Source organism: Phaseolus vulgaris, chromosome 10 (genome assembly GCF_000499845.2).
Source record: "Phaseolus vulgaris cultivar G19833 chromosome 10, P. vulgaris v2.0, whole genome shotgun sequence".
Taxonomy (NCBI): domain Eukaryota; kingdom Viridiplantae; phylum Streptophyta; class Magnoliopsida; order Fabales; family Fabaceae; genus Phaseolus; species Phaseolus vulgaris.
In genome coordinates, this window is record NC_023750.2 from 37128234 (window position 1) to 37272412 (window position 144179).

Sequence of the window (144179 nt, forward strand, 5' to 3'; positions counted from 1 at the left end):
AAAATTCTAACTTTTTATTTATGTTTAATTCAGGATCAAATTTTTAATTGAATCACCTTTTAAATTGAGTAAAACACCACACTTCAATCATATCAACCTTTTTTCTTCCTAAAAAATATTATTCCTATGATTTCTATGCATCTCACTTGTAATCTTAAGTGCATTTTTATTCTATACTTATTATCAAATCATTATATATCAATGGGTATAATATATATTACCTTTGTACAATATATAACCAATTTTTTTCTTTTTTTTGCATGATTATTCCTTTCAAAATTTCAATCTTTGGTTTTTCTTTAGCAGAAACAACAACAATAAGACGTAGAATTTTTTAAAGTTGAAACTATTCGAACCAAAATAATGAGGAGACAATAACAGAGTTGGCTGCTGTTACTACCCTGCACTAAGCATTAACCAGTCACTCAATTTCAATCTTACCCTTCCAATTTCAATTTATAGATATCATTATTCTTTTGAGAATGATAATTTACTCTGATATAATCTATTTTAATTTCTTTAAGCTCACCATTCTGAAAAGAATCTGAATGTTTGTAAAATTAAATTGAAAGAGTAAAATTGATAATAAGTGACAGTTTAATGCTTATTGCAGGAAGAAACAGCTCCCAACTCTGTTACTGGCTCCTCACTATTTGGGTTCGAAGAGTTTCAAAATCAAAAGATTTCAGGTCTTGTTGAGATGTGTTACTGCTAAAACAAACCTGAAGCTGCAATTTTGAAAGAATGGTAATGCCAAAACACAATTTGGTTACATATTGCATAAGAAATAAAGACCATGTAATAATTTGCAACTACTTTGAAAGAGTTTTGCTAAAGAAATAAATTACACAAGCACAAAAAAAATAAATCGAGTTTTACAAAAATCACACACACATTTACACTAGAATTTAAAGATGAAGTTAGTAGTAAAAAAAATTAATTACAAAAACAAAAAATACCCACAACATATACTCATACATTAATTAGCCTTTTACGTGAAAACATTTGAATTGTATAAATAACCTCAAATTGAGATAAATAATAATAATAATAATAATAATAATAATAATAATAATAATAATAATAATAATAATAATAATAATAACAGTTCTGAGATAAATAATAATAATAATAATAATTGTTCTGAGATAAATAATAATAAAATAATAATAAGTGTTCTTACCATTTATTTGAGACCAAATATTCTCTATCAAGTGTCTTCCGTCTTCTCTCTCTTCAATTCTTCCATTGTTCTTTTGAGTATGTCTGTGAGATTGGAGTACCTGCAAAGATACTCTGACGCTCAAGTCAGTTGAATTGTATATCTGATTATCTAGTTCAAAATTGAAACAGTCATTACTTTTTACCATAAGGTCTCCTCTTATTTATGCTTTTCTATCGAGCTTTGTGTTGTGTAAAGATTAGACCTAATAATCCCTTAATAATGTTTTATCTCTTTTAATCAATGTTAATCTATTTAATTTACGGATTAACGTGATACTAGTTTTAGCCAAAAGGTCGTGCTACTCTATAAGGTGATCTAATTTTTTGCTTCTTGATTCTTGATATAATAATAATAATAATAATAATAATAATAAAATGATACAAGAGACCATAGAAAAATCAATATATATATATATATATATATATAATGAAAAACTAGTAGTGAGTAAATATGAAAAATCAAAAACCTATAAAAATTCGCTTGAGGGATGAAAAGGAATATAATAGCACAATTCAGTGCATTCCTAATTTGTTCATGAAATCACCCACTCAATGCATATTTTCTATCAAAGTTGAGAAATTTATGTGAATTCTAAGAATTGGAGAATAAAATAAATGTATTTTTTAAAGCTATGAACTTCTTTAAGATGACCATGAAAGGGAGGGGAACTCTCTTGCGAGAATAATCCTTATTTGGAGAATAAAAGGAAATATAAACCTTATTTTGAGAAAGGCTTAAAAATCTTGGAAAAAAAAGGAACACAATAATAAAACAAAAAGTTGTCTTCTACAATATCTAAAATAAGAAAAATGGAAGACTTTAATTTGCAACAAGTTTTCTTCAAAATATTGAGAGAAATTGCGGAGCGAGGTTGAGAGAAGTTGTTCTAATGGAGGATGAGAGTTAGTAGAAGGAGAGGAAGGTATTTATACTAAATTGAATGTGATAGGGACAAAAAAAATAGTTAAAACATTTAATTTAGAGAAATAAATTTATTAAATGAAGGATTGAAATAATTTATTTTTTAGAGAGAAATTTATTAAACCGACAATGAAATATTTTATTATAGTGAGAGAATGAGATATTTCTGTATAAAATCATTATTGTAGAAAGAGAAATTCATAAATAATGTGATAAGATAAGCGTTATTTACGTTATGTCCTACCTACTACGGTATAATACAGTACATTAAGAATTAAGGTGAGTTCAAACATTCAATATCTTGTGACTAGAAGCGTGTATGAATTCCCTTACCAACTTCTCACCATATACGTTACTTAGTGAAGTTATATGATCTCTCTTAAACATAGGTTTTTCATACTTAATGTACTATTAAGCAACAACTCATACTTATCATAAGTGTATGACCTCAATTTCATATAATTTTCATTATTCATATAGAATTCATACCATCCAATCACATAATATTCAAGAACCTTTCTAACATAAAAAAAAAACATCCAAACATAACAGTTGAGATAATCACTTCTATCAATTGACTCTTTTAAGATTGATGACAAAATCCTAAGTAAAAACAAAGAATAAGGGATATTTAGAGTAAATAGAAACAAACTGAAATAAGAGAGTCAAAAAGTTGAGAGAGAGAAAATATAGAGAATTGTGTTTTGTGTTAATTTTTAGGTATAATTACCTTTTTATATCTACATTTATGGTCAATATTCAATTTAATACCATAATTATTAAAAAACTCAATTTGGTGTACACGTAGACCTCCTCCTACTACTTTGCCCCTATACCCCACAGCCTCCCCCACATCAAAATAAATTATCAAACAGATGATTTATTTATTTGATGTTAGTTCCATCTCTTGGTTATTTTAGTCTTTAATTAATTAAAATACGTTATATTACTACAAGAAAATCATGAAATAAAAACCAATTTTAGATACAAAAAATTATTAGTTGTTATAATGACTAAATTAGAGACCATTTTAGAGACTAAATAATTTTTAAATTGGTATCTAATTAGCTACCTAAGTTTTAACTACCAATTATTTAGATTCTAAATTTGTTAGCAAAAACCTTGGTAGCTAATTAAATACCAAATTATGTCACATAGTTCTTCCACATTTTTATTTCTAACATCAATTTTTTTATTTTTTTTATATTTTTCTCTTTTAAAAGTGTTTACGTATAAGTTTGTTCAAATGTGAAAATGGACATTGTACCTAACTCCATGTGGAAAATAATAAAATTTCCATTACAATTAACATTTTTAGTTTTTATACCAACAATTCTAACAACAATGTGCTACTATGTGTAAATAAACATCACCAAAGTCTTATTATCATGAAAATAATATATTTAATTGTTTTTTACTGTTTTTTATAACTCCACCTATTCTCATTACAATTAAGTGGACTCCACCAATATTCAGTAACATAAATATTAATAGTAGACTACCTTTGTTTATATATTTTTATAATAACATTTTCTAAATAATATAATAAAAAATATGTTATTTATCTTTTTATTGTTAAAAGAATTATCATATCTTTAACAATTCATTCTTGGAGTATATTTAGTAAACTAATAAATCAATTACTAGTTTATTTGACAAACTTATGAGTTAGTTTGACCAAAGTTTTTACTAATAATATCATAATAGCTTATTTTATGAGCTTGTAACTCATAAACTATAAAATAAATTCAATTAACTTGTAGTTTATTTAATATTTTCTTCTATTACTGTCTCTTATATTTTAATATTTTTTTTAATTTTGTTTTACTAATTATTATTACACATTTCAATCTTATAAACAAAAATTAACTATTACATATATTTTAATATTATTTTTCTTATCTTTAAAAAAAAGTCTTATTATTACACATTTCAATCGTATAGACATAAATTAATTATTACATTATTTTTAATATTTGTTAGGTTATTTTAAATTTTTTATGCATTTTAAATTAAAAAATATTTTATATTACAAACTGAACTAACAAAAGATGATATTTAAAATAAAAGTTAGGTTTAATTATCTGTTGGTCCGGACCAATATTCAATTTACTGTCCTGATTATTAAAAAAATTAATTTTATCTAATGTTTTTTAAAATACATTTAAGTTGATTTTTTTTTATAATTTTCTAACAACGTTAAGTTGGCAAGACAATCTAATGATTATCTGATTTGGTAAGCTCACAGAAAAAAGAGTATGGAGAAATCCTTAATCGTATATCAAATCTACACTTAAAAAAAATAATTAAATTAAAAAAATTGATAATTAAATTATATATTGTTTTAAAAACTAAAAAATTATTAATATTTAAATTAGTTTCTATTATTAAAAAAATATATAAAATAATTTTTAAATTAACTACCTAAATTTTTTGTTACTAATATTTTAAGTTTTAAATTAATTTTAAAGATTAAATTAGTCTATTTAATTATTTTGTCACGTAATGTTTGAAGTCCAACTTAGACACCTTTTAGTAATATATCATTCATCTCCTTTCAATTTCATAATGAACAAAATCAATATTCAAGAAAAAAAACTTAAGAGAGTGGATTACACTCAATGAGAGTGTGTCAAGGTTTTTTCTTGAAATTTGGAAAAAGTTGTTGTTAGTAAAATTATATTTTTATTTATTTAGTTATTTATTTATTTAGGCAATGAGTTAATGTGAATTAATATTTTCCCTGTATGGTAACTAATAATGAATATATATGATATTGTCGTTGAAATGTTTGATTTCTGTAATTAATGTACATGCACTATCTCATCTTTAAATTTACAGATGGGTGAACATTTTACTCATTTCGCATTCTTAATTCAACATCTATTATTATTATAAATTGATATTTGACCTATGAACACGAATCTCACTTATAAGGTATTAACCCATAACCCCAATATGTAGAAGAGAAGTAACCCCTGTAAACAGCTCCCCCATACTCATCTTTTTCCTTTTTTATTTTCATTCCTTCTCTCTCAACTTCTCTTTTCTCCCTTCTTTCTTAATTTTTATCTATTTTAGAATTTGATCGTGTAATTGAAGAATTAAAAAACATTTATACTCAATCAAATTTTCAAATATAATAAATTCATTTCTACTCTAAAGATTCTTTATTCTTTGTTTTTTTCTATGATTTAGTCATCAATGTTAATAAAGTCAGCTGAGAAAAATAATTCTCTCAACTTAATTAAACCATACTAAAATTTGGTAATATTTTGATAATTTGTTCTAGGTTCCTAAATTTTGAAGTGGTTCCCGGTTTGATGTAAAATTTCCATCAGAATAAATAATTTCAGATAAGGAAAACTAACTTTAATTTTTTAATAGCACCCTAGGCTAAAAGATCTAGGTGTGGAGGAAAAGTGGTCTTAATATTCAATTTGTCTTGCATGAATGTTGTTTGTTTATATTTTATTTAAACTTGTAGAAATATTAGATTTTGATAGTTTAGTATTTAAGTGTTGTTTATTTTTATGTTAAATAGGACTTTTAAGGTTGTTGATTGCATTTTGAGTGATATTGTAGGTTTGAGATTGTATGAAATTGAAGTCATACATTTTGGATAATGTATGTACTAATGTTTGTTTATGTATTAAGTATTGATGTTTATGATGTAATAGAGATCTCTGAACTTCACCTGATGATCTAAGTCACATATACTAAGATATCAGGTGATGAGAAACTGATGAGATGCACGACTTGGGTTGTATTGAACTTACCTTGATCATTTCTCTTAGATTCGTTGATAATCTAATTCTTGAGTATTGGATCAGGTGTTAGTCTCTGGTAGGAGTTACTTAATACGAGTCCATTGTTATTTTGTTTATTGAATATCCTAGATGTGTATATTCATGTGGAATCTATATGATTGTTTTATGTTGGGATTTGAATAGGATTGAATAATTGAGAAATTGATTAATGTAATTTGGTTTGCTCTTTTGATTGAATTGTGTATATTACAAAATTTTTCTTTCACTAGTTTACCCTTGCTTTTCTTGTTGTATTGGGAACTGCGATAATTGTATTATGTACATGAGCAGATGATCATACAGGTGATGGAGGTTCTGGAGAACTTTATGATGTTGCTTTGAACCTTATATTGTAAATATTTGTATTTGTATTTGTATAAGTCTTAGTCATGCATTATTGTATTAGGAATGTTTTGAAAAACTCTAAGCTTGTATATTAACATGTAAGATTTGTATTATAATAGTTAGATATATTTTTGGTATGTTAGAAGAGAACCTCAAAAGAGTCTTACAACAACACCCATAACCATGACCTACAACAAGATTTATGGTACACCCTCCCCAACAGATACCAAAAAGCATAACATTAAGTAGTGAGCAACAAAGAAGATGCATTGGACCATCCCAAATGCACTGCCTGAGTTTTGGGGTAGCCCAAAGTAACCTCCGACAACACCCAACAAAATTGAATATGAAGTCAACTCTCATTTGATAAAATGCTTCCCATCACAGAGATAATCCCAGAACTATTGATAAAACCTTCCTTTGTAAAGACACTCCATTCAACAAAAGAGAGACACACCTAAGACTTGAGATACGAGGTCAATGCTCTTTATAGTGAAAGCCTCCCATGACAGAGATATTCCCAGAATAGCACCAAGGACACAAAGATGAGCTCCCTTGCTCCATAGAAGCACCGGTAAATCTGAATAGAAATACCTCAAATGCAAGCATAACCTTTAGAGAGAAAGCCTGCAACATAAAATACCACATACCTTTGTGCAACGTATGTTCAGACCATATTAACAAAAACACATCTTCAACCTAACTAAGAGAATCAACAAATATATCAATTAAGCATAACGTATGTTACATAGATTTAATTGAGTCAGACACCACACTTCACTTCAATCATATCAATCTTTCCCTACTTAAAAATAATATTATTCTTGTGATTCATATGCATATCATTTATAATCTTACATGCATTTTTATTCTATACTTATTATCAACTCATTATATCTTAATCGCTATAATATATATGACATTTGTACAGTATGTAACCAATTTTATTTAGTTTTTGCATGATTATTCCTTTCAAAAATTCAATCTTTGGTTTTTCTTTAGCAGAAACAACAGCAATGAGACGTAGAATTTTTTAAAGTTGAAACTGTTCGAACCAAAATATTGAAGAGACAATAACAGAGTTGGCTGCTGTTACTACCCTGCAATGAGCATTAACCAGTCACTCAATTTCAATCTTACCCTTCCAATTTCAAAGATATCATTATTCTTTTGAGAATGGTAATTTACTCTAATATAATCTGCATGTTTGCAAAGTTAAATTGGAAGAGTAAAATTGATAATAAGTGACAGTTTAATGTTTATTGCAGGAAGAAACAGCTCCCAACTCTGTTACTGGCTCCTCACTATTTGGGTTCGAAGAATTTCAAAATCAAAAGATTTCAGGTCTTGTTGCAATGTATTACTGCTAAAACAAACCTCAAACTGCAGTTTTGAAAGAATGGTAATGCCAAAAAATAATTTGGTTACATACTGCATAAGAAATAAAGGCCATGTAATAATATGCAAGTACCTTGGAAATAATTTTGCTAAAGAAATAAATTGCACAAACATAACAAAAATAGACAGTTTTATAAAAATATCACACACACATTTACACTAGAATTTAAAGATGAAGTTATTACAATAAAATTAATTAGAGAAACAAAAAATACCAACAATATATACTTATACATTAACTAGCCTTTTACATGAAAGCATTTGAATTGTATAAATAACCTCAAAATAATAATAATAATAACGGTTCTGATATAAATAATAATAATAATAATAATAATTGTTCTAAGATAAATAATAATGATAATAATTGTTCTAAGATAAATAATAATAATAATAATTTTTCTAAGATAAATAATAATAATAATAATAATAATTGTTCTGAGAAAAATAATAATACTACTAATAATAATAATAATTGTTCTTACAGTTTATTTGAGATCAAATATTTTCTATCAAGTCTCTTCTGTCTTCTCTCTCTTCAGTTTTTCGTTGTTCTATTGAGTATGTCCGTGAGGGTAAGGTACCTGCAAAGACATTCCGACGCTCAAATCAGTTGAAGTGTATATCTGAAAATTTAGTTCAAAATTGAAATAATCATTACCTTTTTTTACCATGGGATCCCCTCTTATTTATACTTTTCTATTGAGTTTTGTGTTGTGTAAAGATTAGCGTAGACCCAATAATCCATTAATCATGTTTTATCTTTTCTAATCAAACTTAATCCATTTAATTTGCAGGGTAACATGATACTAGTTTTAGCCAAAAGGTCGTGATACTGTATAAGGTGATCAATTTTTCGACTTATTGATTCTTGATATAATAATAATAAAATGATGCAAGAGACCATAACAGAAACCAAAACACATATATACAAATTAAAAACTAGTACTGAGTAAATATGAAAAATAAAAAACCTGTAAAAATTTGCTTTGAGGGATGAAAAGGAATATAATAGCACAATTCAGCGCATTCCTAATTTGTTCATGAAATCACTCACTCAATGCACATTTTCTATCAAAGTTGATAAATTTATGTGAAGTCTAAAATTGGAGAATAAAAAATGTAGTTTTTAAAGCTATCAACTTCTTCAAGAAGACCATGAAAGGGAGGGGAAGACTCTTGCAAGAAGAATACTTATTTGGAGAATAAAATGAAACATAAACCTTATCTTATCAAGAGAAAGGCTAAAAATCTTGGAAAGAAAAAGGAACATGGTAATAAACCAAAAAAAATTGTCTTTTACAATATGTAAAAAGAAAAATGGAAGACTTTAATTTGCAACAAGTTTTGTTCTAAACATTGAGAGAAATTGTAAAGAGAGAGGTTGAGAGAGGTTGTAGTTGGAGGTTAGGAGAAAGAGGAATGTGTTACATAGGTTGGAGAAAATTTGGGATGAGTGAAAGTTATTCTAATGGAGCATGAGAGGTAGTAGAAGGGGAGGAATGTATTTATATACTAAATTGAATGTGATAGTGAGAAAAATAAGACTTAAAACATTTAATTTAGAGAAAAAAATTATTAAATGAAGGATTGAAATAATTTATTTTTGAGAGAGAAATTTATTAAATCGACAATGAAACGTTTTATTATAGTGAGAGAATGAGAGATTTATTGTATAAAATCATTATTGTAGAAAGAGAAACTCATAAATAATGTGATAAGATAAGCGTTATTTACCTACTACACTCCAATACAATACATTAAGAATAAGGTGAGTTCAAACATTCAATATCTTGTGACTACAAAGACAACAAACGTGTATGAATTTCCTCAGCAACTTCTCACCATATACGTTACTTAGTGAAGTGAAGTTATATGATCTCAGTTAAACATAAGTTTTTCATACTTAATGTATCATCAAGCAACAACTCATATTACCATAAGTGTATGACAACAATTTCATATAATTTTCATTATTCATATACAATTCATACCATCCAATCACATAATATTCAAGAACCTTTTCAACATAAAAAAAAAAACAACACTTAACTACCAAATTATCAAAATCTAATAAGATATAGTCAAACTATTTCATCAAATAACATTCTGCAAGAAATTTTTTAACTTGGAATCACATCGTCTTCACATACAGATCTTCTAGTCTAGGATACTATTGAAAGTTAAAGTTAACTTTCCTTACCTTAAATTATTGATTCCAATGGAAATTCTAGCTCAAGCAGAAAAACCACCCCAAAATCTGATGACCTAAAGTAAGTTGTCCAAACATTGCAGTTGAGAGAATCACTTTTATCAACGAGCCCTTTTAAGATTGATGACCAAATCCTAAGTAAAAACAAAGAATAAGAGATATTTAGAGTAAATAGAAACGAACTAAAATAAAAGAGTAAAAAAGTTGAGAGAGAGAAAAAAAATACAAGGAGTTGTGTTTTGTGTTAATTTTTAAGTATAACTACTTTTTTGGTCCCTACATTTAGGTCAATATTCAATTTACTACCATGGTTATTAAAAAAAATTAATTTGGTCCTAACGTCTTTTTAAAATACATTTAAGTTGGTCATTTCTATTAACTTTGGACTAACAACGTTCGTTAAATGTGCTTATGATGTGACATAGATAAATGTAAACATGGATTGTGATTAGTTGTACACGTAAACTTCATCCTCTTCAACTGCCCTACACCCCACCGCCTCTCCACATCAAAATAAATTATTAAACGGATGATTTATTTATTTAATGATAGGTTCATCTATTTCATATCTTAAATTGCTTATTTTAGTCTTTAATTTACTTAAAATGCGATATATTAGTATTTTGTTCTAAACATAAATAACTTTCTACGGTTAACTTCTCTATAAATTAAAATTAGTTTATGGAAAGCTAGTTTTTTTATTGTTAAAAGAATTATCATATCTTCATCAATTCATTCCTCATACTATAAGTAAACTAATAAATCAATTACTAGTTTATTTGAGAAACTTATAAGTTAGTTTGACCAACACAATTTTTTTTTTATAATAATATCATAATAGCTTATTGTATGAGCTTGTAACTCATAAACTATAAAATTAATTCAATTAAGTTGTAGTTTATTCACTAGTGCCGAAATGTAAAACAAATGCGGCTATTTTAAATTTACAAATGCGGTCATAAAACCGCATTTAATCAGCACGCATTCGTAAATTGGGCATATACAAATGCGGTCATAGAACCGCATTTATAAATTAGATTTACAAATGCGATTACTTAAAACAACCGCATTTGTATATTATTTTGAATGAGGGATGGGGGTTAGGGGGTTTAGGATTTACGAATGCGGTCTTGGTAAAAACCGCATTCATAAATCACATTTACAAATGCGGTCTTGGTAAATGACCGCATTTGTAAATAGTGTTTTTTTTTAAAGTGCAGTTTGTATTGTGCATAAACCATATAATTTAATAACCTGCATAAGATCAAACCCAACCAGACAAATACAGAAATATAGTAATCAATTGAAATCATCAAAATGTACATTTATAAGTAATCAAATTACATATAATAAAACCACTATTGTTTACCTATGCTAGAGTTATAAAAATTTATGAAATATGTGGACCAAGAATCTCTAACATATGAAATGCCTTCCTCATTCATTGGTGTTTCTTCTGTGAATAACTGCATTGCAAAGTTGACATAAATTAGTGTTTAGATATATATATATATATATATGTATGTATGTTCAAGAATTATAAAAATGATTTAACATATATAGTACCTCTTTCCAACCAGTTTTAACACCTAGTCTTATAATGGTAATCATCCATTGCATAATGTAATAGCCACACTCATAGCTTCCTGGTTGTTTATTACACTATAATTCAATAAAAAGTAATATGTTAGTATATTGATAAACAATGATAATAGAGAAAGAAAAAAATTACAAACCTTTATTCTTATCCAGTTCAAATTATTTGAAATTGATCGACCTTTTAGGATGTTATATCCACGCCATGAACTGGTTAATACAAAAAACCTCGTAAGTAGATGGTTAATTAGTAACATATACAAAGTTCAGTTTATAAGGTACTTACGTATCAATGATATCCTTAAAGTTTGTGGGAATCTTCTTGTGTAGGGAACAGAACCACACAACAGTCTTATCAACCATTGATAAGACAAGTAACTGCCAATGATGCCTATATCATCAATGAAAAGAGTTAGTAAATATTTAAAACATTAAATAATAATAATTGATGACATATAATTAAACTTACTCATTAATATAAGGGCATAAATAAATTTGTTTTCCCTCTTTTTCCAGGGTGTTAGTGATGTATGCTTGAGTCTCAGTTGAGTTTGGTCCAACGGGATTAGTATATGCAGGATCTAAGAATCCATACATATTTTCTTTCCCCTCAGTGATACAGACTCTATGCAAAAAACCTACAAGTTTTTAGTTAAAGCATAATCAAAAATAATTTAACATAAAGTAAATTGAATAATAGGTAAAGATACTTACATCATAAAAAATTGAATTATACTTATATTGAGTTCATGTTTCCCAGATATAAATTCTGATAAATCTGTGTTGTAAATCATCAGTGGCAGTTCAGTGTTTATTTGAAAAAATGTATTATCCCACGGAACTGGAAAAGGTTCATTGCCAATCTGACTAGCAATGAGACGTAGGGAAGCTATAGGATCGTCAATTGGAACCTCACGCTTCTTTTCCGGACTTGGTGGCTGAAAAGGTTTCTACAAGATAAACAACATTTGTATTAAATTATATGTAATATATAAATATAAATAAAAAATAATATAATGAAATGAAATTATTACATGAGGTTCGGGCATAGATCGAATGAGCTATCTGGGCCAGGCAACGAATGTCTGAAATGCATCGGCCACAGTGGTTACCTCATCTGAAGGTAGTGGAACACGAGCATCAGGAAATCGTAATTTTTCAACTGTTACCTTCGCCACATCAGGGGAGAGAGGAACGTTATGTAAGGTGGTGGCGTTTTTATAGACTTTTCCAAGTGCCACCACCCGAGGAAGTTTGCCGCCCACTACCAGTAGCTCACAATCCTCCGTCTGCCCATTGATATCATCCCCTGTTGGAGGAGCCGCACAACTCCCCTTTGTGCTCTTGGGAGTGGGACTAACAAGGGGTTCGATCGGCTCAGCACAAACTTGTTGCGATAGAAACTCTTGTCGCATTCGATCATTCTCCTTTCTCATCTCTAGCCGCATCAAATCAGTCTCCTTTCTCATCTCCTCCATTAATTCTTCACGTATCTTAGTCTTCATTTGAGTTTCGTTCTCTTTGGAGGAGGAGGATGACTGTCGTTCTGAAACTCCAAAATATAGTTTAATTCCGACCCCTTGTCCCGCTACACGAACACGACCAGAGTGCTCAGGTCGTCCAATTGCTTCCCAGGATATCGTGACGACCTTCAGCAACAAATTTACCGTCGGATTCCAAGGAATCCTGCAAGAGTACACAAAAATCATATTTTCAATCATTAATATAATTAATTCTTTAAAATAAATGAAAATAACAAAAATAACTTACAATTTTTTCGATGATAACCCCGGATTGGTCAGAACTTGGTGCACCCGACTTTTTAATTCGGGCCCTCTTCCATTTTACATGGCGAAAAGGTGGTGATGGAGGAGAAGTGACCCCTGTTTCCACATTCTCAGACAACGTCCCCTGTTGAGATTTCTCCTTTTCCACCATCAGTGTTTGCTCAAGTTTTCGATACCCCGAACGAGACATAACGTGCGGGGTAAGATTCTTCAAAGCTATCTCTTGAGCTTTCTTCCAACGATCCTGTCATAATTGAAATAAACAAATTGAAGTAAATAAGATAAACTTATTAATGTTATATAAACAAAAAAGTTACTTCACTTACCATCCAAGCCTCATTTTCACGGCTTTCTCTAAAAAGACGCCATGTCTCTTCATCAATATGTTTGTACATTAAACATGGATTTTCGTCTTTAAGGTCGCCAAAAATGTATCTGGAAGTCAGTCTTGACTTAAAGGTACGAAATTTGAGTCCGATATTGGATATAATCTTTGATCGAAGCGGTTCCACATCAGGAATTTCAAAGTTTGCCTGCAAAATAACATCAGCAAATTAAAATTAATCAATGAATATTAAAAAGCATTATATCAAAATGTAAAGCTTACCAGAACATCCTCCCAGATCATGTTACGGTCGACCTTTGACACCTCATCCCATGAATTAATCAGAATGGAGAGCCTCTCACCAGAAACAACTCCAAGATAGCTCATAAATCATCTGCCTTAGGACCAAAAGCCACTCCAGTGTTGACGTCAATGTCAACACGTGTCTTCTCACCAGCAGCACGTCTCAATGCGAGACGCTTCAATCTAGTAGGTCCTCTGCTGCCTCTTCCGGATCGAGGTTTGAGTGGGGTTTGATCTTCATCCATGTCTCTGTTAAAAAAATTATGTAACAATTACATTAGTTAATCTGCATCGAATTAAAATCTTATCAAAATAATACATATAAATGTAAATAAAAAATGCTTATTTACAGGTTGCATGGGGGTTGAAAGTTCATATGTAAATTCCTTCACTGTGGTCTTTACGGGTTGCATGTACATCATCAACTACATCGTCATCTTTATTAATTATCTTTGGTGTGAATGAACAGGGGTCACCATTTTCAATATCATCTATGGTCTCCCCTTGTTTTTTGCCGTGTAAAACGACATACCAATGTTTTGACGTAGGATCTTTCACGTAGAAAACTTGAGATGCTTGTTGAACCATTATAAATGGCTTATCTCGATACCCTATCTTTCGAAAGTCCACTAGTGTGAATCCTGAATCATCAATTTTAACCTCACTTTTATTGTCAACCCATTTACACTTGAAAACTGGAACGAAAAACTTAGTGTAGTCAATCTCCCATATCTCTTCTATAAACCCATAGTATGCCATTGATCCAAGTACTGGATTTGTATCTTTCGAAGTCGAAAACTGCATTGACTCGGCTTCAAGAGTAACACCAGAATTTTGAACTGTACTCTTTTCATCCATGGACTTCGTGTAAAATATACAATTATTCACTTCGTACGCTGTACATGAGATGACATCAAACTTCAATCCAACAGCCAACCAGGTCAAGGTCTCTGATGCCGTTGAATCCTTGAACACTTCGTCTTTAAACCAAGGCATGAAAGTTCTATTATGTTCCATCAAGACCCATTTCTCTGCTTGTCTTGGGTTATTTGCCTTCACAATGGCTTTATGAGCTTCTATGTAAGGTACAACTTCATCTGTGTTATTCAATATGTACAAATGTGCTTGCAAGACTTCTGATCGAGATTTGCTTACAATATTCACTCCACGTAAACATTTACTTGTAGAATGCCTGTGGTGCCATGAATTAGCTGGAACACCTATTGGATTTGCTTTTGTCATGTACTCTAAACAAAATTCAATACTTTCTTCATCTATGTACCTTTCAATCATTGAAGCCTCTGGACGATAATGATTTTTCACATAACCTTTCAAAATTTTCATATACCGCTCAACAGGATACATCCATCTTAAGTACATTGGTCCACACAATCTAACTCTCTTACCAGATGCACAACTAGATGAACCATGATGTCAAAAAAAGACGGAGGAAAAAACATCTCCAATTCACACAAGATAACAACAATTTCATTTTGAAGTTCATCTAGCTTTGAGGGATCAATGACTTTACAACAGATGGAAGAGAAGATTGAGCACAAACGGGTTATGGTATGTCTAACATTTTTTGGTAAGATCCCACGGATAGCTACCGGCAACAACTGTTGCATCAAGATGTGACAATCATGAGACTTCAACCCAATTAACTTCAAATCTTGCATTGACACTAGGCTCTTCACATTTGAGGAATGTCCTTGTGGCACTTTCACACCTTTTAGACATTGACAAAAACTAATTTTTTCATCTTTTGACATTGTGTAACAGGATGGGGGCAAATATGTACGCTTACCCATTTCTATGGGTGCCAACTCGTCGCGTATGTTCATCTCAATCAAATCTAAACGAGCATTTAGACCATCCTTCGTCTTCCCGTTAATGTTAAGAAGTGTACCAATTAAACTATCACACACATTCTTCTCAACATGCATTACATCTATACAATGTCTGACTTCTAACCTCGACCAGTACGGAAGATCAAAGAAGATTGATTTCTTCTTTCAAATATTTGTCACAGATGACTTTTTTTTTTACTTACCGAAGGTGTGGTCTATGTTATTTACCTTTTCGTAAACCTCAACACCGGTTAATGGAGTTGGTGGACCACTACCCTCTTGGTGTCCATTAAAGGCTTTTTTCAACCTCCGGTAAGGATGATGACTTCTAAGAAACCTCTGATGCCGAAGATATACTGTTTTCCTTCCATGTTTCAATTGTTGAGAAGCAGTGTCTTCTTCGCATATTGGACACGCTTTGTGACCCTTAACACTATAACCTGATAAGTTACCATATGCCGGAAAGTCATTGATGGTGCAAAATAACATGGCATGAAGCTTGAAAGTTTCATTAGCAAATCCGTCAAATACTTCAACACCCTGGTCCCACATTAACTTCAAATCTTCAATTAGGGGACTTAGATAAACATCAATATCATTCCCTGGTTGTTTCGGACCGGATATCATCATAGACAACATCATGTATTTTCGCTTCATGCACAATCCAGGAGGTAAGTTGTAAATAACTAGTAATACAGGCCATGAGTTGTGATTTGTACTCATATTACCAAACGGATTCATTCCGTTTGTAACTAAACCAAGTCGGATATTTCTTGATTCTTTACCAAACTCTGGAAAGTCATCATCAAATTTCTTCCATTGAATAGAATCAGCTGGATGTCGATACATGCCATCGCATTTCCTCTCATCTGCATGCCATCTAAGATTCTTAGCATCGTCTGGGTTTGCAAACAAACGCTTCATCCTTGGAATGATGGGAAGATACCACATAACCTTCATTGGGGGTCCATGCTTTTCCATTTCATCAATAGAATCATCATCTTTTTGTTTCAACTTATAACGTGATAACCCACACCTCGGACAACTTTTCAACAATTCAAAATCTTTCCGATATAATATACAATCATTAGGACATGCATGTATCTTTTTGTACTCCATACCCATTGGACAAAGAATCTTTTTGGCCTCGTAATTACGATTAGGTAGACTATTTCCCTCTGGAAGCATATCCTTCAACAACTGGAGCAATCCCGTGAAGCTTTTATCAGTCCATCCGTTTATTGCCTTCAAATTCATCAATCTTAACACCGCCGACAACCGTGTGAAGTTAGTTGATCCAGGATACAAAGGAGTCTCTGCATCTTTTGACATACTTCCATATCCATGCGCTTTTGCAAAACACTCAGCTCCCACATCACGAATCATGTCCTTCAATCGATCATCATCTCCATCATCGTGTACTTCTTCATCCATGGTAGAACCCACATATTCTTCAGTTACGGAAACACGTGGTAAATTTAATAATTCACCATGCCATGTCCAACTTGTATAAGATCGAAGAAACCCATCTCATAGCAGGTGTTCCCTCATGATATTCACATCCAGTATCCTTCCATTCAAACAGTTAACGCACGGACACCTGATCTTTGCTCCATCATGACCACTAATAATCGCGTTACGCTGCGCAAATTATATAAATTCCTTTACTCCCCTTTCGTACTCATCACTTATACAAACAACATTAATCCAACCTCGATCCATTATATATTCTGGAATAGTATTAGGATTTTCTAATAATTAGTATTCTATCTCACACATTTGCCAAGGGTCGAACACCCCCGGACTCAATCCAAACACGATAATTCTATTCTAAAAGTAACAATAACTAACATAACATAAAACTTTTATTAAAATGTAATTAACAACTAACTAAATATATAATATAAATTTAAGAAAATACAAATTATATAATACAAATTTATATATAATAATATATAAATTAGTTGTTTCCGTAACTAATTTATTAAATTATATATAAATTATAATAAACAAAAATTCAAAATACATATAAATATATTAATTATTAGTTATTAATTATAAATTCCAAGTTGTATTAGTTATTAATTAAATATATATTATAATACAGAAAAATATAAATTCAAAATATTAAATATAAATTCAAAATATTAAATGAATATTAAATACAAAACCAACCTTTCCGTCGTGAACAAGCTTGATGGTGATCGGAGTGGCAGAGGCACAAGACAAAGGCGAAGACGGCGGCGGAAGCTGTGGCGGTGGCGGAGCAGGAGAAAACCAGCGAACACCAATGGAACAATAACCTAAATGCCACAAACGAAGTTAGGAAACGAAAATGCCAATGCCAACGAAGTGAATAGTGAATGATGCGAAAACGAAAACGAATGAATGAAACTGAAACTTACAAAATGCAGAGAGAAGAAACTGAAACTGAGCGCAAGAACGTTGAAACGAAGAGCGGAGAAGAGGAAAGTGAAAGTCTGAAACTAGTGGCGCGCTTCAAATTTTTAGGGTAAAATTGATTTACAAATGCGGTTGTAGAGTAAAACCGCATTTGTAAATCAATGTGCAATGATTTACAAATGCGGTCTTTAATATGACCGCATTTGTAAATCATTGGCATTGATTTACAAATGCGGTCTTACTCTATGACCGCATTTGTAAATCAATTTAATTTTAAAAATGCCACCGCGTTTTTTACAAATGCGTTTAAGCGCAAAACCGCACTAAATAAAGGGTCGTTGTTTTTATATTTTGTACTAGTGATTTAATATTTTTTCTATTAATGTCTCTTATATTTTAATATATTTTTATCTTTAATTTTGTTTTACTAATTATTACACATTTTAATCTCATAGACACAAATTAACTATTACATATATTTTAATATATTTTTTATTATCTTTAATTTATTTTTACTTATTATTATTACACATTTCAATCTTATAGATATAAATTAATTATTACATTATTTTTAATATTTATTAGGTTATTTTTTATTTTTTATGCATTTTAAATTAAAAAATATATATGAACTAACAAAAGATGATATTTAAAAATTATACATAATAAAAATTATAAAAAAAAAATATCATTATAATAAAAAACTAAATTAAAAAAAAAATATTTTTTTTTTGTTAATACTCATTGGATCAAATCATATTAAAAAGTTATATATTGAAATAAAAAAAGCATACAAGACTGTAAAAAAATATAAATTTATTAAAAGGAGTAATAAAAATTTTATTGTTTTATATAAACTTAAAATTAAAACTATATAATAATATACTTTTGTTTAGAGATACAAAATATCCTTTATATAATAAAAATTAGGTATAATTATCTTTTTGGTTTCTATATTTAATGTAAATATTCAAATTTATTAATGTGGTTATTAAAAATTTGAATTTGGTAATTTCTGTTAACTTTGAATTAATAATGTTAAATGCTTTTGATGGGCTTCAATTACCCCTTCACCCCACCACCTCCCTCATGTGCTTCTCCTCTCTCATATCTCCAACCTCCAAACTCTCACCATTTCCCACGTCAACCTCGTTGACTCTCTCCCTAAACACATCGAGTCTTCCTGAACCCTTTCGGTGAAAACCCTAAATTTCATAGGATAGTTTTACTAATTGTTATATGTCGAAGGAGGAAACTCCTGGTTGAAGGAAAACCATTTGTTGTCTCTCTTGCACTACAAAAAAACTTGTATAATGCGGCGGTTTTAATATGGCGGTTATTAATAACCGCCACAATCTGCCGTATAATACGACATTTTAGTAACTGCCACAATGATCCTTTAGAATATGGCATTTTTAACCGCCATAATTATCCTCCAAAATAAAATTCCCGCTTTTGCTTTCCCTCCTATACCATTCCTCTTTATTTTCATTTTAAAAAAAAATTAAAAATTTGTTAAAAATTAATTTTGTTTTTGACCAGCCTTTGACCAGCCTTGTCTCCCACTCTTTGGACCAACCTTGTCTCCCACTTTGGAAACCAACTTCTTCTCCCTCGTGTCTTCAAGAAACCAGCAGCATTTTGTCTTCCTCTTCTTTGGAAACCAACATTGTCTCCCACTTTGGAAACCGTCTTGTAGTGTCTTCATGAAACCTTCACCTTCTGTTCTCCTTCTCCGCTAACGCAACCTTCACGACCCACGAAACCCTCAGGCGAGCTTCACGAAACCCTCTGTCCGCCATTGCCGCTCCGCTCAAGGTTGTTCCTCTGACCTTCAAGAAACCCTGAGTCCGCCATTGTCACCTTCGCGCCAGGTTTTTCAGGTCTGTGCTCACGAAACCCTAAACCTCTATCTTGGGAGTGTATTTTTTGAAATTGTTATAGGTTAAAATCGTTAGCAGATTTGGGATTCGTTGGTGGAAGGAATGCTCATTATCTCTCAATGAGATCTTTTTCTTCTTTAGAAACCAATAACTTCGTTGGTTTGGATTTTGTGGTTCTGTTCAGCACAAGGATCTCTTAATTCACTTTGAGAGTTTCCATATCACTCATTTGAGAGTTAAACAGAGCAGGTGCTGGCTGAAGGTGCTGCTCCAAGGGTGATCGGGTTTGCTAGGTGGCTTCCAGGTAACTCTGATGCCAGACTTGGAGGTAGAAGCCGATTGGAGGTGTAAAAGGGAGGTTTGAAGTTGGTTGATGTTAGACAAAGAATGCTGGTGAGGTTTGTGCAGGTCAAGGTAGAGTGGCGGTAGCAGCATTTGGTTGATGTTAGACAAAGAATGCTGGTGTGGTTTGTGCAGGTCAAGGTAGAGTGGCGGTAGCAGCATTTGCAAGAAGCTTTAATTATGAGGTTTTGTGTGTGGAGCAGAGCAAGTGGTATGCACGATCACCTTGGGAGCTACAAGGAGAAAGGATCTTGAATTTGGTTGCAGAAATTCTGTTTTAATCATTCAATTTGTTGGTGTGTATACGTTGGAATGTAGAAGTACACAAATCAAATTGTGGTCTGCTGCTGGAATGTAGAATATAGAAGAATGGAAACAGAATGAAAGTATGGTTGAAAGAATGGTAGCAAGGGTGTAGAGCGTTTGTGTTGGGTATGCAGATGAAATAAGGAATGGAACATTGTTAATGAACCCTGCAGGTGGCCATGTAAGGTATATTGGATGTCAACAACCGTTGCTGGTTCATGCAGGATCATGGAAGATGAAGAATGTGAAGTCACTACATATCAGTAAACTAGAGTGTGGAAGGGAGGTTCAGCTTTGGATTCAAATTCTTAGACGTTGCCACCATCATTTTTATTATACTTGGTTTTACTGCACAAGTAACATAATGAGTGCTGAATTGTGGTATTGAGGGGACCTTAAACAATAGTTTCTTTAGACCATATGTGTAGGTTATTGGGTTGGTAATGATCGGGGTAAAAGGAAGAGGCCCGTAATATTCCTGTGGAAGAATCAATCAGTTTTATGCTTTGATAAAAGTATATGCTCATCAAATGCTCCATCAAATAAAATTATGAATAAACTAGATGTAAACAACTTGGAAACAATGACTTTTTTTCTGTGCATGTGATAAGTTGCTTCACGAGAATTTGCTTAAACAGTGACAGTGATCCATTGGTTTTTTTGTGTTGGGTTTGGTCCCAAAGCAGTATAGGAACATGAAGGGAACATGAATGTGAGTTATGGATTATTGATTGGATCCTTTAAGATAGAATTTGGGTGAAGAAAAGCTAAGAAAGTGGGAAAATACCAAGGTTGCTGCTAAAATTATGCAGAAAAAACCTGCACACAACGTTTTTGACAGCAGGCACAGGGTGATTGTGTGCTAGCACTTTTATTTCCCTGATCAAGGCTTTTCCTGTAAAAACCAGCATGCTCAAAAGATTATGACCACAAAAAAGAGAATAAACTTCCCATAAGTGTAGCTAGATATAACCACTAGTGATACTACTCCTGCCACCAACCCTTACCAAACTTACTCAACATTTCCACATAAGGATTAATCATCCACCAAGGGGAGAAATCTGCCAACAGAGAAGTCCAATGCTTAAAAAAGCAGCTGAAAACAAAAAACCACCCCATTAAGTACTAGTTATTACACTTGCTTCCTATTGTTTGAGCCTGAGCCGTAAGACAACACCTCCCATTTATCCAATGCCCCTCATAACCATCTGCACACCTCCAGGCCCTCCCACAACAGAAACCATTATAGCATTTGCTGTCTGCCATGCATAAGACCGGAAAAAAACTTACCAGGGCCCAGAGAAAAAACCCCTACCTGCAGATCCTCTTTGCCATTCACTACTTAAAAACCACACCCTTTGCTGCCTGTTGTAGCTTTAAGGAAGCAAAGAAACATCATCAAAAAAACTACTACCGTACCACCAAGAAAGCGAAACTTCAACCCCAGCTGTTTCAAATTATTCATAGCAGAAATTGTAGAGGCAGAATAGAAATTATTCATAGTATTTTATTTGGATCAATTGACACCATTGAACTCTATAAAATGAATTATCTCAACTTGTTCTTGTATGTCTGCATTGTTTAAAAATTATATCTTAAAGGTTATTTTTATGTATTTTCCAATGTGTAACGTGTTATTTTTTTTTGTTTTCTTGCAGGTCTATTTTATTTCTTACACCATACTGTTCCCGGATAATATTGCAAATTCAGGTTCAACCCCAGGAATTTATTACAGGTTTAGCCATTTATTTTTATTCTACTTAAGCATGAGTCGGTTTTTATATGAATGGTTAACTACAAAAAGCAAGGGTTCATGTCTTACTTCAACTTTTATTATATATTAGCCTTTACAGACTTAGTTTCAATAATTTGAAGATGACCTACACGTACTTAAATTTTGATTGCATTGTGTTAGCTTATAGAATGATAATGGTTATTTATAATGGTTATTTGATAATGATTATTTATAGAATGATTAAGAAATTCATAGAGACAACAATTGATCCAAACCAACTTGCAAATTGGTTTGGATCTAACTTTATATTCAACCATCCAGATCTGTTTTGAAGTGTATAGATTGGTTGTATAATTAAAATTTTGTTTGTGTGACCCATAAAATTTACCAAAAGCTAGTTTGGTAAATGTAGGTTCTGATTAACTATTTTATGTAGTTAACACATTTATGTAAGTAATTTTTTGTTATGGTGTTTTGTTTTGTAGTCATGCCAATTGATAAAAGTTGGATTTCTAAACCACGAAACACCATTGAATATGCAAATGGTTTGAATGAATTTTTGGAATTTGCATTTGGACATGCTAATGGTCTTGTCATAAAGTGTCCGTGTTCAAAGTGTGGTTTCAATAAGTGGCAAACAAGGGATGTAGTTCAAGAACACTTAACATGTAGCACTTTTCCTCAAAACTACCAAACTTGGTATATGCACGGTGAAGGACTAAGTGGAAATGAGTCTGTGGTTGTTCCAAGTGCGCATGTCATTGAAGATGTCATAGAATCTCATAATCCAATGGAAGACATGTTGAACGATGCATTTGGGTTTGTGGGGCACCACGATGATCACATTGATGAGGGTACTCAAGATGATGGTGTACAAGATGATATGTTGCATGGTGAAGGAAATACAAACTTTGATGCGTTGTTGAAGGACAATAATGAACCACTATATGAAGGTTGTACCAAGTATTCAAAGTTATCATTCATGTTGAAGTTGTATCATATAAAATGCATGTGTAGAATGAGTGATAAAGCAATGACCATGATTCTAAACTTGCTAAAGGACGCATTTGAACATGCTAAGTTTCCTAACTCATTTTATGAGGCCAAGAATGTGATTAACAAACTTGGTCTTAATTATGTCAAAATACCAGCTTGTCCAAAAGATTGCATGCTATATTGGGGTGAAGAGAATGAAAGCTTAGAAGAATGTAAACGGTGCAAAATGTCTAAGTGGAAAGATAAAGATAAGAAACAATATGCAAAGATCTTGCGTTACTTTCCATTGAAGTCAAGATTGCAACGATTGTTTATGAGTTCTAAGACAACTGAATCTATGACATGGCATGCATCAGAGGATAACCAGGATGGGTTGATGAGGCATCCTAGAGATTCCGAGGCTTGGAAAGCATTTGATGTATTACATCCAGAATTTGCAAATGATCCTCGAAATGTACGACTGGGCTTAGCTAGTGATGGCTTCAACCCTTTCGGAACCATGAGTACAAGCTATAGTATATGGCCAGTAGTCCTCATCCCATACAATCGTCCTCCTTGGGAGTGTATGAAGCAAACCTCTTTTATCCTATCCATGATAATTCCTGGAAAACAAATGACAGGAAACGACATTGATGTATACTTGCAACCACTCATAAAAGAATTAAAGGAGCTCTGGTTCGATGGAGTGCAAACTTTTGATTATTCGAAAAAAGAAATGTTTACATTGCGAGCGGCTTTGTTGTGGACAATTAGTGACTTCCCTGGCCTAGGCAATTTATCTGGATGGAACACGCACACTGGTCTTGCTTGCCCAACTTGTAACTTTGACACCGAGTCTTCTTTGTTGTATAGGGGCAAATACAGCTTTATGGGACACCGTCGATTTTTACATAAAGAACATAGATTCAGATTGAGTCGTTCTCTTTTTGACGGAAGAACTGAACTAAGGGAAGCACCAGAACATTTGTCAGGGTCAGACATATTTAAACAAGTTGAGGGTATCAATGTTACATTTGGAAAACCATTAGAACCTACGGATACAAGTAAAAGGGGTCGGGGAAAGAATGTTCTTGAAGTTGTTGGAGCAGAACAATGGAAAAAGAGAAGTATATTTTTTGATCTTCCTTATTGGGAGACGAACTTGTTACACCATTGTCTAGATGTCATGCATATTGAAAAAAATGTTTGTGACAATGTTTTGTATACATTACTCAATGACCCTAAGAAATCAAAAGATAATTTAAAAGCCCGAAAGGTACTTAAAGAAATGGGTATAAGGAATGAACTTTGGCCAGATGAAAGAGGAAGATTTCGGCCAAGTGTGTTTTCATTGTCAAAACCAAAGAAAAAAACGTTTTTACAAACACTGAAAGATGTGAAAATGCCAGATGGATACTCGAGTAATATTTCAAGGTGTATTGATTTGAAAGCTGGAAAGATTTTTGGCCTTAAGAGTCATGATTGTCATATTCTTATGGAACATTTACTACCCATTGCCATACGTAATGTTTTACCAAACAATGTGACTGCAGTGATAGTAGAACTATGTTCATTTTTTCGACAATTATGTGGCAAAAGTTTAAGCCAAATCGAACTTGATAAACTTCAGTCCCGCATCATTGAAACTCTTTGCCACATGGAAATGTTGTTCCCTCCTACCTTTTTTACAGTTATGGTGCACTTAACTTGTCACTTAGTTGGTGAGGCCAAACTTGGAGGCCCGGTTCATTATCGTTGGATGTATCCCATAGAAAGGTAAATGTTTTTGGCACACATAGATTTTGAAGTTTTTTTAAGCTTCATATTTGATTATCCTAATTGAAAAATTATTTTATAGGTATTTGGGACATTTAAAATCATATGTTTGAAACAAGGCACAACCTGAAGGTTCCATTGCCGAAGGATACCTAGCTGAAGAGGTTCTGACCTTTACCTCTGAATATATGGAAGGGGTTGAGACAAGAAGTAACAGGCCTTCACGTGTGGATGATTCTTGTAATACAAATATGCCACAATTGAGTACCATTTTCCCACCAATTGGTAGAGTAGTAAGTGCCTCTTCAACTTTTGAGTTGTCAACCATGCAAAGAACTCAAGCACATCGATATGTGTTATTTAATTGCCCTGAAGTTACCCCTTTCATTCAGTGAGTGTTAACACAACTATAAATTTAATTATATTCAAAATGTGTTCTTAATGGAATCATTAGTAACACATTGGTTATGATTATTTTCTTAGGGAATTTAAAAGTCATTTGCGAAGGAGGTTTAGAGGGAGAAGAATTTCAAATATAGAGATAGAAAGGATTGTTAATAAGGATTTCATGAATTGGTTTCCTCAAAGGGTACGTAGAAACTGTTTTTATAATTGTTTTATTAAAGTTTGTAACATATGTTCACACATTCAATCCTTATTTTTGTAGATTAATAACCCAGACATTTCAAGTACAGTGTCAAATGATCTTAAGTATCTATCTCAAGGTCCGACTCCACATGCTAGAAGATTTTCTGCCTTCAATGTAAATGGATTCAAGTTTAGGACCGAAAGTCGAGAACATGGGTTAAAAACCCAAAACAGTGGAGTTTACTTAACTTCATCAACATCGTGTGTTGCAAGTATGGCTGATCAAAACATTAGGGAAGCGGATTTGGCATACTATGGAAAATTAGAAGATATAATTGAGCTTAATTACTATGGTCGTTTTAAAGTGACATTGTTCAAATGTAAATGGGCTGACACCACAAGAGATAGGGGGCTTAGAAAGGATCCGTGGGGTTTTACTTCTATTAATTTTTCAAGATTAATTCACATGGGAGATCGTGAGGAGCATGATCCATATATTGAAGCTTCACAAGCTGAAATGGTATATTATGTTAATGATGAAGTTAACAAGGATTGGAAAATTGTCGTCCACTTGAAACCACGAGACTTGTATGATATGGGAGAAGGAGATAATGAAGTTTGTGAACTGGAACCATGTCCACAACAAGATTTAAACCATTTTTTCAGCGAGTCTGAACATTTGCCATTGTTTAGGGATGATGAAGATGATGAATTATTAAACGAGGACAACAATGATCACGAACTTCATGAAAATGACTCAATGTCAGAGTAATAATAAGCTTGGTCTGTTAATAAAACTGCACATGTATGGTTATTGTTAGTTGCACATCTATTTGATTATGTACTTTGATATGCATTGTTATATCTTGTTTTTGTATTTTATTCTTTCCTTTTTATGTGCAAATATGCCTAAGCCTAAGAGGATTAAGAACTTGCTTAAGGCAATTGGTGGACATAGTTCAGACACATCTGTGAGGAACTATGTTCAACTTAATGACACGCCTCAAACTACACGTCAACAAATAACTAAATCTGGTCAACCACATATTGGATCTCCATTACCACAAGCATCTGGACATACACCACCACAAATCTCAAAATCTGCACAACCACGAGATTTACAACCTACTTTTGAATCAGCAGCGCTACCACAAACTGAGTCTACTCAACCACCAATCTCACAATCTGCACAACCTGAAGGCACATCTGAGTATGCACAACCACACACATCTGACTCTGCACTACCACATACATCTGAGTCTACACTGCCACATACATCCGAGTCTACACAACCACATACCCCTCAATCTGCACAACCGCATACATTAGAATCTGAAGCAGAAAGGGTGGCACCAAAAAAAGGCAGACATTCAAACCACTATTGGTTTGTTGATACTATAGGTAAACATATGTTAATTTTGTTGTTGTGTTTTTCTTTTTCATTTAATTACTTTCATTGCAGATACCTTAATGTATTATACTTTATAGATGAGCATGGAGTTACTCAGAAAACGAAGCTCAAGGTTAGGGATGCTCATAATTTGCCCATTGGAACACGTGTGGTTGTCAACTATGATGATAACTTTCAACCCATTGGAGAAGCATGTGGTTTGCTTGCTGGAGTTTGTGGACAGCTAGCAGCAAATCATATATTGTTGCCTATAAGTTTTGAAAGTTGGTCATCTGTGCCTGATACTTACAAGGATACTATATGGGAGAGTGCACTGAAGGTAATTGACCCTACATTCAATAAAACATTAAATATGTACATTCTTATTTCAGTTTTTGAATATATATGTGGACTAACAATTGTATTATTTGAAGAGTCGTTTTTGCTTCATGGTAAATGAAGATCTCGCTAAGAGAGATGTTATGTTCAAAATTGGCAAATTGTGGAGGGAGTATAGATGCAAGCTCTGGAATGAATTCTATGACCCAGTGTTAAGCAGAAATGACTTAATAAAGAATGTTCCAGATGGTCTTAACATGGAGCAGTGGGCTATATTTGTGGATTATCGTCTCAAGCCTTCCACAGTGGTATATACTTTTTATTTCATATATTTCTCACTCAACTTGATTTTAAATTTGCAAAAACTGATTTCATTTTATTGTGTAGAAACTGTGTAACAGGAATAGAGAGATAAGAAAGAAACAAACTATTCCTCACACTGGTGGAGCTATGGCATTGTCAAGAAGGAGGGATAATCTGGTATATTTACATATATGTAGCTTTGTGAATTTGGCATATATTTTGATTTATAATATATTATGTATTTTTGTAATTATATTATCCTTTTTGGAATGTATAGAAAATTGAGACTGGTAGGAACATTGGCCGAGCTGAGATGTGGAAGATCACACACAAGAGGAAGAATGGCACGTATGTTAATGATGAAGCTATGGAGATTGGGGTAACTTCTAATTATATCAGTTTTGAACCTCTCATTTTCTTCTTTATGTTGAACAGAGTAATTGTTTTCTGTATATACTATTTTTGAGACATACTATTTTGGATTTGGATACTGATTTGGATATTGTTTTAGACTATTTTGGACTATTTTAGATACTGTCTTAGACTGTTTTGGGTTATTTTGGACACTGTCTTGGACTGTTTTAGGAACATATTGTCTCTACCATGGGTATATATTGTTTTGGACTGTTTTGGATTGTTTTGGGCTATTTTGGATACTGTCTTGGACTGTTTTGGGAACATATTGTGTCTGCCATGAGTATATACTATTTTGGACTGTTTTGAGCTATTTTGGATACTGTCTTGAATTGTTTTCGATTGTTTTGGGAACACTTTGTCTCTACCATGAGTATATATTGTTTTGGACTGTTTTGAATTGTTTTAGGCCATTTTGGATACTGTCTTGAACTATTTTGGATTGTTTTGGGAACATATTGTCTCTATTATGGCTATATATTGTTTTGGACTATTTTGGACTGTTTTGAGCTATTTTGGATACTGTCTTGAATTGTTTTCGATTGTTTTGGGAACACTTTGTCTCTACCATGAGTATATATTGTCTTGAACTGTTTTGGATTGTTTTGGGAACATATTGTCTCTATCATGGATATATATTGTTTTGGACTATTTTGGATTGTTTTGGCCTATTTTGGATACTTCCTTGGACTGTTTTGGGAACATATTGTCTCTACCATGGGTATATATTGTTTTGGACTGTTTTGGATTGTTTTGGGCTATTTTGGATATTGTCTTGGACTGTTTTAGACTGTTTTGGGAACATATTGTCTCTACCATGGGTATATATTGTTTTGGACTGTTTTGGATTGTTTTGGGCTATTTTGGATACTGTCTTGGACTGTTTTGGGAAGACGAACATTAAAGTTGGTTGCTTCCATTTTTATGTAGGATAAAATTGATGAGTTAATGCTGGAAAATCCAGAAACTGCATCACATATATCTCCAAATGATCCTGTTGGTGTCATTTTTGGAAAGGAGCATCCAGGGAGGGTCAGAGGACTTTCATATGGAGCTTGTCCTACCCTTGCTTTCAAGAAATCCACAACAAGGGTAAGCAATATGAATAATGGTTCCTCTAGTGGTGGGTCTTCAACAAATGTTGAAGAAAAGGTAGAAAAGATGGCAACAGAACTTGCAGTTGTAAGGAGCCAAATGCATACTATGCTAGCCTACATTGCTTCTAGACCAGACGTGCCGGAACATTTTGCTGCAATGGCAGCAAATTTGGTACAAGCATCTATTAATGAGGTATAAATTACTATACTTAAAATTTTATTATAATATTGTTTTCATTTATTTTTTAAAAATTGTCAATTAATTTTAAACATATTTTAACTTATTCCAGGCACCGGATGTTGCTAGTGGTGCTCCATCACCAAACCAGAATATAAGATCAAGTGGAGGGAGTAAGACAAACTAGGATTGAGAATTTACTTCTAATATGTTTAGAAAATGAAGCAATTTACATTTTGACAATTTAATTTACTTGTTGTTTGGATTAGTTTGACATTATCAACTTTGTTATTTCAATGAATGAATGAACTCATCTTTTGATTATTATATTTCTCAATTTTAAATATATTATGAAATTAGTTTATGTTATAACTTAATTATATATATTATGAAACATAATATCAAATTAATTAATATTATAAAATCAAATTATAAAATAGAATTAAATAAATTATTATAAATATTAAAAATAAAATTAAAGTTTAATTATAATATCAAATTAAATAATATTATGAAATCAAATTATAAAATAGAATTAAATAAATTATTATAAATATTAAAAATAAAATTAAATATTTAATATTCGAATTATTACAGTTATAAAGTGGCAGTTAAAACTGCCACTATTACGTTAGAATTGGTGTACCCAGTTTTAAAATTACGACATTTATAACTGACGTCAATTACACGCTTAAAACCGCCACTTTATACAATGCATAATATGGCGTCTGCTACAACGGTTCTTAATTGACCGCCACATTAAACTTTGTGGCGGCAAGAATTCTGGCGGTATGCGGTACCGCCACAGACGTATAATGCGGCGGTTAAAAACGCCAGTTTTTACGAAAATAACCGCCGCATTATACACGTTTTTTTGTAGTGTTGTACGGTGATGCTGGCCTAAAACTTGAAAGTTTCCAGTAAAAAATACATAATTCAGTATGCTTATTTCTGAGTTTAACTGTCTCACGCAAAATCAATAGCTTCACTGTTTCATTACTTTCATTTAACTGTAAGCCATTTATAATGCTACAAGTTATCCAAAGATATTACTTGGAACCCTGTTTTGAAGGACGAGTTTGAATCTTCTCCCGTTTTGAGGAAAACAATAATATATTGATATGGTCCATTTCGATGTTGGATGTTTGTAGCCCACTAGTATAAGCTTATAATAAAATCATTTATCATTTATTCTCTTAGGTCAACTATGGCTTGAAATATCTTTGTGCAGAACTTCTTCATTTGCTAAAAGTGCCTTGATTTCATATCGAAATTGTAGTAAATATAGCTTTAAAACACGAATTATGTTGATTTTCTGAGGCGGGGTGATAATTGTCCGTAAGGACTTATTCAGGGTGTATTGCACAAAACCCCAGGATACAATAGGAACTTCTCAAAAAATTTTAAGGATCAGAACTAACAAGTAAACTCCTCTTAAAGTAAGAATCCAAAAAACTCAGAAAAATTATAAAGTAAAAGAAAAGAATAAAGGAGTGAAGAGGAAGAGAGGAATTCTGGAAACTGTGAGTGTGTTGATTTTCAGAGCAAAGGGATGCAACATTTATAGATGGTGAAAACCAAAATTGTCACACCTTCAAACCCTACTTTATTGGCACCTCTCCATGGCCTGGTTGCCGGAATTGGAGCGATCGTCGGATAAGGAGGAAGACTTGCGAAGATCGCGGAGGAGCAAGTCTTTAGGAGAAGATCCAAAGAGAAACCCATCCCACAACAGTGAAGACTCCACAAGATTTTCACAATGTTGCGGGATTTTCGCAACCTCTTCCACAACCTCCAAGAATCTCTACAACGTCCTTTGAGAATCTTTGCAACGCGATGATCTGGCAACATCTTCATCTTTTGCAATATCTCTATTCATGTTCGATTTACAACAATCCCTTACATATTGCAAAAGATAAAACATAAAGAAAAAGAAAGAAAGAAAGAAGAAAATCCTGGATTCATATAAGATGTAATGCATTAGATCTGGTATAGCAAGCTATATGAACCTGTCTTAGATTGATGAACTTAACACACAGTGTAGTTGGTATAATAAGCTATATGAACCAAGACACTTAATATGTGTTAGCGGTTTATAAATCACAATACATCCCCACAATACTTGTTGTTATCGTTGTGTTGCGCTTATTAGGTCATGCATGTGTCTGATATTCATGAGTGCTATAGAGATCTTGCCAGTGGTACCCCGATTATGGAATTGGTAAATGGATGCCGACGAACCGAATCAAGAGTTTCGGTCATTGGGGCCGACTTGTTTGGGCAGGACTCACCATCTACCTCTTGAATGTGGACCTTGTCCTTCGGCTCCTCAACAGTCCTGGGTAGGTGGGGTGGTGAAGGACCTGCCGACAGGGTCGGTCGGTCCAGCAGACGGTCCCCCTTCCCGGAGCTTCTTCTTCATCTCTTCATTCTCCTTTCAGAGAGCTAGGATCTCATCCTGATTCTTTCGTGTGATCTCTTCATTCCTCCTTTTCATCTCAATCATCTCCCTCTGTAGCGAAATTAGTAATGGCATCTACTCAACTTCGGTTATTCTCTCATTTGCCATGCTTCGTGTTGATACCATCTACTTTCTTCTAAACACAAATTCCCTCAACCCCACTGTGGGTGCCAATTGTTCTCGAAAGAAGGTTGGGGCCCAGAGAACTATTGAAATTGCTCATCTCTTTCCTTGATCGGTCGGTCGGATGACACTGTAGCTCCTCTCCAAGTAAGATTTTTCCTTCCCTATACTCGTTCCACCTCTCGGTCTTCTTGTAGCCCATACTCAGATGGTACCTACAGAAGGCACTTCAATGCTCAAGTCAGTTTTAGTATTCAACACTCATTAGTCAAAGCACTGTATCATGACGTACTTGGTTCTTGGAATATGTGCTATTTATATTATTTTAGTGGTTCTTATTGGGCTAGATTAAAGGGCTTGGATCATGTTTAGGAATACATTACCTAGCTCTTAACCATTGATTAGCTTGATTAATTTTGCTTGAACGTAATTGAATTCAAGGTGTCGATCGGTCCATTGATGGGAAGCGAGACATAGGGCCAGTTGTCTAGTAAATTGGTTGATGCCATGGTTCGACTATCACTTTTGGGTAATTTAAATTATATATTCATACCATCCATGTCTGGGTCATTTCCATACCCATTAACTCATCCTCACAGGAAATCTTCAAAAGATTCAATTTTTTCAACTCCCAAAAGAGAGGCCCCATGGTGGCACTAACCCACCCTACAATAACCAAATTCTGAATCACGTGCGCCGCCAACAACTACGCTCTACCTCCTATAAACAATTTGTGTGTGGCCTTAACAAAGGTGAGGAAGTAAAAGGTTAAGCGAGTTTGGGAGGGAAACATGGGGGAGGCGGTGGGGTGATATTGAGGAGGAGGTCTACGTGTAGAACAAATCACAATTCATGTTTACACTTATCTATATCACATCAAAAACACTTAAAATTGTTAGTCCAAAATTAACAGAAATGACCAACTTAAATATATTTAAAAAAATATTAAGATTAAATTAAATTTTTTAATAACCAGATAGTAAATTGGATATTGATCTTAAAGGTAAGAAAAAAAGTAATTATACTTTTTATTTAAATAATAGAATTTGTATTTATTTAGGATTTTGAATATTTTAAGAATTTTATATATTTTAAATTTGTATTTAAATAGGATATTATCTAATTTTGGATAGGTATGTATTTAGAATTTTTGAATATTTTATAAATTTTATATTTTTATTTAATAAAAAATTAAATAATTTAGAATTTATATTTATTTAAATTTTTTAATATTTTAGAAATTTTGTATATTTTAATTTTTTATTTAAGCAAGACATTAATATATTCAAATTATATTTATTTAGAATTTTGAATATTTTAAGAATTATATATATTTCTATTTAAATATTAAATAATTAGGATTTGTATTTATTTAAATTTTGAATATTTTAACAATTTTATATACTTTTAATTTTTAATTAAATAATACATTAAATAATTTAAAATTTATATTTATTTAATATTTTTAATATTTTAAAGTTTTTATATATTTCATTTTTTATTTGAATAAGACCTTAAATATTTAAAATTTTAATAATTTAGAATTTTGAATATTTTAAGGATTTTATATATTTTAAATTTGTATATAAATATAACATTAAATATTCAGAACTTATATTTATTTAAGATTTTAGTTTTTTTATAATTTTTATTTAAATAAGATATTAAATAATTTAAGAGTTTTGTTTATTTATTTATTATTTTAAATATATTAAAAAAATTATTTTATATTTTATTTAAATCAAAACATTAATATTTAGAATTTGTATTTATTTAAATAATTAATAATTAATTTAATTTAATCATGATTGAATTGAATGAATATTAGAATTAATATACATATAGAAATTATTTTCAGTCAAATTAATTTAAATATATTTATAATTCATCCAGTTAATATATATTATTAAATAATATATTTTTATGATTGTTTATTTCTTTATTTTTATTAAAACAATTTTTTTTATCTAATTAAGCAGTAGATTATTTTTATTTGTAAAAAATATCGATACATATTATTATTTTCTGTGAAAGTTATGAGCACAAGTAATCTCTTCTACACTGACCAACATAACAAATAGAATGTTATTATAAACTTTACAGTGAAATAAATAAATAAATAATGAAAAATAAAAATGAAGTAAAAGAGTAGAACGTTTTAATTTCATTATTATTGATACAACATTACAGTAAAACGCTGTCTATCACCTAATCTTCCCAGCAACATCAATTCGCCTTTGTTTTCTTCCGTCACTGCTGCAACCCTTAAACCCCTCTTTCCTTTCTTCTTTCTCCGCCGCCGGAAAAACCCGAAGTACCGTCAAGTCTCAACCTTCGAATGCTCTCTGCAAGATTGGCATCCTAACTAGTCGGTGTTCAAGTTCCTCTTTTTCGTTCTAGGTCTTAGGGCTTTTTATTCTGTATTGTAAGGTAACTCTTATGCCGCTAACGAAGTTTTATTTTTCCTTTAAATTTAAGCGCTTTTTGGTATTTGGGTTATTGACTATTGGCATCATTTTGTTTTTTGTTTTTTTGCTTCGAACTGGCTTTTGGGGTGGTTTGTTATAAGTATTGTTGCTTTGGGAGTTTGGCATACTCCTTTTGTTGAGTGTTTGGGGTTTCTTCCATGATTATTTATATGCAATGGTGGTTATTTGAATGTTAACATTTGATGAAATATTATTTTGGTATTATGTATTGGTGAAACTTTTCTAGCCATGATCTGGTTTTTAGGTTTCTTTTTGGTTATTGTGAATGCCTGGATTGAGTACCTTCTAGGTTGTAAGTTACTTGGTGGGTGCTTGAACTTGAAACAGTAGCAGTATGCTTCAAGTTTTAATTCCTGTTTATGAAGATGATACTTCGAATGATTAATTTCTCTTTTACTTTACCCGTCGTAGTTTTAAACTATCAAACTTTTCAGGATTCGTGTTTTGTATGTATTTTTTCTTGGTAAACAATCCTAGTTGATGACCAGAATGTCTGAAAATGTGATGCAGAGTTGGGTGTTAGGGAGGAATCCATGGAAACACAATCAGACGGTAATGAGGACACCATAGCTGCCATTAAAGATATGAGGCAACAGCTTGAAGCTCGCATAGAGTGCCAGCACAAGGCTCACATGGAGATGCTTGCTTCTATACAAGCCGTAATACCTAATCTTGTTTCATCCCTTGACCTTTCCTTAAGGGTTGTGTCTTCTTTCAACCAGCGTCCTTTTGCTCCTACGCCTGCTTTGCCTCTGCCTGATCCTAAATTGAACCCCAAAAAACCTATTGAACTAACTCACCGCTCCAATTCTGAATCCTACGCTGATGGCTCTACTGAAGTTGACTTGACAAATCCCAGGAATCAAAAACTCAAAACATCTATCGATTCAAACCCAGCATCTCAAGTAGATTCGGAGAAGGTTAGTCCGTTAGCAGTGGTTCGGTCACTGGTCGCTGTCTGTCTATTAGGGCGAGTACCCTTCTCACCAATTGATTCTTCCACTGTGTCAAGGAAATTGGAAAATGACCAGGCAGTGACACCAGCAGAAAAGTCAGCTCTTCAGGAGCTTGGGGGGGATTCAGGGGCAATACTTGCAGTGGAGATAGCTTTAAGGTCAATGGCAGATGATAATGGTGGTGTTGAAGTGGAGGAATTTGTGGTCAGTGGCAAGGCAAGAATTATGGTTTTGAATATAGACCGTACCCGACTTTTAAGAGAATTGCCAGAAAGTGCACAGTATCAACAGCTTGAATCAAGTTCTGGAGATGGGAATGTAAATCAAAATCAAGTTCAACAAATCACTAACAATGGTACTAATGTGAATGGTGGTTTGCTTGGGATGGGAAGGCCAGTTCTGAGGCCAATGTCTGAAATGTGGATACCCCATGGGGACCCTCATATGTCAGGGTTGCAGCCAATGTTTTCAGGTGGACCAAGGGGAGCACCCAGAGTAATGGGCATGATGGGGACACATAGAGGTATGAGTATTCCTTCAATGCACAGACTCCCATTGGGGCCAAATGCACAAGGGAGTAGTCCTAATGCAATGTCACAAAAACCAAGAACTTTAGAGGATGATATGAAAGATCTTGAGGCTTTGTTGAATAAGAAGTCGTTCAGGGAGCTGCAAAAGTCTAAAACTGGTGAGGAGCTTTTGGACCTAATTCACCGACCAACTGCAAGGGAAACTGCTGTAGCCGCCAAGGTTTAAAGTCACTGCCTACTTTTATAGGCTCTATGCTAAATTTTCCCTTATGCTTATTGTCTGCTTTGATGCAATTTTCTACAGTTTAATCTAATTGGGCTCTTTTGCAATGGGTTGTTTTAGTTCAAAACAAAAGGTGGTTCCCAGGTCAGGCAATACTGTGACTTACTGACTAAAGAGGACTGCCGACGTCAAACTGGTTCCTTTATAGCATGTGATAAGGTTAGTGATAAGGACATTATTTTACTGTTTTTTCATCTTTTAATTTTTATTTCAAACTTTTTGTATCTGTGTTGGTTTAAACTAATATGCTGATTATTTGGTTTTAAATGGAATCTAACCTTGAAGATTGGTGTTTACCTTTTCTGTTAGCCTTTCTTGACATGCATTAATGATCCTTCTACCGCCAGGTTCATTTTAGACGGATTATTGCTCCACATACTGACATCAATTTAGGGGACTGTTCTTTTCTTGATACTTGCAGACACATGAAGGCATGATTTTTTCCCGACTTTATTTTATTTTGAAATTATTTTCATTTTGGTAATCCTTATTCTTAGTTTGAGTTGTGTATTGTTCTTTTTTTTGTTCTTTGACAGACATGCAAGTATGTTCACTACGAGTATGATCCAACACCTGATGTGTCTCCAACAATGATGGGTGCCCCTCCTCCTCCCAAACCGCTAAAGCCTCAGCGTGCTGAATATTGTTCTGAAGTGGAACTTGGTGAACCACAGTGGATCAACTGTGATATACGTAACTTTAGAATGGACATTTTAGGTCAATTTGGAGTAATAATGGCAGATCCGCCATGGGACATTCACATGGAACTGCCTTATGGAACAATGGCTGATGATGAAATGCGCAGTCTTAATGTTCCCGCTTTGCAAACTGATGGACTTATTTTTCTATGGGTCACTGGACGTGCAATGGAACTTGGACGGGAATGGTATTGTTTTTGTGTTTGGTTATACGCTAATTGTTATTTTTCTATGGGTCACTTGGACGTGCTATGGCTTATTTTTCTGTATTCCATATGCTTCTTCCAGCTTGGAACTTTGGGGATATAAACGTGTTGAGGAGATTATTTGGGTGAAAACAAATCAACTTCAGCGAATAATCAGAACTGGGCGCACGGGCCACTGGCTCAATCACAGTAAGGAACATTGTCTTGTTGGAATAAAGGGTAATCCTGAAGTGAACAGGAACATTGACACAGATGTTATTGTTGCTGAGGTCAGGGAAACAAGTCGTAAACCGGATGAGGTTTGTATAATATTCACCTAATAACAATGTCATTCTACTTTTCCTTTTGTTAAAATTAAATAATTCACATTCTTAGCATTTTAACAGTTGTCAATGTATTCTTGTAGATGTATCCTATGCTGGAGAGGATAAGTCCAAGAACCAGAAAGCTAGAACTATTTGCTCGCATGCACAACACTCATGCAGGGTTGGTTTTCTTGACTGGTGTATTTTCCTTGGAGTTTTTCTTTCATGTTATTCATGAAATAGTTTGATTGAGGTTGAGGATAGTCTAATTATGAAATGGTTTTTGATGCTTTGTAAGCGGAGTTTACATGATAATGTATGAAGAACCTAAACTGGTAGAAACGTAGAAGTAGACTAGTTGTCGGTTTAGGGCCTAAAATTCATGTTGATAGAAATTATAGACTGTTGGTGTTCTTTATTGTTGATTATGTTCTTCCTTGTTCTCCATCAGATGGATGTCTCTTGGTAATCAATTGAGTGGTGTAAGGTTGGTTGACGAGGGGCTGCGAGCAAGGTTTAAGGCTGCTTATCCAGATGTGGAGGTGCAGCCACCATCACCTCCCAGACCTTCTGCTATGGAAGTAGACACTGGTGTTGCTGCTCACACGAGGAGTCCATTTGCAGCCGCAGAATCAAAGTCCAATTCAACTCAGTTTGCGGAGACTGCAGCAGCTCCAGAAACTTCCTTTGCTTCAGAGGATAAGTCAATGGCCATTGATGTTGACATTGGTTAAGTTTCCACTTCTGCTCATGCTTAGTTAGAGCAATTCCTTGACAAAGCAGAAGAGCATTTTGACTTTTTCACCATCTTTAATTTGTACTCTTTCACACTTCTTTTTAGAAAAATCATTAGAGTAACAAAGGTATCTGGGAAAGAAATATTTCATTTAGGCGAAGATGCTTTTGTAAATGAAATAATTGTGTTATAGCATTAATGATGAGGAGTGTTGTAAAAGTGTAATTCCAGCTGTACCTAACTACAGTTTTCTTTGATGTTCAAACATCAATTTTGTTAATTTGTTATGTTATTGCAGTCTACTGATTTTGCAATCACAGGAAAACTAAACTACATAGATTCGTAAAAATTGAAAGCATGATGTTGAGTTGAAAATTGAAGGAAACATATGCTGCACAGATAATTGAATAGGTCCTTGTTCAGGTATTAATGGCTAGGCATAACTTTGAACATCATGGAGAAACAAGACAACTTTCATTTTTAGTTTAACTAATGTCTCTATTTTGTACATGCTTTTATTTTTATTGAGGTTTTGTATTTTTTTTGAAAGACTTGGATACTTTTTTAAACACATATCAATGAAGTATTTGATAATATCAGTAGCAAATTAGGTGAAGCAAATGCATATTACTACTGCTTAATGCTGAAATGAGACAATTTATTTTCACCCTTTAAACCTTTTTATTGAAAGAAAATAAAAGGTGGATTCAACTTGGTATGTTCAGTTAAATGCAATTCTTTTTAATAGTTTATTACACATTCCATGTATAAGTCATACATTCATTAAATTAATTAAGTAGATAATCCAGTGTGCCTCGGATGTGCCTGAAAATTATTTAGATGTCAGCTTTGTGCATATTCAATTGTCATACAATAGAAGAAAGATTATCCATACGTTTTGAATTTTATGGAAATGTAAATGAAAATTATAGAGGTGAAAAAAGGAACATCCAACAAGTTTTAGGTAGGCCTTTAATTTTGTAATTTTGATTTGACTTAATTCTACAATTTTAATACTATTATTTTTAAACTAAATATTTTTTTTTTCATTCGTTAAAGATTCATCAAATGTTTAATGTAATATAAGTAGAAATTAAATTAAAATCGACGTTGAAATTAGAAAAAAAATGTATTACATATTTAATAAATTATTCACGTATAATAGTCAAGTGGATTAGAAAGTCTAACATGCAAAATAATCAATTAAGTCAAACACAAACAATTACACAATTAATCATTTAATAGAGAAAACAGAAAAACACACTATTGTTTTAGTGAGGAAATTTTATTAAATGAAGATTTGGGTAATTTACTTTAAAGACAATTATATATATAAATTTTAGGGACTATAAATATATAAAATACAAAAATTGTGAAAATTAGTCACGATTATAGTTTCGTAATTTATTTTCTTTTTTTTATTCATGTACTCATTACAATTTGATAATTAAATTAACTGGAAATTTTAATCCTAATCAGATTAATTTAAATGAATATTAAAACTAAAAACATACTAACACAGTCAATTTATTATTCGTTCAGGTAATATATTATCAAAATATATTCTCACGAATTTTTTATTTTATTTATTATTATTGATTTCATTTTTCTATTAAAACCAACTTTGCTTAGTCTGTTTAATTACTAGAATATTTTGTTATGTAATTAATAAGTAGAATATTATTATAAACTCTACAATGAAAAATAATTATAAAATTATAATATGTTAACTTTTTTTTTATTATTGTTGTTGTTGATATAATATTATAGTAAAACGTTATCTACCACCTAAAAGTTCCCGGCAAAATCAGCGTTTGTTTTGTTTTCTAACTACTGCAACCCTTAAACCCCTAATTCCACTGTTTTTTCTCCGCCACCGAAAATCCACAAGTTCCGGCGATTTTTCACCTTCGAGCGCTCTCCACAAGATTCAGCATCCCAACTCGTCGGCGTTCACGTTCCCCCTATTCATGCTAGATCTTTAGTAATCAGAGCTTTTATTCTGTATTGAAAGGTAACTCTTATGCCGCCAACAAAGTCTTTTTTTTTTGCTATAGATTTAAGCATTGTATTTGGGTTGTTAACTGGTGGTATCATTTTGGGTTCTTTTGCTTCGAACTTGTTTTTTTTTTTGGATGGCTCGGCTTATTTATTGATGCTTAGGGAATTTGGCATGCTCCTATGTGTTGCTTGTTTGGAGTTTCTTCCATGTTTATTTTATATACAGTGGGTTTTATTTGAATGTTTACATTTGATGTAGCATTATTTGATATCATGTATTGGTGAAATTTTTGCTAGCCATGATCTGGTTTTGAGGTTTTCTTTTTGCTTATTGTGATTGCAATGGTTGAGTACCCTCTAGGTTGTTAGTTGCTTGGTATCTGGTTGAACTTGAAACAGTAGCAATATGTTTCAAATTTTAGTTCCTTTATGGTTAATTTTGTGAAGATGATACTTTGATTAATTGATTTTTCTTTTACTTTACCCGTCCTAGTTTTAACTATCAAACGTTTTCAAGGATCTTGTTTTGTATGTATGTTTTGCCTGGTGAACAATCCTTTGATAACCGGAATGTCTGAAAATGTGATTCAGATTTGTTACCGAAGACGTGTTCCATTCCTAGAAAACAATGTAACATGGTAGCCTTACTTTTGCTAGATTTCCATTTAAAATATTTCGAACAGAGATTTTCTATTTGGCCTAAATTTTTATTTTTGACTCGTCTTATTTCAATTCAGTCTTAGTTAGCAGCTTTCGGATGGTTGATACTTCAAGGTTCACTCACATTATATAGCAGGGGATCTATTCGACCAAATGCATAAGAGTAAAACGAACTTGAATATTGGAGCAAGTGTCCAAAACATATACCATTTTTAAGTATTGTAATGTAAATTGAAGTTATTATGGGTAGTAAAACTCTGTTCAAGTGGCCAAAGCAAATCACAAATTCTCTAGTTGTGCAGTTAATTAAAGCAGAAAAGGACGTGCAAAAAGCTGTTACTATATTCGATACTGCAACTGCTGAATATAGTAATGGGTTTCGTCATGATCATGAAACTTTTGGTCTCATGATCGCTAGGTTAGTCGCAGTGAATCAGTTTAGAACAGCAGAAGGGATGCTTGAGAGAATGAAGCAAGAAGACTGTAAGGTTACAGAGGACATACTTTTAACTATATCCAGGGGTTATGGACGCGTGCATAGGCCACTTGATGCCATCAGAGTTTTCCACACAATGGAAGGTTTTCAGCTTAGGCCCACTCAAAAGGCTTACCTTACAATACTAGATATTCTTGTGGAGGAAAACCATGTAAAGAGGGCTATTGGTTATTACAGGGAGATGAGAGAAATGGGATTTCCACCTAGTGTTGTTTCCCTCAATATTTTGATCAAGGCCCTCTTGAAAAACAAGGAGACTGTTGATTCTGCCTTACAGATATTTCGGGAGATGCCCAACCGCGGGTGCCAGCCTGATTCATATACATATGGTACATTGATTAATGGGCTGTGTAGACTTGGAAATATCATTGAGGCAAAGGAAATATTCAAAGAGATGGAGCAGAAAGGTTTTTCAGCTTCTGTTGTTACCTATACTAGTTTGATACATGGCTTGTGTCAGTCTAATAATTTAGATGAAGCTATTGAATTGCTTGAAGAAATGAAAAGAAATGACATTGAACCAAATGTTTTTACGTATAGTTCTCTTATGGATGGTTTATGCAAAGGAGGTCATTCGTCACAAGCAATGGAGTTCTTGGAAGTGATGGTCAGGAAGAACCATTTACCCAACATGGTTACTTATAGTTCTTTAATCAGTGGACTGTGTAAAGAAGGAAAGCTTTGTGAAGCTGTGGAGATTCTTGACAGGATGAGGATTCAAGGCTTGAAACCAAGTGCAGGGTTGTATGGAAAAATCATAAGTGGCTTCTGCGCTGCTGGCAGCTTTCAAGAAGCTGCAAACTTCATTGATGAGATGGTGCTAGGTGGTATCTCACCAAATCGAGCAAGTTGGAGCCTTCATGTTAGGATGCATAACATGGTAGTCCAGGGTCTTTGTAATAATGTTGATCCAACTCGTGCATTTCAGTTGTATCTGAGCATGCGTACTAGAGGCATCTCTGTTGAAGTTGGCACTTTTGATTGTCTTGTCAAATGTTTTTGTAAGAGAGGAGACCTGCACAAAGCTGCTCGGATTCTTGATGAGATGGTGTTAGATGGATGCATTCCAGATGAACAAATATGGAATGTTGTAATTGGTGGACTTTGGGACCGAAAAAAAGTGAGAGAAGCCACTGAGCTGTTGCTGGTTGAGCTGAGACAGAAGTTTGTTGAAGCTAAAAGTTGAAGTCTGTGTTTCTACACATTATCCATATGCATTGCATTCTTACTGAAAACCTTTGGTATCACATGACCTTTTTCTATTCTAAAAGGTTGTTATTTTGTTGCTAATTGAATGTGTTAGGCGCATAAATCTTGCTTATTGTTTATTATTGCATTTAGTCTCGATAAATTTTGTGCTGAGCCCTTTAATGGCTTGTTTGTTATTTGTGCTAACTGCTAAATGAATCTTTAACTGTTTCTAGTATAGTTTAGCTGTCTTTTAAATGCAATGATTTGATCATCATGTGACTCCACCATCAAAAAATAGAAAAAGAAGATTTCTTGGATATTGTTGAAGAAAAAAGATTTCTTGCAATCGCTGTATCTTTTGAACTCTTAAGTTATACGAATGAATTTCAGTGAATTCTAGGTTTCTAAATTACCCATTTCTTTTGATCCGCATCATAGAACTTCAACATTTATCAGTGGAAGCAACATTTAGTTGCTTTTGTGTAAATTTTGACGTCACTATTATCTGAACATGGATCTTACATGGACAACTAAATATGCTCTAATAAGTGTATACAATAACAGACAGGAATTCAATTCTACTAATCTTTTATATTTTTGGAGCTTCATAATATTACTAGTTCATGCCTAAATTGTTGCATCATGAAATTTGGAGATTTTTTTTTTTTTCATGGAAAAATAGTTTTATCTTTAGCTTTTACAATTTTGACATTGCAGATCCAAACTAACATTTTTCTATTTTTTTTGTGACTGAAGATGTGCTGTCTTTGCAATTAATTATCTCACCTCATCTCAAATGGTTGACATTTTCTGATGATCAGTGTCTCTGTGATCCTGATAGTTTGAGCACTAAATTGAGAAAGTAAATATGCTGTGTAAGATTTACAACTAAGCTTTCCTTGGGGGCCGACTTAATATTTCACACAACCCTTTTCTCTCTTCTTTGGGAACATTGCCTTGGCTCTTTCACAGCATTTATTTTAATGCGGAACATGCTTTTTGGAAAAGATTTTCAAGAATCCTGACCGTCTGGGCAAGGTAAACTCAGGTAATTGCAAAATCATTTTGTTTTGGTCAAACCCATTACTCGTGGTTGAAGTTTTCAGTTCCTAGAAAACTTGTTGCTCAGTCAGTTGAAGTAATTTGTTCGAATTTCGTTTAATGTTGGATTCACATACACACATATGTTAAATAAAGGGGGGAATATTCACTACTAGATAGCCACTTAACGAGGATGAGTTATCATTATCACTGACTTGTTGAATATTGACTGTTGAATACTATCAAGTTTTTCTTGTTGTATACATCTAGTTGTATATCTTATGAGAAATAAGATTCAATTAGTTGAAAAGTTGCTTAAGTAATCGATCCCCCGTTGAAAAGAAAACCGATTTGGTGTATAAACTATTGCTTACCCGATCAAGGCAGTGCTTATAAGGTTTAACAAATGGATTAATCAAGAACTTCTAGTGCTTGGTTTAGTCAGCTTTAAATATATTAAACAAAAGTATTGCTTTTTTTAATAATATATGATTTAATTAAGGAATTTCGATAGAATATATATATATGTGTGTGTATATAATTTGTTCCAGACACAAGACATAATTAATCCAATTAACTTACTGAAATAGGTAAAAAAATTGTCTCTGTAGGAAGTGCAGCAAAGAACATGCTGCCCAAAACTTCAATTCCCTTATGGCAATGCTGTGAGGATTTACTGCATCTCAGCTGAGGATGCTGGAAAGAGGCAATTCACCACATTCTCATCAAACAACACAATTGCTGAAAATACCAACACTGCCGTCACTGCACTGCATGCATGAAATGTATGAACTTTAGGTGATATTGTATTGCAAGTTGGGCTGGAAGGGTGGTTGATCCATCAATTACCTACAAGCCCTTGAGGATAGCAACCCATAACAGATGTTCCCCTTGTTGTCTTTAAAGTCATCGGTTAACCATAACAGGAAGCAGGAGGCACCGCATTGATATACAAGTGCAGCAGTCATGGCCTTGCTGATACAGTCACAGTTGCCTTGCCACTATTTCTGAAGATTGGAGTGAAGTTGGAAAGCAAGGACTGCGCCAGTTGGTAAAAGGTAGGCCAAATGGGCAGTGCTCTGAAATAATTAGCTAATGACTTTCTTATTTTTATGGATGGTCACTTACAAATACAAGCGCAGCAGTCATGACCTTGCTGACAGAGTCACAGTCACCAATATTTGTGAAAAGTGGAGAGATAAGTTGGAAATCTAGGACTGCGCCAGTATGTAAAAGGTTGGCCAAATGGGCAGTGCTCTGAGATGTCTGATCAATGGCTTTCTAATTTTATGGATGCTCACTTTTTGCAGGCAGCTATAATTTTTTGTGTGGTGTTGCTGATGTTCCCTTCAAGTTTCTCGGATTGCCAATAGGTGTCAACCCTAGGGGATGTAAGACATGGCAGCCAGTTGTAGACTCTTTTAAGAAGATACTAGCTTCTTGGAAAGGAAAAGGATTCTTTCAGAGGAAGAATTACTCTCCTATACTCTGTACTTTCAAATTTGCCTCTATATTTCTTATCCTTCTACAAGATGCCAAAGTGCATTGCTAAAACGCTAAAGAGTGGGGAGGTTTGGGGTTACAACCATAGAGTTGTTTAATATTAGCTTGCTTGGTAAGTGGGTATGACTTTGTCTAAAAGATAACAAAGCACTTTGGTGGGTGGGTACGAAGGGAAGGAGGATTGATAATCTTGATTTTGTTTGGTGGCAAGACTTGTGTAAAATGGTGCGTGAGGTAAGTTCAGTTCAGTTTGTGGTTTTCAAAAAATGCATCAAGGGAAGTTAGAAATGGGAAATCTACTAAATTTTGGGAAGACATGGATAGGTTCATGAAACTGGAATTGACTGCTTTTGCGCAGTTTTATTTCTTTTAATAAACTTCTTTTTGCTTAGTTTTTGGTAATATTATTATGTATTGAATGTTAAATGCAAGAAATGAGCAACTTCACAATTTTTGGCTATGTTGAATTTCTTTAGGCCTTCTAAAAAGACTAAATCATAATAATAAAAATGATGTTTTGACAATATTTTATACATAATTAATTATAATAACTAATTGTATCAGTGATTGATTGTGAATATATCCGTATTTATTGTAAAGAGTGATATTTTAACAAATTTTATATTATGAAACTATTTATATTATTATTTTATTCTAAAATTTCATTTATATTCATTATTATCATTTGAATATATTATTAAAGAACTGTGAAGTGGTTGTTTGGAAAAAAATGGTTAATTAAGAGGTATTTTTTTCTTGAAAAATGATCTTTAGACAACTCGTTTCTTCATTGCGCCAGAATACAACCTTGACGTGGCTGAGATTGATGACATGTCAAGGGTATTTTTGTCATTGTAGGAAAATAATTAAAATTTGAAAGATTGGAAACCGTGAAGGGTGTTTTTTGTCATTACAGGGAGATAGTGAAAATGTGGAAGCAGAAATATTTAGGTTTACAACGTCACCAAGCACTCTCTTGGTTCTGCTATGCGAAGAGAAGAAAAGGTGAAGGCGAAAATGCGAATGGAACTACGAAGTCTAAACGAAACTACGAACAAGTTTATAATTTTTGCGAAGAGGAAAGTGAAGCTCAACAACGAAGGGGGAGACAAAGGCATTTGGAAAACAACGAGGGAGAGACAAAGACATTTGGAAAGGACGAAGGTGGTAATAGAGAGCGTGTAGTTGTGAATATTGGTAAGATTTATTAGTGTTTTTTTTTTTTTTTGGATTTTTAGGGTTGTTATTTTGTTTTGGGATTTAGTGATAATTTTTGTTGGTGATCCTGGTGGTATGGCTCTAAATATTATATTGGTACTTATCTATTGAGAAACTTATGAAGTTTGTGGGTATTGTAGAGTTAAGTTATCTAACATACTTTTGTGCCATATAGTTAAGGTCCTGATATAAATGTATAATTTTGTACTTCTTCTTTACATGCCTACTGAAGTATTAAAAGTACGTTTGTGTTAATTCGCATGATGTAAACTTTTAGGAGTAGTTAATTTCCATTATGTGATTCATTCTTATGCTGATGTGTTTTCAGGGTCTTCAAGAAGAGTTGATGATGAGGAAGAGCTTAAGTGGGCTGCTATTGAGAAACTCCCCACGTATCTACGCATGACTCGGGGAATTCTCATCGCGGCTGAAGGCCAACCTCCTACAGAGATTCGTATAACTTGGTGGAGAGGCTCATCAAGATTGCATAACAAGATAATGAGATGTTTTTGTTCAAGTTAAGAGACCGCATTGATCGGTAAGCTACTAACATGTGGTGTGTATGTTTTAGTTTTGATCTCTTAAAACTAAGGTACGGAAAATTTACAATGAGTGTTGAAAGTGCAGTGTTGGACTTGAAATTCCCACTATTGAAGTCTGTTTTGAGCACTTGAATGTTGAGGCAGAAGCTCATGTGGGAAGCAGAGCACTACCCACAATCTTTAACTTCTGCATTAATTTGTTGGAGGTAATTGTAAATGGACAATAGATTTGGATGCTGTCACGAGAGTTGTTTGTGAAGCAGAGAACACTGACAAGTTCAAATACGTGTGTGTGCATTTTCTCTTTCTTTCTGAAGGGGTTCCTCAGTTCTCTTCACCTTATTTCCAGTCGAAAGAAGCCAATCACAGTTCTTGATGGTGTCAGTGGAATCATCAAGCCTAGAAGGTAAGAGGGGGGAGTTGACCTTTGTGGAATTGGTATGTAGGATTGTTGAGGAACTGAACTGAACTATTTTTTCTCAACATAATTTTGTTTTGGCTCATGGCAGAATGTTAGAAATGTACGTGGCTAATCCAAAAGTTCTAAATTTACAGGCAGCAGCACTAGAAGGCCAAGAAACCAATGTGGTTACAGATTATATAATGAAGGCATGACATTAAATTCAGCAAATTGTAGATGATTTTAATTTTGAAGAAAACAGAAGGTAGAAACTTAGTTGTTCCTGTTTCTAACATTTAGCAGATTTTGGGACTAAAAGTTTGTGCGGATATCATGGTTGGGGATAACATGATTCGGGGTATTTCTAGCGGACAGAAGAAGAGAGTCACAACTGGTAAACAAAAAATCTTGTTTTCTGTTTAATGTGAATTATTTTAATATTTTGTGAAACTTATATGTGACTACCAATTACAAAGTCCATATTATTTGTGTTTATGAATTATAGGTGAGATGCTAGTTGGACCGACAAGAGCACTTTTCATAGATGAAATTTCAACTGGTTTAGACAGTTCTACCACATTTCAAATGGTTAATTCTCTAAGACAATTTATCCACATTCTGAATGGAACAGCTGTGATCTCTCTTTTCCAGCCAACACCAGAAACTTACGAGTTATTTGATGATATTATTCTCCTCTCAGATGGGCACATTGTGTATCAGGCTCCAAGGGAAAATGTGCTTGAGTTCTTTGAATACATGGGTTTCAAATGTCAAAAGAGGAAAGTAGTTGCAGAATTTTTACAAGAAGTAACTCTAAGCTTCCGTATACTTGTTTTCCTCTTTTCATCTTTAAAAGAAACACCACTCAGTTCTTCATGCTTATATGTATGACAGGTAACATCAAGAAAAGACCAAGAACAATATTGGGCAAATAAAGATGAGCCATACATCTTCATCACTGTTAGAGAGTTAGCTACGACATTTCAGTCATTTCACATTGGACGAAAACTTGGTGATGAACTTGCTACCCCATTTGACATGTCAAAAGGCCACACTATTGTGTTAACAAAGAACAAGTACGGTGTTAGCAAGAAAGAGCTATTGAAAGCTGTCGAGAGAATTCTTACTTATGAAAAGGAATTCGTTTGTCTATATTTTCAAGATGTGGCAAGTAAGCACTGTTCTAGCTTCAATATTTTGTTTTCCTTTGTTAATCAACTACATCGACTTTGGTTGCGGTGTAATATAGTTTTCGTATGATAAATTCTATTGTAGTTATTTTCACATTATCAACAAGTATATCTTGATGTTTCATCTTATATATATCTTTTATCAAAAAATTTAATAATATTTACAAAATTTAATACTATATTTTATATTTTTTGCAGCTTGCGGACAATGATGAAGACAAGAATGATAATATTGGAGAAGAATCAAGTTATATATTATATGTACAAAAGAAAAAAATTTAGACATGAAATGATGACTTGTACTTTTAAATGAAAACAATGTTTTTTATGCAAATAATTTCTTGGATGATTATTGAACTATGCATAAAGTTCTAAAGATATTACCACATAAAACGGTAGGGATCACCCTTTACCTTCACACATTACATTTTAATCTCCTCTTAACAAATTTAATTACCTAATCTTCAATGATCTCATTTTACTCCCATCTCAACCCTCATAACACAAAAAATGAACATACAAATAATTTTTTCATAGGTCACCACTTAAAGGGTTACCACTTATCTCTACTCACCACATTTCAAGCTACCATTACAATATTCAATTGCCTAATCGCTAATCACCTCTTTGGACTTCCATCTAAACCCTTACAACACCTAAAAATAACATGCAAACATTCACTTGGATGGTTACAGGACAATGCATAAAGTTCTTTATAGGTCACCACTTAAAAACAAAGGAGTCACCATGTACCTCTACTCACCACATTTGAAGCTATCCTAAGAATATTCATTTCTCAAACCTTCAATGAGGTAACTGGACTCCCATCTTAATCCTCACAGGATCAAAAAACGACATGCAAACATTCACTTTGAGGGTTACATGACAGTGCATAAAGTTCTTCATAGGTCACCACTTATCCTCACAACACCAAAAAACCACATCCAAACATTCACTTGGATGGTTACATGACAGTACATAATGTTCTTCATAGGTCACCACATAAAAAGGAAGGGATCACCAGTAATATTCAAATCTCAATGTAGATGAGGTGTTTGTAAAGTACCCTTAGTGGACAACACTAAAAAAGATATCTAATCTCAGTGGTAATGTAGTTAGTCACAGTAAGTGGTGATCTATGTACGAATACGTGGTGACCTGCTACAAACTTTTTGCACAATCAAGTAATTTTAAAAATTTGGAGTTGTGTTGCTATTGTGTTGGGGTGATGAATAAGTTGTGTAAAGTGACCTCAGTGGAGGATAACAAAGTACAATTATCTAATCTCAGTTTCAATGTAGTTAGTCAGACTAAGTGGTTATTTTGATGTGAGAAATATAGACAATATTGGTTGTGCATTATTGGAGTAATCGAAATATTTTATTTGTCGTAAATGTTTTAAATACTTCGGAACATTAGGAAAAAAAATTAAATACTGACAATATATGACAAGCTTGTTATATATTTCCACAAATAAAAAATAATGGTCTTCATGAATATTGTTTTAATGTTTAGTTTTTTTTCAATTTTTCTATTCAATTCCATGTCACGGGTTGGAAAATAATAATAAAAGATCTTGTACCTTCATTGAAATTGCATAAACCAATTAAATTGCATAAACCAATTGCAAAGTTGGAGCTTTGCATTGACCAAAACAAAGAAAATGTTGGAGCTTTGCTAGCTTTTATTTCCTTTTTAAAATTAATAATACTTTACTTGAGGCAAGTAAAGTAGCATATTGATGTTTATTCATTAAGAAACAATTTATTTTAATTTTTATATGTACACCTTTTTATTTTAATTTGTAAAATTTTGTAGCATATAAATTGGAATAATTTAAAAAATATAGAAATTAGAGTAAATCAGTTGTATGTGAATTAAAAGAATAATTTTTAGATGCAATGAATAGATTTAGAATAAAATATGTAACTAAACCTATAAGAGGTAATGAAGATAGAATTATGATTTTCGAGGAAGGAAGATGAAGTTGAAGAAAAAGGGTAATGAAAATAATAATAAAATGGGGAAGAAAGGATTGGAAGTGGAAAATCACAGACAGCACACCAACGTTGATGAAAAAAAGTGAAAAGAAAAGTCAATAAGATCACGGGTTCACACATGCGTGTCCGCTAGAAAAGCCTCAGACTCATACCTCTCTTTCTCTTTCTATGTCTTGAAACCGAAGTGCCTCAAAGTTAGCTCCTTTTCCACTCTGAATCACTCTATTTATATTGGGTCTTTCCTCCAGCTCCTTCTTAATTTTTGGTATTGAATTGAGTTGAGAAGAGGTCATAGAAACAAGACATGTCTACTGTTGAGTCAGGTGACCACAACAACATCAAAGGGGTACCAACTCATGGTGGACGCTACATTCAGTACAATATCTATGGGAACCTCTTCGAAGTTTCCAGAAAGTATGTCCCTCCTATTCGGCCTGTGGGTAGAGGTGCTTATGGTATTGTTTGGTAAGTCAAAAACTCCTTTTTTTTTTTCTGGGAGGTATTTGACGTGGCTGAGATTGATGACATGTCAAGGGTCTTCAAAATATCTTTCACTCTTCAAAATATCTTTCACTCAACCTTCCTTTTCCGTCACAACTCTGTTCCTCATTCGGTCCTCAGACCCTCACCACATTCGGTTTCCTTCACAGCCCATTTCGTAAACCCTCGCTCTCACTCTCACCGCAATCATTCCCTTCGTAAACCCTCACTCACCATCTCTTTTCTTTCTCTCACCGAAATCTTCCTCCTCACTCTCGATTTAGGCATTCGTTCTTCTTCCCGCATTCGTTCTCCCTGCAGTCGTTCTCGTTCCCAGCTTGTTGCGAGGTATGTTTTCTGATTTTGTGGTTTAGGGTTTATGATTAGCTGTAGTCAGATATGGTAAACACATCTTATTTGAAGCATTGTATATACCTTGTAAGTGTGTCTGCTTGTATGCAATGCTGCATAATTGTATCTGCTGAAACCACATAGCAAAATCTGAAACCATATAGGCATATGCTAATGCTCTGAAACAGAGAATGGAGAAGATTAAGTGAAAGGAAAGGTCCTTGGTGTGGAACAGGGAAGTTAGCTCACTTGTTTGTGTCTGAAAGTCAGTTGCTTAAAGAGATATGGAATGAAAGGTACATAGGGATGGGAGAGAGAGAGAGAGAGAAAGAAGTGGATGGTTGAGTTTTAAATAAGAGATGATTAATCACCATGTATGTCCCTCATTTTCAAACACTTTATTAATATCCATTACTTCACCCTTTTCTTGGCTTACATAACCATGATAGTGAGCTTATATGACTCCCTTAGAGGTTGCCAATAGCTGCACCGAACCTGCATACTTCCTTTTGAACCTGATTTGAGCAAAAACAAAGCTTGAGGCATCTAAGGTCGTGATAGTTGTACACTTTATGACCTTCATAAAGTTGCTATAGGTGCATAGTTAAATCACCACAGCAGCATGATACCACCCTTGGCTTTGATCCAAGCCTAAAGAGACCAGCACCAGGCCAGCACTTACAGAGAGCTAAAGCTACCTGCAAAAAAACAAAACCCAGCTGCCAATGATTGCATAATTCTGGGTCCTCAGTCCACGCGGCAGCTGTTTTTGAAACAGCTATAAAGCTTACTAAAACCAGCAGCAGCTATTACAAAGCCACCTATATTGCTTAAACAGATACTAACCACCTCCAGAATCACCATTCCATACCCACCCTCCTAGCTTCCATAACCCTCCAGAATCACCATTCCATACCCACCCTAGCTTCCATAACCATCCATCACAGGGAAATCAGTTTAGATTTTCAGTGGACCAAATCTATTTGAACCAAGGGCCCCTACTTGTAATAGTGTTTATTTCACTAATATGATAATAGTAGTAATTAATTCAGGCGTTACACGTTTTGTTTAAGATTTGATTTGAGATGATTGTGAGAGATATTAGGGAGTAGAAGATATTAAGCAGAGTGAGGTTTGTTTTGGAGTGCACAAAGATAACAACCTCTGGCAGTAGAAGTGATATATGAGAATCACAGATAGAAGGCAAAAATCCGTACTATCAATGCTAGCATATTTATGCAGATAATATAGACAGACCATTAATATAATAATAATGATATATAAAGTAGGAAAATAATGATATATAATGTATTAAAATATTGGCAGTGTTAAAAACAGTTATCTGTGGTAACCAACTTTACTTTTTCTGCACCATCCCCAAGATTTTATTTCTTCGCACCAAGCAATACAGTAATTTATTCAACTTCTTCATATGCATGTCTGCTTTTATGCTTTTATGCTTTTATTAACCAGAGTTTGATGCAAAAAAGGAAAATTTATAATCCTCTCACCACACCAACTCAGATTTTAGTAGAATAAGTAATTTGTTCATTTATTTTTTTAATTTCTATATGATTTATAGAGTGTATTTTTCAGATTATAAATCTTTTTAAGAAAAAAATACAATGGAGAACAATATGAGAAGACAGCTGAGTTTGGTTGCTAGCTTAATTGCAATATTCATCAGCTATAGAAATGCTATGCATCCACCCGGTGGTGTTAGACCAGCAGAGGGGGAAAACCTGCAATGGGCAGGTCAATCTATTTTAGCTGCAATTTATCCAGATGAATATGTTATATTTCTTATATTAAACACTGTATGCTTTTTTTCATCTGTAAGTGTCTGTCTCTTGCTTCTGAGTGGCTTTCCTCTAACCAGTAGATTTTCCTCATGGCTCTTGTCAATAGCCATGTGCATCATATTAACCACCTTCGGTATGACCTGCATGTTGGCTATAGATATGACAAGGCTTTCCTCTAACTAGTAGATTTTCCTCTTTTTCAATAGCCATGTGCATCATATTAACCACCCTACCTACATGTTGGCTATAGATACAATCCAACCCATTATCACTAAATACTGGAGGAAACCTAGACCTCAAAGAATGTAATGTGTAATGATATTTTTAAACTCTATATTTATAATGATATTCTTTGCTTCGCTTCGGGTTTATGTTTTAATTCGTGTTTATGTTATTTGATTTTTTTATCCACAAACACCACGTGTATATGTTATAATTCGTGTATATGTTTTCTATGCACTGACATTAACACTATCTACTATCTTCGCAATGTAACAAAAATTTCTAGTAACTTTTTATTCAGATAAAGTTAATGTTTCTACAAAATATACAATTGCACCTATATCTATTAAATGGATTTTTATGTTTTTCTTAATGGATGACCATCATATTTTAAAATTTAGTTTCATTTTAATTTTCATTTTTAGGATGCCGAATTTTCAGAAATTTATGTTAGATATGATATGTTAAGGTATAATTAAAGATTAAGATGAAAATATTTTAATAGTTCTAATCATTGGTATTTTTTAATAGACAATTAAAAATATTTAGCCTATTTTTTAAATATTTCAAATAATTTATTAGGAGATAAATTTGAAATAAATGTTTTAATATTTTGTTGATTTGTAAACATAAATCAATGATTTTTGTTTGCTAACAATAGCAGAAAATTAACTTTTTAAAAAAGAAATCATACGAAAACATTAAACTCCACTCGCCCGTAACTGATTGAATTAATGTTCTCCGATAATATTCAAATCTCCAATCTAACGCTCCTCAATTCTCCATCATGGAATCTATAGCAGGTAATCTTTTCCCTCTAAATATGGTTACCAATAGAATGAGTAAATACTATATTTTCTAACACATTTATTTAAAAAAATGTTAAAATATTTATTTATTATAAATTTAAGTTTATTAATAAATATTTATCTGACATAGTAAAATAGTTGCAATAACAAATTCTGCAACACTATACAGTGATATTATTGTGAAAGGCCTCACCATCATGGCATAAACCCAGGTATGCAGCAGCTCATGATTTGGACACTATAATGTATATATAGAGAACACACAAAGTAAAACTGTAAAAACAAAATCAAATTAATTTGGTGATTTATATATATTATTGTATGATTATAATTAATTTTTTAAACCTTATTCATGTTCTTGCTTTATATTTCACTTGCGATAATATATGTTACCTTAAACTTTAATCTTATTTTTATATGTCCTGTTAATTTTAATTTATTATCATTTATACATTTTAATTATATTTTATATTTCAAATGTATGTTAAAATTACCCTGTTTTTTCTCTATCTGTTATTTGGCTAATTTTAAATTTAAGTAAAATTTATAAATAAAAATAGGTTGAAAATAATAGGAACTGTTGCATCATTAAAAAAGATAAAATGAAATGAAAAATGTCAAAACATTAATTTATGTGAGAAGAAATGAGATCTCTCATTGAAAACAACACATTAAATAACAATCAAATTGATTAAATTAAATATTATTATAAAAATTAAAAAAAAAATTATTAATATTTAAAATAATTTTTATTATTAACAAAAAAATTTAAAATAATTTATAAGTTAATGTTGTTACCAAATTTTTAGTTATTAATATTTTATATTTTAAATTAATCTCTAAGATTAATAGAGATTAATTTAAAATATAAAATAATTAATGATTACATCAATTTAAAAATTATTTTATAAATTTTTATTAATAGTATAAGTTACTTTAAATATTAATACTTTTTTAATTTATCAAATTTCTATTTTATTTAATATAGTAACTAATTATTTTAGTTTTAAAATTAGTTTATATTTAATAATTTTATTTTAATTTATATTGATATGCTAGTTTTAAATTTAAATTCAAAATTATATTTTTCTCCCAATATTAGTATAATATTACAACTCATTTTATCAAAAAAGAATTTTTAAATTTTTTATGGTATCAATCAAGTTTTAGAATTTAAGCCAAACATTTACTTACAGTGGGAAAAGCAATGTATTCTAACAAGAAAGAAAACAACTCTCCTTAAAATATATTTTGTATAATAGTGAGAATTCAAAATTACTATCTCTCTTCTTACTAGATTTTTTGGAAATTTTTCCTTCCTCCTTTTTACATTATTGCCCCTATAAATTTTTCAATCACACTAATTATCTTTTTAACAAAATACTCTTGAACATGGAAATGCAATAATTAATTAGACGAAAAAGGAGAATAGAATTTCAGTAGTTTTAAGAGTACTTGTAGATTATAAACAAATTATCATCAATAACCAACTCAACAATTTATATATTTCTTACTTTGATAATGTGGTTAAGAAAAAGTCTTGTGTACAACTTCAACTTCTTTGTTTCACTTCTTATTTTGGCCTTAGACTCATGCACAAATATAAAAATTGAGGACTATTACATAGTTTCTGGAGATGACTTTGTGGCAGTGAAAAGTGGGTAGGATGAGGCATAAAGTTTGGATGGCCCACAAAGCAATTGGTGGTGAGAAGGCTAGCATGCATTTCCCCAGAAAGTGCAGCAATTGCCTTAGGAAGTGAGATCTGAGGTGGAATCCAAGATGTCAGAGCTGAGGACATCACAGCCATCCACAGAATCAAGACTGCAAGCAGTAGGGAGAGGAGGGTATGTGAAGGACATATATGTAAAGGGAATGACCATGCACACCATGAAATTGGTTTTTTTGGAGGACTGGTACCTATGGTTCCCATGCTGATAGCCACTATGATCCTAAAGCCTTGCCTGAGATCAAAGGCATCAACTACAGAGATATGGTGGCTGACAATGTCACCATGGCTGCTAGGTTGGAAGGTATCTCCAATGACCCTTTTACTGGAATCTGCATTGCCAATGTGACCATTAACATGGCAGTCATGGACATGTACTGATATTGAAGGGATCACAATTGGGGTGACTCCTAAGCCATGCAATTCTTTACCTGATTAAGGGCAGGAGAACATCAAAGCATATGCATGTGAATTGCCGAATTAAACATGAATGACTACACTTGTGTTACAATGTTTGATATAGTTATTTATTCAAGGCTAGTCTTCATCATCTTATCCACAATCCATAAATCGTTACTCATGTAGAACAATCAATTTTCTTTCAAAATTATGGAAATGAAACAATTTTCGTTTTGCTACAAGTTTATGAAATGGTTTTAGGCATATTATGTTGTTACGTGAATCAAATTGACTGTTAAGTTATGTTAAAAGGACCACTGCACACGTATGACTTAAGAATTTTTTTGAATAATTTGGAATACTAACAAACCATTACATTTTATGTCATACAATGGGAATATGGGATAATGTCTGTCCCCACAAATGAAAAGTTGTGTATTTTTATGGCTGTAAAGGATAGAAAAACTGGCAAGATGAGTTCAGTGCAGGGTCCTCGAGTCAAATGAAGGATAGAAGTACAACAAGGAGTTGGAGCTTAAGGATATTCAGCTGAAAACTGAGTAAAACTGCACATCTTCTGATCCTTTCCTCGGTACATCACAACAATATGATTATCTAGGAATCTGAGATGAGACTCAAACGAAGAAACCTCACAACAATCTCAGATATGTCCAATATGTTTCATGTTCTGTGGTGCTCTGCAACTTGCCAAAGTAGTGTCATAACGTATATTAGTTATCGGGTATTTCACTAAGCATATACAACACAAATACAAAAATCTCAGTAGACTGGTGGAAGAGGATTGAACTTCACAGATTCTCTCCAGATGAGTTCCTTGATGTCTTCTTCAGTGAATGACGGTTGCTCAAAGTCAAAACTGAAAGGTCTAGTGCAAACAGGTTCCTCATTGATGTCGTGGAGAGGTGCCATGTATGGGTGGCTCAGTGCCTCATCAACTGAAAATAATTAAGAATGGGATACAATTAATAAAAATATAGACAAAAGAGAATCTCATTATTTATAGATATAATCACTCTCATTGTAAAATATTTGTACAAAGACATCTAATAAGAAATCACAGTACTGCCACATCATCATTATCATCATTTCTGGTATGTATGTTGTTAAGAAACATGAGAAAAAAATAAAGTATAAATTACTTCACAAAACAAGTTGGTTTTACACTAATGTTATGATAAGAACATTGGGAGAACCACACCACAAAAGCTAGATATTGTAACAGGTTTTTTACACACGACCAATAGTAACAGGTTCAAGATAAACATACAAATTTTAACAAAAAATAAGTATAGGACACTAAAACCAAAAACAAACTTGTCATTGATCTGGTTGTTCTAAACTAAGAAATGATTTGTAGACCAGCAAATACACAGACTTACAAGGGTGCCCTTCGAAACAAAATTGGAAAAAATTGTAACAGATTTTTAATTCGTAACCTCAGATGTTAATTATTTTTCCCGTTTATTTTTTCTTGTGGCATTTGTTGGTGCTAAAGTTGTCATAACTTGGTCTTTCACATCTTCCCCCATATCATTCCAAATCATATACTGCTCCAGGAACAATAAAAGTCATAGATATTCATAAAACTGGGGAAAAAGTTTTGCATGCCGAATACCTGTAATACGCCTGTTAGGATCAAAGATAAGCATCTTCTCTAGCAAATCAACCGCACCAGGAGACATGTTGGGAAATCTAGCAGAAAAGTTTTGCTTTGGATACTGGGGAAGCTGTCTTACATATCTGCGAGCATTATCACTTCGTAGAAATCCAAGACTTGCATCATCGGGTGAACCAATCAACTTGTCGAAAGAAATGAGAATTGTCATTGAAATGTTAAGCAAGAAATCTAAAGAGCATCAAAGAATGGAAATTTACATTCTACAGGAAACCGTAATCTGAATCTATTGATGAGCTAGAACAGAATGAGTCAATGACTATACAAGCATTTTAATCAATTATCATTTCTTACATATATGATTTCCTTAGGTTCTCAAAAAGGCAAAAGGACACCAAGGGTACAAAAGTAGTCATAGAGAGTACAATTCTTTGATGTTTACCAATAACAATATTATATGGTCTACTCTACCAGTAAAACCACTAAGCAATATTATTTGGGAATAAGTGACATGAGTGATGCACAGTTTTTCTTTTCATATTATTTTATTTCAAAATAAAATTCTTATGCCACCAGACATGAATCCTTTGGCAGACACCATTAAAATATTCAACCCTTCAAAAACTCGCCTGTTTTTTCCTTGAATTTTCCCCAAATAGTCAAAGAGGTCAATTTGATGGAAATAAACCAAAGGTTCAAAATAAGCAAAGTACCAACAGCATTTCAAAAAAGCTTGACACCCAAAATTTACTATTGCATAAAGCTGTAGAAGTTGGAACTCGAATTTACAAGTAGATGATCTAGAAGAGACAAAAGAAATACAAATAAATAAGAACATAACCAGTCTCAATAGATTTATGCTAGCAATCAGAAGTATGATATCAAACTAATACCTCTGTGACCAGTCTCAGCTGATGAACATAATCTTTGCCAGGAAAGAGTGGTTGTCTTGTTATGATTTCTCCAAGTATGCAACCAACAGACCATATATCAATGGCTGCAGTGTATTCTGAACAATTAAGAAGCAATTCGGGAGCTCGGTACCATCTGGTCACTACATACTCTGTCATAAAATCAGTTTCGGATGTAGTTCTAGCAAGGCCGAAGTCGGCAATCTTAAGGTCACAATTGGCATTCAATAGCAAATTGCTAGGCTTTAGGTCACGGTGCAAAACATTTGCTGAATGTACATATTTGAGTCCTCGGAGCAATTGATACAGAAAATACTGGGGAAAAAAGAAAGATCTTGAGTTACTGTAAGAAAATATAAAAGCTAAGCTACATTGCCAGAAAGCCTTAAAGACCACACTAAGTCCAAGCAGTGTAATAGATGATGTGGACCCCACAAGCGAAATAGGAGACCAACACCACCTAGTACACAGACTGAGCTTCATTCAGTCTTCCAAGGTTCCAGGCTCTTCAGGATGTTCATAAGTATAATTACATTTTACCTATTGATTTGATACATAAAACAACGAATGGCATTAACCAATTTAATTCAAAAGCAAGAAGATTAAAATAACTAAGAAAAATCCAAGGTAATTCAGCATATATCAATGTAAATTGTTAAGCAAATTCGTATTAAAATATTTTCTCTAGTCTGTTGAGAGGAAGTGAAGAACATTATACACATTCAGCTCAGATTTATATTACATTCTTCACATAACTGGAGAACAAAGTTTTGTCCACAAATATTAATACAGATGAAAACCAAAGCATAATCTTTCTAATGATTGAGTTTATTAATAACAATGTGATGAAGTCACAAATCAACACCAAAAGAAAAAGGTAGAAGAATGGGGGAAATTTTTCAGCAAAAGAATACCTCCAATAAAAGTTAATAATAGGTCTACACTTTAGAGAGTGGCAACTATATAATGTTTATATGCAAAGTAAAAGAAAGTAATCAGGTAAGGTATTATCCATACAAAATGTTATTGTTCAATCCTGACCATAAGAAGATATGTATCATTGTAGAGGCACAAATTCATGTCCGGTCTCTTGCAAACTCATTAGTTGGCTCAAGTTTAAAGCATACTAAAAGAAATTAATTTACGCCATTGACTTGATAATGGAAGTAAAACATTGCAGAAAGTGAGAACAATGCAACTACACTATTGTAGCCGTCACAGCTCTAAACATTGAACTGCAAACAAAACACTAATTTAGTTGACAGGAAAATCTAAAACTCGGGCCTATTAAACAAATATGAAACCACTTGACAAATGTGCAATACAGCATACTCAACACCACAAACATTTATCTTCAGAATATCTACTAAGCACTTTATTTTGGGCTTTATCTCCAGTTTGTGTAACTATACAACCAAAGGAGAGTGTATTAATAAAGCTGTTTGCTATAAAGTCTTCAAAGTACATAGATTGAAAGTCATATTCAAACTAATTAAAGTGCTAACCCGACAATGGTCATCAGTTAGTGGTTGATTGGAACGTATTATTTGATGGAGATCTGTGTCCATTAACTCTGAAACAAGGTATACATCATTGAAGTTTTCCTTCTGTGGAGGTCGTATAATATCTCTAATGGACATAATCTGCATTGGAAATATAATTGATAAGCAGTTAGCAAGTTGAATGCTACTGAAAATCATAGAGTCAAAACTCAATGAGGAAAACCCAACCAAACACCTTTCATGAATCAAAGACAAGTATAGCTAGAGAACTACACTTTTCAACAACTAAGATAAAAAGATTTTACTATAAACTGACTTCAATAAATGAAACCCTTCATATTAAAGCTAATCACAATCTGCATACAAGAATACAAAAAGCATTTGAATAAAATTATAGCAATGATGTCAAGAAAGTCCAACTCAAAAGTATCCTTGCGATAAATATTTGCTAATAATATGAAGATAGATAGATAGATAGCACTAACTAGGTTGGTTAGTTTGTTAAATGTTCGGCCAACAGATCACAAATCTAAGCATAAGGTGAAAATATTATGTATAAGAAAAACCCATAGAAAAAGCATAAGTGCATCACATTACAGGATGCTGCACTCCTTCTTGTTCAATATGCAACATTAAACGCTACAGATCAAAGCTTACACCGAAACAACAGAAAATTAGGGAAGAAACAAAGAATAAACTGAAGAAAGAAAGTAATAATAGGCCAAATAAAATTCACAGTCTCACACGGAAGTAAATAATTAACTAAACGATAACATGGAAGAAAACAAGCTGTAGACGACTGCAAGTAAAAAAGCATCAAAGTTACGTTTGCATGATCCATGTGCCGAAGAAGTTTAATTTCTCGTAAGGTCCTCTTGGCATCTATTCTGTTGTCAAATGCATTGCCAACTTTCTTAATGGCAACTTCCTCGCCTGTCTCCGCATTTACAGCAGCACTGAATGAAACAAAAATATTGTTAGTGTTCTTCACACATCTTTGATAACAGAAAATCTATGTCACGTGGACAAGAAAGTGAACTCCTAGTCAGATCCCAAATTTAATAAACAATCCACAACATATACATTGTACTCCATGTAACTGAATACCAAGAACTATGACATTAGCAGCTTCAGTATGACATGAGCACCAAGAGATAGCGAAGGAATGATCCTATCTCACTTTCCACCTTGACTCCAGCAAATCATAGTATCAATACAACGAATTAAACAACAGAAACAAAATCGGATGATATATGAAAGTCTACGCACTTGGAAAACATTTTAAAATCTACAAAAACAGTGTCTGAGAAGGAGTAACACACAATTCAGCTCCTGAATCCCATCAAGACAAGGCAAAATGGTAAATAAAACAACTAAGAAAAATGCAACAATTTGAGCGCAAAACCGGTCTCCCTCAGCATCAAACTAAAATAACCAATTCAATCTTCATTCACTCAACAACCAGACCAAACACAATTAAAGAATGACAAAATTCTAAAGCAAAAAAAGTTAATTACTTAATTCTTAACAAAAGGGGTTTGATCAGTAACAAAAACTAGTCCTTCCTCCTAAAGTCAGCCAATCCAAGACCAGAATATGAAAGTACAGCATCATAGCTCAAAGCAAGAAAACCCCTTTACACAAAAGGTAACAAACAACAAAACAAATGTAATAAATTCAGCAAAAGGAAATACCTCCCAGAAAAAAAAAAAGGAGTTTTTGACTTACCAAACAATACCATAAGCACCTCTACCCACAGGCCGAATAGGAGGGACATACTTTCTGGAAACTTCGAAGAGGTTCCCATAGATATTGTACTGAATGTAGCGTCCACCATGAGTTGGTACCCCTTTGATGTTGTTGTGGTCACCTGACTCAACAGTAGACATGTCTTGTTTCTATGACCTCTTCTCAACTCAATTCAATACCAAAAATTAAGAAGGAGCTGGAGGAAAGACCCAATATAAATAGAGTGATTCAGAGTGGAAAAGGAGCTAACTTTGAGGCACTTCGGTTTCAAGACATAGAAAGAGAAAGAGAGGTATGAGTCTGAGGCTTTTCTAGCGGACACGCATGTGTGAACCCGTGATCTTATTGACTTTTCTTTTCACTTTTTTTCATCAACGTTGGTGTGCTGTCTGTGATTTTCCACTTCCAATCCTTTCTTCCCCATTTTATTATTATTTTCATTACCCTTTTTCTTCAACTTCATCTTCCTTCCTCGAAAATCATAATTCTATCTTCATTACCTCTTATAGGTTTAGTTACATATTTTATTCTAAATCTATTCATTGCATCTAAAAATTATTCTTTTAATTCACATACAACTGATTTACTCTAATTTCTATATTTTTTAAATTATTCCAATTTATATGCTACAAAATTTTACAAATTAAAATAAAAAGGTGTACATATAAAAATTAAAATAAATTGTTTCTTAATGAATAAACATCAATATGCTACTTTACTTGCCTCAAGTAAAGTATTATTAATTTTAAAAAGGAAATAAAAGCTAGCAAAGCTCCAACATTTTCTTTGTTTTGGTCAATGCAAAGCTCCAACTTTGCAATTGGTTTATGCAATTTAATTGGTTTATGCAATTTCAATGAAGGTACAAGATCTTTTATTATTATTTTCCAAACCGTGACATGGAATTGAATAGAAAAATTGAAAAAAAACTAAACATTAAAACAATATTCATGAAGACCATTATTTTTTATTTGTGGAAATATATAACAAGCTTTTCATATATTGTCAGTATTTAATTTTTTTTCCTAATGTTCCGAAGTATTTAAAACATTTACGACAAATAAAATATTTCGATTACTCCAATAATGCACAATCAATATTGTCTATATTTCTCACATCAAAATAACATTAATTTTATAAAATAAAATTGATACAAAATATTTAAGTATTCAGATTAACAATTTTTATATGCATATCAGTTCATAGTTTAAAAATTGTATCATTCAATTGTAGTTAAAACAATTTTTTTGGCATCATGTAAAGTAACGAGCACGTAAGAAAGTTTATAAGAAACGTCATTCTATTTTAGAAACACCAACTTTGTATTTAACTTATTTTCATAAATTGTTAAAGTAATTTGGACTGATCAAAGTCAAGTCAATGAAGTTTCACGTTTTGCCAAACAAACACGAAGTCCAAGTCTTCGTCAACGTAGCACAAACTGGAAGTGGTTTACTCTTTAATTTGAACACCCAAAGTTACAAGATTGAGCAAAATGGTTTTATCAGAAATGAATTCTCTGAAAACCAGATGCAAATTATAAGTAAATTTTGCAGTCAAAGTTTCGTTTTTAATCAAAATCTGTGTTTTTTTTTATATGCAAAAATAGTCAGTCTTCGTTTCGTTCTTAATCTTTTGTTTTGGGTCCTTGTTTTCATCTCTGGCCAAAGTGTGAACATTGAATTTGCAAAAGATAGAAACTTCCCAGATTGTGGTCCAAAAATGAATAGAGACAAAATCCATAAGACATGACTCGGAAACATAGGCTGTCATCCTATGCTTATGTCATGTTCATCTGAAAACTCTGATACTCTTCAGGCTTTTATCCAATTGACATTATCATTCATTCCGTGGTTGTTATTGTCCAGAATTTGAGAAAGAATCTAACAATAATATGCAGACAACAGCAATAAGAAGAACCATAAAGAAACTATCAAACTAACAAGTTGCCACTATAACAGTTGAAAATATCAGTTCTTCGGTTGCTTTAGACCATATGTTTTCGTTATGAAAAGATGCAGTATGCAGTTTACAAATTATAGTGACACATAAAAATGGCAAGTGAATAATTTTCCAAAAACGAGTGAAGATAGTAAATTCTATTATTGTTGACAATTATTAATTCACGAATCATGACGAATCAACTGAAAACAGATCTTCAGAATAACTTAGAACAGGGGTTATGATAAAGTGATTGAATAACGAGACAGATTGACTTGTCATAGGCTAAAGCAATTTGACAAGTCAATTGACAGGTTAATATAACAGAGGGTATTAATAACCTTCATCTGTTTCCATCCATAATAAAGTAGTAACGAAAGCTTGATATACAAAACAGATAAGATTCCATTAATGAGTGAAGCAAGACTCAGAATTTTATATGATATGGGCCCATCATCATGTTTTCTAAAAAATCTTGCATTTATTGAACATGCATGCAAACAAATAATTCAGATCAAGAGAAGGCTCAGCAGATCCAATTCCATCTGCGTGATATTTTGAACAAAATAATTCACTCTGAGATAAATTCCCAAAACCGAATCAAAGAACTTCATAAAAGGCTCAGCACATCCAATTATATCTGCATGATATATTGAAATTGTGTTTGCTTTCACAGTATGGGAATAATAAGAATTAACTTTGATTGCAGACTTGATTTTATAAAAAATATGGTGAAATTGGTTTTGCTTCAAAGCTAGATTTGACTAGAGTGATAAATAGTAGCTTCTCAACTGGATTGACAAACTTAGCAAGTTTCAGGATAACAACATCCTCCAACAAACATAAGTCACTTTCACTTCATTTGAAAATCAAGTTTAACCGAAGTCAATTTTAAAAAATCTAGTTTACAATCGTTCAAAAACACATACTAATATTACTAAACAACAGTTGAAGTAGGGGAACCAGAATTATAAGCTGCTAATAGTTCCTGCAATTTTCTGAAACTTTTTGAAAGAGACCTGCGAAATTTAGGATCCAAGCATCGTTAACAGTATGCAATAAACACCCACAAAGCAATCACACAAATTGAGATAAGTAAACACACCAATGCGCACATCAGAAAGAGTACTTAACTGTTCAAATCTCAAATAGCACAAACAGAATCAGGTTTCCACTTGCATAACCCATCTGATGATAGTCATTCCATATTCACCCATTAACATAAGCAAAAGATGAAACATATATTTCAGTTAATTGCAACGTCAGAAAAGCACTACATTTTTCACCAAGCAACAAAAGAAATTTCCCGCTAATCATTAAAAAAATTTCACTTAATCATATATACGATTTAGGTCAGGCTTGTATGAATAAAGAAAGACGATGTAATGTAACAATATTATTTCTTACCAGCCCTTCATGGATGTGAATGCTGAGTCCATAAATCCGTTCAATCTGATATATGGGCGGACCACAAACACAAACAAATTCGAAGGATTGAATCAGTGAGGCTTAATTCATGTGATCAGAGATGAAGAGACAAGATTCCTACTTCACAATGATGATTTGTGGCTAGCGTTTGGAAATTCTGAAGTAAAAAGGGTTCATATACAAGGTTCTGATTTGACGGTAGGGTTTGAACATGTTGAAACAGAGTTCAGAATCTTTAAAAAAACATGTAATTTGGTATTTAAGTATTTATAAATTTGCACGTACCTCAACAAATTACCTAAGTAAATCAGTTTGTGTAGCCAAACTGTTTTGAAAAAGTGGTTTACTAATTAAATTGTTTTAAGTTTGATTATTTGTCTTTAATTTAGTGTGGTTAACAGTCTGGTTTGGTCCACAAGTGGTTTCTGCATACCCTTGCCAGTAAAATAAATAAATTCAGTGATTAGAAATTTGCAATCAGATGGATTGATAAATCACCTATTGATACAAGAAGAATAAAACTATAACATAACAGGATATGTTGAAAAATAGAAGATGTGATTGTAAGTCTATTTTACTGATCATATGATAAAATCCAACCAATACAAAGCTAATTGACTTTATATAAGAGGCAAAGGTTGTACAGTGGATTTTATTCCAAAATTTGGATGGCAAAACTCTAGCACAATGCCATCACCAAGACCACTTATCAGGATACATACAGCTAAGGAACAATGGGAGAAGGAACAATTTGCAGTTTTCTGCGAACATCTTCTAAGTCTTCATGAAAATGCCGCTCATAATACACACACATAAGATCAGTGCATTGCATGCCAGCACGAATAGCCCAGGGGAAGTAATGCTGATAAAACAATTTTCTCTGCTTTTCACTGAATCTAGCAGTGCCCCCTACAACGGACAGCAGGCACATAGGAAGACCCATCTGCTCAAACTCAATAACCTTCAAAGCTGTCTCCCCAATCAAGTTAGTAGGAAGGTCAAAAAGGGTATGCCAGAAGTCATGCACTTCACGAGCTCTCATTGTTACATAGGCCAGTTCATCTGTATCCATGAACCGCACAGGAGGTCGATCATCTGGTGAAAAGTTCCTAGATCCCATAAACCTAGCATAGGCAGCACCGAATGTGTTTTTCGGCAGGTCCCAAGCATGTCCAACGTTTGCAGAAACAACACGAGGGCGCTCCAATAACACAGCCTATAAACCAGAATTATAAAAGAAAATTATTGGTTGTTGCTGTAACATAATTGATGCTTCAACAGCCAAAAAAAAGAATGCCAGTTAATAACAATGTTAGTGATTGTTTAGTGATAAGTGAGAGCTGTTTATAATCACTTTTATCAATGAGTAAGACCAAGGGCCAACCATCCCCGGATCCTAAACTCTTTGTAATCCCCAGAATAAATAAACTATGGTTGTTGCTAGTACTTGCCATAGAACATCCAATAAAAAGTAAATTAAATAAATCAACATCCAAAACAACATGGGCAAGGAGAATATCCACATTAACCAAAAAGAAATAAGAGTAGAATAAAATAAACCAGCTCACCCTCCCTTCAGGGGAACTCTTCATCCTCTGCAGAACTTTCTCAAAAGCAGGCTTTCCAGTCGTCTCACCAAGAGCCGCTATCAGATCTGCTCTTCGAGGGTCCAACAACGCCCCCACTGCCGAACCCATTGCCACAGCAGCCTGCTGCCATGTCTTCAACCGGATTCTACTACCTTCTATCATTGCAGATAACTAAATAAAACTACCCTTGCCAATCTGATTCAATACATCATTATTTGTCAGAAAGAAAACCAATTTCATCAATTTTGATTCAACTAAAGCTGAGAAAGCGATAACAAATCAAGGGTAAGGGAAAGTAAAAAATGTGAGTGTCATTGAGGATCATGAAGCCCTAGTAGTAACCGAAATGAAGGGGAAGTGAAAGCAAGAAAATCTGAGTGTAACGGAAGCCCTTATTGGGAATCACTTCTTCAACGAAAAAGTACTTCTGAAAACCTCCAAAAAAAAACCGGTTTTTGGTCTTGCTGAATGGTAAACGTTAAAATTAACGTTGGCAAGATTATAAATGAGGGACCAACACCTTTAGCATAGAACTAATTATAGGAACCTTGAAAACCATAAAAAATTTAACCGGAAAAAGAAAATGTCAGAACGTGTAAAGCTTACCGAACACTTTCAGAGCATCAAACCAAAGACAATCATCGATTATCAGATTAATTGGCAAAAGAGCACAGAAAAAAGAAGGAACGAAAAGTAAAAAGAGAAATTATGGAGTGGATTTGGGGAAACGGAATCAGAGGAGGTTTGAGGTGGAGGCAAAGAACGGGTGAGAGAGAAGAGAGGAGAGGGGTGAAGCTTGCTTACTTGTTCGAGTAATGGGAGTTTAGGGTTTCCAAAGCTCAATCCCTTTGCTTCTTGTTTTCGAGCCGGAGCTGGCTGGCTTCTCTTGCTTCACAATGGCATAACCATGAATCACTATTTTTTAGTTTGGTTTAATCTTTCATAGCCACCTAATAATATACTCTATTTATTTTATTTTTGTTTAATTTTTCTAAATAATTCTATTTTGATAAGTGTTCATGAATATTCCTTCTTTTCCAAAGGTGCATGTATATATTGATAAGTACAATAATCACACATATGTAAGGTAATTACTAGATTGAAAATGGTTCAATATTGGTATCTCTTAATTCTTTAGGAGATTGTCTTTTTCTTATTATTTATTTTCATTATCATTTATAAAATAATGAATTTATAAAATAATGAATAACACATATTCCAAATATGAGGGGTTATTATTTGTAAAAATCATCAATCTATTTGGTAAATTTTTTTGGGATTCTTTTTTTTTTTTACTTGATCCACTCGTACACACATTAATGTCATGTTTTAATATGTTATTTTACATGGCTATCTTAATTTTCATTTTTTTAATAATATCAATTTCTTTAAACGATTTAAAATAACATATTCTTGGTGAATAGACAACTTAGAGGATAATCCTTACGACATGTCATAAAGACTCAGTTTGGTTCACATAACATAAATTGCATTTAAGGGTATGTTATTAAGGTCATGTCTTGCTAATTCACATGCACAAAGTATATTGTGAGTGCATTTAAGTATACAACCACAACATTATCTATCAATATCGATATGTTTAACTCAATCAAACTCCTAAAAAATGTGCATTAAAGCATATTTGAAAACAAATCCTAATTTTCTATATAAATCAATACTGAAAGTATGAACCACAACATGTAGACTCTTCTCAGAGCATGCCTTAATTTCACTATGTTGCTAGGTAATGATGTTGTTCATTGTGTCTCGACAAGTACACAAGTGTCCCATACTATTTTGAAGTGCTTGCTTCATGCCCAAATGATTCAACCATACGAAATGAATGTTGAATCAACAAGTTATTAACCCTGCTTTATTAACTATAATTAAGGAATACATAGAAAGTAATTTACCTATTTGATGTTGTGTTACTCAAGTGCATGACCATATATGTCCAAGCCTTAACAAATTTTTTCTCGTGTGGAATGATCCATGTGTCATTCACACAGTAAATAAATATTGGTCATGGTAAACAAACAACTTCAAAATGTTTCACACATTCCACAAATAAATCACGATCTACACAGTCCATCATAGAGGCCCATGCATCCATAACAAATTCTCAAGTCTCCACAAAGTTCACTAACATTTTACATTTTGCTTTAACATTCTTATTAATGTGGAATCGACAAAAAATGTTGGTAACTTTGGGAAACACAATGTTAATTTCATTTATTATGTTGGAGATCCCACATCGACTAGAGATCAGAGCCTTTCATTGTATATAAGTGGGTGCAAACCTCAACCTCATGAGCCGGTTTTATGGGGTTGAGTTAGGCTTAAAGTCCACTTTGTAATATATTAAGGCAAGATATTTGTCATTGACAATTACTTGAAGGAACACAACTAATCCTAAAAAACAACATTCTAAATCCCTTGAAGGCCCCGAATAAAGTTGTTTTATTGTTCAATTGCTAACAATGCAAAGCAGAGAAAACCAAACTTGTGAATGTCACACCAATTGTTTCAAGCAAGGACAACTTATATTTGATGGTTTTGTATGGTGAATACGTTCACCAATTTAACCGCATTGAGATGTGTTCAAAAAATATTTGTAACAACCTATGTAGACTTATACTCCAATGAATATAATTGTCACACTCTAGCAACATTATCAACTATTGCATTTAAGTTTTGTCTCTTATATGCATATCTAGCACTGTATTTTTGCCTTATTGTCATGATGTTGTTCTCATCGTACTTTTTCAAATTAAGTAATATGTTTGCTTCATTAAACTCTTAGTCATGTCAATAAACATGAAATGCTCATTCGATTTTAATCTAACATTATAAGGGTGACCAACTAAGCCCGACTTACAGGAAATGTATCATAAAAGGTTATTTTTGTGTGTAAAAGTTTTTGAGGAAAGGTTATGAGAGTTTCTTCCTCACCATTATGTTTTTCTTCTCGCACCCCATATTTTTTAAAATTCTAAAAACAAGCCTTAACCTTTTATTTGAAAAGGGTACCATGGATGAGTTGGTTTGACACTGTTCTTCTTCTTTGTTCATCAAAGACGTTGGTCGAGAATCATTTTAGTTTTGCGGACCAAGGTGGAGGAGTTAGTCGCGTTGACAAAGTGTTGGTTGACTTTTAAAGGTAAGAATTAAGTTTTTTTAAGAGGTTTGATGGTTGTAGAGTTTTTGTGATTTCTAGAAATCGGGATTCTGGATTGTGGTACAGACTAATCAATCAGAAAGTGAAAATGTAATTTATGGATTCGCTATTCTATAAATTAATAATTTTGTTTTCTGGATAAGGGAATGTTCTAAAAGCAAATTATTGACTTACGAATTATTAAATTTGTACACTTTATTTCAATTACAGATTGATGCATTTGAATTTTTTTTTATAAAAAGGTCCGGAGCAAGTATCATATATTAAATATTGTGCTTAATTTCTTTACAGGTTGAGTAAATAGAAACAACTAACTTCGTGGTATAAAAAAATTACAAATTTACTTGTCTGCTTTGTAGTCTTGCATCGGATTATGGATTGGTTAAAGTAGATGAAAAAGGCCACATCATTCATTTTTCAGAAAACCAAAGGGTGATGATATGACGACAATAGTAATTCACAACCTAACGTTGCATCTTCTTTTTATTTTCAAGTTATCTGGTAATTTTGCTGTGGTTGCTCACTTATAAAAAGAGAAAGAAAAAAAAATTACCATCCTCAAATTCAAGAGTTCCTCCTCGTAGGAGTGAAAGTCTTAGCATTATAACATTTTCCCTGAACTTGCTAGACCAAAATAAGCCTCGAAGTTATGGATTCTCGAATTTGGAAAATTTCTAGACTCACCAATTCGAAAGATTTTTAGATCACTCAATCCAGGATTTGTGCGGAATCAAATCCGCAAAAAAAAAATGAAACTACGAAAAAACCAAAAAACCACCGAACCATGTAGGGGTGCAGGAAGAAACTCCCAAAGGTTATTTAGTAGAGCACGTAAGGCCCAATTGTAAGCCCAACTATTGTAATCTATCTATTTGGACCCAACTCTGTATCTCATCGCCTTCGAAGCATAAACCTCTACTCGCCAGCACAAGCAGCTTAGGGCGACGCTGAATCCTTGGTCCATCCTTTCTCCGATTCCAAAACCGTGTCACCGTCGTAACCATGGTTCGTTCTTCAACTTCAGTTAAACTTTCTTCGCGTTTTTCGAAATCCCTCGCATGCATTTTCTTATTCCGTTTTTCTGTTAACGTAGCCGCAAGGGGATTACATAGAGCGTCACCGAAGAGACTATGGCTACCGCCTCGATCACTTCGAGCGCAAGCGCAAGAAAGAGGCTCGGCAAGTTCACAAGCGCTCCGCAATTGCTCAGAAGGTTTTGCCACTTTTTATTTGAAATTTGAGTGTGGTTGTATTTTCGCGAATCTAATTGGATTTTAATTCGTGTGGAACAGGCCCTTGGTATCAAGGGAAAGATGATTGCCAAGAAAAATTATGCTGAAAAGGCGCAGATGAAGAAGACGTGAGAATTTTCTCATTTTACAGCTTTTAATTTTTTTTGTGTGCACTGATTTTCTTTATTGGCTAATGCTGCATGTTGTTTTGCGTGTGTGACGTGGGGGGTGCGTTTTAGTTGTTAATGTGCTGCATTTTTTGCGTTGATGTAAAAAAATGTCTGTGGTCGATTCGTTATGGCTAGATTATTTTGAATGATGTGTTTTATTGAAGGTTTGTTGATTGATGTTAGATAACTAGCTTGGTAGTTGTTAAGTTTATGAGGTAATAATGATTTACCTGTTGTGGTTGACAGTTTGGCCATGCATGAAGAGTCAACATCTAGGCGGAAGGCTGATGATAATGTTCAAGATGGAGCCGTTCCGGCTTATCTTCTGGACCGTGATAACACGGCGAGAGCAAAGGCATGTCTCACGTAAATTGTTGAATGATAGTTTTGATTAGTGATTTCTTTTCGCCGAAGCATCTAAATTGAAATTCTGATTTTAGGTTCTCAGCAACACCATTAAGCAAAAGAGGAAAGAGAAGGCTGGAAAGTGGGATGTTCCTCTTCCCAAGGTAATATTGCATTTGATACTTTGTTCGTGGATGGTTTTAAATGACCTCTGTTCAAATTGGTTTACCACCTGTCACAGAACCTGTGCTCTTCATGCATTAAGTAAACTTTGGATTAAATTGTTAATGAAGAAGTTTTATTTTATCCTTTGCACTTAAAGAAAAGTCTAAACACTTAGTCCCAATTGATGTATAGAAAGTGAAAGTGAAATGTGCTGTGGGAATAAGTACGCACTGTAAGAGAAGAACTATTGGTTGTGGTTACTGGTTGCTGCTTGATTGAGTGTGGTTGTCAATGATCGACAGTGTGAAATAGTGGAGCTATTCTGAATTGTGTTGTGTTGGGGCTGGTGCATGCTACTAAAATTGAAGAGCAGCTTTCTTGGCTGTGATACTGGAAAAAATTATGTAAAACGCCTTCTGGAGCAGGGGCTATCTGAGTGAGTCGCGAATAGCCTATCTTAACCATGAAATAGAAACAGTTAGGTCTGTTTTGGCAGGGAAATTTGAGATTTTATCCCCCTTTGTTGATGAATCAGAACTGAAATCCTACTTTCTGAGTCACTTGCACGCAGTATTATGAGGTAGCACCTACTGTTCTACTTTCCCTTGAACACCTACTCTTCTCTGGCAACATTTCCAGCATCTCCAGTATCTTCCTTTCTGGTCACTTGTGACTGTTTTTGGCTTTTCTCAACCATTGCATCCTCTGTTTTCCACAGTTTTTGGTCATCCCTTCTGTGACCTTTTTTGGCAAACACGCTGCTGCTTCTGGCCATTTGTGACCTTTGTTGCCTCGCTCTGTTCTGTTTTTTTAATATCTATGAATGTTTTTTGTCTCACGATTCTGTGCTCTCTTCTAAGTTTTATCCTTTATTTTTATTCTAAATTTCTTATTAGTTAGAACAGAGACCATTGTGCTACCTGCTATCCCATTATAGCATCTTCAGTTTGTCTGCTATGGCACCTCTGTTTGGGGGCACATAACCACTGTTGATGAAAGTGGTTGTGACAAGAAGGACCTGAACTTTTGACGACGATTAAGGAGCTAACTCTGCACATAGATGCTTGGGTTCAGAAAAGCTTACTTCGAGGTCATGCTATGGTGATTGGTGGCAGCAGTTTGGACACAATTGAGTAGAGGGTGATAATTTTTTTAGTGAACACTAACAGTGAAGATAGAATGGAATACAAAAAACTGTATAGTTTGCACCCATACAACGAAGTTATATAATAAACAAATCACATAGACATCATGTGAGTGTTAACTGCATCAATTGATGATAAAAACAGCTGATCAATATTCATGTGTGTATTACCTATTTAGCAACATGGAAAGTATAGCATATTCAATAAGATTTCTTTTCCATGAGTTTTTTTGTATTCTTTTTGAAGGAAAGGATGCCCCTGGTGGGGTTGTGTTCCTTTTGGTTTACATGAATGTATGCCTTCTTCATTTCTTCAGGTTCGTCCTGTGGCTGAAGATGAAATGTTCAAAGTGGTCCGGACTGGTAAAAGAAAGAGTAAGTATCATATTTATCTGTCTAAACTTAATTACCGGCTTCAGTTTTTTAATGTCTTTTTTTTTTACCTTATTGGTACCACTTGATTCAAATGGTATAAAATTATTATTTTCCAGTATTAGTTGTGTCGCATTATTGTTGTTTCTTTATCTTTCTACAAACCATTCTTGTGTATGATTCATAGTTCATTCTTGCATTATTTGCTTGAATAAGTTGAGGATATTGTTGAGTACATGAAATCTTTACTTTAATCGTGCTCTTGTGATTTTATTAAATAATTAGAGAAATCTCTATCTTGTTTAGGAAGGTGTTCCTGTCATTGTTTATAGTCTATTAGTTCACGAGCACTTTAAGTGTTATTCGAGCATTAAACAAAAAGTGTAATGATCATTCCTGAAGCACATCTGATATTGCATGATTCATCATTTTGCAGCCAAGCAATGGAAGAGGATGGTTACTAAAGCTACATTTGTTGGTCCTGGTTTTACAAGGAAGCCTCCAAAGTATGAGAGATTTATTCGTCCAACAGGATTGCGGTTCACCAAAGCCCATGTCACTCATCCAGAACTTAAATGCACGTTTAATCTAGAAATAATTGGAGTAAAGAAAAACCCTAACGGCCCTATGTATACCTCTCTTGGTGTCATGACCAAGGGAACTATAATTGAGGTATTTTTATTTCATGCTCTTCTAATCTATTAGTGGATCTCAATTTGACTTTTTTTTATCACTTATAACTATCAAAACTGTGTTACTTATTTCTCTTAATGTAATTCAGGTGAATGTGAGTGAACTTGGCCTTGTCACACCAGCGGGAAAAGTTGTGTGGGGTAAATATATATCTTTTTTATCACTGTTGGCTGAATTTTCAACCGAAAAGTCTGAAATTGACACAACGGGTTTTATTTGCTATGAATGCAGGTAAATATGCTCAGGTTACCAATAATCCAGAAAATGATGGTTGTATAAATGCAGTGTTGCTTGTTTAAGGCCATAGCAACTATTGAAGATCTAAGTTGACTTCAAACGCCGTGGTCAAAGCCCACTCTTGCTATGTGATGCTATGACTGTATCATCATGTCCAATGTTGGCGAAAAGTTGTCCAATCTTTGCCGGGGCCTGAGACTGTCTGGGGAAACAGTGAAAGCATTTTTGTTATCAGATTGCGATACTGACAAGTTCTATTATTCTTTGGATGGTCAATGCTGATGATCAGTTCTAGCATTTGACATTTGAGGTAACTGTTGTACAAGAATCAGACAGGTCGGATGAATTTATATACTTCATTTGCAAGACAAGACATTTTAAGTAGCTGCTTTATATGCTATGTTACAAATTTTATACTATTTATTGCCAATTGCCAAATTTTATTATTGCCCACTGTGCATTTCCTAATGGATGTACCAAGCAGACTCTTTAAACAATTTGAACCTCTGAATTGTTAATTTTCAGTCCCCATCCGAAGGAATGAATAACTGTTTAAAATGTTGGGGAAAATGGAGTTCATTTCTATGCGAATGTGCCGTTTTTTTAGGGTAGAAGCGTTGCTTCAAGAAAGTGGATACCGGTTATGCTGCTATTTATTTTTCTCCTTCAAAAATTGTTTGTTTTTAAAATCAATACTTGAAAAAGGGATTATTAATGGAATTAAATTTTAATACGATAATAATAATAATAATATATTGATAAGTATGTTAGAAAGAATGCTAGTAGCTCTTTTGTGGAAAACTGAAATGTCCAATATTTGTCAAATGAGTGGATATTATTTCTGTCAAATTGAACCGAATTTCCATGCACTTGCCAGGCCAGATTGCATAGTCTTTTGAAGTGGATTTTTTAGAAGGAATAAACGTGCAGTTAAGATTATTCACTAAAATACAAAATTAATAGTTAAGTTTGTGACTCAAAGTATACAACAAACAATAAATTATGGAATATTAAACATCAACCATTTAATTAATGATTCCAACTGCTCACTTCATTAAAATGAATCTAATCATTTAGGAATTAAATCCAATACTGCCATGTGAGAGAGATGTTGCAAAACCAGAAAAAGAACCTCAATTTCTACCAGTCAACAAGTGTGTTAAAATATTCCGTTAAGAATTTGAAAACAGAACTTTATAAAAAGAAAAAGAAAGCAAACTTACACTTTGTGCAAGGGAGTGAGTCATCCTAATTATGTATAAACGTATTACAAGATTTAAGTGTATTTTTTTTTTCAAATAGATTTTACCCTAAATAAACCTCATATATACTTCTCAAGACACTCCTCCAAAAGTATAGGAGACAACATTTCCGTGCATTATTATGCTCCTGGTTTAAGTGATCATTTAATCCCACCAAATCAACAACTGATTAGGAGCAAAGTTTTAAAATGGAAGGAGCCAAGTCTTGACAAGAATTCTCCAAAATTATGAAGCCACAATGGACCACAATAGCATCATCTTGGTCAGAGACTACACGTGAGTGACTTGATCCTTAATGGCCCAACAAAATTAAATTAAAAAAGTGAGTGAAATAGTGATTATAGTGGGTAATCAATGTCAAGATCTCCAATCATAAACCCTATCCAAATCTTGAAATAGATGATTCTTAGGAGCAGAAAGTGAAAGATGACCAACTTATTTGTAGTTTAGTATCACTGAATGTGGCTCACAATTAATTGTCTTCCACCTAACCACTAGATTTTGGTGCTAATTGTTCTATAAGTTGTTCAAAGACATTGGTGGCAAGCATAGTTGACAATGGCATGTCACATGTTGAACAATACAATGTAGGAGGATGACCTAACACTACTTGTTACTCAACATTTCTTCTTCTTTTGTAACATTCCTAATCACATGGTTTCCAATTCCCATGATTCCTAATCCAAAATGTCAAAGTATAAAATTTTCTCTTCTTTTCCTTTTTATTCTTTATTTCAATCCATACTAGGTTAGAAATGCTTGACACAAATTTTTAGTTATTAATCTTTTTGTTCCTATGTAAATAACTAATATTTTATAGACTCACAGATGCTGAAACACATTTAGCTTATGATCTTCATCCTCAAAAAGTCCTTCTACAAAGTTTGTAGTCCAAAATTTCCAATGTAAAACAACCAATCAGCATAAAAAGTAGGTGTATTTAATTAGATTATATTCAAAGGGTCACCATTAAATATTCATAAATAAAAAGATAGTTGATAGATGATATACTATATGGAAAAAACTCATTAAATATAAAGTCTCATATTAAATAAGAATAAACATTTTGAAAAACATATATTTTAAAAAACGAAATGTAATGTTTTAAAATCTTGAACGGAATGGAATGGAATAACAATTTTTTATATAATGAAAACTCCAATAATAAGGAATATTATATTTCTAGTCTAAAATATTGCTCCACCCATATTCTATTTTTACATTTTTCATTAGGGTTCAAATATCTTCGTATTTAAATCAAACAAATAAGACTTTTGTTTTTATTTATTTCTATTAACCAATCATTATTACAATCCTTTTAATTAATTTCATAAAATTAAAAAAAAATATTAAATTAAATGGTAAAACAAATTATTTACCACATGGGTGATCTTGTGAATTACACACTAAGGTAATACCCAACTATATAGTTAAAAATTAATCTCTTTAGGAAGTATAAAACTAACCAAATTATAATTTTCTTTCTCTTGATTTTTATGGATAATGAACAATCTCTAGTTCAGACATGGACCACACCAGTGACCCTTATTTATTCTTGTCCCCCAGAGAAAAATAATATACAACTCCTAAATTAACTTAATACCTCCACAAACATGATCCTGTATAAATCTTAGATCAGTGGGGTTGTTTTCTTATTTTTTGAGAAATAAAAAACACTTCAATGTGCTTTTTACGTCACAACATCAAGTTAAAGATGGAATAACTTGAAAAAAAAAGTTGCATTATGGCTGGTTTTGGCTATGAACTGAATAAAGCATACTACTAACTCCATTATTTTTCCTTTTTCTTGAAAAAAGTTTCAACTGAATAGAGCAGACCAAGAAAGTCACATACCAGTTTCTAAATTTCCACTAAGAGGTCAAAAGAGAATACAATTAAGGATATAGCATCATTTCTTTGACATCATGTTACATCACAATTTCACATACAAAAGAACAAAAAACTGTTAAAAGAACACTTTGAATAGAATATAATTATAGAGTACTTTCTTAAAGACAATGCTTTGTAATCAATAAATGGTGTTTTGTTTATTATAGAAAGTAGAAACCACATAAATCTTTTGTCCCTTCCCACTATTCACTACCAATAAACATGTTTAAAGAAGCTAAAGCATGTGCATGCACAAGTTGGAGCACTTAATGGCTTCAAAAAAATAAGTTCAACTTGATTGTTTTATACTCATAAAATGTGTAAAAAAATATATATAACCGAGTGTGTATCTTTGGTATTGATTCTTATCTGCTACTTGTGGAAAATATTTGAACATTGCTAGTTTTAAAAAAATATAATTAAATCTCAAGTTTGAACATACAAGATTCTCGTGAATGGTGACTTTAGAAGAGTTTGAAAAAACAATGCAAAAATATCTAAACGCATCATCATATCATATTCATGGTATGTACACAAGCATGTTTTTAAAGTAAAAAAATATAATGATGTTGTAACTATTTATGCTAAAAAAAATATAATGATGTTGTAACTATTTATATTTCCCTTGCATAAACTCTTCTTTCCGACAACTTCTGAAATTTTTTGGCACGATCTTAATTTATTTTAGTGGTTCAAAATTTGAAACATGGTAGTTCTAATAAATGTGATGAGAATATTTTTTCCTCATTCAATTGACTAGAAGTTTTGAATTTTATGGCATTATCTCTCTTAGCATATTATATGAGATATTAAAGTGTCATGAATGAGTTATTATGAGATTGTTTCAAAGATTCTTACAGGTTTTAAATTTTAGTCTTGAGTCTGTGATTTTGTAAAAAAAAATGAGAGATAAAATGTAAAGTATAAAAGAGTGGATCTCAATCATATATTTAAATAAATAATTAAAACAATCTTAACTAGTTGTATATAATTATAGGATCAGAGTTAATTTATACTATAACTTATGATGTTCTGATGTATATTTATTCATGTGCATGCACAAGAAAAAGAGAGCCATTAATAATACCACATGAATGCAAGCTTCTTCAACCCACTATTCATGACTTTGTCTGGAAATTAAAGTTATAAATCATCTAAAATAGTTGTCTCTTGTGAACAAGATGATTCTAGAGAAAATAGTTTTGCTACAAAGATTTACTTTGTTTTAGAATTATTTCTAAAACTATATCAGTAGAAGTTTTTAATTTCTTTTCAAATACTTTTACTTTATACATTGAGAAAGCATTCTTCCTAATTTTATTGTTGTTTCTTTTTATCTCCACTGAAAAGAATTAGAGAAAGTTTTAAGGAGGTAAAACGATGGTTTAATAGAATGGAATAAACCTTAAATGAAAAAGTATATTTGTATCATTCAGAAATAAAATGGAAACTATTTTTAAATAAGGAAGTGATTTTAAATATTTAATTTCTAACAAGTACACTAAAAAAAATCTTACTATAAAGTATAAAAATTCAGGAAACAAAAAGAAGGGCACACCATTTGGATACATTGAGGTAACATTTGGCATGAAACAAATTTCACTGGTGTGTGCCATATAAACAGCAAAGTGTGTATATATCAATTTCTGCAAGAAAGCGACTTCTGAGATTAAGGCAAAAAAGAACAATGAAAGTGCTTATCTCCAAATGATGCTGCTATGCTAACACATAATTGGATATTTATGAGACTGGAAAGGTGAATAATTTGGTATGATTGCCCATTTTATATTATGAAAGGTTATGAAACTAACAAAATAAGAAATTTCAGGGGTGGATAAACAAATAAATGTTAGTTTATTCAGAAAGGGTCCACAGTAGACAAAAAGTCAATAATCAATGTTGCAGCTTTTTAGTTGTTATAAATTATAATTACTTATCAAAGTCAATGTCAGGTTCCAAAGAACAGAGAAATTAACACTTGAAAGGAAATCAGCAGTGTGAAAGACTTATAGTGGTTTAAGCATTTCAAGGGGCATATGTCATGAGAAAGTAACTAACCATTGAAGAATACAGAAAGAGACAAAAAAGGGTATCCCAAGATACACTCATAATCAGACACCAATCAATGCTTGTTGCTTTCCAATGAGAAAGCATGTACTGGTAAGTTTGGAATTGACAATGAAACCAAATTGTATGACCAAGTTCCTGCACACTTCATGCTCTCAGTGCCTGTCATTCCATTTGGAAAATGTAAGCCATTCATGGCAAATTGAAGATACAGTTGATATTGATTACAGATCCAGCGTGTTCATTATCACAAGCCTCCAATTATGAAGTTGGCAATGATGTTAATGGATTGAAAGTGTTTCCATCAAGATAGATGGATGGTAGGCCTGTTGCTCAGAAGCATCTAACTGGACCCACCAATTACACTCATAAAATGCTAAGTTTTCCAACATATGGATGGGACCAGGATGCAGTGCTAGAGACAAAATTTGGGAGACAAAGGTGGTTGATAACATATTTTGACCACATGGAAGGCGTACCACTGTGTAATGCTTATCCTACTTTGTCTAATAAACAGAAACACAAAATAATTTTGAATTTTATAGCAATGAATCAGAGTATACAAAAGAACACCCCAGATTGAGGTAGGTAACTGGGGACATTATGCAAATAGGGGACTAATTGCTTCTTTCATCATTAAAGTAAAAATAAATATTAGCAAACTACTAGGAAGAAAAATAATATGGCACATTGCTTTTCAGTTATCATGCTACGATTATCTCCATCTAGAAGGCTGATGGTGATATCTACTACTACTAGTACTGTCATCTTCAATCTGATTGTTGATCTCTCCACCTGTCTGCCTTTTATCTAATCCAGACCCTTTATGCTCCAGTTGATAATCACGATGAGAACGGGAAGATTCTCCCTCAGTCCTTCGTTCCTAGAGACAGGAACGACAAAAGAAAAGAGATAAGCATCAGATTACAGCACAACTGAACTCTTTCTTTTTGTTGGTTGAGTTGAGTCAAGTACAATAAAAGTTTGATAAGGAAAGAGAACATACATCACGGAATAAGAGGTCCTCAGCCTCGAGCATGTGGATAACATGTCCTATTTTAGGCCTCTTTGCAGCATCAGGGTCGACACATCGAAGAGCAACCAAAAGAACCCGTTTAAGAGCCCTTGAAGATGGCTTTTCAGCAAGCTTAGGATCAACTACTTCCTCAGATTTTCGATTCCCAACCATACTTTTCAGCCACTCTATTAAATTAACCTGCAACAATTCCAACTTCCACAGTTAGGGGAGACAAGAGAGAGAGAGAGAGAGAACTGTGCTGACAACAATAAAATGAACAGTCTCAAAACTTTTGACTGTGTCGGTGATGGTTTCTAACCTCTCCTTGTGGTCTACTATAATCAACAGGACTTCTTCCCGTAATTATTTCCATGATAAGTATCCCAAAACTATACACATCACTCTTCTCAGTCAGCATTCCAGTGCAGGCATACTCAGGTGCAACATAACTGAAGAAAAAACAGAGAATTACTACTTGTGGTTGTGGACCTTAAATTTGAGTAATACTACCTCGGTTCTCATATATAAGCAAAAAACTTCACACTTTTTTGTTCTCAAATATAAGCAAATTTTAACTACTTTTATTTCCTTTGATAATATTTTTCCTAAAACACCCTGACATTAAGTATTGTCTGACCTTTGGTTATACCATCATGGTATATTTTTGTGGGAAGAATACCTAATACTAGTAAAAATTAATGCCCTTAACTGTTTTCCTTAATTAGTACAAAGTTAGCTTTTTTTGCTTATATATGAGAATGGAGGTAGTAATAACCAATTATCATAGAAAATAAAGATAGGGAAATGCTTAGTTAAACCATACTAACCCAAAGGTGCCCATCACTCGAGTAGTGACATAACTATGATCAGCAGACAAAAGCTTCGCAAGCCCAAAATCAGAAACCTTTGGGTTCCATTGGCGATCAAGCAGTATGTTGCTCGATTTAACGTCTCGGTGGACAACTTTGGGTTCAAGACCCTCATGAAGATAGGCCAGTCTGAAAAGATACACAGAAGAAATCACTTTGATCAAAACCTTCCAAGCACTGAAATGGATATCAGAATGCATACTAGATCATGGATATAGTACCCTTTTGCCGTGCCCAGTATAATGTTCATTCGGATATCCCAAGTTATAGGGCTTACAGTTCCAACATCCCCGTGCAGCCACTGTTCTAGATTCCCATTGTCAACATATTCATATACGAGCATCCTGCGATAAAAAACATACATCAAACCTTCGAACCTTCAAATCAAACAAACTTTCTATTTTCAATGTTCAAAGTAAATTAAAAAATACCTGTACGCCCCCTCAACACAGTATCCAAGCAACCTTACAAGATTCTTATGCCGCACACGACCAATTACTTCTACCTCTACTTTAAATTCTCTCTCAGCTTGGCCCCTGTAAATGAGTTAGACATTAATCACTTGTAAGAGAAAGACAAACCCAAGACCAAGACCAAATTATTTTCACTATACAGCAACAGTTAGTGAGTAACCAAAGACGAATTCAATGGAAAATCCCAACAAAGTGTGATACTTGGAAAACTCCTGAAAGTGACATCATTATAGTAGTAACAAACAAGGAGCCGAAAAGAAAAACGATTCTTTTCTTCACATAAGTAAGCGACTTTACAACACAACACCCAGAAGCAGAAGACAAGGATAACATACGAAAAAGAAAACAGGTTAAAAAGTATTACAAAAACAGTAGTAGCAAGAGTAAAACAGAAGGAAAACATAAGCAATAAAAAAGAGTCAATCACTGTTCACCACAAGCACTAGTTTACTTCAAGCAAGTAAATCTACATTCCAAACCTAGCACAAGCATCCATTTAGCTCAACCCAAGCAATTTTTTTTTTCAAAACAAACTAAAATCAAATTAAAAAAAACACAACCCAAAAACCAAAAAAAAAAAACTTTCTCCGATGCACATTAAAAAACACCACATGAAAACTTCAACCCCAGACACCCAAACCACGAAAAAAAAATCATACAAACACATGAATTTCCCCTTACAGTTTTACTTTAACACACACAGACCCAACCACAGATCACAGAAACTCCATTTTTCTTCAGCCACCCAAATTAAACCTCAAAACAAATAAAATAAATTCACTGGTAATTTCCTCTAAAAATTTGATCTTTAGCCAAGTCAAATGAATAGAGCGATCCATGTACCCCACCCCACTTCAGCTGAATTCAATTATCACACGAAATTGAAGATTGTAATAAGAAGAGAGACATACTTATTATTCAAAAGGTTCTTAACAGCAACCTTGTTTCCATCAGGTAACAACCCACGATACACGATTCCATAGCCACCTTCACCAATCACGTTCTCTTCACACAACCCATTAGTCGCAGCTTCGAGTTCCCTCAGCGTGTACCACCTCCCCCACCCCAGATGCGACACTTCGGGGCCCACACTCCCGCTCCCCAGTGACGACGCCGTTTCGCACAAGCTCCCAGTTCCCCTACTCTCCCCACTGGAGTACAGTACGGCGGCGGCGCGGGGCTCCGCCTTCGGAGGCGGGAGGTTGACGGCTTCTGGCGGCATGGGAACGTGAACGATCTCCAGAATTTCCTTGGAGATGGGCGGCGTGGAGACGGCGGCGGCGCTGCGGCGGAGGGGAGTTTTGTGGTGGTGGTGGTGGTGGCGGCGGCGGGAGGTGAGGCAGAGGGACAGGAGAAAAAGGACTATGACGATGAGGGATCCGACGAGGATGCCGATGACGACCCAGAGACGGAGGCCGAAGATGGAAGTCCGTTTGGAAAGCTCCGTGTCGACGAAAGCTGCGTCGTACACTGACATGGTTGCAAAGAAATGGGTGTGCTTACAAAATTGGAGGCATTGGTTTTGGTTTTGGGTGGGAAAGTGAAGTTAGAGAAAGCTTATTGAAGAGATTTGAGAGAGGAAAGTGAAGAGGATCATGAGTTTACTTATTTATTGTGTGAGAAAAAAGGGTTTAAAGAATATGAAATTCTTATCATAATTATATTATTATCAATTCAGGTAAGATTATTAATGCTACAACTCATTTTGTATTTTAACTTAGATTAATACACGAGACAACTTTTAATATTTTTTCTTTTTTAAAGTTGTGAAAGAAAAAAATGTTGAAAAGAATCTTCATTGTCATAAATATTATTTAAAAATATTAACTTTATTGTTCAACAAATAGTCAATTCAGTTCAATTAGTTATTTGTCCTATTCAAATATCATTTTTAAGGAGAAGAGATGGTCTTAAGAAAATTATATTCTCCTCTCTAATGTTGTATTAAATAATATTTATATTCTTTAAAATTTTAATAATATATATATATATATTATGTTTTTAATAAAGTTATTTTATTTACAAGTGAAACATTGAATAAATTTTAGAATACAAAAATTAAATATTTCTTAAAAAATATAAGAGCGATTTAATTATGGTAAAATTTCATTCACCACTTCGGAGAATTTTAAAAAAAATCATATTCAGATTTCTCTAATTTTAAAATAAATATTTACATCTTTTATGCTATAAATAAAATAATTCTTATATTCTTTATTTTATTTATACTTGTCTTTTTTTTACAACGTATTTATACTTCCATTAGAATCGAATTTAAATATAATAATAAGCTAATGAATTCAATCAGATATTTTATAACTATTTATTTATTTTGATATTATAATCATGTTTTTTAAATATTTTTGTATTAAGTAAGAAAATATGTAATTGAGTGAAAATATTTATTTATATATTTATAGAATAAATTATGTTTATATATTTAAATAAATATTACATTAAAAGTGTATTTTAATTGTTTAAATTTGGTCACTCTAGAATATATTTATGAATAGTATAAATTAAATAATTATAATGTATAACTAAATTAAAATAAGTTAAAATAATTAATGTATTTCTAATAGAGATTAAGTGATAAATATATGGAATTAAAATTCATAATTCCATAAACATATACTACTTTGGTAAATATATTGTTATAAATAAATTATTTAATATATTATTGAATGTAATTGTAAATTATACTTTCCAAATACAATAATCGATATTATAATCACCACAACACATAAAAAAAATTAATATTCAATTTCATATAACGATTTTTTTCAAATATCAATTTGGTCCCAAAATTTTTTAAAAAGTTCAATTTGGCCCCTTCGATTAAGTTTTCACCAATGGCATTAACTGTTGATGATGTGACGCACATAGTGACATTAGTTTACACTGTATAAACTAAACGAAATTTTAAGATTTGAAAATTAAAAAATAAAAAATTGAGAAAGAGGAAGGCGAGACAACTACAACTATGGTGATAATGCTAAGGGAAAGGCGACGACTAAGAAACGGCCCTAAACATAATTTTGTAAATGAAAGACCTTACAACTATGACCTATAAAAATATTTTATACCTTCAGTTGTTTGTTGAGTTGTAAATGCTCACTCCAATGGTTGTCATCAGAGAAGTGTATTTTGTGAGGTGTTGCAAATAGTTGAGTGATGAACAGTGGTATATCTATAGACAAAGTAGAAGATAACATTGACACATCCCTTGTGAAATGCAAAAAATGACCATCTGATTGTATTATCGAGGATAAGTCAAACCGTAATTGTAAGGTATATGAGCAATAAATATTTAACATTTTATTTGAAATTAAGATTATATGAACAAAAACAATTGAATGAGTTAAACAAAAATTAGTCTGAAATAGTATATACCAATGCAACTTCATTAAAAAGGTACCTGCAAGCCAGTTATTATAAATAACATTTACCGATCATCTCATCGACTACCCATAGTTGAATAAAACTCAACTTTAACTTCAATTAGTGAGCAATAATAATAAAAAAAAAACATTGAAGTCTTTTTTCCACTCAAAGGGTCAAAGGGTTTCATTAGGTATAATATCAATAAATAAAAATAACATTCAAAAATTCTTAATATTTTTTTATTTTTAAAATTCTTTTTATTCGTCGCTCCTTGGTGTCGGTCCAAATTAAGAAAATAATAATTATCAAATTAAATACTATTATTATATGCAATATTGTACTACGATATTGTATCAAATTATATGCAATTAATTTAATAATGATAGAATCTCATGATTAGTATCCTACCTAATTAGATTATAATTTGGGGAGAGAAACTTCCTATATATTATATTTACTATAAATGAAGTGATGTAACATATACATACACATAAGAGAATAAAAAACATCTCTTCTTCTTACCATTTTTGTCATTTTCTTATAGTCCACCACCACAATCATCACCGTCTTCGCCTCCCTCTCCCTCAATCTTCTTTTCCTAATTTCCAAACTCCAAAATTCCGTTCAGTCCACATGTTCAAACCAATGTCATTGTGTGTGCCACGTCATCAATTGTTAGTGTTGTTGGTGAAAACTTGACGGAAGAGACCAAATTAAGCATTTTTAAAAAACTTTAGGACCAAATTGATTTTTTAAAAAAGAATTACTATATTAAATTAAATATTGACTTTAAACATAGAGACAAAAAGATAATTATACTTTACTTTTATTGTTCAAAAGGTTCTCTATGTAAAAAAATTTACTAACTTTTTTGAATCTTGATTAATATAGCATGCATGATATGAATATGTGAAATAGTTTAACATTTTATTTTTATGGTTAATTTGTTTTAATATAGTTAGATATTAAACATTTCATATTTTAAATCACTATTGTTTACAAAACATAGAAGATGAGATGGAAGATGGAGAATAATGTGATGGAGATCCAATACTGGTGGCATTGGAAGAAGAAGATGGTCGACAACTTCCCCTTCATCATTTGCCCAAAGAAAACCCCTCTTGCTACCCACAACCATCTTGGCGGCACCTCCTAACTACCGCCCCCTCCCTTGTCTCCACCACCACAATCACTTTCACCTCCCTACCAAATTAATTTTTAAAAAAATCACTGGACTAAACTGGATAATGATCTCAAATGTAAAAAAAATAAAAATAATTATACCTAAACTATACTTATATTGGAGCAAAATAAAAATAAAAAACATACTTTAGATTATATTTTCTAACAATAATAATTAAAAATATTAATCTATTAATATAATTTAAGGGTTTAGGGTGTAGGAATATATGTATATACGTTATATGTATATAATATTAATACAGATTTTATAAACTAATTTTATGTAATAAAAAGAATAATAATAAATTATCTTATATATATATATATATATATATATATATATATATATAAACACAATTCATACGTATTGTATAAAATACTTTTAAACAACAATGCAATAAATATGTTAATGTATGTTTTGAAACTCATGCATATTGAGATATTAAAGTTTACAATAAATACTTTTTGCGTAACAAAATTTTCTATCTACAAAGTTCGGTTCTCATTTAAAAATTTAAAAGTTCAGTCTCACTTTACCAATATAAAATGACTTTTTTATTTATTTATTTTTAATTTGATTAATTTAAATTTTTTTTATAAATGTTGAAATAAAATAACTAAAAATAGTAATACTATATAACCACGTTTCATTGTATAAATAAATTTAAAATAAAGTCTGATAATTTATTTAAATAATATTGAAAAAAATTGTTAGAATTGTTATATTATATATATATATATATATATAATAATTTTTTCAGGTCGAAATAAGCCATGAATTATAGAGTCATATATAAAAAACTTTTACTTCTTACACTCCCTAATTACTAATAGCATCCCTTATTAAGAAAAAGAGAGTAATAACACTTTTTAGTACACCGTAGTGTTATTTTCACCACCTACACTTCTTTTCTCCATCTGTACTTCCTTTCTCATCGTTTTATTTTGGAGAGGAAAAACAAGAAAGATAGGATTGTTTTCCAAAATATTTATCAGAAACAATTTTTTACTTTTCAGAAACTGTTATTTACATTTGAGAAAACTTATTCTAAAATTTTTAATTCTTTCTGAAATCTATTTAAAAGAATTGTTTCAGACAACTTGTTCGGTAAGATATCATATTTTTAAAGTATTTTTTTTAAAAAAAAATTGTTATAAAATACTGATTATAGAATATATATTCTATATGTTCTCTAAAAGCCTGTTTTGTATTTTTTTGAAAAATTAATTTCAAAAAATTGTTTCAATTTTTTTTTAAAATATTATAGAAAGCTTTTTCTTGAAAGTTTTTAAAATAAGTAATCCAGAAATCACTTTTATAAAGAATAAAAATATTATTTTAAAGATTTTGGAGGTGTAGCTAGAAATTATGGGAGTTCAGAAGAAAAATCCTATATAGAGTACAAAGGTCATATTATTTGGGCCATTAATATATTAGAATCAGTTTTACTTAATATTAAGGTGTTTTATCAGGAAAACAAATTCGATATAAAACTTAATATTAATTTTTCAATTTACTTAGTTTGAGATTTAAAAACACCCCAAATAAAATATTTGTTTCGACATCAGATGAAGTCATCGCATTAAGTAAAATTAATTTTGACATTTGTTTCAAGATCATACCAAGTCACCCGTAATGATTTATAAACTATTTTAAATAATCTATTTTCTTACTTTTTTTCATCCAAAATGTAAATCCAAACTTCAAATGCCAAATCAAACCATCACTAATTCTTGATCAAAATCGATTTGAATTTCCTAATGAAAATGTTTATGCAGAGTCCTTCGTCTTATGGTAATAATTAGTGAGGATTATATACATAGTTGAAACCAGGTAAGAAGAGAGGTTTTATAATATAATAATATATATACATGCATGCATGAAAGGAGAAACTTATCAACACTGTTATATTGCTTTATTTATATACAAGCCAAACAGCAGCCCCTAATTCCTAACACCGCTCTTGCTAATTCTAAGCTTCGCAGCATAACACACAAAAACACTCAACACTCTGTACAGTAAAGCCTCCAGAAGTGACCTAACCATCTTCAAAAGATATACACAAAACACCAGCACCATATCTACCATCAATCAGTGCCAAAAACAAACAAACTCAATCCAAAAGGTATATATACATACATATATATAAATATACATATTATGTATGTATATATTTATATATGTATATTAAGAAGCTACACTTCCTTTTAGCAAAACCTTGTCACCTTCTTGCTCCCACTTTACGTGCATTTCAGCCAATAGATTGAAAACACTCTTCAGTGCAAAACCAACCTCGACATCCTTATGCAGACATAATAGCACTCTCAGATTTATCAGTGAGGGATTTGCTGCAAATATTATCAAGCTTCGACTCATCAGAATCGATATCGTAGGATGAAAGCAGCTTCTTCTGCATTAAAAAGGAATTTGTTAGTAGACCATGAAGAAGTACATGTTATGGCGAGTAAAATAAAATAAATGAAGCTAGGACTAGACTTTGTCACGCAGAATAATAAGACAACACTTGTATGTTGTCTCCTTAGATTTTATATAAACTAGATTGCAGAAATTTTCTTGTATAACTTTCTCAAATTTTTATTTTTAACTTATGAATAAATTAATTTTATTTTATGGACAAATTAATTTAATCTTTTTCGTTCTCTCGAGTAGTTTGTCTAAACAGACCCCCCAATGTCAAACAGCTTAAGTATACAACTTCAAAAATGGGAATCAATAAGGATCTCTTGTTACTAAACATACATATTTAAATATGGTGCAATGTGAAAACAAAATTATAAGCATGAACACAACAGCAAGAATGTGGAAATAATATTATCTGGGCAACTTATTCCAAAGCAGAGTATAGCCAAAGTCAGAAATACCATATCATGCTCTAGAAAATAAATTTAATTTAGAAAATAATCCACACTGCCAAACAACAAACGTGCAGTGCCAGTGATAGAGCCAAAACTCTAACCATCACAGACATAGGGGCTCATTGAGGCTTCCAGCAACAAAATGTCAACATAGTGAGATCAATTATTTACTCGCTTAAAATAATCCACCAGCCAGTTGAAACCAATTTAATATCATCTCACATCTTTGTTATGTTACATAATAAAAGCAAGCAACAAGGATTAAAAGATGATTTTGGCATCTAGCTAATATGATGGGCTCAATAATATATCAGTCGGAATATAACAAGAGAAAAAATGCTTACTGTTGGAAACAAACTTACATGATCCTCAAACTCTGGACTCATTAAATTCACCGAGAGATTTCTCATCAACAACAGTACCTGCAAAATACAACAATATAAAATACTCAGGTAGACAACCTAAGCACTTGAACCCAAAATTTTGGACCTTTACGTTCCAAAAAATAGAGGAAAAGAAAATGATGGACTTGATATTAATTACCGTTTCCACATTTATTGGGTCCATCTGTCTTAGTTTCTGTCGGTTATTAGTAGAATTTGGATCAAAAACACTGCCAAGGAAGCTGTAGACTTGAGCAAAATCTGGCATTACTGTACAGACAAGTCAAACTTATCAACAAGGGCATGTCAAGAATCATGAACATAGGAGTGAAAAAATGCTCAACACTTGTAACGCCAGATATATAACATAGCAAAACATAGAAAACTTAATAACGTTAATACTGTTCATAAATATTTCTATTCATACTAAAATAAGATGATGCAAGAGTTCAAAAAGGATGACGTTAATGAATAAAACAAAATACTATAGCTTCATTGTTAGGAAAATTGGCAAAATATACAGTTTATACATACATACTACTCATTTCAGAAAATATAGAACAATGTGTAATATTCATAGTGAAAGGTCCAGATGTGCTGGATTAAATATATCTACTTTAGCTCCGCCCTACTTGTTTCCTTAATATTCATAATGAAAATGCATATGTTGAATTAAGGACCCAGCTTCAACTCTTGCCATAAGCCAACTCTGAAGTATTTTATGTAGCAGTGGTACCAGCTCACAAAATAACAGTTTTACTATTACTCCTGGTGTCCCCTCAATACAGAAGCTCTATAGCTCTATGTATAATCAAGTTACTTTCATTGCTTCTGAACCGTTTCTAAGGGTCTCTGACTCTACTTGAAGATGATTGAAGATAAATAAATATAAAGTTCAAGAATATGTTATTTTAGCATATTTTTTACTTCCTTAAACTTAAACTTAAAGCTTTAAGGAACACCGTAATATTCCCTGTGTAGCATAATTAAATTTTCTTCTTGATCTTAGGTACCTTAAGAGCTTATTTGGACAAATTTTTCCATAACCTCTTCTTGGGAAAGAAATAAGAAAAATTGAAATAAACTTTTCCAGCTAAAACTAGCTTATGCAAGAGCTAATTTGCAGAAGTTCTCTTCTCTTATATAGCATCTCTAAATTTTTATTCATAACTTGTGCTTGAGCTAAAATTAGTTTATGCATGAGTTAATTTTGTATAAGTTTTCTCTCTCATAAGGCTTTTCTAAATTTTTATTTATAACTTGCGTATAAGCTAATTTTAACTTATGGAAAAGGTAATTTTATTTTTTTCTTCTTATTTTTCTATTGTAATAGGGGACTTAAGGAGAAATTCTTTCAAATAGACCCTTAATGAAACTCTTCAATATCTTTAGTTCATAATTTTAGGCCATTCAGATTTCGATCTCAAGTTGAGTCCAATTAATCAATCACCATACTAGCTATTGATAAGTCAAGTCCAATGGATAAGAAGCTGATCTTTGATGAGCGTTATCCAGCACCATCCACTCTGGCAACCTCAACTTATGGCCAAAATTTCCATCAGCCTGTACGTGGAAGGTTTTTTATTCATTTTTTTTCTTCATCCTTCTATTTCTTTCTTTTTCTTTGCTTGTCTTCATTTATTCTTGGTTTCTTCACACGCTCTTCCTCATATCCTACCTCTATGCTTTCTCTCTTCTTATTCTCTACATTGCTGCTCTTGTATCTACTCAATATTTTTGTACTGCTTTTTTTTAAATTTTAGATTCTATTGTTCTCAGCTCTATTTATTAAACCTTGTTCCCAATTCTTCTGCACTTATAGGACAATGTCGCCCAAAATCAGTCATGCACCCTCAACTCTATTACCAAGAGTAATTGTTGTTTTTAATATTTTTGTTTGTCAAGGCTTCCACCATAGGCCGCCATCCATTATTAATAAACTTGAACTAAAAATAACCAAAAGTTAATACTTCAAACTCCCACTCTTCTCCACTACTACTCCTGCTCATAGTTATACAATTAGCTACAAAACTACTAAAACTTCTGAGAAGATTGGAACTTCAAAATCACGGCAACTTCTTTAACAAAGCATAGCATAGCTCAGGTTCAGTGATGGTATTCTAGATTTGGTGAAATAAGTTTATTCTAATGGATAACAAGCTGATGCAAAATTTCTTTTATCTATTTCCTCAATAGTGAATATCCTAATGAATGAAAAACTTTATCTTTTACTAGTTCATTTGATACCTATAGAGCAATCCACAAGTAGATGAATAACTCTACGAGACAGTGAGGACAATCGGGCAAATGCCTAAACAACAATTCTCAGAAAGATGATCTTGTTACAATGGAAGTACCAGCTTTAGGACTTCCTTTTCTGTTTTAGTTCAATCAAAACTCAAGAAGTGCCCCATTATTCAAAACTACAGTTCAAATATTTTGTGATTGTGCCATTATTTCAACTTCAAGACAATCAAGTTCAAATTAAAAAAAAAAGTGTTCCAACCTTTAATTGGCTTGCCTTGGCCACCTTGATGATTTTTTTTGCTACTTGACCATGTTGGAGGGGTGTTCTCATTACTACTGCTATAGCAACAGTTGAGAGGAACAGTTTGTGCCGCTCCAGTCAATCCCATGTTATCTAACAAACCAAAAAATATTCAAGGTTAACAGAAACTTCCTCAACGAAATACATATTTGAATAACAAAAAAATGTAAAACCAGACATTATAGTTCAGGAGAAACAGAACCTCTAGTCACTTGTGGCACGTTGACTGGTGGTTTAGCATTATAGTTCCAAGACGACAAAGGCATGTTGGTTAATGGAGTTCCAAGAACAGATGAAGAATCCGGGCTATAAATATATGCAGGTTCAATGAAAGCAGATGAAGGTTGCAGTGGGCCCATAACTTGGGATACAGTAGGAGCTGATCAATTGTAAAAAAAAAAAAAAACATAAAAAACAAGTTATTTAAAAAATAATTCAATAGAAAAAACCAGTGAACATTAAATGTGGTTGACATTGCTATACTAACTGATTTTAGGAGCCTTTTGAGGGTAAGGGTGAGTAGCTTTTCTCTTTGGCCGAGGAGGAGGAACATGTTCACTTGTTCCATTCTTCTGAACTTTAAGAAAATACTTCTGTGCATGACTTCTTATCTGCCAAATAGAATTGTACATAAAATGGTGAAGAAAGGATAGTGAGAGAGGAACATGCAATGAATGTCAGAGATTCACTACAAGAAATTTGATGAAATAAACACCATACACATTATACAATCCAAGACGAGTATCTATATAACTTTATGTTATTTCTTTTCTACGTAAGTACAGATGCAGCAAAGTAACAAATTACAAGTTTATGTCCTTAATCATCATCAACCCTTAGATTTGAAGAAAAAGACACAATAAATTGCATTTCGTTATGATGCAACAAAATCTAGACAACAATATTTGATGAACAAGAGTTAAAATGATTTACTAGTTAGAGAAGATACAAGAGATGGAAATGTTCAAACTCGGGTCATGGGTTTTCAATTGACAGTCTTTTGGAAAAGATCATGTCGCCATTTACTCATCTATGATTCAAGTATCTCAGTTTTGACACTGAAAATTTCACCAAATAGCCAGTATGGAATACAAAATCCAAGAATAATGTGCAATTGATAACAAATTTATGGTTGAAAAGGTCAAGTTTCACTGCTTTTAAATACACACACCCAATCAGCTAGCATCCGCTAGTAACTTGTTCTTTGTTTTCCTTTGGCTTCTATAGTAATTACCTGGATGACAGTTTTTGAACCAACAAATGCTTCAATCTTTTTCCAGTCCCGATCAAATCTGAAATTAGTAAAGAAAAAGTGAGAAACACAGAAGAAAATAAGCAAAAATAAACAAATAACTAATAAACCATCCTAATTGTTTCATATACTGCTTTTGGCACGCGAGCAACAGAAGGAAAATAAAACTTTGTTTTCAAGTGCAAAGGTGATTTCATCCAGAAAGCATGGAATTGCATTTCTTGGTGAGAATAATGCACACTTGCAAAATGGCAAAATACCAACCATATGGCTTTATGGTCTTTTCCGATGCTTCTCTCTAAAAGAACAGTGGAGTCTCTAAGCCCTAATTCCTTCAATTCTTAACCTTCTAAAGAATTTGCAAGCTACAAAAAAACTGTCTACATGTAAATGTAATGAAGTTTGTTAAAAAGTAGATAATTGAATGAAGATATGGAAAAAAAAAGTTTAGGCATAATAAGATAAGGTGTTCCCCCCATAACTGCATTTAATACACCAAGTATTGACAAACTGTTCTAACAATCTATCGGCTTACCCTCTAAAAAACATTCCACTACAGAATCTGTTCTGCCACTCGTTCCTTTATTGGAATGGGGCAACCTATTGTTGAAAAAGTCTAAACAAAACACGTTGCAAATAAGCCGTCAACCTGTGAAACAATCCATGCAATGGCATAGACCACTTTGTTCTCGAACTAGTTCAAGTATGGATGCTGCTCTTCCAGGATTTCAGTTAGTAAGGTAAAATTGCGTGTTTGCAATATGATTACATACTAAATTTCAAGTAAAATTACTTCTCACTATAAAACTAATAACCCACCCTACATGAACCACTTCACACCCTACCAGAGGTGAACTTAAGCACATAAAATTGATCTTACAAGTATTGAAAAAAAAACTCATAAATAAGTTTAATTCTCCCGTCCTAAAAAAGTTCCTTTTAAACCCCATCTTACTCAACACTAAAAACCCAAATCATATCAGTGAAATAATAGCAACCAAACAATATAAAAAATCATTACAAAAAAAGTAAATAATTTCGAAAACCCCAATTAAATAAACGAATCTAAAACATAACCCCAAACAATTCTCACTGCAGCCACCTATTCCTTACAAATTACTTAACCAATAAAAAAAAAAAAAACTAATTCACCATTGACGAATAATCTAGAAACCTCCAGAACTGCAAATTTTCCAAAAATCTAAAAAAACCACCAATTCTACAGCACAGGAATTTCATTCCCATGAAAAATAAAAACAAAAATATAAAAACGGACTCACAATTGGAGAGCTTCTAGAAATTTGTCGTGTTCCTGCTCGGTCCAGCTCTCCCTGGACTTGGTAATTGTGTAGGGTTTCCGGATCTTCTTATTTGGATCCTCCAAGGCGACGGAAGCGGCGGGAGTCTGCGGCGGCGGCGGTGGCGGCGGAAGAGAATTAACGCCGGGAAGGGTCATATTGGAAGGATCGAAGAAGTAAAACCCTTGCGCGGGGTTTGGGTTCACCGACACCATCAAGCAGACCGAAACAGTACCCTCAATTCGATTCCGTTAGTGTTTCGGTGTTTCCCAGCAACTATGTATCTGTCACTCGGGGCTGTTCTCTTGTCTTCCGTTTCGTTCGTCCTCTCGCGAATTTCGTCTCTGTAATCTCTCACATTCCAACTAACATTTTATATAGACATCCACAAGCAGCGGAAATTACTATTCTGTCCTTGCACCTTCTGCGCCTGCATAGTTAGTCACCACTCTGTGGCGGTTATCTTGTTATGCTATTTGCATTTTTTTCTGGATATAAATTATTTGCCGTTTTTTAAAACGTGTTTTCGTTTGGATCTGTTTTTTCAGAAAATCAAATAAAAAAAGTTTGAAAAAAAGAAATTAATTAACATTACAAATTTGTAACTAAGGAAATATTTACACATACATGCGACTAATACACTTGCTGAGAAACAAAATGGGATAATAAATATAAATTGTTATATAAATTGCCATGTGATAATTTAAAAATTCAAATAAAATTATTTGTACATTGTTATCATTTTCATTAAGTGCTCTTAGTGATACCCTTCTTTATATGTAATTGTTCGTGAAGAAATAACTGATTCATGTTCTCTTAATTTTAATTTATGACGATGTAATTGTCTATAATAATTCAGGTATGCGTTATTTAATTAAAAGCAATTTGACTAGAATAATAACCACTATAATAATGTCAATTGTTAACTTTTTTTTAGGTACATTACGTATTTGAATAAAATGGTATAACACAAGATTTTGAGATGATAATCAACGTAATTAAATGTTCAGATGGTTAATATGAGAATAAATATTGAAGTGCAACAGTGACGGAAAAACTAAGGGAACAGGAAGATAAGCGTAGCTTCAAAGGTCCTATGTTGACTTTGCTTTATGCCAAAATGATGTCTTCTTTGGTACTTACAATCTAAAGTGATAATTAAGATGGTAGGTCATGGGATATAATTGAAAATGGTGGCAATCATTGAAACTTAGGGTGAAAAACAAGGGGCAACATAGCACACAAGATTTGGATAACTATTAACTTGGGTTTGTGAATTCTTAGCTTAAAAAACAACTTATTTTAAGCCATTAAAATTAAAATAGTCTTTGTTGTGTTCATATATATTATATTCAACTTGGTGTGGAAGAAGGTAAACAAATTTTTTTAGGGTTTGTAGGATTGAAACGTGGAAGGTTTAGACCTTGGAAGGTAAACACTTTTCAAAAGGCTACAAAATAGAAAGTCTATACAATTATTTAAATAAGCATGATTTTGGGTCTCGTGACTGTGATTATCATATATTCATATATAATAAATGAAACATATATGAGAATGCAAATGTGACTCAAGTTACTTTTGTGTGGGAAAATTCTGGTTTCCTCCAGAAGAAGAATCATGAATTAGTAAATACAAGCACTATTATCCTATTTCTAAAAAAAAATGTATAAATGCCTAAAAATGGAAAAATTATATATTTATACATTATAAACAACAACAGCAAATAATTTTTTTAAACCAATACAAATAAATTTTTAATGAGACAATAGTATAAAAAGGCTACATATAAAGGACACTTTCTTTTCTTTATGTAAAGGTATTTTTTGAAGACTAACAATTTAATTTGATTATTATTTGGAATAACGATATGATATTTGATATCTCTAAAACTATTAGTTTATATTTCATGTTATTGATATCATAATAGTAGTTGTTGTAATATATTTTGGAAATTTTATATCGATTAAAAATTAAGATATTTCTTAATATATAAGTGGATATAAATCTATTTAAGTAGATACAAATTTTGATTTTATGAAGTTAAGTTAGATTTAAAGTTAACTTCTTATATCAGAAACATTTCAAAAGAATACAAAATTCACTTTATAAATCAATTTTATGAGATAGAATTATGTTTAAAATTTATTTTTTTAATAGTTTATAAAAATGATTAATCTATTTGTTAAACATACAATATACAAAATTAAATAATTAATTATATGTCATATGCAGTACTGTAAATATTGTAATAAGATATATTTGTTTTACTCGTGATTATTATGATAATTTTCTATTATTTGATGAGGAATTAACTTAGCAAAAGTATCCTTTACTTTAAATATTATATTCTTTTTTCAAATCAAGATTGAAAAAGAATTTTGTGACACAAATTATTTTTAAAACATTTAATTGTAAATAATATTTATATATTGATAAGTACTATATAAATATATATTTTGAAATGTACTAAAAAAATACGATATCAATATATAATAAAATAAAATAAAATCATAAAATGAATAATCATCAACTCTAATAAAATTATAGAAGGAAAAATCTAGTTATTAAGAAATACAAGTTTTTGAGTTTTTTCAATAAGAATTAATTAATAAAATCTAGAGTTTGTTCACAATTAAAATGAAATATATGAAAATATAACATCGTAAATTATGTTTATTTTTTCTGTTGGGTAGAATAGCTTAACTAATAATTTGATAAATTAAACTTATTATTTAAACACGTATCTATGAGTTAATTACCTCTTTTTTATTGAAAGAAAAAATAAAGTTAATTTTTGTATATAATTTGACCGTGCCCTATTTTTACAAGTCATTTTAGAGAATTTAATTGTATAAGCTAAAAATAGCTTATAAACATCTCACAAGTCATATTTATAAATCCTACAAATAATTACGCAACTACTTGTTTTGAAATAAGATAAATCCAAATAACAAATAGAAATAACGTATAAACTTTCAAATAAAATATAAGTTTTCTTTTCTGTAAATAATAATTTTATTTAATATTTTTAAAATTGATAATTTTTTATTTTAAAATTAGACAAGTCATGATGTACTAATATAATTTTTATATTAAATTGAAATTGTATTTTATATATACGAATTAAAGTTGTATTTTACACGTACAAGTTTGAACTAATTTTTTTGTTTCTATTTCAGAAAATACAAAATAAAATTATACTATTTTTAAAAAACCTAAAATTTAACATGCTTTTAGTTCTCCAACATGATAAATACAGCTAATTAAAATGATGTTTTTTTTATGATAATTGAAAATAAAATGAATAATAATGAGTACTATAAAAAGCAGAAAAATGATTAAGAATTAGAATACTTTATAGGAATTTGTGTTTGAGGGTAATGGTGCATGGAGCTAAAAGGGTTGAGGTTTAGGTGAGGCACATGATGTTTTGGTCCAAAGCCCAATCACATGCACATGCTTCACTGTTACGCTTTTCTATTCCTTCATTCTTTGCGACAAAGCAATGTTCCTGTCTCCCATAATGTGCACTTCACTACCTATTTTTCTTCATTTTTTTCATTTTTGGGATGGAATTTCATAATTACAAAAACAAAGCTCAGAATGATTTAACCACGTTATACCATGTTCAAGACTGCGTTTGCATTCAACATAACGAAAAATCTCATTGCTAATTTCAGATAATCGCTTATAGGGGTTTGTTTAGAAAATAAGTTGTAAGAAAAATTACGATTCAGAAACTTATAGATTAAACATAACTTTTTTTTATCAATAATAATCCAACAAATCAGTTCAGTTTGGTTTAGTCTGCTATATAACTTTCAAAATTGGTTCAAATTAAATTTTTTTATAATTATTTAAGTATTATTATAAGTAAAACTTAGTTTAGCTTCTTTCAGATTGAGTGGAAAGAGAGAAAAAACAAAAGAATATTATAAACAAAAGTGTAGTTGTAACATACTAACAATAATGTTATGTAATATCCTTCTGTAAACTAAGGACGAGGTTAGGCACAATCATTAGTTTAATCATAAATTTACGAAAAAAATGCCAATGAAAGGCTTAGTGAGAAGTTCTGTGATTTGTTTGTGGTCAGGAAGGCATAAAAGTGAAGTTCTTGTTGTTGAATTGAGTCACACACAAAATTAAGATTGAGATCAAAATGTTTAGTTTTAAGTGCATTATAGGATTAACGGTAAGCAAAACGACATATAAGTTATCATCGCAGTACTCAACTTCAATTCAGTGGTGTTGCGAGAGACAATCTTTTGTTTGTTGGAAGTCCATGCTACTGGATTGAGTCCCAAATATAACATGTAGTCAGAAGTTGATTTTCGATCATCTGGGTCGGATCCCTAGTCAGCATCAGCAAAGACAGTTATGGTGAAGCGTGGAGAGGGCTGAAGTAAGAGACCTGTGATGTAGTGCCTACAAGGTATCTCAATATGCGTTTGACAACTTTCCAATGGTGAAGAAACTGACAGATTTGTTTACACTACATTATAATTCAGGACGAGTGATTAGAATATATTGGAGGAAACCAACAATGAATCTATATAGAGAAGGATCATCTACAAATGTTGTGTGTGAGACGAATAGAGGATATCATTGACATATGTTGTGGTTTGGATGACAACATTCTTGATTTTTGTAGGGTCTTTGATGTACTTAGTTTGAGAAAGAAGAAGAGAGACATTGATAGTCCAAGAAGCTTCATGATAAGGAAGTAAAGTAGCCGACCAAGGTCTTTGATCCCAAAATGTTGTTGTAGCAAAAAAATCAAATGACTGTATTGCATCAAGAGAACTGCCAATGATCAAAATATCATCAACGTAAATCAAAACAAATAATGTAACATTTGTATCAGTTTTGATAAATAAAGAGGAATTTGATTTTGTTGAAGAAAAACCAAGTGAAGAAAGAGTATGACTTAGCTTTTGAAACCAAGATATAGGTGCTTGTTTGAGCCCTTAAATTGCTTTGTAAAGCTTGCATGCTAGTTGGGAATTTGTTTCAGAACCTGGCAGTTGAAGCATGTAAACCGATTCTTGTAGATCACCATAGATGAAAACATTGTTGATGTCAATTCAGTGGATAAGCCATTGTTGGACAAAGCTATGGTTAAAATGATACAGATGGTTGTCGGCTTGACCATAGGGCTGAACGTTTATAAGTAATCAATGCAAGCATGTTGATGAAATCCTTTTGCGACAAGCTTGACTTTGTGATGTTGGAAGGAGCCATCATCGTTGTACTTATATTTGAACACCCATTTACAACTAATGGATTGAATACCAGATGGCGGTAAGGTGAGGGTAGGGTCCAAGTATGGTTGGCTCGTAAAGCGTCATATTTTTCTTTCATCGACGCAACCCAGTTATGATTTTGGAGGGTCTCTTTAAGCGTTGAAGGAACAACAGTAACCTCAATATTAAAAACTCGAGGCTTAAAAATTCCAGATTTATCTCTTGTAATCATGGGGTGAGCGTTCTGAGTAGTGGGTGAGGTATCATCAAGTGGATGTTGGGGTGATGAGTTGGTATTAGATGGAGAGAGAATAAAGGTTGATGGTGATGCAAAAGAAAGAGGATGTATAGCAGTTAAAGTAGGGGAGGGGCTAGAGGGTGATGCAGATAGAAGAAGTAGATTTTATAACAGTTAAATAATGGTTAGAGAGAGTATCATGCATAGAAGATGGGTTAATGGTATCAGATGGAATGAAACAGGTTAAATAAGATAATATATATTCATTAAAAATAACATGAATAATGTATTTCTTTATCGGATGTAGATTCACAAACATAATCTTTGTATTGTGGACTATAGCCAAGAATAAACACAGTGAGGAATGAAAGTTTAATGAGAGGATAACATGCACAACCAAAGGTTTTTATAAAAGTTGTAATCAGATTGTTTCTTACAAAATAAATGATATAGTGTATCAAAGTTAATAATAGACGATGGTAAAACATTGATAATATTCATAGCAGTGGTGAAGGCCTCACCCCAATATTTGATAGGAAGAGAGGCATGAGCGAGAACAGTTAAGCCAACATTTGTTATGTGACGGTGCTTACGTTCAAATAGACTTGTTCTACTCATGGGTGTAAGGACAAATTAAACTATGGTGGATACCATTTTGAGCAAGATATGACTGATAAGTGCCAAATTTTAGTAATATTCCATTTTAAAATATAGACATTTATGAGTATTAATTGCTAAAATAAATATAAAATAACCTCTAATTTATGAATTTATACATTTTTACATATTTTGTGATTTTTATATGAATAAGAACGCTTTATTCCCAATTCCCAAATTTGTGTTAATTTTAGAATTCTAGAAAAAATGGAGATAATTGGACAAAAGAAGAATATATAAAGTTAAAAAGGAAAAGTTGGAATGCACCAACATCACCAAAGCTACCCCAAACTCGCAAAAAAGCCAAAACGCCCCCAATGGATCTCGCTCAAGGAAGCTCATTCTCGCTTGATCGAGATTGATCCAGTAACGTTGGACCTTTTTACGTTTTACTCGCCCAAACGAGTCCATTAACGCCCAAACGAGAAGTCACTTAAGCCCAAGAAAATTAGGTTAATTAGGAGGTTTGAGACATAACCTTAATAAATGTTATATTGATGGTGACAAATGTTAATATGGTAATAATAGAATAAATGATAAGATTTATTATTGATAAATAAAAATTTTATTTTTAAAAATAAACTTTTATCTTAGTTATTTTTTTTTATTTCTCATTAATCAAGTAATCTATATTTTTATTTTACTTCTTTTCCATTATTTTTATTATTTTTATCTATAGTTTTCTCAACCAAACTACTTTATTTCAATTATTTTTCTCTTATTTTCTTTTCACTCTAGTTAAAGAGAAAATAAGATTCAATTCACTCTGGGTGCCTTAAGCGAAAAAACATAAAGAAATAAAAAGTATATAGAAAAATAGTAAAGTGAGATTGGTTTCACATAACATATTTTTTTTTTCTTTTTACTCTGTTACTCTAATTAAATAATCCAATATATATATATATATATATATATATATATATATTCTTGTCGGTTGACCTAGTTGTTGGTTGACTCTGAAAACAGATTGCGACTTTGTTTGTCTCTACTGAAATTTGCTCTTTCCTTTGGGTGTTGGAATGCAGCTCCGCTGAAAGAGAGGGGACCCTACCTGTTGATTGTACTCCGACGATCAAATCAGTACAAGGTTTATAAAAACAATGAGTAAGTAAACAAGTAGTTTCAGTCTTAGAAACGATGTACCTTTACCGTCCCTTTATAGACTACTTTTAGGTTACTTCAACCCTTCTCCCACGAGAACCTTATCTCGAGTGAAAGTGTTTGATAAGAGAAGAGTCTGTTACAATACGCACAATATTAGTACGACAACCACATATAATCTTTCCCCTTGGAGTGCATAATCTTAACAGCATGGCTGTTAGGGTACCAACTCGTGTACCAGCATCAGGGACCCATCTGTCCACTGTAGGCATACAAGCCTTTACGTATCATGCATGCAACTTATTTCCCAAAATCCTAGTGCTCTTGGGCTTAAGTGTCTTTAGAAAATATTTTACTTGTGTTAGACCCGAATGTACTAAACACACCATTTGCACTTTTTCGTTGACCAGACCTTATACATGTTAAGTATATGAATGAACCTCAACGCACACATACGTGAAGCCCACTTACGTGGCCCATTATCACGATCAGACCACCAAGTTGACATGATTGATATAGGTGTCGATGTCCGATCACCAAACACTGAGTCCAACATATTTTTTTCTTTCCTATCAAATGGAGTTAACCACATATTTGTTTCTAAGCGCATACAGATAGAAAAAAGAAAATGAAAATCAAGGATCTAAAAGTAAAAAACTCCTAAGATGAAAGACAAAAAAAACTTAACTTAAACTATACATATTGGCAAATTCTTCCTACACTCAATCTTTTTAAACCAAACCCAATACAGTTTTAAATTTTCAAAAATGTCCTTTATTTCAAAAATGAAAATTCAAAATTGAAAATAGTAGATTCCAAAAAATAGACACGGAAGAGATTATTATATTTTGAAAATCAAAATCCTATTCCGGATAAGAAAATTCACAATACAAAAAATTTGTTTCAGAAAAAAAAACCCCAAAAATATCTTCCGGAAAACCAGAAAAAAATCCAGAAATATATTCTAGGTACGAAATGCATTTCTATATGTACCCCATTTTATTTAAGAACATTTTTTTCTTTTCATATTAAAATTGAGTGCATTGATATATGGTTTCGAAGCAATTGCCACGGTATTAAGACAATTTACAAAAGAATTACTATGCAAACAATATATAATCAATTATATATTTACAAGATCAATCATTTTTCAATAAAATTAATTATTATTAATATTTACATCTTTCTATTATAGTAAAATAAATAATTAAAATAATTAATATATTAAATTATTTTATAATCATTTTATAAATTACTTTTAATTATATTAATATAAAAAAATATTTTTTTCATGACGATAAAATCATTTATAAATTTCCATTCATTTTAACTTCATCCTATTTTTTTCCATTCTATCACACCAATCAAAGTGACATAAGAGATTCAAATTGTTTTTTGGGGAGTGGCGATTTCTTTGGTAACTCAATCTCTTTCCATAATTAATCTATCCTCTGTCTTTTCCTCGGCATAAACGCGACACCATATCAGAAAAGAATCCAAAGTGTCTTTTCAGACATAAGTACATGCTCTTAGTCCTTTTCTTTCACTCACTGAATACGTGTCAGTCGCAGGTACAAGTACTACTGCGAGCCACACTACACAACACACCTTTTGTCCTTTCTTTCCTACACGAGAAAACAACAAGAACACAACACGACAATATTCAGAGTGCACACCTTTCTTCCTCTTGTAAATTGGTTTTTCTTTTCCAAGGAAATTTCATCAAATAGTAAAACTTAAAATCATTGAAGCAAATCGAAAATAACATTTATTAAAAGTGAAGATAGTTTTGAGAAAATCATTTACCATATGGAAACAGAAACATATAGGTATATATGTACTTATAAAAAATTGTTTGAAATGATAAAATATATCTACAAGGCAATAAACAAACAGTAAAACCTCGTTACATGCTCATAGTGAAAACCTCTGGCAACTTTATGATGGTCCCTGAACACCAGATCCTGCTGGTACACCACATCCTCAAAGCAGTTGTATTGAATTGCTCTTTTATTGATATCTATTGTTGTCGGAAGATCAGATAAAATTTACACGAAATGCAAATCTTCAAAGCTACGTGAACGTATCTGAGAGTAAGCTACAAAACACAGGAAGCACAATCTTCACTCACCTACAAAACTTACACTTCATGCATTTTGCTTGTTCAATTTTTGGATCCTCTTCAAGGAATGCCCCAAGCACCCTTCATTGAGCTCCAATATATTTTCTTGCCTGCCATTAAACTAGAGTAGCAATTTCCTTATTACAGTTTAGAAAAATCTCCTCCTGAAGTTCCTGGTTGTTGTTTGGTATGAACGCATCAGCAGCCCCACTCCAATCCCTATCCCCACGCACATCCCAAGGCCAATTCCAACACCAACTCTAACCCCAGCATTGAACCATGAGAGTTGTCCATCCTCACCCAGATACATCTCTTGAGAGTAGAAACCATTCCCCATCTTCTCATCACAATCATAATCATCAACCTCCGACTCTGTTATCTGCAAGGTATCATCAATGCAAAACGATTTATATTTCAGAAATTACAAGGTTCAGGTAAGACTGCAAATACTACCCCCTTGACCATTTGTACTGAAAAGAAATAAATGCATTTGGAAAGGTGTATGATATAACTGCATGCAGCAAGTCGGATCCTTGGTGAGTTGATCATCATATTAAACACAAAAAATAACTGAAATTAAGATCACAATTTCTTTATGTTCAAAATCGCAATGGTTCAAACAGTAGTCATAGTTGAAGACTGGAACCACTTCAACAGACAATACCTGACATCAATTTTAGTTTATCACTTGTCAGATATCATCTTGATACCAATCCATCTATTAAGTTTGTTTGCATACATTCCAGATCAATTGAACAGAAAAATATGCGAGAGGGAGGATTGGCTTCAGCATCTGTTTATGCATTCCTAATTGAAATCCAAACAGAGGGCCTCCTTGACCAAGGCGGTTGCCTATTTCCCAAAATGTGTTATTGTTTGATACAATAAAATAATCATACTATTGGAAGGTGATAGAACTATCAAATAAGCCTCTTTTTAAAACCATCAGAATGACACTTATTTTAAGCTATTAATTCAGAATGAAATATAAACATAATCCAATTTCGGTGTAGTTGTTTACACTTTCTTTCAGTAGTGTTTCCAACTTCCAGCAGTCAAACAATTTCAATGATTGAAAAAATACATGATTGCATGGCGGCATAAAAATGTTTTAAACTGGTAATGGACGGAAATGAAATCCATTTAAGCATCAGTTTGATGAGGTCTGACTATGATACAGAAAAATAATCAAACTCTGGTTTGAAATGATACAGCACTATCAATTATGGCTCTTTTCAGAACTATCAGAATGCTTTCTTGTTGTACACAGTTCATCAGTACTTTACAAAACAACAATTGTTGGTATTAATTCACACAAATTTTAATTTTTTTCAAAATGGTCCCTATCACCACTTTTCATAAATTTTGACATACCACAAACATGTCACTTGTAAATAATCCCTAAAAACGTTACTGGAGTAAAACCAAATTTAACAATATCTATGTTTTTTAGCCTTTCTAAATTAACTATTAGTTCAATAAGGAAGACATGCATTGCAAAGTTAATTTGGCATGACTCAAGCAACGACCTCCACAAATCAACCACAAAGTCTTCTACATTTTGGGCTTAATGCAGACATTACATACTACAGAATGGCATGACCATAACTCCATACAAAGAAACTGTCATGAATCACCGATCAACCATGTCAAAAGCTTAAGCTGGTTTTGCATCCATCCTAAAACCACAAGTCACATACACACCTCGTGTTCTGCCTAAATCCTTTGTGTTTAACATCTAAGAAATTCCCTAAAAAACAAGTAACTATTATTCACTTCGCAGATTCAATCCCGCGTAATCAAAAACACGGTTACACAGCTAGCAAAAAATCATTAACTGCTTCCAAGACACAAATGCAACTCCAAAGAAAACCCAAGTTAATTTCAGAAATGACACATCCCACAAAAGAAATCGCCTACATAACTTTTAAAACTTGGAAAATTTGAATAATTTATGATTCAATGATAGTGTTAAAAAGATTTAAAACAACAAATGCATTCTTAACTAAATTTATAAAACTAAACTACTAAAGTTTTTAAAAAGAGGGAGACCTTAGAGTTTAAACATTAGGACAAATGCTTGAACATGAACTCAAGAAACCAATACCCCAAACGGTGACATTCACAATTCACAAAAATAATCACCATTACATAACAATTCATTCAATCCACATACCCGCAACTTCTGGTTGGGAACAAAACCGTCAACACGATTCTTCTCCATCATCATTTCCTCATCCTCGGGAATGGCGTCAAGCGTGGCATGTCTCGGCACCCTCCTCCGCGGACTCATCTGAATAGCCTTGCTCAGGATCACCGGCACGCCAGAGCAGCACCCGGCAACGTAGACCTCAATCGACGGCGCGGAAACCCCGAGGCGCGGTCTGAAGAACGCCGAGCAACCTGACCCGACGGACCCCGCCGCCACATGACAGTCCATGCCCCATCCCGACCCGGACCCGGACCCGTTTCTCCATTCGGAGTCGAGGCGCTCGAGGGAGCCGCAGAGGAAGAGCGCGTCGTTCTCGTAGACCTCGAAGTCGGCGCTGCCGCTGAGGCTGACGGTGTCGGTGGCGACGTAGGTGACCTCGGCGGCATGGCGGTCGACGCGGCCTCGGCGGAGGGGGAGCGTGGCGGGGGTGGAGGCCGGAACCGGGGCCGCGTTAACGACGAGCGAGACGGCAACGTGGCGGCGCGCGTGGCAGAGCGTGAGGTGGTCGGGGAGCGTGTCGACGAGGCAGGGGGAGATTCTGACATAGAAGAGACGAATTTCGAGGCACGCCGAATGGGTGAGGGAAGGGAAAGTCGTCAACGGCGTGGTTTTGGCAACGATCGGGTCTTCCTCTTGTTGTTGATCCATGTAAGAATCCAATTAATCTGCGAATTGGGAATGGTTTGGTTGGGGAATTCGCAAATGCGCTGAATTAGGTGATGATGATTGTGATGAGAAGAAGAAGGCAAAACGCGGAAAAATAGGGTTTTAACTGAAAAGACATGAATGAAGAAGAGAAGGGTGGTCAAAGGGCGTGTTTGGTTTGGAAAAAATAAGGTTTCCTTTGGCTTATGTTAAATATACTGAAGGGAGGGAGAAATTGTTGGGAAGAGTCAAAGAGAAAAAGAACAAGGATTAGAGAGAGACACGCGTTTCTCTGTCTGAACTCACTCTACAGCTTCATCTCGCTCTCACTCTCTCCATTTTCCAAACACACCACTCACACTGCAACTTGTCTGCGTTTTTTCTCTTAATAAATTATTTATTATTATTATTAATAATGTAATGATTTTAGTATTAAGAATAATAAATTTGTTTGATTTTTCATATAAGTTGTCTTAATTTGGATATTAAAAGAGCTTTTATGAAACTCTCTTTTTAAGTTGGGAAGATTTTTTTTTGTTATACCTTAATTCTATAATATAATATCTCTGTCATTGAATGTACCGATATAATTTATTTGTCTATAATTAGTATATGTAATAACTTTTAAATAATGTATAAAATAACAACTTTATGAAAAATTAGTCAAATAAGTAACTTGTTGGCTTTTTATTTTTTCCAATTCTGTTAAGATTATTTTTGTGTGACTTCAAAGATTTGTGTTAGTATTTAGATAATTGAATCTAATCACAATATTTTTGGATTTCTAATATCTTTACATAAACTTGTAAATATAGTATATATCAAAATTGAAAAAAAAAAATTGAGAATTTTATGAAAAATGGTCTTGTGAGTGACTTGTTAGCTTTTTTTAATTGTGCTAGGTTGTTTTTGTGTGAAATCAATTTTTTTAATGTAGCTTTTATGTTATTGAATTCAATGGTATGATTTACGATTTTATTTTATAAGCAGTGCATCAAATTCATTCTCTCTTTCACATTGTACTACATCGATCAAAATCAAGAACTATGAGTATTTGTATTTAATTATGCATTTTTCACTTATTTGTAGATATGACCAACTATAATAATTGTAACCACCTCTTTCCCTTTTTTGCGAAGAATTTGTTACATTTTATGTATCTAAAAATGACCAAACAAAATATAGGTATTTTTTTTTGTGTTTTTCAACAACGAATTAATAGAGTCAACTAGGTTGATGAATGTTTCCTTAATATTATCCCTCATTCATGCAAGTCTCCACATTTCTTGAAATTTTGTCCACCTATTCTATTGTTTTTTATTTATTTTCGACCTTGACAATGTTGTAGTAATAGTTAAATATGTACTCACTAATCTCGTATGTTATTAAACAAATAAAACTAGTTAAAACATATATTATAAGTATATATTACTAAAAAAAATTATTAAATAAAAATTAATTTTAAAAATAAAAATAATTAATCGTTATACTGATTAAATTAAATATTATTTTAAATATAAAATAATTAATTTTTAAATTAGTTTTTATTATTGTTAAATAATTTTTAAATTAAAATATAATTAACTACTAAAATTTTATTTTAAATATTGATAGTTAAAATTTAGTAACTAGTCAAGTAATTAATTATTTTTTTTTCTAAAATTAATTTATATTTAATGTTTTTATGACGGTGAAACAATGGTTTAAAAGTAAAAAAAATAATCGATCAAAAAAACTTTGTCGAAAACTAGCTGGTTGTTATGAATGCAAGCAACATATTCATCTTGTATTTGAGTCCTTAAACATTGTCATGTTCATCAAAGTCAACAATTTGTTGAATGGTTATTCACAATTGTAGTACACATTTTCAATGCCTTATTACTTTGCTAGTCCTTACACATGGTTAGAACATTATCCTATGTGACAACAAAAAGAAGTACTCCATATTAGGTTTAGTTGGAAGGATGCACCAGATATAATTCTACACATTTGACCTTTAAGATAGTAGGTTATCATGTATATGGTAAAATAGAATAATTTATATAATATCTTTACTTTTAAATAACTATATTATTTATTATATTTTTTTTCTTTAAATATAAGAATTATAATATCTTATAATTTAACTCCTAATATGATTAAATTGATATTTAAATGTTTACATATTAAAACTTTTGTGTTTTATTAAAAGAAAGTCTGAATGTCAGAAAATATATCAAGTAATCTTTAAAAAACAATATAATGAAGTAAAATAGAAATAATATTTCAAAACTTAAAAGTACCTAAATAAATAAGAATACAATCATTTTTAAATTTGAAATAAATAAATAAATTTAAGATAATAATAAAAAACTTGCATAATCATTTTTGAAAATAAAATAATAATATTATATTAAAAAATAGAGATGAGATAGGAGTGTTGTGCAAGTTAGACACTCCCCCTTCAATAATTAATAATAATAAAACTCTATTAATATCTTACCTTAATCCCATCTTTCAAAAAAAAAAAAAACTTCTTTTTGTCCCTTGCTCTTTTTCTTTGCACTAACTCTCTTTCTTTATTTGTTATATCTCTTTTTCTTTATCCTTGTCTATCTTTCTTCTTTTTACCAATTATTTAAACATTACAACTTATATCATCTCCTTATGAGTTTGACCACTAAAAAATATGGAGAAGTGAGATTAAACCCTTTTTATGCTAATATTAATGGACTTATATGAATTTTATTAACCTTTTCTTTGTTTTGGATTGGATCAGTTTTACTTCATTTATTTTTATTCTTCTATTATTTAATTGGTCATTATATCTTAGTCTTTTCTATTAATTGTTCTTGTTATTTAATTTACTTTCAATTATGCACTAACTTTATGCATTAATTTACATTTTATCTTATTTAATTTACTTATGAACTAGTCCGATACAGTAATATGTTATTTAATTTATTTTCCGTTATGTTTATATTTATATTATTTGCTTTCAGTTATGCAATTTATAGTGTAAGTTATTTAATTTATTTTCAATCATGTATACTGACCATTCGTATTATTATTATTATTTTCTTATTTATTCCATAATATATTGACCGTTTTTATCGATTTACATTTTTACTATTTAATTTACTTATAATATATATGGATCTTTTTATTATTTTATGTTCTTATTATTTAATTATTTAATAATGAAATAAAACACTATATTTATTTTTTATTTATCTATATTTTCTTATTTAATTTGTTTATACAACTGTATCCAGACCATTTTCATTCCTTATTTTGTTTCCAACTTTAACTCTATCAGGTAGAAATTTGAGTAGTCATATGTAGATCTCATAGAAAATTCTTATTTTATATCAGACCATTTATTCTTAGAATTATGTTTTAACTGAAACTAAAAAAGTACTTTATTTCTTCCCTTTTCTTCTAATTCTCATACTCGCCTTCCTCTTCTCCAATATAGGTTCCATATATCCAAATATTATCGCTCCACTCATCTAAATCCTTGACAATTTTGTTTTTATATTATGAAAGTGTGTGTAGCCCTAGGAACCTATAACAAAGAGATTTATAACAGAGAAAAACCATATGAGTATTTTGATGTAATTGCAACATTTACAGAGAATAAAGAGAAAGAATGCTTCGAGATATGAAGAAACAGAGAAGAGAGATGAAGCACTGTGTGAAAGAAAAAGAGAAAAGATTATTTCATTAATCTGAAATTGAATGCATAAAAAATCCTAAAAAGAGTTTATATACATGAGGTGTAAAAAGAAAAAAGGGCACACTGTATACAACAGAAAGCCAGAAAGGGAAAGCCCAACTGGTTTAGAAGCCCAAAAATAAAAAAAAGGGAAAAAAACTTTATAATATTTTAATAGCCCCCCTCAAGCTAGGAGTAGATGTTTTTCATTCCTAGCTTGGAAAAGAGGATATTGAATTGGGCAGTAGGAAAAGGCTTGGTGAAGAAGTCAACTGCTTGTAGAGATGAAGAGATTGGAAGCAGTTTAAGTAGGCCTACATTAAGTTTCTCCCTGACAACATGACAGTTGATCTCTATGTGTTTGGTGCGCTCATGGAAGACTTGGTTATTTGCAATCTGGATGACAACTTGATTACCACAATAGAGAAGGGCTGTTGCAGGTGTTGAACGCGTAAATCTTGTAGCAAGTATGTTATCCATTGAATCTCACAAGTGGTTGCAGCAAGAGCACGATATTCTGCCTCAGAGGAGCTCCTAGATATGGTTTGTTGTTTCTTGGACTTCCAAGAGACGAGTGACTCCCCCAAATACACAGAAAAACCAGCTATGGATCTGCGAGTTTCAAGGCATGTAGCCCAATCAGAATCACTATAAGCTTTTAATTGAATAAGAGACTGACTGTGTAAGAAGATACCAGTGCCAAGAGTTCTTTTGAGATAACGAAGGATGTGCATCGCTGCTTGGTGATGTTCACTAGTTGGGTGTGAGACAAATTGGCTGAGATGATTAACAAAGAAGGAAATATCAGGTCGTGTGTTGGTTAGATAAATAAGGCGTCCAATCAATCGTCTATATGCAGTGGATTCTGCATCACCAAGTAGGGTGCCTTTTGTGGTTGAGAGCTTGACAGGGTGCAATATTGCTGTAGGAGCAGGGGCACATCCCAACATACCAGTATCTTTGAGCAGATCTAAAACATATTTGCGCTGACTTAAGTGGATACCAGTGGCATTGCGAACAACTTCAATTCCCAAAAAATAAGTCAAATCACCATGGTTTTTAATGTGAAATAAATTGTGTAACAGACTAGTGATAGTAGATATCTCCATAGGATTATTCCCAGTGAGAATAATGTCATCCACATAGGCCAAGAGTGACGTGGTGTGTTTGCCATCATGTTTCAAAAATAAAGAGTGGTCAGTAGTGGAAATTTTATAATTGTGTGAAAGTAAGAAATTTGAGAGTTTGGCATACCATTGTCTACATGCTTGTTTAAGACCATAGAGGGACTTCTTTAGGCAGCATACGAGATTGGGAGAAGAAGTGTGAAAGCCTTGAGGCAATTGCATGTAAACTTCTTCATCTAAGTCCCCATGCAGGAAAGCATTGTTCACATCAAGCTGTTTGAGTGTCCAATTTTGGGTTGCGGCTAGAGCGAGAAGTAGACGTAGGGTAGTCAACTTTGCTACAGGAGCAAAGGTGTTTAAGAAGTCCAGACCTTCAATTTGGTTGCATCCTTTTGCTACCAATCAGGCTTTATAACGCTCAATGGAACCATCTGCGTGATGCTTGATCTTATAAACCCATCTGCGTGATGCTTGATCTTATAAACCCATCTACACCCAATTGTTGATTTACCAACTGGAAGAGTAGTCAGGGACCATGTCCCATTATCTTGAAGCACTTTTAGTTCCTCCTTCATAGCACGAATCCAAGGTGGATGTTGGACAACTCCCTCATAGTTGCGAGGTTCCTCAGCAAAAGAAATTAACAATATTGTATTTTTTGAAAAACTTTGATAGAAAATTATAATTTAAAAAGGAATGGATTGAGTGTTTTGTACTTACAACACTGTTGTTGATGTTTGACACATCAAAATCTTGAAGATAAATGGGGGATCTTCTACTGCGGGTAGATCTTCTAGGAGGTGCTGCTGCAGTCTCATTTTGCTCTCTTTGCTCACTTTGCTCAACATTAGTGTCAATCTCATAAACATCATCAGTAGTATTATCAAAAATATTTTCAGTTTGCATATGAATATCATCATGAGTATGGGTATAATGTTGAGGAATGGGTAAAGAAAGACTATTTGAGTCATTATTTTGAATATGATTTGAATGGTAAGGAAAAGAGTTTTCATAAAAAATAACATTTCTTGACAAATCTATCTTATGGTTTTTGAGGTTTAGAAACAAAAAACCTTTCGTGTTTGGTTTGAAACCAAGGAAAACGCCTGGAGCAGCACGACTATCCAGTTTTTTTTTTCTGTGAGCAATAATAGTTGAAGAATAACACAGACATCCAAAAACACGAAGGGAAGAAATACCACAAGCTTTTTATGCAATCTCTCATAAGGCGTAGCATTATTAAGCAGCGGAGTAGGCATACAATTAATAAGGAAGGTAGCATGTTGTACAGTAAACACCAAAAAACAACAGGAAGATTAGATTGAAAAAGCAAGGCACATGTGACGTTTAAGAGGTGTTGATGTTTTCTTTCAACAATATCATTTTGCTCAGGTGTTTCAATACAAGTAGTTTGATGTATAATACCTTTTGATGCAAAAAAATTCATGCATAGAGAATTCAACACCATTATCAGTAGATTTTAACCTTAGTAGAAAAATGATTTTTAGCATAAGCAATAAAATTAACAACACTAGCCCTGACTTCAGATTTGTTGTGCATGGGAAAAACCTAAATGCATCTAGTAAAATCATCAACTATGGTAAGAAAGAACTTATAACCAAGCATGGAAACAACAAAACAGGGTCCCAAGATATCAATATGCAATAATTCAAAAGGTTGAACACTTTTAGTATTGCTAGGAAAGAAAGAAAGTTTCTTTTGTTTGGCTTGGTGACATGTATCACAAATATAGTTTTTGTCAATATGAATATTAGGATAGTATGTTTGTAGAATTTTTAACCTTTCATCCGAGGGGTGACCCATTCTGAGGTGCCAAATGCTGCTTTGTTTTGTAGTGCAGCTCATAATTCTGCCATCAGTTTTATTGAAAACGTATAGTCCGACTACAAGATCAACTGTACCAATCTTGTCTTTGGTTTTGGATTTTTGTATCAGACACTCAGTGGAAGAAAAAATAAGTTCACATTTAAGTGATGCAGTCAATTGACAAATGGATATTAAATTGAAAGAGAAATCTGGTACATACAAAACATTTTCAAGAATAAAATTTTCATTAAAGAAAATTGTGCCAGAACAGGAAGCAATAACAGAATTTCCATTGGCAAGCCTAATGGTAATGAGTTTGATATGTTTATATGATGTAAAGTGTGACAAAGAAAAACAAACGTGATCAGTCGCACTAGAATCCAGAATCCAAGTATATTCATTAAAATTGGAATTTTTGAGCTTTTGGATATTACCTGTGACAGCCGAATTCTGACCTTGATGATTAGTAGAGAGGGAACCAACCTGATTGACTTGAACTTGATTGTTGGAATTGTTAACATTTTTCAGAAGTTCTGAAAGAAATTGATATTGATGCTGAGTGATGCGGAAATCTCCTCCATTATTCTGCTTGTTTTGATCTTGATTTCCATAATTTTCTTCTTGAATGGTAGTGGAGACGTTGTTGGATTGAGAAAACTTACCTTACTGAGATCTATACCCGGGAAGGTATCCATGTTTCTTGTAGCAGATATGAACAGTATGACCAATTTTGTTGCAGTAAGTACAAACCTTTTTATTACTACCAAACATTAAGCCTCTGTTATCTTGGTTGGGAAAGCCGTTTTTCTTAAAAACAAACACTCTCATTGTGACCCAACTTTCCACAAAAAGAACAAGTAATGGTATTGGTACTATTGTGGTTAACAGAGGTAACATGGGCAACATTTTTGACATTAGCTACAAGAACACATTATTAAACTGGCGCTCTTGTTGGATAACAAGAGAATTTTTTTTGTAATAGCAGGGACAGGTTCCATGAGTAGAATATGTTCTTTTATATTATTGTATTGGTCATTAAGGCCACATAAAAATTGCATAGCTTGATCCTCTCTTTTTCTTTGGATAATAACAGAAGGCTCATTACAAGAACATATGTGATCAGGCCTAAAATTATCTAATTCATCCGAAATAATCCTGAGTTTAGTGAAGTAATCGGTAACATAAAGGTCACCTTGATTGAGTGAAGAAGCTTCCATTTGAAGATCAGAGATACGTGATAAATCACCTTGTGAGAAGCGGGCCTTGAGGTCATTCCATATGTCCAGTGCCTTATCCATCCATAAGATGCTCTGACATATATGAACAAAAACCGAGTGTACAAGCCAAGACGCCACCATGTTGTTGCATCTTGTCTAGGATGAGAAAGAAGAATCGACTTCTGAAGGTCGGGGAGCAGTGCCATTGACAAACTCGACTTTATTCTTTGCGCTCAAAGTCGTGAAAATCGAGCGACTCCAAGAGTGGTAATTTGTGGAATCAAGAACGGGTGACACAAGGGGTGTAGCAGAATTTTCACTGGGATGTAGGTATAAGAAACTATCAACAATATTTTCGCCTTGAAAAAGATTCTTGTTCTTACTAGGGTTAGGGCTTTCGCTCCCGTCACTGTTCTCATCAGCCATTTGTGTGCGAAAATACGAATGGTAAAGAACCCAAACAATCGTTAGAAAGAACAAGAAAATACAAAGCAGGGTGAATATATAAAACGTAAAAAAAAAAAAGAGAATCTTGAGAGGATGAAGACAGAGTGCGCGCAACAGAGCTCTTATCAAGGAAAAGCTCTGATACCATAACAGAGAAAAACCATATGAGTATTTTGATGTAATTGCAACATTTACAGAGAGTAAAGAGAAAGAATGCTTCGAGATATGAAGAAACAGAGAAGAGAGATGAAGCACTGTGTGAAAGAAAAAGAGAAAAGATTGTTTCATTAATCTGAAATTGAATGCATAAAAAACCCTAAAAAAAGTTTATATACATGAGGTGTAAAAAGAAAAAAGGGCACACTGTATACAACAGAAAACCAGAAAGGAGAAGCCCAACTGGCCTAAAAGCCCAAAAATAAAAAAAAAGGGAAAAAAATTTCTAATATTTTAACAATTTATCCTCCCAAAACTTTCTTTTATGATATGTGTTTTGACCTCAAGTCCTAGAGATAACATTGTTAGAGGTTAGATCACCTAATATATTTATAATATATCTATTATTCAAAAAATACAATTTATCTTATCTTATACTCATACTCTTAACTCTCCTAATGTTAATAACTTATTATCTTTGTGTTTATACTCACTTAAACATTTGAGAGTTTTTGTAGATAGACTTTCTTCTTTTATTTGGGATGAAAATTAGTTTTCTGATGAACATTATATCCTCATCCTCGTCGAATTAGACTTCTCTAACTCATTTCTGGTAGGAAGAATATGAAATGTTCATGTGACTGGTGGATTAAGTGGAATACATTGTACAACATTCATACACTTTCAGGCAGATACTATTGCTGGCGCAGGTATCCATAGAAACATTTTATGCAATAGCTATTTGATTCATATGAATACATAACAATCTATGCAACCGCCCATAAAAAAACTTTCTCTTAATTTCCTATGAACAAAATTTCCTTGCCATTGGAGATATAATTTCACGATATTGATCAAATGTGCATGTGAGTCGTACGTGTCAAGCAAACGCCGCTTTTCAAGACTTTTATGATCGACCAAAGCACTGCGTTAACAGCTTATTTGCAATAAAAAACAATATCATTAACTAATTAGTACGCAGATAAAAAAAAAATAACTAATTAGTACGAAACATCCAAAAGAAAATAAAGTAGTGTTATTGATAAATCAGATCATTTGATACAGTGACCATTAACTCTTCACAACCAATATGAGCGTAGCATGAAATTTCCTAAATAAGTTCCATCACCAAATAGAATCTGCTTACCATCACACATCAAAGTGAATGTTAGTCAAAAAATTCGGCTATATCACACTCCCCAAATGTCGGCTTCTACAAAACTTAATTCTTCAGCGACATGTCTCCCATGGCTGCATATATTGACTTTGTTACAGATGGTGAAAAAGGTTTTGGTTTTTTGTCTTAAACTGCTTCCATTTCTATAAAATCTTCAATCCCATCCATTATTATTCATCTATATACTCTGTCTTCAATTTCTGGCTTCTTTGAGCACTCCTCAAAAGCAACACATGAGTTTCAATTCAGTCCCTGATCTTGTGAGGCCAAGACCCACATCTTTGGATCGTGCTTTCAGAGGTACTCAAACGATTACCTTCAATATCCTCTATCTACAAGTAAGTAGTGGATCAATAGAAACCAACCCTCTGCATGCCTTTGTTGCTTTCAGTTTCTTTGCACTTCTCGGTTTCATCCAAATAAGATATCCAGATAATCCCTCCCCATTTCAACTTCATCCAAAGACCACCCTCATCTCCATCGCTACCTTTCTTCTTTACTGCTTGGGCTTCTTGGGTAGCCTCAAGTTTGGTATTAGGGTTCATCACTTTGACACCCTCATGCACGTCTTTGGTTCACTCTCTTTGATTTCCTTGCTCTTGCTCTTGCTACCTGACACTTGGGAGTCATTAGGTTTCGTTGTGTACACATTGTGGTTCATCACTCTCCTACTTTTCATTATCAGAACCCGTTTAAGGGAAATATGGGTGCAGCGTCAACAAATAAGAAGAAGGGTGGTTCGTCCACTGTTACCAACCACTTCACGGGATATGGAGATTCTCATAATTCTTTCCGAATTACCTATGTGATATGTCAGAGAATGAAGGAACCAAGTATATAATAACAATGTTGTGTTTTGTTTTATTAAAATATTAAATTTAGATTACTATATTTAGGGAGATTCTTAGAGGAGACATTCCACATATTACACAACAGTGGCACTCCAATGTTGGACCTAAAAAAGCACAACAAATAAAGATTTAGTATATAAATTTGGGACTTGAAAACTATCTTCACCTTATAAATTCTTTAAGAAAACATACAAAAAATCAATATTGGTTGCTTTTACTTCTACATGTTTAGGGATGGTTCACGTATGTGATATTCCCATCTGATATTTATGTTAGCTAAAATAAAATTGGATTTCATTTTCTATCACTACCACGAAAAGTATTAAATACAAATCAATAAAAATAAAGATTAAAAATAATTAATTATTATATTAATTAAATTAGATATTATTTTAAAAATTAAAAATATTAATATTTTTTTAAAGTAACTTTTATTATTAATAAATAATTTTTTAAGTTGATATTTAATTGACTAGTAAGATTTTAGTTACATATAAAATTATTGATAACGAAAATCTTATAATAACTAATTATATATTAATTTAAAAATTATTTATTTATAATAAAAATTATTTTATATTAATTTTTAAATTAATATTAATTTGATTAATTTAGTGAGTAATTATTTTTTAAAGTTAATATTTTTTATCTCTAAATATTTAATGATTATGGTTTACTTTAGTAACTTGATACATTACGTACCATATCTACCATATCTACAAAACACGTGGTAAACTTTTCCAAACAAAAATTCAATGATATTTTAGATAATAAATTTTAAAAGGTATTTCAGCAACTACAGGAAGAACCAAATTTTTTCAGAAACATGTATAGAACAAAAAATTTAGGGATGAAAATAAAGAAAAAAATTTAGGGATCAAAAGAATAGCTTAGAATTATTTCGATGACAGAGAATAGAAATAGTTGGTTCTTGCAGTTGTTATTATTATATTTTTAATTAAAAAATATTTTATTGAATATGCAGTCAGATAAAAAGATTTAAATACATTTTCTGATTATATTACCATTATTATTATCGTTGTTTATTGTTATTATAATGTTATTATTGACATCACCATTACATTGCCAGCAGCATCATCATAACATGTTCCTTGTTGACCATTCTTCACTCTCAAGTGAGAGAAAGAAGAAAAAAAAACAAGATCGTTATAGAAGTTATAATTTATGTTTGAAGAAATTTGTTCTATAAATTATGTTCTAAAAAGTTCATCTGGAGCACATTTAATATGTTTTGATTTTCCTTTTTAAAAAAAAACTCATTTCAAAATCTATTATAATATTTTGAAAAAAAGTTGTTTCAAAATATATTTCATTTTCTGAAAGTCTGTTTTTGATTTTTTATTTAAAAAATCCTGTTCTAAAAATCCTGTTCTAGAAATCCTGAAAAGCTTATTTCAGCTGAAACAAATTATCCAAAACAAAGATTAAAATGTTCATTTTAAAAGTTGTGGAGGTGAAGTTAGAAATTATGTCGGAGTACCAGAAGAATAAGTCTTAAAAGGATTTCGAAAGAATTAAAACATGTCTACAAATCTGCTGTGTAGAAATGGATCCAAAAATAGTAGGCCCATTTTTATGGGCTTAAAACCAAGTAAGGTTATGCGGACAGCTATGCATCTAACAAATGATTAAGAGGATGATGTGCATAAGATACTACTAGGTACAAATACATACACGGACACTGATACGATATGGATACTGATACGACATGGATACTGATACGGACACAAAAATACATATAAAATTTAAAATGTAGGATATAGGTACAAAAATCTATATATTATATAATTATGAATTATATAAATTGATAATAAATATTAATATGCACAAGTATGTTCCAAATTATTTTTTTGAGCAGAAAAATGTTTTTCATGACTGGTTCAAAAAGATTTATTTTTTTATTTTTATAATCATAATAAAAGTTTATACAATAAATTTGAATTTTTAAAAAATTAATGTATTTTTTTATAAAAATTGTGTTAGAACCGTATTAGAATTTTCAGAAATCCAACAAATACTTTTTGAATTAGACACTTTACGGATATGTGTCCTACAAGTGTCATACAAGTGTCGGTATCCGATATGAGTATCCAACACCGACACACAATTTAAGAAAAGTGTTTGAGCTTTATACTACAATTCAATAAATGCTGCACTTTAAGATTTAAAATTATAAGGGAAAACATACAAAATTAAAAATATATATTTTTTATTTCAACAAGGAATAAAATTATGTATATTATTCTTTAAGGGATAAAAAAAATATAGATTATAATAATATCTACAGATACTGATCAGAAAAATATAATAATTAATAACTTGAGTTTTTTTAAGTAAAACTTAAAAATTATTAAATAGTATGAAAGATATGTATTTGAATAGACAAACGAAGAAGCATTATTTCACTTTAGATGTAATATCTTTTACAGTTCAAGCATTAATTAAATACATTTTTTTTAGATATGCAATACTCTTTTAAATACACAATTAAGAATCAAATGTTTAAAAGGCTTAATTATTTACTGATTATATCAACTTTTCCAGTTTATAGGAATGAATTAGTAACTGTTGAATTAAATTTAGTTAAATATTAACTGGTGACTCTATTGCATTCCAGATTATTGCATCTGATGGTCTCCAAAAATAGTGACATGTTTTCACGTGTAATAATCCAATATAGACATTATCTTAAATATGTTATTTTATTTAATTTTTTTTCTATTTTATATAATTAGAAAAATATTAATTTATTATTATTATTATTTCATTTTAAATACTTATATCAGAGACCATGAAAATATATATTTTTTCGTACAAACCACTAAATTTAAAGGTACAAAATTAGAAAAATAATGCGATATTATTGTAATTATTTATAAAAATATTTTTTTATTCAATGATCCTTATTATCTGGAGGGAGAGCGAGAGGAATACAGGAAATAAGAAGATACAAATTAAATTATTTTATTTTATTAAATAAAAAAAATCATTTTTTTCTTTTCAAGCTTATTCTTGAATTTGAAATTTCAATTTGACCCACTTACTATTTTCAAGTGTTTGAGACTTTGGAGGAAAAATCATCAGCAAAAATAGAAATCATCAACAATAATTTATTTCTGAAATATAAGTGTTTTCTTTAAAAGTGTCTTAGAAATAATATGATTATGCCCTAAAGTTATGTGGTAATGTGTGGCACTGAGAATGATTCAACTACCAGTTTTTGCAAGGTTATAACGTGCATATCAGAAAATGCTTATGCATTATTAGTTGGCCAAAATATTAAGCCAATTACTTAAAACTATAAACACAAAACAAACAAAGAAAAAAACATTTGTATTAATTATGCACACAATGTGTGAACATTTTGACATTAATTTTGTGTCATAAGTAGCAGTAATAAGTTAACCTTTTCTTCTTCTATAATTGCAATATGTTTGCTGCGAAGTGAAATAACAAGTACTAATTACAATTAATTATACACACACAAATTCTCAAGCTTTTTTTACTCAAGACACCCTTACATTCTTTTAGCTAGTATGTAGTTTTTATTTACCAATATTTTTTTCTTACATAACACAAATATTTTTGAGAGAGATAATCGTATTTGAATTTGATAAAAATGTTATAAGAGATATAAGTAAGATTTTAATCTGGTAAATAAATAATGAATATCATACCTTTTTTTTCTGAATATCATGGTATCATATTTAAAGTAAAACAATGACAGATTGAACTGAAAATTGAAGAAAAGTGTTATAATTAAAATTAAGAATTCAAATTGCATAAAATATACAAAATCCAAAATTACAGATAATTTAAAATTAAAGAACTAAAATTGAAAAAAAAAACACGACAATTTTATAACATATAGAAGTTAGTATTTCACTCAATCCTGTGTGTATCTTTAAACTTGAAAATTAATAATGTCATACCTCAAATTTACCCACACGTTGATAATCTAGAGTATTGGAAAGTATTACTTTTGAATAATTTGCTCTCCAAATTGAGATTCCCTAAAGAATCAAGGTTTATTTTAACATCAAATTGGCCTACCAAACGAAAACTTGTCTAATAAAAATAGGTAAATCATTATAAAGAATTTAAATTTACCCAACTAATAAAAACCCACAATCCATGAATCATTCTAGCTTTAATTATTTTATAGTATAAAAAAGTACTGAGAGAACTTCTACTTACAAAATTGTGCTTTGGTTGGTCAGTTCACGTTTTTTCTTGTATTGTTCGGATCAAACTGCCTCACTCTTCCATTCTTTACTCTCACTCACTCATTCACTTCAATCAAGCTCTCCTTTACTTCTTTTGCTTCGACTTCCAAGCTCCACATTCCGGCGAGGTGTTTCTCATTCATTTTGAGAGGTTAGTGTTGTCTTCCCCTTCTAGTTCTTCCAAGTCCACTTCGTCGACCTCTTCTTTTTCTTCGTCTGGGTCATCTTCTACCAAGCCCTTGTCGGTCGAAGCTATCTAGGTTGTGCCTCCCAGTGTTAACTCTGTTAGAGTTGACAAGTCGGCGGGTGCGAGCTCTTCTCTGAACCTAGCAAGGTCGTGCCACTGAACATTCACCCAATTAGAGTTAATGATTCGGCCACGTCTGTCAACTGATTGACCTCTGCTGTAACAAGCGAGTCGTCCCATCGTATTGGGTTCAATTGGGTTGATCATAAGGTCATTGAGTACTTAGTTTCGCTACTCCTCCTCCATTGCTTCTTTCATGGAGAGGATTTGTCTTTTCAAACTAGATGTCGTGGATGACATCATAGCAGTAGATTACTGCCACCCGGTCGAAAACGTATGTATCGATCAAGCCCCTTCAGAAAGCCCCTTTTTTCTTTGCCTATTCTTGTTTCTTTTCCGATCTCTATATAAATTTCTCTTTTGACGAGTTTACCCTGGGTGTCCTTCAGGCACTCAATGTCGCCCCACCCAACTTCATTCTAACTCATGGGCCTGCTATAAACCTTTTGGCTTGTATGTGATATGTTTCGCCTGCGTCCTTCCTTTGAAACCTTTTTACATTACTATACCTTTTACTCGACCAACCCTATAAGTTGGTTATCGCTTATCATTTAGTCAGGAACATTCATTTTGCTCCCTACACCTCTTCTTACAAAATCTTCAAGGGTAATTTTTTTAAAATTTTCATAGAGCCGATGAATATGGAGTTCTCCTTTGATTGACAAGGTTGATCTAAATTTCCTTTTATTGGACAAAGAGACCCACTCGGTACAAGCACGAACCTCGTTCTTCTTGGAGCGCCGAGGACTTGGAGGTCTACTCCATCTTTGGTAAGTTGCCGAGAAGACTCCCTACCTAAAAGCTCTTGATCGTGTATGAGTTGATCAGGGATGGATGGACTCTCATGGTATGTTTGCATATTTCTTCCTCTCGGTCGATTTTGACATTCACTAACCTCTTTTTTTTTAGGTATCATGACACAAAACAATCCCCAAATCGATGCTCTGTTGGCTGAACTTCGACGAAAATCTGCTACCCGTCGGGGTAAGGGTAGCTTAGAAACAGTTGTTGTTGGCAACCCTCCTCTACTAGAGTGACCGAGTTCATTTTGCACTCGGGGGAAAGCAGCAAAAAAAGAAGAAGAGGAATACAACATCCACCACCACTCGTTCCCTTTATGGGACTCTAAGGCATCCACCACCTTCATCTCCTATTCGAATGAGCTCCCTTTCTTCTGTCAGTGCTACCGAGGGGCCCCTCCCATTACTTGGTGGGGATCTTCATTTCGCGAAGGGAGTTCAAGTTAACTTAACATTAAATGAGGAGGAGGTGTTGAAGTCGATTCCTCGTCGAGACCTCCTTTCAGCCGCTGTGGAGGAAAGTCAGATTGCAATAGTGGGCAAAGTAGGAGATAAAAGAGGCACGCTAATAGTGTATGATTTTTTCGCAAAGGATCAAAACTACTTGACAGATTTTTTAAATTTATTTTTTTAATAATTAATTTATTATAATATGAACAACCATAATAAATTTTTTTTTTCTAAAGAAGACTCTCCTTTAGAAATTGTTGATAAAGAGTTGTAGAGATTTGGAATTAAATGAATTAAATAAATTTTATTTTAAATTAAATAAATAAAATCAAAAATAATATATTATTGTAAAAATAATTGTTATATTTTCGTAGAACTTGACCTGAGTCAAAGGTTGATAAGATATGTGAGGCTGCTGAGAAGATTGTGGTAAGATATGGTAGCATATGAAATTTAAGTTTTCCAATATACTATTTCAGCTTTTCATAATTTGACCTTTCCTGCGATCCAGAGTTTTGGATATATTACTGTAAGTGACTTATATTTTAAAGTAAGTTGTTTACTGTTTTTGGAATTGATTCCATTTGTTAGTATATTATAATTATAATTACACAGAATCTTGTCCTTGTGAATCATTTTTAAGTTGATTTAACAGCTATTGTTTGAGCATGTAAAACTTTTTTATAGCTAAAACTAGAACAACAAAAAGCTAACATTTTAATGCAAAATAGTCTTCAGTATTTGAACTTTTAAAAAAACTAAATGTTTGTGTTGATCAAAATTCTTTGACAACCTGAAAGTCTCTTCTTAGAATAAGGTGACAGGGGGCATCCACATTGTAAAGTGAAGGCTACGTAATTGTAAAGTGAAGGCTACGTAATCGATACAAAAATGTTTAGGGGGGATGATTTCAAACAATTTTTATAGTATTGTTATATGGTTTTAAGCTAATATAAGATAAATTTATTAATTTTTATAATAATTATCTTAAAAGTTATAATGATAATAATTTATACCCCACTATCATCATCCCTCACTGATGGTATTTGCTCATCTATGGTGAAGACACAAGACTATACTTGCGAAGAACACTTGGTATCTATTGTGTTTGCATCATGTTTCTGGTCAGAAATCAACAAAATTTAGAGCAACTAGTAGCTACTAACTTGCATATGATGTAATGTTTTAGGTGACAACACAAGATGGTTATATTCTTAACTTGCCAAATATTAGAGTGGGAGAATTAAGGGGGGCACCTGTTCTTCTACAGCATGGGCTTTACATGGTTACTAAAACTTTCATAAGCAACTATATGTCATCGATTTTGTTGTTGATCTTGGCAATTAATGTGATGTTGTGGTTGCAGGATGGCATAACATGGTTATTACTACCTTCAACGCAGTCTCTTGCATTTCTTTTGGCGGATAATGGGTTTGATGTTTGGGTTGCTAACACACGTGAACCAAATATAGTCGACAACATACAACTTTACCACCTAATAGCTGGTTAGTTTTGTCTACTAAAATGTTAATGCATTTATATGGTCAACAATTTTGTTTGGTTCTATTGATTATATCAGTTTTATTCTTTAAGATTATTGGAATTGGTCATGGGATGAACTAGTTGCATGTGATATTCCAGTCACATTCAAGTATGTGCATGATCTAACTGGACAAAAACTACACTATGTTGGTCACGCACTAGTGAATTTCACATTCTACGCTTCCCATTCTTGTTTTTGACTTCTTCAATGTGATGCTCACTGCAAAGTGCTGAATTCCTTTGTAGGGAACTTTGATTGCATTGGTTTCTTTTTCCCAAGACCAATTATTTAACATATTGAGATTAACTTCCTTGCTTAGCCCCATTGCTTATGTTGGTCAGACGACTTTACCCCTAGCTAAAAATGCAGCTGAAAACTTCATTGCTGAGGTATTAGTTATAAAAATGCTTTGATTGTTTGCCAAAAGAAAAAATTCTTTTTAAAATTCAAAAGATTAACATTGAAAATCTGTGTTTTCCTCTTTACAGACGCTATACAACTTTGGAATCTTTTAAATTTAATATGAGAGGGTAAGTAAATCATTATCTATATCATTCATTGTCATTCATTTCTTTGCACTGTGGCTAAGAATAAAAAGGTTGCAATGTTGTTTCCTCATTGTTCAAACTTTAATGTTTTAAGAAAGTACTATGCAGACATTTCTCAAGAAAAAGATATAACAATATAGTTTTTCTACCAGTAACAAAAAATGGGTTCAAAGAATTGTTTTAGAAAATGTGTTGCTAACCTTTCACGTAGAAATAATATTAGCAGGAAATGGTAGATACTTTATTATCTTCAACTCAACTCTAGTATTGCTTTTCGGCTTCTGGTAAGTGAGTATTAAATTTTAATCTTTAGTTTCTCTTCCACTTGATTTGGTTTTTAAATGTTAACACTAATAGTTTAATGCTATTGGAGTATGTTAAAGATCCTTGTTTTTAGTTTTATTATAAGTATACTCTTTAGCACTATTATGTGGGCTACTTTTTATATGATTAATCTTTTAAATTCTAATCTTGCTAATAAATTTTATTTTATATTTTTTTACAGGTAGATGATTATTGTTATAGCTAACATTAAAAGGTCATATGGTACACCAGTGAGCAGTGGCTCTTCAAGGAATAAAGTTCACAAAAAAATGATAGATAAAGTTTTTCACTTAATTGTTGACTTTGTAGGGTTTGATTGACCAATAATTATTGTTTTCTTTTTCTTATTGTCTTTTCTTAAATTTTATAAAAGAATAAAGGTATAAAGTTTCTCCATTGTCTGTTTATTTCTTTTTTCTCCACCTGATAGTAATTTGTGATATTCTTTTGTCAATGATATCTCGTGATACATATAGGCTATTTTGATTCCATTTAAACATTAATAGTCACACAGGAAACAATGCATAAGTCATGAACAAATATAGAGAAAATGACTTATTAATTGAAGAATATTAAATCTTTTCAATAACTCACTTCTTATTATTATATTTTTCCATTTGAGTTGACGAACTTTATAAATTTATTTTAAATTTAATGAACTTAAATATATAAATAAATATAAAATATTAAAGAGTAAGTAGACAAATAAAATAATATTTTATAATAAATTATATTATTTAGAGACCAATATAGTGACCATTTTTGGGTATTTATATATTTGGTCACTAAATTGGTTTCAATGAAATTGGTTGTTAATTTGGTTTTTATATAATTGGTTACTAAATTAGTTTCTATATATCTGGTCATTAAATTGGTTTTTATTTAATAGTAACTAAATTGGTTTCTAAATTAGTAACCAATTAAATGAGCTATCCCATGCTTCTCACAGAACCTCTCAAACTTAGCATTTTGAAACTCTCCCCCATGATCACTTCGAATTGATTTAATGCAGCAACCATTTTCATTTTGCAGAATTTTTGCTAATTTCTTAAAGGCAGAATAAGCATCATGTTTATGTGCAAGAAATAGAGTCCATGTAAATCTAGAGTAATCATCCACAACAACTAAAGCATACAAATTTCCAGCCAAGCTAGCAACTCTAGATGGACCAAATAAGTCCATATGTAACACATCCAATGGATTTTTTGTAGAGACAATATCCTTTAACTTGAAAGAGGATTTGATTTGTTTACCTTTCACACAAGCATCACAAAGTCTGTTGTCCTGAAATTTAATGTTAGGCAAACCAGAAACTAAATCTTTAGATTTCAATTTATTCAAGTGATTTGTGTGTATGTGAGCTAACCTCCTGTGCCACAACCAAGACTCATCACTTCTGGACAGCAAACACTAATTTGAAGAGTTAGTTTCCATGATATTCAACAGATAAATGTTATTCACTCTCTTACCAGTAAACAGTACCTTACTAGATGAATTACTTGAGATTGTGCAGCCATTTGACTCAAAATTCACTTTGTATCCTTTGTCACAAAGCTGACTTATGCTGAGAAGACTATGCTTAAGTCCTTCTACATACAGCACATTCTCAATGGTTGTTGAGTTCCCTGTTCCAACAGTTCCTCTGCCCAAAATCCTCCCTCGGTTATTATCACCATAGGTTACATGTCCTTCTGCTTTGAGCTTTAAGCTGGTGAACTTTGTAAGATCTCTAGTCATATGCTTGGAACAGCCACTGTCCAAGTACCACTGGTTTTTCTTGCTGCCAATATGCAAAACAGAATAAAAAAATATACAAATGGTACCCTTTTCAGTATAGGGTCCAGCACAGATTAAAACCTTCTCTTTGGTAGCCATTTTGCTAAGTTCTTAGGAACAAGATGCTTTCTAGCAATGCAAGACCTAGATGTATGACCAGATTTCATGCAGTAAAAACAGGTTACATGAGATGCCTTTTTGCCACTGTTAAAAGCTGAAAAAACTGATTTTGCTGGAACAAAAAAACTTGAAAGCTTTTTGACATTGGTTGTATTTCCAGGGGTATAACCAAGTCCATTCTTATTGAAAACAGCATTCTGTGATCCAAGGAGAGACTCAAGGTTTTCTCTTCCCTTGGTGAAATTGGAAAGGGTTTTTAGCAAATATTTCACTTGTTTTTCCAATCTTTTGCAGTTTTCACAGTTTTTAATAGAGGCATGCAAGCAAGTCAGTTCAAGGCTTACCAAATCTGTTTTGGCCTTATGCAATTCTTCCTCAAGTGTTTTTACTTTAGGTGCAAGCACATTATTTACCTTTTGCAGCTTATTACATATTACAGCTAGCCTATTGGCTTCATCATGTGTTTCCTTGAAGGCAGCAAGCAAATCATCATAGTTATCAGAATCAGCAAAAAAATTACTTACTGATTCAGAGCTTGACTCCTCATCCTTCATCATGAAACACAAATTGTTCTCCTCATCTTCTGTTGAAGAGCTGCTGGTTGAGGATACTTCATTTTCCTCCCATGAGATGTAGGCTCTTCTTCCTTTGTTCCTTTCAAATTTCTTGCTGGCAGATTTGTCCTTGGTTTGATTGTCTGGACAATCTGTTTTGATATGCCCTGTTTTGCCACATCCAAAGCAAGTATATTTAGAGGAATTTGAATCATTGGGTTTAGGATACCTTCTTTTCTGCTGGTTCCTATTTTTGCTTTTCTTCCTCAGGAATTTGCTGAATCTTTTTGTAAGAAGGCTGATTGTATCATCATCTTCAGCATCTTCTTTTTCTTCCTTGATCTCATTCAGTTCAGTTGCTTTCAGTGCAAGACCTTTGGGTTTTCTCTCTGTTGTTTCCTGCTCTTTAAGTCTTTTAAGCTCTAGCTCATGCTCCATCAGCTTTCCAAACAGTGCAACAGTTCCCAATTTTGACAGATCACGGCTTTCAGAGATAGATGTCACCTTTGGTTGCCAGCTTCTGTCGAGGCACTTCAATATCTTTATGTTGAGTTCCTCTCTGTCAAATTCTTTTCCCAAGCCAGTGAGGTGATTCACAATATGGGTGAATCTTTTCTGCACATCAGCAATGCTCTCCTCGGGTTGCGTTCTGAACAGTTCATATTCTTGAATGAGCGCATGTTTCCTTGACCTTTTCACATCTTCAGTACCTTCATGAGTCACTTCTAAGACTTCCCACATCTCCTTAGCTGACTTACATTGAGATATCCTGAAGAACTCATCCATTGTCAATGCAGAGGTTATGATGTTCTTGGCCACAAGATCATGTTGAGCCTTCCTCCTTTCGGTCTCATTCCATTCTGATCTTGGCTTTACCTTTTCTTCATCCTTGACAACCTGCATTGGCACATAAGGTCCATTGACCACAACTTCCCAAATTAATGCATCAATGGATTCCATGAAAATTCTCATTCTAACTTTCCAAAATGCATAATTCATTCCATTAAACATAGGTGGTCTATTTACAGCAGAACCTTCAGCAAAAAGCACATTAAACTCAGACATTATTACAAACAAACTTGATTAAAATACAAGTCCTAGCTCTTGATACCAATTATTGGGTTTAATAGTGCCAAAGTTCAAGAGGGGGGGTGTATTGATCTTTTAAAACTTTCTCGCAGAAACAGTGTTTAACACAGTTTTACAGAAAATAAATCGATTTATGTGAAAATGAACAGATTTATTTCAGCACTGTTTTTGTTTGAAAAGCTTTTAATTCAGCAAGGTTAATCACAAAAATGCAGATAGAATTTCCAGATGCACACACACAGATATCAGATTGAAAAGCAGTGTAACACAAAAACAGCAAACCTTAATTCCAATTCGTGTGATTTAGGTTCAGTTAAGGGCTTGACAATTAGTGAGACAATCTATTACACACAACCTGTTTTATTAGCCTTTAACAGATTATCAGTGTTCTTATTGAAACCACACAGTTTTTCAGAAATCAAGAACAATGAATCCCAGAACAGCAAGCTTCAACTTTAAGCAATTGTTTAAGGTTCAATTAATAGCTTTGGCAATTTCTTGAGTAACCTATCACAGCTAATCTGTTCCAATGGCTTTTAGCATATTATATATGTTCTTATTAAATTCAAACAACTTTTTCAGAAATTAAGAACAGTATGCACAGTGCCCAGAAAGAACAGATTTATTTTCAATTGAACAGATTTATTTCTTTGCTGTTTTATCAATTATGCAGAAACGAAATTGCAGAGAGTGAGAGAGAATGAACACAAGCAGTTATATTGGTTCACTCAACTGAGCTACATCCAGTCTTCACCAACAACAGGTGGAAATCACTAACACACAGTACAACCAAGTACAATTCCCACTGTTCTTGAAACCTACAAGAACTTAGGTACTCTTGCTGAAAAAACCTATTTCAGCACACACACCCACTCTTCAAGAACACCTATCAAGAAGAGTGTTCAACCAAACTATTACAAGAAATGAGAATTGAAACGACTACACCTGATTGAGGATACAAAGATCTGCCTTAAACCAGTAGGCAAGATTGCTAGAACAGTAGCAGCACCTCACACCAAGCTTTTGGAACCAAACCAAGAACAAACACTTTGTGATTTTTGAAATCTTTGAAGAACAAATGCTAATCCTTTGTAAACTTTTGATTCTCTGCTGTTAAACTCGTTTTTGCAAATGTATGAACTGTTTGAATCAATATTAAACTCAGAAACAAGTTTGCATTTTATAGAAAACCAACTTATAACAGAATTTTGAAAAACAGTTAAAGCTGTTATAAAATGAACAGATTTGAAAATAAAATGAACAGATTTATTTTCAAAAAACAGTTAGAGAATTTGTTAAGTGAGGAGACTTAGTCAACCATTCTGGTGCAGAGATAAAACTGAAAACGTTTAAGCTTGTCATGGCACCAGAGACAAAAAGAATCTATTCATTTACTGATGAACAGATTTATTTTTTCAAAACGAAAACAGAGAAAGTTTAACTATTTAAAACTCAGTCGTTTTGAAAGACAGAAGACTTAGTCAAAATACATGATGCACAAAATCCAATTTTCACAAGACTTAGCCAAGGCATCAGTGTAAAAAATGAATCTGTTTATTTAGAAAAGAACAGATTTATTTTTATGCAGTAAACGTGTTTTTTGTAAAACATGTGAAAAACAGTTTAAGAAAACTTATGCTTGTTCTTATCACATGGCCAGTGGTTATGAGGTGAGTTACTCAGCAAAAAGCTCACTCTTAGACAACCTCTAAGCACCACCTAAGACATACTTAAAGCAAAGCAAAATACAAAAGTAATGTACATATAAGTCTTCATCAAACACAACGTATAAGCCTTCATCAAACACAATCTTGAAGGGGCAACAACCATCTTCAACAGGACGAACAGGGACATGAAGTGAAGTTCGAAAATCAGCAGTGGAAGGTCGTAAAGGGAAATCTTGTCATGGCCTGCGGAAGAAAGAGAGGTTAGTTGTATATGGTCGGATTACCGTGTCTGAGGGAGTGACCATCCCAGTTCAGAAGATAAACAAAGTCCGGTTCACAGAATCTCGTGGGCAGAAGAGGGTTGTCTTTACAAGAGAGAAACTCAGAGCTACAGGTCAGATTCAGGATGAACGAGCATGGAAAGGTTCAGTTAGGCCAGTCAGAGGTACTTAGACCAGTCAGAGGTACTTGTGGCAGTGGGAGCACGGGTCGTGCTTCAGCTAAAGTTCCTAGACGACAGTGGGTTAGGAGAACCAGTATTCCAGCGGTTGGAACTTCTCCAAAAAATTTCTTGTTGAATATGGAAAGTGTTTGTTCTCAGGTTGTTTCAGGATCTGGCAGTTCTTGTAAGTGGGAGTCGGTAGGAACAGAGAACGGGTATATGGAGAGTGTTTGTTCTTTCCAAGATCTGGCAGTTCCTGTAAGTGGGAGTCAGTAGGAACAGAGAACGGGTCAGTGACTGACGTGTTGAAACTCAGGGGAGTTTTAACAAAGTCTTCAAAATGATTAAGAAGGCTGGTGGCAACTAGAGGTGGAACATTGAGTTTCGTCGACAGATTACAGAAGTACATGTACACAGTTGAAGCGCAGGTGAACATTGTTCCGTGACTTCAAGTGGGAGATTGTTGGGTATGAAGCCAGGACCAATTGGGTTGGACTGAGTAGACTCCATGTTTTAGTGAGTGAGCTTAATCATTGTGTCCCTTTATTATCTCTATCTATCTCTATTTAAAGAGATCATTGTACTTGTAATTTGTGTGCAACAGGATATAATGTAAACCTAATAGTTGCCCGTGTGGATGTAGATTGCAGTTGGCAACCGAACCACGTCAAATCTTGTGTACTTTATTTTCTGCAATTGATTTGTGATTATGTGTGTTGTTTCATGAATGGATATGAATATATAACAATCTATCCAACAGCCTACTTCATAACAAAAAGTGTCTTAATTTCTTATGAACAAAATTTCCATATACAATTAGAGATATAATATTCACGATATTGATGAAATGTTTTCTTTTATTAAAATAAAATAAAATAAATAATATGAAAACATAAAATCAAATCAAAACACCAAAGATATCAAACATAATAGTTAATATCTGGCTTGCTTCCAAACAAATAAAAATCCTAACAAAATGAAACTAACTACCCTTCACTTGCTTACTTTACTTTTCTTCTTACTCCTCTTTACTAATCCCATATATATATATATATATATATATATATATATATATATATATCAACATCTTAACAATAAAAATATACATTTCACACCTTAATAAATTAATATTTTATTAATTTTTCATTTTATTTTTTAATTTAAAAATATTATTATAATATTATAAACATTATCAAATGGATGTTATTTACTGTTCATTGAACAAAACTTTTCTCTCTTCAGAACATGGCCCTTCAGTCCTTCACAACCTGCAAAAAAGAAAACGATATTGATGAAATGTGCATCTGACTCGTACACGTGTCAAAGCAAACGCCGCTTTTCAAGACTTTTTGATTATCAACCAGCAACTGTGATTGATAACAGTTTATATATGTATATCAATAAAAAAATAGGAAAAAGTTTTGTTAAAACTGCACACACTATCCGTTATAATATTATTATTATTATTATTATTATTATAATATTTAAAATTAAAATGAAAATAGTTATAATATTTATTTATTTATTTGTTAAGAGTGTGTTTTTACTGCAGTGTCAAAGTATCAGGGTCCAAAATAATATTATTAACTAGTTAGTAAGAAACATCCAAAAAGAAACAAAAGTAGGGCTATTGATAAATCAGATTATTTAATTAATGATAGAGTGATCATTAACTCTTTACAAATCAGCATAGCATGAAATTTCTTTTTCAAGAAATGATATATTAAGAAGTTGTGTAATAGTGTATAACTCCATTTCTTTATCTAAAATTTTAATTTTTAGATTAAATGATAAACTCTACCCATCACGAAAATATCCTTTCTTTATATCATCATTTAAAATATATATAGTGAAATAAGTTGTCAACATCAAAGTGAATGTTTAGTCAAAAATACAGCGATAGCACAAAAGGGTTACCTCCCAGTCAGCTTCTAAGAAACTTAACGATATGTCTCCCATGGGGCGCATTGCTGCATATAATTGACTTTGTTAATGACAACCGAATTTGTGGTTTTTTTGTCGTCTACGATGCTCTATACACTGCTTCCATTTCTATAAAATCTTCAATCCCATCCATTATTATTCATCTATATACTCTGTCTTCAATTTCTGGCTTCTTTGAGCACTCCTCAAAAGCAACACATGAGTTTCAATTCAGTCCCTGATCTTGTGAGGCCAAGACCCACATCTTTGGATCGTGCTTTCAGAGGTACTCAAACGATTACCTTCAATATCCTCTATCTACAAGTAAGTAGTGGATCAATAGAAACCAACCCTCTGCATGCCTTTGTTGCTTTCAGTTTCTTTGCACTTCTCGGTTTCATCCAAATAAGATATCCAGATAATCCCTCCCCATTTCAACTTCATCCAAAGACCACCCTCATCTCCATCGCTACCTTTCTTCTTTACTGCTTGGGCTTCTTGGGTAGCCTCAAGTTTGGTATTAGGGTTCATCACTTTGACACCCTCATGCACGTCTTTGGTTCACTCTCTTTGATTTCCTTGCTCTTGCTCTTGCTACCTGACACTTGGGAGTCATTAGGTTTCGTTGTGTACACATTGTGGTTCATCACTCTCCTACTTTTCATTATCAGAACCCGTTTAAGGGAAATATGGGTGCAGCGTCAACAAATAAGAAGAAGGGTGGTTCGTCCACTGTTACCAACCACTTCACGGGATATGGAGATTCTCATAATTCTTTCCGAATTACCTATGTGATATGTCAGAGAATGAAGGAACCAAGTATATAATAACAATGTTGTGTTTTGTTTTATTAAAATATTAAATTTAGATTACTATATTTAGGGAGATTCTTAGAGGAGACATTCCACATATTACACAACAGTGGCACTCCAATGTTGGACCTAAAAAAGCACAACAAATAAAGATTTAGTATATATATTTGGGACTTCAAAATTATCTTCACCTTATAAACTCTTTAAGAAAACACACAAAAGTCAATATTGGTTGCTTTTACTTCTACATGTTTAGGGATGGTTCACGTATGTGATATTCCCATCTAATATTTGTGTTAGCTAAAATAAAATGTGGATTTCATTTTCCATCATTGCATTATAAAAAAATATTAAATAAAAATCAGATAAAGATTAAAAATAATTAATTATTATATTAATTAAATTAAATATTATTTTAAAAATTAAAAATATTACTGATATTTAAAATTATTTGTATTGTTAGTAAATAATTTTTAAATTAATATCTAATTAGCTATTAAGATTTTAGTTATTAATTTAAATATTAATTTATAAATTATTTATTAATAATCAAATTATTTTATATTAATTTATAAATTATTTATTAATAATCAAATTATTTTATATTAATTTTTAAATTAATATCTAATTTAGTTAATTTATTAAGTAATTTTTTTTAAATTAACATCTAATTTAGTTAATTTAATGAGTAATTAGTTTTTATTTTCAAATATTTAATAATTATTTTTTACTTTAGTAACTTGATACATTACCCTTATATACAAAACACATGGTAAAACTTTTCAAACCAAAAATTCAATGTTATTTTAGAAAATAAATTTTAAAAGATATTTCAGCTACAGGGAATAACCAAAATATTTGAGAAACATATATAAAACAAAAAATTTAGGGATGAAAAAAAAAAAAATAGGGATCAGAAGAATAACTTAGAATTTATTTCGATGACAAAGAATAGAAATAATTGGTTCTTGCAGTTGTTATTATCATATTTTTAATTAAAAAATATTTATTTAATGTGCACTCAGATAAAAAGATTTAAATACTTTTGTCTGTTTCTATCATTTTGTTATTGTTATTATTGACATCACCATTACATCGGAACAGCAGCATCATCATAACATCTTCTTCTTTGTTGACTATTCTTCACTCAAGTGAGAGAAAGAAGACAAAAGAAATAGAAAAAAGATCGTTATAGAAGTTATAATTTATGTTTGAAGAAATTTGTTCTATAAATTATGTTCTAAAAAGTTCATCATCTGGAACACATTTAATATGTTTTAATTTTTTTTAAAAAAAACTCATTTCAAAATCTATTATAAATATTTTGAAAAAAAGTTGTTTCAAAATATATTTTATTTTCTGAAAGCCTGTTTTTGAATTTTTATTTTAAAAATCCTGTTCTAAAACTAATGTTCTAGAAATCCTGAAAAGCTTATTTCAGCTGAAACAAATTATCCAAAAGGAAGATTAAAATGTTCATTTTAAAAGTTGTGCAGGTGAAGTTAGAAATTATGTGGGAGTACAAGAAGAATAAGCCTTAAAGAATTTAACATGGTCAAGCCTATTAGTTATGTATCCAGGGGTCCAAAATTATTTGTTTTTGAAAGAATTAGAACCTGTCTACAAAAAATGTTACATCCTGCACCTTCATATGTTTTTCTGGCACCCCATAATTTTCTGTATTTAAAAAATGTCATTCTGTAATATTCTGAATTACATAATTTTTAATTCTTTTTTTCAAATTCATAATTAGCTTCCAGATTATGTAATCCGAAAGTCTTTTTTTCAGATGCATTATTAGTTTGCGGATTATATAATCTGGAAGTCTTTTCTAATATGAGATTAACTCCCAGAGTATGTAATCCAAAAGCCTTTATTCAAATGCATGATTAATTTCTGAATTTTTTTTCTAATATGAGATTAGCTTCTGGATAACATAATCCGGAAGCTATTTATGAATCTAAAATTAACTTCCGGATTATATAATCCAATATATATTTAAATTGTTACAAATTTATGAGAGTAACACAAGAAGGATAAAAGGATATTTTTACATTTTGAATGAGAGTAGCGCAAGAACATATAGAAATAGAGAAAGAAGTAGTCGTCTACAAATCTGCTATGTAAAAATGCACCCAAAACTCAAAACTTTAAATCCTAAACCCTAAAATCAAACCACCATACATCTACCATACTTTAACAGGAATATGCATCCCATATTACAATTGCTGCACTTTAAGATTTAAAATTATAAGGGAAAACCTACAAAATTAAAAATATAAAAATATAAATTCAACAAGAATTGAAATAAAATTATGTATATTATTCTTTAAGAGATAAAAAAAAATGTAGATTACAATAATATCTATAGATACTGATCAGAAAAGATAATAATTAATAGCTCTAGTTTTTTAAGTAAAACTTAAAAATTATTAAATAGTATGAAAGATATGTATTTGAATAGACAAAAAGATAAGCATTATTTCACTTTAGATGTAATATCTTTCACAATTCAAGCATTACTGAAATACATTTCTTTCTTTTTTTTCGTTTTACAATACTCTTTTAAATACGCATTTAAGAATCAAATGTTTAAAAGGCTTAATTAGTTACTGATTATATCAACCTTTCCAGTTTATAGGAATGAATTAGTAACTATTATATATTTAGGTTAATACACTGTTGAATTAAATTTAGTTAAAATATTAACTGGTGATTGTATTGCATTCCAGATTATTGCATCTGATTGTCTCAAAAACTAATGACATCTTTTCATGTGTAATAATCCAATATAGACATTATCTTAAATACGCTATTTTATTTTTAAAAAATATTTTCTATTTTATATAATTAGAAAGATATTAATTTATTATTATTATTATTTCATTTTAAATACTTATATCAGAAATCATGAAAATATATTTCTTTTGTCGTACAAAACGTATAAAATTAGAAAAATAATGCGATATTATTGTATTTATTTTTAAAAAAATATTTTTTTATTCAACGATCCTTATTATCTGGAGGGAAAGGGAGAGGAATACAGGAAATAAGAAGAAACAAATTAAATTATTTTTATTTTATTAAGATAAAAAAAATCATTTTTCTTTTCAAGCTTATTCTTGAATTTGAAATTTCAACTTGATCCACTTATTATTTTGAAGTGTTTGAGACTTTGGAGGAAAAATCTTCAGCAAAAATAGAAATCATCAACATTAATTTATTTCTGAAATATTAGTGTTTTCTTTAAAAGTGTCTTAGAAATAATATGATTATGCCCTAAAGTTATGTGGTAATGTGTGGCACTGAGAATGATTCAATTACCTGTTAAAACTATAAACAAAACAAACAAAGAAAAAAAATTGTATTTATGCACACAATGTGTGAACATTTTGACGTTAATTTTGTGTCACAAGCAGCAGTAATAATTTAATCTTTTCTTCTTCTATAATTGCAATATGTTTGCTGCAAAGTGAAATAACAAGTACTAATTACAATTAATTATAATTAACTTATATCACTGAATCCCAAGAAGAAGAACAAGAATACTTTGACTCTTTATATATAATGTGATATATATATATATATATATATATATATATATATAGATATATATATTTAGCTAGTATGTAGTTTTTATTTACCAATGTTTTTTTCTTACATAACACAAATATTTTTGAGAGAGATAATCGTATTTGAATTTGATAAAAATGTTATAAGAGATATAAGTAAGATTTTAAAGTAAAACAATGACAGATTGAACTGAAAATTGAAGAAAAGTGTTATAAGTAAATTAAGAATTCAAATTGCATAAAATATTCAAAAACCAAAATTACAGATAATTTAAAATTAAAGAACTAAAATTGAAAAAAAAAAACACAACAATTTTATAAAATATAGAAGCTAATATTTCACTCAATCCTATGTGTATCTTTAAACTTGAAAATTAATAATGTCATACCTCAAATTTACCCACACGTTGATAATCTAGAGCATTGGAAAGTATTACTTCTGAATAATTTTCTCGGCAAATTGAGATTCCCTAAAGAATCAAGGTTTATTTTAACATCAAATTGCCCTACCAAATGAAAAATTGTCTAATAAAGTTAGGTAAATTACTATAAATAATTTAAATTTACCCAACTAATAAAAATCCAATATTCATGAATCATTCTAGCTTTAATTATGTTCTAGTATAAAAAGGGACGAAGAGAACTTCTACTTACAAAATTGTGTTTTAGTTGGTCAGTTCACGTTTTTTCTCGTATTGTTCGAATCAAACTGTCTCAGTCTTCCTTTCTCTATTCTCACTCAATCACTTCAATCAAACTCTCCTTTACTTCTTTTGCTTCGACTTCCAAGCTCCACATTCTGGCGAGGTGTTTCTCATTCATTTTGAGAGGTTAGCAATGTCTTCTCCTTATAGTTGTTTTAAGTCCACTTCGTTCACCTCTTCTTTTTCTTCGTCTGAGTCATTGATGACTTTTTACGGCAAGTGCACCGCTTTGTCAGAAGTAATAATTGTTCCTAAGGACGAATATCAATCCCACGAGTAACAATGAATTATCAAGTACAATAATCGCTAAATATAGAACACAACAATTAAAAGTGTGTTGAAAGTGGTTGTGTTGGCGATGATTAATAAGAAAATAGACAAAAGAATTGATTGTTTCAAGTTGGAAAAATCGGGATTAGGTTTCATCTTTCTCACTCTCATATATTTTGATTAGTATGTCAATATTAAGTTAATACAATTTTTGATGGTCATGGAGTGACTTATTGGCTTTCTTTTAATTGTGCTAGGTTATTTTTGTGTGAATACAATTTTTTAATGTAGCTTTTATGTTATTGAATTCAATGGTACGATTTAGGATTTTATTTTATAAACAGTGCATCAAAATTGGAAAAAGAAATAGATTTAGTGAAGGTTGGCTTAGTAGGTGACTCATTGACTTTTTTTATATATTGAATTGTTTTACGTAGCATTTGTATCATTGAAATCAAAGTTACCACTTACAAGTTTATAATATTTTTGGAGAAGCACGTAACAGTGAATCAAAAATTGAAAAAAAAATTATGAAAATTTGGTTAAGTAAATGACTTATTATCTTTTTTTTTTAATAGATTGGGATAGATTTGTAAGCCCTTGTACAGAGGTTGATAATCTTAGGTTATCGATTACACAAATAATTGTACACTTTTAAAACTTTATTTAATTTATAGACTAAATTTATGTATATATTACAATAGCATCTTTCTCAAATTCATTCTCTCTTTCACATTGTACTACATCGATCAAAATCAAGAACTACAAGTGTTTGTATTTGATTATGCATTTTTCACTTGTTTGTAGATACGACCAACTATAATAATTGTAACCACCTCTTTCTCTTTTTTTGTGAAGAATTTGTCACACTTTATGTATCTAAAAATGACCAAACAAAATATAGGAAAAATTTTGGTGTTTTTCAAAAACAAATTAATAGAGTCAACTAGGTTGATGAATGTGTCCTTAATATTATCCCTCATTCATGCAAGTGTCCACATTTCTTGAAATTTTGTCCACCCATTCTATTGTTTTTTATTTATTTTCGATCTTGACAATGTTGTAGTAATAGTTAAATTTGGGCTCACAAGTTTTTTTTTTTATTTACGTTGATGTCAAGTTTATGTATTGCGTGAATGCATAGGTTTTGTTAGATATGCTAAGAGGGTCTTTACAATTTTTTTTTTTAGTTCATCTTTTAGTGGGTTTGTATAAGAGTTGGGACACCCTAAAGTGTTTCTTTAATTTATTTAATTCTTTGTAAAAAAAAAAAAGAGTTAAATTTGGACTCACTAATCTCGTATGTTATTAAATAAATAAAACTAGTTAAAATATATATTATATGTCACTAGTACAAAATTTGAAAACAACGACCATTTATTTAGTGCGGCTTTGCGTTTAAACGCATTTGTAAAAAACGCGGTGGCATTTTTGTAATTAAATTGATTTACAAATGCGGTCTTATCCTAGAACCGCATTTGTAAATCAATTTTACCCTAAAAATAGAAGCGCGCCACTGGTTTTCACTTTCACTTTCGTCTTCTCCGCTCTTCGTTTCAACGTTCTCAGCTCTCTCCGCTTTGCATTGTAAGTTTCAGCTCTCTCTGCTTCAACGTTTGTTTTCGTTTTCGTTTTTGTCATTTTCATTATTCACTTCCTTGGCATTGTCATTTCGTTTCCTTACTCGTTTTCTGGATATAGGTGGTTACTGTTCTATTGGTTCGCTGGTTTTTTCTGCTCCGCCACCGCCACTGCTTCCGCCACCGCCACTGCTTCCGCCACCGCCTTCGCCTACGCCTTCGTCTTCGTCTCCGATCACCATCAACCTAAAGGTTGGTGTTGTATTTATTTAATATTTTGAATTTATATTTAAAATTTTGAATTCATATTTAATATTTTGAATTTTTATTATTTTTATTATAATATATATTTAATTAATAACTAATACAACTTGGAATGTATAACTAATAACTAATAATTTATATATTTGTGTGTATTTTGAATTTTTGTATTATATAATTTCTATTTTCTTAAATTTATATTATATATAAATTCTATTTTTGTAATTATTTTTATTTTTTGCACTTTCTCTTTGCATATCTTTCTTTTTTTCCCTGGCATCATTTATTTTTTATAATTGTCACTTTAAACTACTTTTACTTAAATAAAAATGAATATGATATTAATCTTTATGGAATTATAATTCTATAGTGTATTAAACTTTGTTCTAGAATTTTAATTTTAGAAGTGACATATTTAGTTAGTTGTTAATTACATTTTAATAAAAGTTTTATGTTATGTTAGTTATTGTTACTTTTAGAATAGAAATATCGTGTTTGGATTGAGTCCGGGGGTGTTCGACCCTCGGCAAATGTGTGAGATTGAAGAGAATACTAATTATTAGAAAATCCTAACTATATTCCAGAATATATAATGGATCGAAGTTGGATTAATGCTGTTCGTATAAGTGATGAGTACGAAAGGGGAGTAGAGGAATTTATACAATTTGCGCAGCGTAACGCGATTATTAGTGGTCATGATGGAGCAAAGATCAGGTGTCCGTGCGTTAACTGTTTGAATGGAAGGATACTGGATGTGAATATCATGAGGGAACACCTGCTATGTGATGGGTTTCTTCGATCTTATACAACTTGGACATGGCATGGTGAATTATTAAATTTACCACGTGTTTCCGTAACTGAAGAATATGTGGGTTCTACCATGGATGAAGCAGTACACGATGATGGAGATGATGATCGATTGGAGGACATGATTCGTGATGTGGGAGCTGAGTGTTTTGCAAAAGCGCATGGATATGAAAGTATGTCAAAAGATGCAGAGACTCCTTTGTATCCTGGATCAACTAACTTCACACGGTTGTCGGCGGTGTTAAGATTGATGAATTTGAAGGCAATAAACGGATGGACTGATAAAAGCTTCACGGAATTGCTCCAGCTGTTGAAGGATATGCTTCCAGAGGGAAATAGTCTACCTAATCGTAATTACGAGGCAAAAAAGATTCTTTGTCCAATGGGTATGGAGTACAAAAAGATACATGCATGTCCTAATGATTGTATATTATACCGGAAAGATTTTGAATTGTTGAAAAGTTGTCCGAGGTGTGGGTTATCACGTTATAAGTTGAAACAAAAAGATGATGATTCTATTGATGACATGGAAAAGCATGGACCCCCAATGAAGGTTATGTGGTATCTTCCCATCATTCCAAGGATGAAGCGTTTGTTTGCAAACCCAGACGATGCTAAGAATCTTAGATGGCATGTAGATGAGAGGAAATGCGATGGTATGTACCGACATCCAGCTGATTCTATTCAATGGAAGAAATTTGATGATGACTTTCCAGAATTTGGTAAAGAATCAAGAAATATCCGACTTGGTTTAGCTACAGACGGAATGAATCCGTTTGGTAATATGAGTACAAATCACAGTTCATGGCCTGTATTACTAGTTATTTACAACTTACCTCCTGGATTGTGCATGAAGCGAAAATACATGATGTTGTCTATGATGATATCCGGTCCGAAACAACCAGGGAATGATATTGATGTTTATCTAAGTCCCCTAATTGAAGATTTGAAGTTAATGTGGGACCAGGGTGTCGAAGTATTTGACGGATTTGCTAATGAAACTTTCAAGCTTCATGCCATGTTATTTTGCACCATCAATGACTTTCCGGCATATGGTAACTTATCAGGTTATAGTGTTAAGGGTCACAAAGCGTGTCCAATATGCGAAGAAGACACTGCTTCTCAACAATTGAAACATGGAAGGAAAACAATATATCTTCGGCATCGGAGGTTTCTTAGAAGTCATCATCCTTACCGGAGGTTGAAAAAAGCCTTTAATGGACACCAAGAGGGTAGTGGTCCACCAACTCCATTAACCGGTGTTGAGGTTTACGAAAAGGTAAATAACATAAACCACACCTTCGGCAAGTCCAAAAAAAAGTCATCTGTGACAAATATTTGGAAGAAGAAATCAATCTTCTTTGATCTTCCGTACTGGTCGAGGTTAGAAGTCAGACATTGTATAGATGTAATGCATGTTGAGAAGAATGTGTGTGATAGCTTAATTGGTACACTTCTTAACATTAACGGGAAGACGAAGGATGGTCTAAATGCTCGTTTAGATTTGATTGAGATGAACATACGCGGCGAGTTGGCACCCATACAAATGGGTAAGCGTACATATTTGCCCCCAGCCTGTTACACAATGTCAAAAGATGAAAAAATTAGTTTTTGTCAATGTCTAAAGGGTGTGAAAGTGCCACAAGGACATTCCTCAAATGTGAAGAGTCTAGTGTCAATGCAAGATTTGAAGTTAATTGGGTTGAAGTCTCATGATTGTCACATCTTGATACAACAGTTGTTGCCGGTAGCTATCCGTGGGATCTTACCAAAAAATGTTAGACACACCATAACCCGTTTGTGCTCATTCTTCTCTTCCATCTGTTGTAAAGTCATTGATCCCTCAAAACTAGATGAACTTCAAAATGAAATTGTTGTTATCTTGTGTGAATTGGAAATGTTTTTTCCTCCGTCTTTTTTTGACATCATGGTTCATCTAGTGGTGCATCTGGTAAGAGAGGTTAGATTGTGTGGACCAGTGTACTTAAGATGGATGTATCCTGTTGAGCGGTATATGAAAATTTTGAAAGGTTATGTGAAAAATCATTATCGTCCAGAGGCTTCAATGATTGAAAGGTACATAGCTGAAGAAAGTATTGAATTTTGTTCAGAGTACATGACAAAAGCAAATCCAATAGGTGTTCCAGCTAATTCATGGCACCACAGGCGTTCTACAAGTAAATGTTTACGTGGTGTGAATATTGTAAGCAAATCTCGATCAGAAGTCTTGCAAGCACATTTGTACATATTGAATAACACAGATGAAGTTGTACCTTACATAGAAGCTCATAAAGCCATTGTGAAGGCAAATAACCCAAGACAAGCAGAGAAATGGGTCTTGATGGAACATAATAGAACTTTCATGCCTTGGTTTAAAGATGAGGTGTTCAAGGATTCAACGGCATCAGAGACCTTGACTTGGTTGGCTGCTGGATTGAAGTTTGATGTCATTTCATGTACAGCGTACGAAGTGAATAATTGTATATTTTACACGAAGTCCCTGGATGAAAAGAGTACAGTTCAAAATTCTGGTGTTACTCTTGAAGC

At 32.3% G+C, this 144179-nt stretch overlaps 13 protein-coding genes, 1 long non-coding RNA gene and 2 pseudogenes across 17 annotated transcripts; 10 read left to right on the top strand and 6 right to left on the bottom strand.

Annotated features, from left to right (window-relative positions):
- Positions 1–11268: 11268 nt before the first annotated feature.
- LOC137819725 (uncharacterized) lies at positions 11269–12095 on the bottom strand. The gene is made up of 5 exons (XM_068623674.1): positions 11976–12095; positions 11793–11897; positions 11647–11716; positions 11477–11572; positions 11269–11376 (listed from the first exon to the last, which is right to left on the bottom strand). The coding sequence occupies exons 2-5, from the start codon at positions 11867–11869 to the stop codon at positions 11269–11271; spliced, it is 351 nt and encodes a 116-aa protein (XP_068479775.1). The 5' UTR covers positions 11870–11897; positions 11976–12095.
- Positions 12096–22927: 10832 nt separating this feature from the next.
- Positions 22928–25195, top strand: LOC137818005 (uncharacterized). The gene has a single exon (XM_068621229.1). The coding sequence runs from the start codon at positions 22928–22930 to the stop codon at positions 25193–25195; it is 2268 nt and encodes a 755-aa protein (XP_068477330.1).
- A 1489-nt stretch (positions 25196–26684) lies between these two features.
- LOC137818006 (uncharacterized) lies at positions 26685–27915 on the top strand. Its single transcript, XM_068621230.1, has 4 exons — positions 26685–27180; positions 27268–27509; positions 27604–27816; positions 27910–27915. The coding sequence occupies exons 1-4, from the start codon at positions 26685–26687 to the stop codon at positions 27913–27915; spliced, it is 957 nt and encodes a 318-aa protein (XP_068477331.1).
- LOC137819348 (uncharacterized) lies at positions 27901–29723 on the top strand. Its single transcript, XM_068623158.1, has 4 exons — positions 27901–27988; positions 28089–28190; positions 29156–29515; positions 29613–29723. Exons 1-4 carry the CDS (start codon positions 27959–27961, stop codon positions 29685–29687), a joined length of 567 nt encoding a protein of 188 aa, XP_068479259.1. The 5' UTR covers positions 27901–27958; the 3' UTR covers positions 29688–29723.
- A 4498-nt stretch (positions 29724–34221) lies between these two features.
- Positions 34222–38567, top strand: LOC137818195 (putative N6-adenosine-methyltransferase MT-A70-like). Its single transcript, XM_068621470.1, has 8 exons — positions 34222–34514; positions 35084–36279; positions 36403–36501; positions 36690–36773; positions 36879–37228; positions 37329–37545; positions 37653–37732; positions 38003–38567. The coding sequence occupies exons 2-8, from the start codon at positions 35107–35109 to the stop codon at positions 38283–38285; spliced, it is 2286 nt and encodes a 761-aa protein (XP_068477571.1). The 5' UTR covers positions 34222–34514; positions 35084–35106; the 3' UTR covers positions 38286–38567.
- Positions 38568–40073: 1506 nt separating this feature from the next.
- LOC137818586 (pentatricopeptide repeat-containing protein At5g46100) lies at positions 40074–45629 on the top strand. 3 transcript variants are annotated; one of them, XM_068622105.1, is made up of 5 exons: positions 40074–40301; positions 41026–42715; positions 43392–43683; positions 44288–44734; positions 44987–45629. In XM_068622105.1, the coding sequence occupies exon 2, from the start codon at positions 41191–41193 to the stop codon at positions 42628–42630; it is 1440 nt and encodes a 479-aa protein (XP_068478206.1). In that variant the 5' UTR covers positions 40074–40301; positions 41026–41190; the 3' UTR covers positions 42631–42715; positions 43392–43683; positions 44288–44734; positions 44987–45629. The 3 variants fall into 3 exon arrangements, with proteins under 3 accessions (XP_068478206.1, XP_068478204.1, XP_068478203.1); XM_068622103.1 differs by having other exon boundaries at positions 44288–45629; XM_068622102.1 differs by having other exon boundaries at positions 40078–40301; positions 41026–43683; positions 44288–45629.
- Positions 45630–46088: 459 nt separating this feature from the next.
- Positions 46089–48866, top strand: LOC137818587 (pleiotropic drug resistance protein 1-like). The gene is made up of 9 exons (XM_068622106.1): positions 46089–46376; positions 46726–46935; positions 47025–47145; positions 47257–47345; positions 47449–47548; positions 47643–47733; positions 47845–48146; positions 48234–48510; positions 48728–48866. Exons 2-9 carry the CDS (start codon positions 46901–46903, stop codon positions 48739–48741), a joined length of 1029 nt encoding a protein of 342 aa, XP_068478207.1. The 5' UTR covers positions 46089–46376; positions 46726–46900; the 3' UTR covers positions 48742–48866.
- Positions 48867–50651: 1785 nt separating this feature from the next.
- LOC137819760 (uncharacterized) lies at positions 50652–53541 on the top strand. The gene is made up of 2 exons (XR_011082387.1): positions 50652–51357; positions 52957–53541. It is a non-coding gene; the product is annotated as an uncharacterized lncRNA (long non-coding RNA).
- Positions 53542–55586: 2045 nt separating this feature from the next.
- Positions 55587–56563, top strand: LOC137819759 (probable polygalacturonase; annotated as a pseudogene).
- Positions 56564–56649: 86 nt separating this feature from the next.
- On the bottom strand, positions 56650–62593 carry LOC137819758 (mitogen-activated protein kinase homolog MMK2). Its single transcript, XM_068623739.1, has 6 exons — positions 62099–62593; positions 61197–61326; positions 60374–60511; positions 58851–59183; positions 57958–58141; positions 56650–57277 (listed from the first exon to the last, which is right to left on the bottom strand). Exons 1-6 carry the CDS (start codon positions 62257–62259, stop codon positions 57102–57104), a joined length of 1122 nt encoding a protein of 373 aa, XP_068479840.1. The 5' UTR covers positions 62260–62593; the 3' UTR covers positions 56650–57101.
- A 3453-nt stretch (positions 62594–66046) lies between these two features.
- LOC137818867 (ubiquinone biosynthesis protein COQ4 homolog, mitochondrial-like) lies at positions 66047–68019 on the bottom strand. Of its 2 annotated transcripts, none has more exons than XM_068622499.1 (3): positions 67882–68019; positions 67057–67272; positions 66047–66704 (listed from the first exon to the last, which is right to left on the bottom strand). In XM_068622499.1, the coding sequence occupies exons 2-3, from the start codon at positions 67237–67239 to the stop codon at positions 66213–66215; spliced, it is 675 nt and encodes a 224-aa protein (XP_068478600.1). In that variant the 5' UTR covers positions 67240–67272; positions 67882–68019; the 3' UTR covers positions 66047–66212. The 2 variants fall into 2 exon arrangements, with proteins under 2 accessions (XP_068478600.1, XP_068478601.1); XM_068622500.1 differs by having other exon boundaries at positions 67684–68006.
- Positions 68020–71129: 3110 nt separating this feature from the next.
- LOC137818636 (uncharacterized) lies at positions 71130–75066 on the top strand. The gene is made up of 9 exons (XM_068622170.1): positions 71130–71260; positions 71349–71468; positions 71548–71615; positions 71904–72012; positions 72098–72166; positions 73629–73686; positions 74120–74355; positions 74465–74516; positions 74608–75066. The coding sequence occupies exons 1-9, from the start codon at positions 71258–71260 to the stop codon at positions 74673–74675; spliced, it is 783 nt and encodes a 260-aa protein (XP_068478271.1). The 5' UTR covers positions 71130–71257; the 3' UTR covers positions 74676–75066.
- A 5282-nt stretch (positions 75067–80348) lies between these two features.
- LOC137818649 (probable serine/threonine-protein kinase At1g01540) lies at positions 80349–83909 on the bottom strand. Its single transcript, XM_068622193.1, has 7 exons — positions 83104–83909; positions 82151–82255; positions 81941–82063; positions 81678–81848; positions 81170–81299; positions 80839–81048; positions 80349–80715 (listed from the first exon to the last, which is right to left on the bottom strand). Exons 1-7 carry the CDS (start codon positions 83667–83669, stop codon positions 80548–80550), a joined length of 1473 nt encoding a protein of 490 aa, XP_068478294.1. The 5' UTR covers positions 83670–83909; the 3' UTR covers positions 80349–80547.
- A 4673-nt stretch (positions 83910–88582) lies between these two features.
- LOC137818714 (protein REVEILLE 5-like) lies at positions 88583–95585 on the bottom strand. The gene is made up of 8 exons (XM_068622287.1): positions 95099–95585; positions 93801–93858; positions 93054–93177; positions 92769–92945; positions 92525–92659; positions 90179–90288; positions 89998–90057; positions 88583–89169 (listed from the first exon to the last, which is right to left on the bottom strand). The coding sequence occupies exons 1-8, from the start codon at positions 95329–95331 to the stop codon at positions 89062–89064; spliced, it is 1005 nt and encodes a 334-aa protein (XP_068478388.1). The 5' UTR covers positions 95332–95585; the 3' UTR covers positions 88583–89061.
- An 8518-nt stretch (positions 95586–104103) lies between these two features.
- LOC137818907 (uncharacterized protein At1g01500) lies at positions 104104–107707 on the bottom strand. Its single transcript, XM_068622563.1, has 2 exons — positions 106657–107707; positions 104104–104859 (listed from the first exon to the last, which is right to left on the bottom strand). Exons 1-2 carry the CDS (start codon positions 107338–107340, stop codon positions 104629–104631), a joined length of 915 nt encoding a protein of 304 aa, XP_068478664.1. The 5' UTR covers positions 107341–107707; the 3' UTR covers positions 104104–104628.
- A 16932-nt stretch (positions 107708–124639) lies between these two features.
- LOC137818007 (triacylglycerol lipase 2-like) lies at positions 124640–125717 on the top strand (annotated as a pseudogene).
- The last annotated feature ends 18462 nt before the right edge of the window (positions 125718–144179 follow it).

What these genes read in the sequence shown, in the direction of transcription:
- LOC137818006 (XM_068621230.1), top strand. Translation starts at nt 26,685, where the DNA reads ATGCCTAAGCCTAAGAGGATTAAGAACTTGCTTAAGGCAATTGGTGGA. An exon ending in TTGGTTTGTTGATACTATAG is followed by an intron (nt 27,181 to 27,267) that starts GTAAACATATGT and finishes TATACTTTATAG; the next exon opens with ATGAGCATGGAGTTACTCAG. An exon ending in TATGGGAGAGTGCACTGAAG is followed by an intron (nt 27,510 to 27,603) that starts GTAATTGACCCT and finishes TATTATTTGAAG; the next exon opens with AGTCGTTTTTGCTTCATGGT.
- LOC137818005 (XM_068621229.1), top strand. Translation starts at nt 22,928, where the DNA reads ATGCCAATTGATAAAAGTTGGATTTCTAAACCACGAAACACCATTGAA.
- LOC137818649 (XM_068622193.1), bottom strand. Translation starts at nt 83,669, where the DNA reads ATGTCAGTGTACGACGCAGCTTTCGTCGACACGGAGCTTTCCAAACGG. An exon ending in TGTGTTGAGGGGGCGTACAG is followed by an intron (nt 82,064 to 82,150) that starts GTATTTTTTAAT and finishes TTTTTATCGCAG; the next exon opens with GATGCTCGTATATGAATATG. An exon ending in AGGACCTCTTATTCCGTGAT is followed by an intron (nt 80,716 to 80,838) that starts GTATGTTCTCTT and finishes TCCTGTCTCTAG; the next exon opens with GAACGAAGGACTGAGGGAGA.
- LOC137818714 (XM_068622287.1), bottom strand. Translation starts at nt 95,331, where the DNA reads ATGGTGTCGGTGAACCCAAACCCCGCGCAAGGGTTTTACTTCTTCGAT. An exon ending in TTTCTAGAAGCTCTCCAATT is followed by an intron (nt 93,859 to 95,098) that starts GTGAGTCCGTTT and finishes TACTAATTTCAG; the next exon opens with ATTTGATCGGGACTGGAAAA. An exon ending in GTTCAAAAACTGTCATCCAG is followed by an intron (nt 93,178 to 93,800) that starts GTAATTACTATA and finishes TCTATTTGGCAG; the next exon opens with ATAAGAAGTCATGCACAGAA.
- LOC137818907 (XM_068622563.1), bottom strand. Translation starts at nt 107,340, where the DNA reads ATGGATCAACAACAAGAGGAAGACCCGATCGTTGCCAAAACCACGCCG. An exon ending in TTCCCAACCAGAAGTTGCGG is followed by an intron (nt 104,860 to 106,656) that starts GTATGTGGATTG and finishes GATACCTTGCAG; the next exon opens with ATAACAGAGTCGGAGGTTGA.
- LOC137819758 (XM_068623739.1), bottom strand. Translation starts at nt 62,259, where the DNA reads ATGTCTACTGTTGAGTCAGGTGACCACAACAACATCAAAGGGGTACCA. An exon ending in TAACTGATGACCATTGTCGG is followed by an intron (nt 59,184 to 60,373) that starts GTTAGCACTTTA and finishes TTTTTTCCCCAG; the next exon opens with TATTTTCTGTATCAATTGCT. An exon ending in TCCTAACAGGCGTATTACAG is followed by an intron (nt 57,278 to 57,957) that starts GTATTCGGCATG and finishes AATTATTTTCAG; the next exon opens with TTGATGAGGCACTGAGCCAC.
- LOC137819725 (XM_068623674.1), bottom strand. Translation starts at nt 11,869, where the DNA reads ATGGTTGATAAGACTGTTGTGTGGTTCTGTTCCCTACACAAGAAGATT. An exon ending in TTTAAGGATATCATTGATAC is followed by an intron (nt 11,717 to 11,792) that starts GTAAGTACCTTA and finishes TGTATTAACCAG; the next exon opens with TTCATGGCGTGGATATAACA. An exon ending in TTAAAACTGGTTGGAAAGAG is followed by an intron (nt 11,377 to 11,476) that starts GTACTATATATG and finishes TTTGCAATGCAG; the next exon opens with TTATTCACAGAAGAAACACC.
- LOC137818636 (XM_068622170.1), top strand. An exon ending in ATAACACGGCGAGAGCAAAG is followed by an intron (nt 72,013 to 72,097) that starts GCATGTCTCACG and finishes TTCTGATTTTAG; the next exon opens with GTTCTCAGCAACACCATTAA. An exon ending in CCGGACTGGTAAAAGAAAGA is followed by an intron (nt 73,687 to 74,119) that starts GTAAGTATCATA and finishes ATCATTTTGCAG; the next exon opens with CCAAGCAATGGAAGAGGATG.
- LOC137818867 (XM_068622499.1), bottom strand. Translation starts at nt 67,239, where the DNA reads ATGATAGAAGGTAGTAGAATCCGGTTGAAGACATGGCAGCAGGCTGCT. An exon ending in AGAGTTCCCCTGAAGGGAGG is followed by an intron (nt 66,705 to 67,056) that starts GTGAGCTGGTTT and finishes TCTGGTTTATAG; the next exon opens with GCTGTGTTATTGGAGCGCCC.
- LOC137818586 (XM_068622103.1), top strand. Translation starts at nt 41,191, where the DNA reads ATGGGTAGTAAAACTCTGTTCAAGTGGCCAAAGCAAATCACAAATTCT.
- LOC137819348 (XM_068623158.1), top strand. Translation starts at nt 27,959, where the DNA reads ATGGCATTGTCAAGAAGGAGGGATAATCTG. An exon ending in CAAGAAGGAGGGATAATCTG is followed by an intron (nt 27,989 to 28,088) that starts GTATATTTACAT and finishes TGGAATGTATAG; the next exon opens with AAAATTGAGACTGGTAGGAA. An exon ending in ATGAAGCTATGGAGATTGGG is followed by an intron (nt 28,191 to 29,155) that starts GTAACTTCTAAT and finishes ATTTTTATGTAG; the next exon opens with GATAAAATTGATGAGTTAAT.
- LOC137818587 (XM_068622106.1), top strand. Translation starts at nt 46,901, where the DNA reads ATGTTTTTGTTCAAGTTAAGAGACCGCATTGATCG. An exon ending in TCTGCATTAATTTGTTGGAG is followed by an intron (nt 47,146 to 47,256) that starts GTAATTGTAAAT and finishes TTCTTTCTGAAG; the next exon opens with GGGTTCCTCAGTTCTCTTCA. An exon ending in TTGCAGAATTTTTACAAGAA is followed by an intron (nt 48,147 to 48,233) that starts GTAACTCTAAGC and finishes TATGTATGACAG; the next exon opens with GTAACATCAAGAAAAGACCA.
- LOC137818195 (XM_068621470.1), top strand. Translation starts at nt 35,107, where the DNA reads ATGGAAACACAATCAGACGGTAATGAGGACACCATAGCTGCCATTAAA. An exon ending in CCTTTATAGCATGTGATAAG is followed by an intron (nt 36,502 to 36,689) that starts GTTAGTGATAAG and finishes TTCTACCGCCAG; the next exon opens with GTTCATTTTAGACGGATTAT. An exon ending in ATACTTGCAGACACATGAAG is followed by an intron (nt 36,774 to 36,878) that starts GCATGATTTTTT and finishes GTTCTTTGACAG; the next exon opens with ACATGCAAGTATGTTCACTA.